This window comes from Oncorhynchus masou, chromosome 33 (assembly GCF_036934945.1).
Source record: "Oncorhynchus masou masou isolate Uvic2021 chromosome 33, UVic_Omas_1.1, whole genome shotgun sequence".
Lineage (NCBI taxonomy): Eukaryota > Metazoa > Chordata > Actinopteri > Salmoniformes > Salmonidae > Oncorhynchus > Oncorhynchus masou.
Genome location: NC_088244.1, coordinates 35,623,172 through 35,767,350, shown reverse-complemented (window position 1 = coordinate 35,767,350; position 144,179 = coordinate 35,623,172). Strand labels below are relative to the sequence as shown.

At 41.0% G+C, this 144,179-nt stretch overlaps 2 protein-coding genes across 3 annotated transcripts; one reads left to right on the top strand and one right to left on the bottom strand.

Annotated features, from left to right (window-relative positions):
- Positions 1 to 32,789: 32,789 nt before the first annotated feature.
- Positions 32,790 to 76,546, top strand: LOC135528391 (teashirt homolog 2-like). Its single transcript, XM_064957440.1, has 2 exons — positions 32,790 to 33,244; positions 72,780 to 76,546. Exons 1-2 carry the CDS (start codon positions 33,205 to 33,207, stop codon positions 75,842 to 75,844), a joined length of 3,105 nt encoding a protein of 1,034 aa, XP_064813512.1. The 5' UTR covers positions 32,790 to 33,204; the 3' UTR covers positions 75,845 to 76,546.
- Positions 76,547 to 130,691: 54,145 nt separating this feature from the next.
- On the bottom strand, positions 130,692 to 138,154 carry LOC135528389 (zinc finger protein 217-like). 2 transcript variants are annotated; one of them, XM_064957439.1, is made up of 6 exons: positions 138,072 to 138,154; positions 135,226 to 136,648; positions 134,923 to 135,048; positions 133,253 to 134,704; positions 132,962 to 133,073; positions 130,692 to 132,859 (listed from the first exon to the last, which is right to left on the bottom strand). In XM_064957439.1, exons 2-5 carry the CDS (start codon positions 136,523 to 136,525, stop codon positions 132,973 to 132,975), a joined length of 2,979 nt encoding a protein of 992 aa, XP_064813511.1. In that variant the 5' UTR covers positions 136,526 to 136,648; positions 138,072 to 138,154; the 3' UTR covers positions 130,692 to 132,859; positions 132,962 to 132,972. The 2 variants fall into 2 exon arrangements, with proteins under 2 accessions (XP_064813511.1, XP_064813510.1); XM_064957438.1 differs by having other exon boundaries at positions 137,938 to 138,148.
- Positions 138,155 to 144,179: the final 6,025 nt, after the last annotated feature.

Sequence of the window (144,179 nt, the reverse complement as noted above, 5' to 3'; positions counted from 1 at the left end):
CTAAGCCCTCTGTAGCCGGCTCGTGGAGCCGGGCTGACACCATTCTATTCAGCAACAAATAAACAGGAAGCCACCAGGGCCACCATTGTTATAAATGCCAATTACTGTTCAGACATGTTGATATTTCAATCACACTATACTATATTGCAATATTTTTCCAAAATCTCAAAAAGTAACACAACGAATCTGTTTAGTCTAAGCAAATGAATATCAAAGAAAAAAAATACTATATTAGCCTGAAGATCATCAACTTTGCAAGGTGGGGGAGTGAAAATGTCAGCCATTGTTGGCAGATAAAGTTCGGTGATAAGATGTTTGATGACAAGTTACGTGTTCCTTCTGCATGCCATGGGGCCCTGGGGGGAGGAAAACACCAAGCGCTTCCCAAACTTCAATATTAACCAAGCATCATGATCGCCAGCCTCAATGAAGAGACAGAAATTCAAATGAACTTCATTCTCTATGATAAGGTGACCTGAGTCCTTGTGAAGGATGAGCTATGGCTATTTCTGGAGAATGAAGTGCTGGGTCTTTGCCACAGGGCAAACCCTGAATAGCCAGGGCTGGAATTACTTGAAAAGAGGGACAGGACTGATGTACTCTCCACTTGTCATTGAAGGAGTGTCTTTTGTTCCCAGAGCTCATAGATCAACATGGAAAGGGAATGGCTGTACAAGAGGACTGATACACTAATACATTGGTGAAATCTTATGTGGCAAATGATCCTCCCAAAGTCTCAGAAAATACAACGAGGACATTGTGTTTCTCGATAGCTAGTTGTTTGATTTGTGAGTATCCCCCTAATAAAAACATACACTACCGTTCAATAGTTTTGGGTCACTTATAAATATCCGTGTTTTTTAAAGAAAAACTTTTTTTTTGTCCATTAAAATAACATCAAATTGATCAGAAATGCCGTGTAGACATTGATAATATTGTAAATGACTATTTTAGCTGGAAACGGCTGGAATGGAATATCTATATAGGCGTAAAGAGACCCATTATCAGCAACCATCACTCCTGTGTTCCAATGGCACGTTGTGTTAGCTAATCCAAGTTTATCATTTTAAAAGACTAATTGATCATTAGAAAACCTTTTTGCAATTATGTTAGCCCAGCTGGAAACTGTTGTTCTGATTAAAGAAGCAATAAAACTGGCCTTAAAGAGACAGTTTGCGCTGTTCTGTTAATGGAGTAGTACACAGCGTTGAACGAGATCTTAAGTTTCTTGACAATTTCTCGCATGGAATAGCCTTAATTTCTCAGAACAAGAATAGCCTGACAAGTTTCAGAAGAAAGTTCTTTGTTTCTGGCCATTTTGAGCCTGTAATCAAACCCACAAATGCTAAAGCCAGATACTCAACTCGTCTAAAGAAGGCCATTTTTATTGCTTCTTTAATCAGAACAACAGTTTTCAGCTGTGGTAACATAATTGCAAAATGGTTTACTAATGATCAATTAGTCTTTTAAAATTATAAACTTGGATTAGCTACCACAAAGTGCCATTGGAACACAGGAGTGATGGTTGCTGATAAGGGGCCTCTGTACGCCTATGTAGATATTCCATTAAAATCAGCCATTTCCAGCTACAATAGTCAATTACAACATTAACAATGTCTACACTGTATTTCTGATCAATTTGATGTTATTTTAATGGGCTTTTCTTTGCTTTTCTTTCAAAAACTAGGACATTCTAAATGACCCCAAACTTTTGAACTGTATTGTATGTTTACGTCAATATCATCTACAGTACATCTACGTGTAAGATAAACTGTATGTCATTGGTATCCCAATGTGCACTTAATGTGAGTTGTAAATATAATCATTGTGACATGGTGTGTTTTGAGATTTTCTCCGAAAAGTCTCAAAACGACTGGGAATATTCAAATGCCTGTTTTGTTTTAAACATGTCTAGTTGAGGAAGGATAAACTGTCATAATATTAATATCGCCATATCTCAACTGAATTTACTGTTCAGATTTGGAAAAACTTGGCCACGTTCAGATAGTATTTTTCCAGATGTCTTTCATTTGTCTTGAATGGTTCATAAAAAGGAATAATCACCTTAGCTAATTTATGTCTTGGAGTGGTTGTATATAACTGTGTGAAGTATGGGAAGGTATGCGCCTGTGGTCTTCGCTTTACCTCATCTGACAGAGATGACTTCTTAATGTTGTGTCATCGTCTGTACTGTACTGTGCATGTGGGAGTTCCTCGTCTGTAGTTCACATACTTTCCCACCGGAGGAGATACAGGAACACGTGAGGTTCAGTCAAAGCTGCAACAAGACACTTTTCACCGTCATCATTGGATGACGGTTTTGTTCAATAGAATTCATGTTGATGATTTGAAGTGTTTTTTTGTTGTTTTTTTGTGTGTGAAAGAGTTATTCAGGCCAAGATGATATTGTTCATAGAAATGACAGAGTCATTTAGGAGGACCGAGAGGAAAACTTCTCATTTCTTGTGAGTCTACTGTGGATATTTTGGGGTTGGTAGTCTTTATGTTCTTCTCCCCATCAGCAGTTTATGTGACAAATGGATGCCACAGCACACTGATCTTAAAACGATTTAAGAGAGGATATTTATCTCCACTTCCATGTTTTACTTTGCACCAATCGTTGGTTTTTGTTTGAGAATCAGCTCATTGTACGGCATACCAGTCTGTGACCAATTGATTCTGTGGATTCAGATACAATTACAGTATTCCTTTTGTTATCTTTATACATTTACTCCCATGGTTTTGAAAGTAACGTTGTGAAAGGTTGTTCTCCTTTTCCTGATAAGTGATTGTTGAGTAATCATTGTTCTCATCACAAAGTTTATTGACTTACATGTCAATACCATTACACTTTATGAGGAAAATACAATACATGAGGTAAACCACTGCAATGGGACATGCAGGATATCTCATATCAGTTTCTTTACCTTCTTATGAATGTATGAATTCCTGCCCACTGGCCACAGAAGTCCTTTCAACGACTAGTTTTGGTTTACATTTGGTTGAGTTGTCAACTAACGTGAATTCAACGTGAAATAAAAAAATAAATCAAATGAAATGACGTGGAAACAATGTTGATTCAACCAGTTTTTCCCCAGTGTGTGTGTGTGTGTGACGTTTGTTTTTCCCCTCCGATCTCTGCTGCGCCACAGACGACCCAGGAGACTGTGAGAAGCCTCTGATCAGAAGGAAAGTAATGGTAAGTCCTTCAAAAAACGCTTTGTCTCTCTTCCACGAGCCAAGTCTGGCCAACCTATTAACACTCCCTTTAAATTATTCATTCTGATGGATAAAACACCTCCACAATTAATTCCATGTGAGCAACCAGTACCCCCCTGAAAACTACTGACAGGGCAGATACTGTAGTCAATGCAGAGCCAACCACCATTCATTGACTTTTAGGCCTTTTCAGGATTCTTCAGGCTTGTTTTTGAATAGCAATTTTATACTTACACTATTATGTAAACATCTCTTAGACACAGTACATTGAGGTCTAGTGTCACGTCCTTTCTTCATCTTGGCTTGCTCAAGTAATAATGTGCATTGAAGAGAAAGAAAGGAAAGAGATATGAGACTTTCCCAGCTTGAATATTCTGTTTGACGGACAGAACTTCAGAGCGAATGAGCACCACACGTCTGACATGCTCATGTAAATTAGATTAGAACCCCAACCTTGAGCCCATTGCTATGCAAACAGCATTTAATTGTATATATTAATTATAAACATTCACTGGATGCAGTATTAATCGCCCTACTTATTTAAGTATATGTCATTTACTGTAAAAGATGGTCTGTTGGAGAGTTTTGGGATCACACTTCATATTGTATGCATGTGTGTTCTTCAAACTAAACTCCGCGGGGTATCATTTTTCCTCAAACCATGTATCTTGACTATAAGCTCATATCTGGACAAAACCGTGAAATGTGCCCATTTGAACAGTATCTTAACTAATTCATTTCAGTGATCAACCATTTTCATGTATTTCAGACACAGGAGGTTGGTGGCACCTTAATTGGGGAGGATGGGCTTGTGGTAATGGCTGGAGTGGAAATTGTATCAAATACACCACACACGGCTTCTATGTGTTTGGTGACATTCCATTCACTTCATTTCGACGAGTATCATGAGCCATCCTCCCTTCAGCAGCCTCCTGTGATTTCAGATGCAATTCAACAAAAATGTCATCAAACATTTGAACCATGATTTCGTCAATGTTGTTATTAAGATTGATTAAACAAAACGTTTCTTTAGTTTTGTTTTGCATGTTGAGCTGTAGATTCTGGATCATAAGACATAAAATACACAAAATAATATATATATATTTTTTTTTACAGTCAACTACAGTATGCGTGCGCCCAGCTAAGGATAATGTGTAGCCCAGTTTATTATTGCTGAGCTGCTGTTGCAACACTGTGCATGCAGCCCAAAAGGCTTCAAATCATTGGGGGAAATGTAAATCTTCTGTGGAAAATTACGGAAATGCAGGGGGAAATGGACGAGCAACACTTCATAACAATTAATCAGAGTCCGCTGATTAATAAAGTTCATTTTTTATTCTCGATGATTCAGGGGATTATCAAAAGGACACTGTCCTTGTCATTTTGATTAACAAACCCATCCTCGCTCTGCAAGAGGACGCACTGAAGGGAGACGCTCTCTCTCTCGCCCATAAAATAAATATTGAATGAGAATATTAACTCGTTAACCTTGACAAGTATTTGTAATTTTCATAAGGGGTAAACTCGCAGATTCAGCATAAAAAAAATGCTGTGGGGGTTTGAGAAAGGGATGGGAGTGGGGTGGGAGGGGGACGACAACACACAACAAATGAGAGAGAATGAAGAATGCTACTGCATGAATCCTGTCATTTTTATGGGCTGCAATGATTAATTTGTTTGTTCAAATTCTCAATTAAGTCAGGAGGAACTGGGGAGAATTAGAAAACGACAGCAGTGCAGTGCTGTCTTGGCTTTGCTAGCGCCCAGGGGAAAGACACCTCATACAGTACATAGGCCCTGGGTCAGGCTATGTCTACTGTACATTGAAGACAACTCACAAAGGACGAAATATAGGATACATACGTACACACAGTGGGTATCATAAGTATTCATCCCGCTTGGAATTCTTCAAATTTATTGTGTTACAAAGTGGGATTAAAATGGATTTAATTGGGTTTTTTTTGGTCAATAATCTACATTTTAAAAAAAAAATCTTAATTTAAAAAGAAAACACTAACATACCTTAATAAAATAAGTGGGTAAATGGGTAAAATAAGTGGGTAAATGTCAATCCAGGTTGTGCAATATTTTTCTCATTACTCTTTTCAAAATTCTTCAATTTCTGCCAAGGTGTTGACGATCATAGCTATACCGCAATTTTCAAGTCTTGCCATTGATTTTCATGCAGATTTCAGTAAAAACTGTAACCTGGCCACTCAGGAACATTCACCATCCTCTTGATAAGTAACTCCAGTGTAGATTTGACCATTTGTGGTAGGTTATTGTCCTGTTGAAAGGTGAATTCCTCTGCCAGTGTTTGGTCTGAAGCAGGTTTTCCTCTAGGAATTTGCCTGTGCTTAGCTCCATCCTGTTTATTTTTTATGCTGAACATTATTCATGCCTCATCAGCTCAGGGATTTGATCCTTTGGTTATTACCCCAATGCTCTAACCACTAGGCTGTCTGCCACCACTTTTAGGGTGCAAAAAAACATTTAACTGATGTTACAAGAGTGTTCCCAGAACACATTTCATCTGTTTTTTTTAAAAGTTTCTCAAAATGTTTATTTAGGTTGTGGGAACATTGTGGGGATATGACAAAAGATGGGTTCCCAAAACACAAAAACTGTCCAGTTGTACTGACATTCAGATAATGTTTGATTTAGGGTGGAAAAACATTCCTTTGATGTTGCAAGAATGTTGACAGAACAGCCTTTCTGAGTTCTTTAAAGGTTCTCAGAACATTTAATTAGGTTGTGAGAACAGTTGTAGGCACATTACAACAGATTAGGTTCCCAAAATACAAAAATATGCTCAGTTGTGATGAGATTCACACAATGTTTAAGTTTGCAGAGGACAATTCTATAATGCTGTAAAAATGTTGTCAGAACACCTTTTTTAAGTTCTTTAAAGGTTCCCAGAAATGCTATGCGAGTTGTCTGGGTTGTTGCAAGAATTTTGTTGTGATAATCACATAGGTTGCACAGAACATTCCCACTATGTCGCAGAATGTTCCACAAGTCCGTTTTTATGACGTTCATAGGTTTAACATAATATTCCATTGATATTCACGCAATATATGTTTTACCTTGTCTTGGAGGTCCTTAGAACAGTTCAAAAACATTTAGAAAATGTTATATTAAAACTTTACTTAATATTACCACAACATTCTCAGCATGCAAAAGTGTAGCTCCTTAAAGAAAAAGAAAGCATATTGGAATATATCACAATTATGTTTCTCTACAGATTTAATGGCCGTTTGCATTTCAAGGTGGTATAGAGACACATGGCATTTCAATTTCATTCATAGGACATTTGAAAAGCATTTAATCACACAAACACAACTATGTTTTTTACACTTCACAAGTGAACAATCTGCACATGTTTTCTTTAATCCTCTGCGCCACCAGGGAAGCTCTTTTACAGTTGGTTTTTCAATATATAGCCACCGCAGTATGGTCAATCAGGAATTCCATGCTTCCTTTTTAGTCTTCTTAGACATAACTAACCCAGGGAAATACTGGTAACTGGGTTATTCACCACCACTTCATCCATCCTCTTTATATACCGCGTACTTCTGAGTCCATATTTACAAGGTATACAAGACTATGAGTGTTCATCTAAGATCCATTTTTCTTTTCAGATCATGACAAATACAAGAGGGGGGACCATGTCAAGTGTCTCAAAGTAGGAATTATATTGAGTGCGTTTGAACAGTACATTTTCACACAATGTTTAATTTTTACAGTTTGTCCAAATTCTGCATTTCTGACTGGATTTATAAATCTGGACGAAATAAAGACATCCTCTCATTTAGTATATCTGGTCCTCAATTTCACTCAATTTTCAAAATTAACACGGTTAAAGAATGTGGGATTGAACCTGCAATCTTTGGATGTGTGGTCAGAGTTTTAACCCTCTGTACCACCAGGAGATATTCATGAACATCTGTTTATATTTTTTATTATATATATTTTTATTTTATATATATGGCCAATCAGGACCTATCCTCTTCATATGCTGTGTACTTCTAACACTGTATTTTATGAAAATGCTCTTTAATATTGCACCTTTCTTTTTTAAAATTTTCATTGAAAACAATCACGGTAATGTATGCAGCATATAAAGTGGGTGATGGTGAAAAACCTAGTTAATAGTATATCCCTGGGTTAGTTATGTCTAAGAAGGCTAAAAGGGAAGAATGGAGTCTTGATTGACCACACTGCCATGGCTATATACTGAAAAAGAAGATTTCAGAGAGCTTACCTGGTGGCATAGGGGATTAAAGACCTGTCTTGAGAACCTAAAAACTCCTGATTCAAACCCCACATTAAGATTGTCAATATATAAAGTGCAAAAAAAATGAGTAACTGTTGTTAAATTGTTCCATGAAGTAATGTGCAGACATTAGGTAACACTTTTTTTTAAATTCTAAATGTTCTGAGTAACTTCAAGGCAAGGTCAAACGTGTATATAGGGTGAACATCAATAGAATATTATGTTAAACCTAAAACAAATATGCTGCGAAACTTCATAAAACCGGACTTATTTGGAAATTGTCGAACATTATCCAACGTTGTGGGAAAGTTCTGTGCAACCGTGAATATCAGAAGAATATTCTTGCAACATGAAGGGAATGTCCTGTGCAATCTAACTTAAACATTGTATCAATGTCATCACAACTGTTTTTTGTGTGTTTTTGTCGCTTGTAATGTATCTACACTGTTGCCATAACCTAATTAAATGTTCTGGGAGCATTTAAAGAACTCAAAGGCTGTTCTGTCAACATTCTTGCAATATCAAAGGACTGATTTTTGCACCCTGATACAAAGGGATCACAATGTCAGCACAAATAGACCGTTTTAGTGTTTTCGGGAACCTATCTCTTGTGATATACCCACTCATTTCCCACAACCTGGAAACCTTTTATAGAACAGGCAAGTTTTTTGCACCCTAAAAGAAACATTGCAGAATCATCTGAGCAACTGGACAGTTTTTGTGTTTTGGAAACATATCTTCTGTGAAGTCCCCACAATGTTCCAACCAGAGTATTCCAACAACATAATGAAACATTCTGGAAATCTTTAAATAACAGACAGAGTGTGTTCTGGGAACGTTCTTGAAACATCAGGTGATTGTTTTATACAAACATTGAATAATCATCAGCACGACCGGACAGTTTTTGTGTTACAGTATGAGAACATTTTGCTGCAAACAAATGTTCTGGGAACTTCCACAGTAACAATTTTGGTTTGTTGGGAAAATATTACTGGTACATTGTGTTATTACATTACCCCCCTCACACCCCCCACTCAGATGTTGTATGTGGGGGATAGAGGAAGGGGTGGTCATAAAAAAATCTGAAATCCAAGGGGGTTGAAATGTATGTTTCCCACTGTACATATTTACATAGGACTTCATTTGGGATTAAGTCACATAACATAGAATATTCATTCCTCCTGTTACTGTTATGTCATTGTGCCTACTGTTTTTATTTGTCCAGGTTTCTGGATCAAGGGTAATTCCCTTAAAATATCAGTTGTTCTATTAGAAATAAAGTACAGCTCACCACAGACACCAGCCGTGGCATCACAAACACAGAAAATAAAATATGGAGCTTGCATTTCCTTTTCCCCAGAGGGCCAGTGCACTTATTATTTGTCAGATTCACAGATGTTTTTGAAATGACGGTGTCTTGTGTGTGTTGAACCTTTACCAAAACTCTACCATGAGAGACTACTGCATTTTGCATACCATCTGATTGAAGAAGCCTCCATGAAATGAGGAGTCTCGTGAGTCTGAGGGAATTTCTACTTCTGTTGGATGCTCTTTTCTCTGTATATGTCCATGATGTCGCTCTTGCTGCGGGTGATTCTTTGATCCACCTCTACGCAGACGACACCATTCTGTATACATCCGGCCCTTCTTTGGACACTGTGTTAACAAACCTACAAACGAGCTTCAACGCCATACAACACTCCTTCCGTGGCCTTTAACTGCTCTTAAATGCTAGTAAGACGAAATGCATGCTCTTCAACCAATCACTGCCCGCACCTGCCCGCCAGACCAGCATCACTACTCTGGACGGTTCTGTCTTACAATATGTGGACAACTATAAATACGTACCTAGGTGTCTGGCTAGACTGTAAACTATCCTTCCAGTCTCACATTAAGCATCTCCAATCCAAAGTTACATCTAGAATTGGCTTCCTATTTCGCAACAAAGCATCCTTCACTCATGCTGCCAAACATACCTTCGTAAAACTGACCATCCTACCGATCCTCGACTTCGGTGATGTCATTTACAAAATAGCCTCCAACACTCTACTCATCAAATTGGATGCATTCTATCACAGTGCCATCCGTTTTGTCACCAAAGTCCCATATACTACCCACCAGTGCGACCTTTATGCTCTCATTGGCTGGTCCTCGCTACATATTCACCGTCAAACCCACTGGCTGCAGGTCATCTATAAGTCTTTGCTAGGTAAAGCTCCACCTTATCTCAGCTCACTGGTCACCATAGCAACTCCCACCCGTAGAACACGCTCTAGCAGGTATATTTCACTGGTCATCCCCAAAGCCAACTCCTCTTTTGGCTGCCTTTCCTTCCAGTTCTCTGCTGCCAATGACTGGAACGAATTGCAAAAATCACTGACGTTGCAGACTTATTTCTCCCTCACCAACTTTTAGCGTCTGCTGTCAGAGCAGCTTACCGATCGCTGCAGCTGTACACAGCCCATCCAACCAACATAGCCTATCCAACCAACTACCTACCCCATCCCCATATTTGTTTTTGTTTTTATGCTCTTTTGCACACCAGTATTTCTACTTGCACATCCTCATCTGCACTCCAGTGTAAATTGCTAAATTATAATTACTTTGCCACTATTGACCTATCTATTGCCTGACCTCTAACTTCATTTGCACACACTGTATACATATTTTTCTATTGTGTTATTGACTGTACGTCTGGTTATCCCATGTGTAACTCTGTTGATTTTGTCGCACTGCTTTGCTTTATCTTGGCCAGGTCGCAGTTGACATCTTGTTCTCAACTGGCCTACCTAGTTAAAGTAAGGTGAAATAAAAATAAATCAATAAGATGCCCTTCTGGTTGTAAAGATTTCAATCCACCAGCAGTTGATTTCTTGGCTCGTTTTGCCTTTAGTTCTACTTCCCGCAGTTGCACGTGTACGGGACTCACCTCACTAACCGTAGCACCCTTTTCATCAGCCTCTCTCTTTGGAGTGGATTCCCTCCTCCACCAAAGCAGCCTCAAGCTACTCTTTGACTACTGCTTCTGACTGCGAAGGTGTTATACAGATGTCAAAATGCTTAGCAATGAGGATCAGATTTGCCTTGATACATCAGTCTTGTACTTCCCTAGTGGGTTTTTCTTCAAATTCTTTCACTTCGAAGTCCATGGTCTTTTTAAAATGTACTCTGTGAGTGTTTATGCAACTTTCCACTTCTTCAGAGTAATTTGAGCGACTACAACTAACCTGGGACACAACATGCCGGACGAGACCCCATTTTGCTACGTTCCCCAATACGAAATAAAAAAGTTGCTCAACAGAAAAAGGGAACTAACAAATGAGTCACTGGGTTCTGAATGGCATCCATGTGGGGCTTACTGAGTGCTGGCCAAGCAACTCCAGTTAGGTCTTAAAATATCTCTTCTATGGACCCCCACTGGATTTGCCTGATATCAGAAAACTAAAGTAGAAAACCCACACCTACAGTACCAGTCAAAAGTTTGGACAGACCTACTCATTCAAGGTTTTTTCTTCAAAACAATGAAATAACACATATGAAGGACAGCAGCATCAGATGACCTGACCCCCACAATCACCTGATCTCAACTCAATTTAAATGTTATCTTTTTTTTTACTAGGCAAGTCAGTTAAGAACAAAGTTTTATTTTATATGATGGCCTAGGAACAGTAGGTTAACTGTCTTGTTCAGGGGCAGAACAACATATATTTTTACCTTGTCAGCTTGGGGATTTGCTCTTGCAACTTTTTGGTTGCTAGTCCATCACTCTAGCCACTAGGCTACCTGCCACCACATGGTTTGGGAAAAGTTAGACCGCAAAGTGAAGGAAAAGCAGCCAACAAGTGCTCAGCATATGTGGAAACTCCTTCAAAACTTTTGGAAAAGCTTTCCAGGTGAAGCTGGTTGAGAGAATTCCAAGAGTGTGCAAAGCTGTCATCAAGGCAAAGGGTAGCTACTTTGAAGAATCTCTCATTTAAAATATATTTGATTTGTTTAACAATTTTTGGTTACTACATGATTCAATGTGTGTTATTTCATAGTTTTGATGGGTTCAATAATATTCTACAATGTAGAAAATAGTAAAAAATTAAGAAAAACCCTTAAATGACAATGTGTCCAACTTTTAACTGGTATTGTACATAGGATAAGTTGTGAAAACAAAAGTGGAGCAAACCCAAACAAGGGAAAACAAAAAGGTAAAGGCTCCTAAAGTGGAAGAGCTAAACATAGGTTTAGCGCTTCCAAAATCTATTTTTCCATCTCAAGTACTTGGCCAGAAGCCCTTAAATATCAGCTTTGCTGAAACGCCTTCTGACTAACGAGGACAACAGGTGCAACACATCCTGACTAACGAGGATGATTTCAATCAGCATGCCACACCCAAAGGGAGCCAAACCCAAAATATTTACGAAATTGATGGGAGAAACAGAATCTGTAACTCAGAGGAACAGCAAGTTCCAGTGAAAATATCACCAGTTATATGTGGACAATTACAGCCCCTCTTAGATTGTACATGGAATTGGATGAGAGGTGCTCATCTGTCCCTGGAACCACTCTGAGATGGAGACATCACATCATTCTCTTCACTGATATGACAACATTGCTGGATTTTGATGACTTATAATGTTTAGTGACTTGGGGGCAACCTGTACAGATGTACAAATGTTGATCTTATATATCTTTTTTTTTAAACAATCCTTTACTGTCCACTGCAAGCCTTACTCAATGTTAGAGCATCAAAACATTGCCTGACAGTAAATGATTTAGCATTTGACATGTACTACAGTATTTTAAAAGACAAAGCCCCACTCCGTTAGCAAGTTTTGGATCATTTTATGATTTTCCTAATGAAATCACAGTGAGTTTTCCAGATCAGTGGCTGCATTTAATGGTGTTGGCCACCCTTTCCTCCAACAAGGTGTCCTCTACAAATCCAGAACTGCATGGCATTGAATGGAGCCAGCACTTCACAGTGAAGTGAAAATGCTTATTAGTCAAACAATCCACATCGGAATAATGTCAGCGTCAGCCAGTAGCGAAGGACGATACGCTGAAACCTCTGCATATGGAAACCAACTGTTTGATGTATTTGATACCATTCCACCTATTCTGCTCCAACCATGACCACAAGCCCGTCCGCCACCAATATCCTGTGAGGCCAAGGTAATGACAGTTATGTTTAGCAGCATATGCCTCTTACACTGAAAAAAATAAAGGTTCTTCAATGGTTCTGTGGAGAACTCTTGCCCGATAAAGAAGCTTTGAGTTATGAATGGGGTTCTTGATGTGGCATATACGGTTCTTCAGAAATCAAAAGCATTGTTTTGTTTTTCAAAGGTTTTGTTTTTCAAATCCGTTTAGGAATACTGGCTGTCCAAACAGCAAGTTACAAGTGACCAAATCGGATTTGTGCGTGTTCAGACAGCAGCCATTTGCTGACATGTCTATGCTAGTTGTCATAGTAATGATGGTTGTGTGCGCAGTGGTGTAGGCTGATTTGTGGGGGTGCTCATGCTTCATACCACTTAGAAGTTATGTAGCAAGCGAAAGCGACAACATTGCCTGCCAAGGACGTTTCCCAGTTGATTTGAATGTTCAAAATCATAGAGTAAGAACACTTTTAAAGCCTCAAAGAACAAGATGATACAACTTCAAAACAAATCATTTTTTGCTTAGCCACAGCAGTCAACTAGCTAGCTAGGTAGCTGTTTGGCTTTCTAGCACATGCACTAATTTGTTTGTGAACAATTAACAAGCTAGTTAGCTACCACATGTTCTTGTCAAACTGTCAACAGAGTAGCTAGCAAGCAATAAGAAAACCACGAGGTCAAATAAATCAGATTTGACCGTTCAGTCACAAGTCGCATGGCAGGAATTAGATTTGTATCTGATTTCATAACACCTATGCCTATGGTTTGAAATTTGGCTTGAAATATCCTATTCCATGTGATTCTTGGCTGTTCAGAATGCAGGAAAAATAATAGATTTGAATCGGACATGCCCAAAAATGGTATTTGAGTACCTTCAATCTGTGTACAAGGCTTAAAATGTGTACAAGGCTTAAAAGGTTATTGAATTGTATGAAAACCTGCAGATGGGTCCCTTTCATCACACACAGCAAATTGGCCATTGTTAACTAGTGTTGATCTTTCAGTGTAACATTTCTGGTGTTGTTTCAAGAGTTAAATGAACACCATAGAGTTAAATTAACACTCAGTGGTGTCAAATAATCTGGTGTTAATAACCAGAGTTGAACCAAATCCAAAACCACGCCCATCATTATCATATTTTTTATATATGTTTTATATTGTTTCAATATCTATGTTTCTACATGTACCTTGATTATGCTACTCAAATATAAATAAGATACATTTTCCTAAACTATTCCAATCTGTTACTTGGACTTATTGTACCTGCACTGAAATGGTTGTTCCAGTTTAGATGTTAAAGGTAGTCTCATATCTTCGTCTTGGCAGTTATAACCTGGCAGTTATTCTGAATGCAGGTTGCAGGTGGATCCAAATTCTGAATTTTAGATATCCCCACTCTGTCTGGATTCCTATCGGAAATACACATGACTTTGCATAATGTGCCAGCATAATGTGACTTGCAGGCCGGATGTGGCCTTTAAAATGAGTTTCAGACCACTGTAATTAGGGTAAACCCTCAAATGAAGGCCTTTTGAAATATGAATTGTATTATCTTAAATAAATACATTTGAATGACAACATATTCAATAGGATCTCACTTGGTGAAGACCACAGGCCTAAAAATGTATTAATGCAACAACCATGTCCCTGTCAATAGCAAACACAGTCATGGGGGGGACTGGTAACTCTTAAATTCACTTGAGAGGCACTGTTCCTGGAGGGCCAAAATATGTCTTGTTTTGGATTGTTGTATGGTTCTTCAAAGAACCATCCCATGTATAGGTTCTTCAGGGACCCTCAAATGGTTAACCTATGGCATTGCTCTCAAGAAACTTCTTGAGTTCCTCCATGCACCTTTATTTTTAAGAGTGTATGAATTATGAGTTTTTAGCAAAAGTAACATTTTGGGATGTTACTGGTCTGCTTTTGATACGTTTTTTTTACTTTTCATCTTGGTCAATCAGAGAGCTACGGTCATGTAATGCTGATCATCTTGTACATTGAACTATGATTCTAACACACCAATCCTTTGTTTCCACATGTTTAATGCAGAGGTATGTCAAAGCAGTGGGTATTTATGGGGAACATTTGCTGCGTATGGAAAAGTGTGGAATCAATTTCCCGCTCCTACTGATAATTGATGGCTTTTCTGAGTGTGCTCCTGGAGGGAAAGATGACAAGCCAGGTCTATCATATTTGGAACGGTAGTAAAGCTGCCAGGGCCTAATTTCCTGGAGTCTTCTGACCCCTGAGCAACCCAGTGTCTCTCTTAAATGCTTAGAGCCAACACTCATTCATCAACCAGGCCTGGAGCAGTTCCAAAATGTCAATATCACTGTCAGACATATATTTCTATCTATAAACTGTATGTATGTATCTATATTTATTTATCTCTGTATGTGTTATGGTAAATGTGTACAAATCTGAGATTATAGACACACTGTAGGTTTCCCTGTTGTACACATTTAACGTGACATATCTATGTATCTACAGTATATATCTTTCTATCAATATTCATCCATCAATCTACACTCTGTCTCTAATCACAGTGGCGTGAAAAACCATTGGTTAGATTTACTGCTTAACTACATTTGTCTGTTTAACATTCTCCAAAACACCTCATCAGTGAGTCTGCCCTCTCAAAAGAATTGTCATCCTGTAAATCTGTCTGTCTCCAAGCAAACCTGATACTTTTAAAGTGACAACAACGATGACCTTGAGATGTATTTTTGTCAGACCTAAAACTGTCTCCCTCAGCAGTGAGAGATGTGCCTGTCCAGATGGTTTTGCGTGGCACCGTCTTGCTAATTGTCAGTGATGCCATCAAAGGGGATGTAGCAGACCTGACAACATAGCTGATGAGCAATGAGATGAGCATGATGAAATTAGAGCCGAAAAACATGTGACAGTTATTTTGTGCACCTTACCTCACACTATAAAGTACATGAAAATGACAACTTAAACTCCCACATTTTTATCCACCAAAGAGATGAATGATATTGTGATATTCAACACTTCTTTATGATGACTTGTTCAGTTAGCAGCCCGTACAATCGCTTCATTGAGTATTTACCCAGTATATTGACACCTATTAAAGTATAAGGCTCCATTCACTGTCAAATGATAACACTTTATTTGAAGGATAGCTACCCACGTAAGGACGTCATAACACATTCCTAATACCCAACATACCCCAACAAATAAATATCAAACATCAAATTAAGTGTTACCAAATAGGTTACTATAAGATGCAGCCCCAACCAATCCCATGGCTGTTCATGCTGATTGTGTTACTTACAAGACAAACCATATGACACACAGGATGATCCTGACCTCAGACTGACATGTGCTGAAGTGCATTATGGTTATAGCTGGGATAAAGGTCATGTAGCCTGCTGTTATAAATGAAACAGGACAGCTCCAGCATACATGCAGTGTCAAGTGGGAGGAGGTCGGAAGGGAAATCCCCTCGGATCTTTTAGGGACACATGCAGAGATCGTATTAAAAGATCTTCCCTTCTGTCCTTGTGATTAGCAGACACTTAATCATCAAATTTAACAGAGAGAGTGCAAAGTATTTGAACCAGTTCATCATATAATAGAGATATGATAGACATGGAGACGCTGTGCCTCTGTGTTTAAATGTGACAATGCCCTTTTGATTTTCACTACTCTGTCTGAGCTAGAAGGTTTGAAACATGCCAGGGGGTCATAGGAATACTGCGTCATGCAGGAACAGTTAACAAACACTTCATACTGGCTAGTTCATCTCTGCTCCATGATATTGTCTGGTCGTCATGTAAATTCTGAGGTCTTATTTATTCTATTTCAGAATTTGTTATATCTACATATTCATTGCAGCCATAATGGTCTGTCAGCTACACTGTCAGGAGCAGCCAGTGTGCAAGCAGCAGACTTTTGCTCCGAGAGAACAAGAGAGAGAGAGAGAGAGAGAGTTTGCTCCGAGAGAGCAAGAGAGAGAGAGAGAAAGAGAAAGAGAGAGAGAGACTTGAAAGGAAGTAAACAAATGAATGTAATGCCTCATTGACAGGGTTTTATTTGACCGTGGCCAATTAGAGAGCATCTGTAATTTAAAACATTCAACCTAAATAAAATAAAACTTATTTAGCCAAGAGCACATTTTTCTCATGGGACTCCACCTTTGCCTTGTTTTGATTCAAATTAAGTTTTTCCCAGTAGCACACGTTAGTGGAGTGTGTACAGATATCGCCGTTGGTATATTCAGACTCAAATGCATGTAGATGGCTTACAGCATCTATCTACTTGGAAACTTGGGATGATAGAGAACGGTGTGAATAGTTTTGTACTAGGACCGGGACGACACCAGTATCGAGGTACTTATTAGTATCGTGGCAAGTAAAGGAAACATGCAGGAAAACAGATCTAATGTTGAAAACAAACATCGTTATGTTGTCATCCAGAGACACAATTATTTATTTTCCAAGCTAAAGCACACAATGTTTTATATACATCAAAGAGTTTGGTCTGCTTCGTGTTTGAATTTTTGCCATGGGGAAAAAATATCCTGATAATGGTGTCGTCCCGGCCCTACTTTATATATGAGGTCAAGGTTAGGGCCAGAAATCACAGGGCTCACATCTGTCTGACATGTTTGGCTATTGCTCTTTGTAATCAATATTTTTCCGCCCTGTCTAAAGCAATGGACACTTGGCTAAAATATTGGTGGGCTGCCCTAACGACAAAAACGTGCAGCTCTGCTTGAGACAAAGTTGCAGTCAGAAATAGATTGACAGACAGTTGGCCGATGAATCACTCCCTCACTAAAGATTAACATGGCACACCTCACAATCACAAACCGAGACAGCAGGGACTGAAAAATGGATACAAGAACAGTAGAAGACATGACAATTGATCCGCACCAATGATAGCATCACGACCAAAACAAGATCCAGCCCCAAATGCTTATTTTGACTCAGAGACTCAGCCACGTGAAAAATAGTAACACCTGTATTGCTTATACTGGTTGTTAAGCATTGGAATAAAATGTTGTGCAATATGCATAACCAAATGTTGGAATAATGAGCCATCTGTATGTGTGGTCTCCTCCTTGGAGATGCCAGGAACGGAGCCATCTGTGAGGCTGCTGCCAGCTGTTTTCAGTCTTATTACATGTTTATTAAAAGCTGGAGTTGTTGTCCTTTTCAAAAAAACAAAAAAAATATGGGGTGGCCATGTCTGTCTGTAATCCTATTGCCTCCGTCATCTCCGTTCGACAATTTTGGGGGATTAATTTCCAACTCCCATTAAATATTAATTAACAGTTTAAATAGAACAGTGGCAATGCTGGTTAAATGTTTGTTGTTTCCTTTTCAGTGAAATGTAATGTCAAAATGAAGATTTCCGCCTAAATAGACATAGCCAAAAGTAATTACTTATCATGAGAGGGCCATAAACAATACCTTGTAATGCTTATACTGCCAGAAATAAAAAAAATCTCACTTTATTGGTAAAGAATTTCTGAGGTGTAGTCACTTTTGAGGACTCAAGCTCACGGTATAAATATGATTAAAAATGACAAAATCGTATAGAATTGTTTGTCCTATTCAGCAAAAGTGGGGTAATATGGCTTGAAATGCTTTCGAAATACACTGAGTGTACAAAACATTAGGAACAACTTCCTAATATTGCTTGGCACCCCTTTTTGCCCTCAGAACAACCTACTCGGTATCGAAAACGTTCCCCCGTGGATGCTTGCCCATGTTGACTCCAATGCTTCACACAATTGTGTCAAGTTGTCTGGGTGTCCTTTGGATGGTGGACCATTCTTGATACAACATGGGAAACATTTGAGCTTGAAAAACCCAGCAGCGTTGTAGTTCTTGACACACTCTTACCAGTGTGCCTGGTACCTACAGTGCATTCAAAAAATATACAGACCCGTTGACTTTTTCACATTTTGTTACATTACAGCCTTATTCTAAAATTGATTAATTTGTTTGTTTTTTTCTCATCAATCTACGCACAATACCCCATAATGACAAAGCAAAAACAGGTTTTTAAACATTTTTGCAAATGTATAAAAAAAACTGAAATATAACATTTACATAAGTATTTAGATCTTTTACTCAGTACTTTGTTGAAGCACCTTTGGCAGCGATTACAGATTTGAGTCTTCTTAGGTGTGATGTTGTATTTGGGGAGTTTCTCCCATTCTTCTCTGCAGATTCTCATCAAGCTCTGTCAAGTTGGATGAGGATCGTCGCTGCACAGCTATTTTCAGGTATCTCCAGAGTTGTTCAATCGTGTTCAAGCCCGGGCTCTGGCTGGGTCACTCAAGGACATTTAGAGACTTGTCCTGAAGCCACTCCTGCATTGTCTTGGCTGTGTGCTTAGGGTCATGGTCCTGTTGGAAGGTGAACCTTTTGCCCAGTCTGAGGTCCTGATTGCTCTGGAGCAGGTTTCTGGAGGATCTCTGTACTTTGCTCTGTTCACCTTTCTCTCTATCCTACCTAGTCTCCCAGTCCTTGCCGTTGAAAAACATCCCCACAGCATGATGCTGCCTCCACACTGCTTCCCCGTAGGGATGGTGCCAGGTTTCCTCCAGATGTGACACTTGGCATTCAGGCGAAAATAGGTCAATCTTGGTTTCATCAGATCAGAGAATCTTGTTTCTTGTTTCTCTGGAAGGTTCTCCCGTCTCCACAGAGGAATTCTGGAGCTCTGTCAGAGTGACCATCATATTCTTGGTCACCTCCCTGACAAAGTTCCTTCTCCCCCATTTGCTCAGTTTGACCGGGCGGCATGCTCTAGGAAGAGTCTTGGTGGTTCCAAACTTCTCCATTTAAGAATGGGGGAGGCCGCTGTGTTCTTTGGGACCTTCAATGCTGCAAGCATTTTCTGCAACCCTTCACCAGATCTGTGCCTCGACACAATCCTGTCTTGGAGCTTTACAGACAATTCCTTCGAACTCATGGCTTTGTTTTTGCTCTGACATGCACTGTCAACTGTTGGACCTTATATAGTCAGGTGTGTGCCTTTCCAAATCATGTCCAATCAATTGAATTTACCATAGGTGGACTCCAATTAAGTTGTAGAAACATCTCAAGGATGAACCATGGAAACAGGACTTGAGCTCAATTTTGAGTCTCATAGCAAAGGGTCTGAATACTGATACTGGTATTTCTGTTAACATTTCTAAAAACCTGATTTACTTTGTCATCATGGGGTATTGTGTGTAGATTGATTCTTATTTAATACATTTTAGAATAAGGCTGTAACGCAACAAAGTGTGGAAAAAGTTAAGGGGTCTGAATGCTTTCTGAATACTACCCGTACCCCATTCAAAGGCACTTAAATATTTTGTCTTGTCCATTCACCCTCTGAATGGCACACATATCCTCATCCAATCCTTATTTAACCTGTCTTCTCCCATTCATCTACACTGATTGAAGCGGATTTATCTAGTGACATGGATTCACCTGCTCAGTCTATGTCATGGAAAGAGTTTTGGAACATGTTCCTAATGTTTCGTACACTCAGTAACAATCGCATTATAAACAACTTACCTTATTTCACCTATAAATAAGATCATGCTTAGTAATAGTACAAAACCGGCACCGTTTCGTATAACTTTTTTGGAGCGAAGCAGAGACGCCATTCAAATGCCTGCTGACATGGAGATTTGCAAGCGGAGCTGCGAGCTACACAGCAAGAGGAAATCTATACTTTGTCTGGATTGGCCACAAAATGTGACATACCGCTCCCTATGCAAATGAGGTGTCAGATTCCACATACTGCATCTCAGCTGAGAGCAGAGAGCGGCATGTGAAGCGGGACAACCAGACTGCTCTGTAAATAACAACGTCAGTCGGAACCAGTCCAGAACCGCTCAAAGTCTTTACATCTAAGATGTTTTAAGAGAGCTATGAGTCACTATAAACACAGACATAAAAACTGGAAAAATATTCATCAAATATCACCTGTGACCTATGATAGTATTTGTATGATACTACTTTAACAACTGGGTCGTATCTTCATTATACACAATTATTATTCAAAATCTCATCATGAGATCAAATCAAATGACTTTCCATTTTCAGAGTCAATCAGCAACATATTGGTTTACCACAATCAGGCATTCATGCACAGCAGGCAACCTCCAACCTAAACTCCTCAAGTCAGAATCAGATCAGATCTCTCGTAATTGAGGGTGGCAGAACTGCAGACCACCCTCTGTACCTGTCAACAAATTTCAGGAACTCAAAGTAAGCTGCATCAGGGATGCATCCTGCCATCCTGCCTGGGATTGTTGATGGACACAGAGAAGGAGCACTGGAAATGTCCATCAGCATCCTCTAGCCAGTGCCATGTGCTGAACAAGACAGGTCAGGTCTGAACTGACACTGACAAACCCAGGGTGGACACACTGTCGACACAGACTAAAGCAATGCCAAGGGACAAGTGACAGGCTACTTTGATGCCTTACCTAACTGCTCACTGCAGTAGGCCCACATGCCAACAGGGAGGCAGAAATAGGCACATGGAGTGGATACTCTCATGAATGTGAGTACACAGTACTACACATGCACGCACAGAACGCACACAAGCACACACAACCCCCACACACACACATGCACACTGTAAAATCACTGGGGAAGCCAAGCCAGGAAAAATGTCATACTACAACCTATGTGGTGATAATTGCGTTGTTTGCTCTATACCCTTTAGTTCATACACCATCGTGATATACAATAAGACAGTGACAACAAAAAGACAACAGTCACACAATGGTGGAATAAATTCCACGGCACAAACGTTTATTTCATCACAAGACCGGAAAGCAACATCTATCCAGATAAAGCAAATATTGCATTATCACCTGCAGCACGGTCAAGCAAGTGAATGTTTTAGACAGTTTACTAAACAACTACTGATTTAGAACCATGGCGTCACCTCAAGTCAGCAGAAAGACAACAGGAGGGATGTCTCCACTATTCCAGCGCCATTTCAACTTAAGCATTTTAACATCAAATCAACAAGGCTGTATACAGGGTGCTTAGTTTAACACGCTGAGAAACCTCCCCTCGGTAAAGATACTAAAGCTATTTAGTTCAATCAATGTTGCTAAATATCATGTGGCTGTCCATGGTACTAAGTTCTGTCGGTGTGTGCGTCTGTGTGCAAGTAAAACAACATGATTGACTCACCATACCAGACTCAGGCAGCAGGGGCGGCAGGTAGCCTAGTGGTTAGAGTGTTAGACTAGTAACCTAAAAGGTTGCAAGATCAAATCCCCGAGCTGACAAGGTCAAATTCTGTCATTATTCCCCTGAACAAGGCAGTTAGAGCGTGAGAGGATTTCCAGAGAAGAATGGGAGAAACTCCCCAAATACAGGTGTGCCAAGCGTGTAGCGTCATACCCAAGAAGACTATACACTGTAATTGCTGCCAATCATGCATCAAGAAGGTACTGAGTAAAGGGTCTGACAACTTATGTAACTGTGATATTTCAGATTTTTATTTTTAATACATTTGCAAAATGTTCGAAAAATCCGTTTTTTTCTTTGTCATTATGGGGTATTTTGTGTAGATTGATGAGTGGGGGAAAAAAACCAATTTAATCCATTTTAGAATAAGGATGTAGCTTAACAAAATGTAGAAAAAGTCAAGGGGTATGAATACTTTCCGAATGCACTGTACGTTGATGTGCAGCTCTAGACTAGGTAAGATGGAACAGTGTGTTCAATGCTCAGTAATTTAACAAACAAATTCCCTTTTTCTTTTTTAAGCAATTACCTGCCACAGGGTAACCTTAGAGGATCAAGTGAAATGTTAGAGATAAATCGTTAAAGACACTGACAGGGTATTTATCTTCACTCCTGCTTTAATGCCTTAGTACACACACCCAAACACACACACACACACCCGACCTACACACACCCACACTGAACACAGTGGAGGGAGGTGGAGCGTTTTCGAATAGCTCTGCTGCCTTGTCCCAGTGTGCCTCAATGTATGCGCTTGTAAGATCACTGTTGCGTGTGTCAATCCTCCAGTTGAATCATGTTCTTAAAGCGCTTCATTTTAAAATCAAGCATGAATAATTAAGTCATTTCACGAAGCTGCTTTAGCGATATATTACAGGAGAGGAAATAGGTCAAGCAGCTCGACGGTAAATATATTGTTTGAATGGAATATTATTGGGTTAAGAATGCACACTTTCATTTGGTAAGAAATAACCTAACCTTCTCACTTTCTCTCTTCCCAACACTGCCACCACCTTCAAAATGGACTAACATGTTTGATTTACGTATGCCAAAACGGATATATTAGGATATATTTTCCAAAGCCATTGTTCAGTTAATGACTCCGTCCTTTTAGATAATAGACACCAAATGTAGAATAAAAAATAAAAAACAACAGAGATATTTAGATCCAAATGCAATATTCTTGAAAGTTAAGCAGTGTCACTCTCAATCATGTTAGTTTTGGGAAACTTTGACAGGGATTCCTCTCAATGAAGCATCTGCTTCAAGGATAGCAATCTTAGCATAAAACAGTAAAGCATTGTTTTAGTCATTGTCATAAATATGTGCATTTCAATTTAGTCTAAATTGTGCAAATTGAATCCCTGATAATACCTAAAGTTTTCATGCACAGCTAATTGTAATATAATTTGATGTTTAATTCAAGCTCTTTGTCCTTTTAGCTCGTTTTTTTTCCCTTCTTAACTGGGTTATATTTATTAGAATATTAAATCGGCATCTGCTGTTAACAGTATGCATATGTTGTTGTTCTACTTTGAAAATTATGACTCTCAAGACTTCAATCACCGGCTGTCCGTCTCACATGAAATTTCAGCTTTGAATCAAAAACAGGTTTGGATTCCCCAGGCCTTCCTCCTTTCATCATGGCTAGTGCATTTTAATTAGACTGGCTATGCAGCTCTGATTTGTAGCAAGCCTGCGTAACTAAATAGTTGAACCACAAGATGCAAATGAGTACTGGGTTGTTGGGTTCTTGCAATATTGGAAACAGTCAAGAGGAGGTGAAACTAACTGCTCTTAGTGAATTTTGGAACACTGATTTGCTGAAGAACACCCATGTTCAACATGAGGTCATGTTCAAAAGGTTTTTATTGTGTTTCACATATGATGTCGGTAAAACTTTATTTAGACAGTCCATCCACAGATGCTCTACCAACTATTAACATTTCAATAAACTACCTACTAACCCTAGTCCTAGTCCTAGTTCTAACCCCAACCTTAACCCTTATTCTAAACCTAAACCTAACCCTAACTGTAACCTTATAGCAAACAGATAGTTTGTTAATAGTACGACCGTCTGTAGAGCATCTACCGATGGACGATCTGGACTGTCCTAATAAAGTGGGACCCACTGCTGCGTGGTATATGAGGTATGTACTGTAGTTCATGCAAAACAAAAGGGATTAAATCCATGGTTGTGCAATGCAAAGGCCTATTTTACAGGTCAAAGGTAATAATGTACAATAGGTACATGGATTGAGAAGAATATTATAACCATGTTGAAAGAGTAAACTGTAAACATTTAACAGAGAAATGTTGAGGCCTTTTTTGACAAACAAATTGGATTGATTGATGTCTAAGTGCATGTTTGTGCCTTTCTTGTGTATAGCAACCATCAACATGTTTTCGTCATTGAATGAGTGCATGTGAGCAACATCATCTACAACTCAATTTCAGGTAACAAATATGTGATTTGATTTCATAATGCCGGGGCTTTGATATTCTCAGACAGACATAGTTCAAACTACACACACATCAATGTGTCTTTGTTAACTGCCTTCTCAGCATGCAGGCGACACAATGCATCTAATTGCTGCTACGCTGATAATGATGGAAGGATAAAGCCACAAGTAGCCACAGCTAGAAAAAAACAATCCCACCGATATATTTGCTACCATATGTTATGGTAGTGGATCATCAGCTCTGTGGTGGAAAATCCATAAGCAGCCAAGTAAGAGAGATGCAGCCATGTAAAACAGGAATGCTCGACAAACCTGGAAGAAGTGGGACTGTACTATATCATACACTACTGGCTACTAGTTTCAGTCGTTTGCAGCAATATCCCATAGACGTCAATACATGATTCACGCAAAAACATCTCACATTTGGACACATTTCACACAAGCGTCGTATTCACACACACACAAACACACACACACACACACACACACACACACACACACACACACACACACACACACACACACACACACACACACACACACACACACACTAAAGCTAAGCAGTGTTGGTCCTTGGATGGGAGACCAGATGCTGCTAGAAGTGGTGTTGGAGGGCCAGTAGAATGCACCCTTTCCTCTGGTCTAAAAACAAATGTCCCAATGCTCCTGTGCAGTGATTGGGGACATTGCCCTGTGTAGGGTTGTCACTCCCTGACCATAGAGAGCTTTTTATGTTTCTATTTTGGTTTGGTCAAGGTGGGCATTCTATGTTAATTGTTCTATGTTTCGTATTTCTTTGTTTTGGCCGGGTATGGTTCCCAATCAGGGACAGCTGTCTATCGTTGTCTCTGTTTGGGAACCATACTTAGGCAGCCCTTTTTCCCACCTATCTTTGTGGGTAGTTGTCTTTGTTTGTTGGCACTATAGCCTTAAGCTTCATGGTTGGTATTTGGATTGTTTATTGTTTTTGTCGGCGTCATATAAATAAAAGGAATATGTACGCTCACCACGCTGCACCTTGGTCCAGTTCTTTCAACGGCCGTGAAAAGGGTGCTGTCTTTCGGATGGGATGTTAAACGGGTGTCCTGACTCTCTGTGGTCACTAAAGATCCCATGTCACTTATTTTAAGAGTAGGGTAACCCTGGTGTCCTGGATAAATTACCAATCTGGCCTTCATACCATCATGGCCACCTAATCATCCCCAGTTAACAATTGGCTCATTGGTTCATCATCACACCTGGTAAAATGTATATAATTACCTCATACCCCTGCACATGACTCGATACTATTACCCTGTGTATGTATCCATGTTTTTGTTACTCATTGTGTATTTTATTCTTATATTATTTTTCTATTTGTCCCTTGTTTAATTATTTTTTTGTAACGGATGTCGTCTGGAGATACAGAGGAGGACCAAGGTGCAGTGTGGTAAGTGTTCATGTCTTTTTAATAAACAAACTGAACACTGGAACAAAACAATAAACGATGTGAACAAAACAAAACAGTACCGTGTGGCCCAAACACTCACACGGTAACAGACACCGACAAACCAAAAGTGAAACCCAGGCTACCTCAGTATGATTCTCAATCAGGGACAACAATTGACAGCTGCCTCTGATTGAGAACCATATGAGGCCGAACTCAAAAACCAACATAGAAAAACAAACATAGACTGCCCACCCCAACTCACGCCCTGACCATACTAAAACACAGACAAAAACAAAGGTACTAAGGTCAGAACGTGACATTTTTCTACTATTTCAATTGTTGGGAAGGGCCCGTAAGTAAGCATTTCACTGTTGGTCTACACCTGTTGTTTATAAAGTATGTGACAAATACAATTTGATTTGACTTCGAAATTTGACATTTGGAGAAACGTGGGAAAACGTCTAATTCTGCAGTGATACTGTGAGAGCTTGTTGGGTAGAGAATAGAGATAAGCTGAATTGAGGGGTGGTGGGTGATGGTGGTTGTGTGGGACCTGTCTGTCAGTGTACACGCACATGCTTCTTTTGTACACACAGTCGGGCGCCGGGTTTGGTGTGAAAAGCTGTCAGACTGGGGTTGGATCTAAGCCATGATTGATCACACAGATTCAGGAAGATTTCAGGAGGTCTCTGCCATTGTGGGCAAGATAACTGACATCCACATAAATGGGAGGATGGAATATTATGAGAAATTGTTTTTCATGGAGTGACGAACTAGGCAGGGCAAACCAGTTTCTCCCAAAGGGCCACATTCGTGAGATCATGTTGCACTGAGAGGCCTGCCAAAGTCATCCATCATATCACCTAAACCTGGTTTCTGATTAGGTCAGGAGTAGCTTCACTATGTCATAGGAACACACTTTGTTGAACCATAAAGCTACCCACTTACCTCAATAATCTAGAAGTGAGGACACTGAAGCAGTTGGTCAAGTTGTACAGGATATTTCCAAAAGATTAGGGTAAGGGTTGTTATGAGGGTGAATGTGAGGTTGATGAATATGACGCTGCACAAGAGTCGCAGATTACAAATATATACACATGCAGCTGTTGAATACTTGTTATACAACTCTATAACCTCATAATATCCCTGCTTGTCTCGGACACCAGGCGGTGTCAGAGACTCCCGTATCCCAAGTCATAGACTGTTCTCTCTGCTGCCGCACGACAAGTCCGGAACCAACAAGACTCTGAACAGCTTCTACCCACAAGCCATAAAACTGATAAATACAGTAGATATTACACGTAGCTATTGGTGAACTATTTAACCATCTACGGTACATTGACCCTTTTTGCACTAAATGGTTTGAGGTATCACATAAGCTGCTGCTACTGTTTATTAAATATCCTGTTGCCTAGTCACCAATTAAGGTGCCACCAACCTCCTGTACTGTATGTACATATCTACCTCAATTAGTTCATACCCCTGCATATCAACTCGTCACTGTAAATCAAAATCTCAAATCAAAATCTCAAATCAAATCAGATGTTATTGGTCCGATACACATGGTTAGCAGATGTTAATGCGAGTGTAGCGCAATGCTTGTGCTTCTGGTTCCGACAGTGCAGTAATATCTAACAAGTAATCTAAAAATTCCCCAACAACTACCTAAGACACACAAATCTAAAAGGGGTGAATGAGAATATGTACAGTGCCTTGCGAAAGTATTCGGCCCCCTTGAACTTTGCGACCTTTTGCCACATTTCAGGCTTCAAACATAAAGATATAAAACTGTATTTTTTTGTGAAGAATCAACAACAAGTGGGACACAATCATGAAGTGGAACGACATTTATTGGATATTTCAAACTTTTTTAACAAATCAAAAACTGAAAAATTGGGCGTGCAAAATTATTCAGCCCCCATAAGTTAATACTTTGTAGCGCCACCTTTTGCTGCGATTACAGCTGTAAGTCGCTTGGGGTATGTCTCTATCAGTTTTGCACATCGAGAGACTGAATTTCTTTCCCATTCCTCCTTGCAAAACAGCTCGAGCTCAGTGAGGTTGGATGGAGAGCATTTGTGAACAGCAGTTTTCAGTTCTTTCAACAGATTCTCGATTGGATTCAGGTCTGGACTTTGACTTGGCCATTCTAACACCTGGATATGTTTATTTTTGAACCATTCCATTGTAGATTTTGCTTTATGTTTTGGATCATTGTCTTGTTGGAAGACAAATCTCCGTCCCAGTCTCAGGTCTTTTGCAGACTCCATCAGGTTTGCAGACCACCACCATGTTTGACAGTGGGTATGGTGTGTTCAGGGTGATGAGCTGTGTTGCTTTTATGCCAAACATAACGTTTTGCATTGTTGCCAAAAAGTTCAATTTTGGTTTCATCTGACCAGAGCACCTTCTTCCACATGTTTGGTGTGTCTCCCAGGTGGCTTGTGGCAAACTTTAAACGACACTTTTTATGGATATCTTTAAGAAATGGCTTTCTTCTTGCCACTCTTCCATAAAGGCCAGATTTGTGCAATATACGACTGATTGTTGTCCTATGGACAGAGTCTCCCACCTCAGCTGGAGATCTCTGCAGTTCATCCAGAGTGATCATGGGCCTCTTGGCTGCATCTGTGATCAGTCTTCTCCTTGTATGAGCTGAAAGTTTAGAGGGACGGCCAGGTCTTGGTAGATTTGCAGTGGTCTGATACTCCTTCCATTTCAATATTATTGCTTGCACAGTGCTCCTTGGGATGTTTAAAGCTTGGGAAATCTTTTTGTATCCAAATCCGGCTTTAAACTTCTTCACAACAGTATCTCGGACCTGCCTGGTGTGTTCCTTGTTCTTCATGATGCTCTCTGCGCTTTTAACGGACCTCTGAGACTATCACAGTGCAGGTGCATTTATACGGAGACTTGATTACACACAGGTGGATTGTATTTATCATCATTAGTCATTTAGGTCAACATTGGATCATTCAGAGATCCTCACTGAACTTCTGGAGAGAGTTTGCTGCACTGAAAGTAAAGGGGCTGAATAATTCTGCACGCCCAATTTTTCAGTTTTTGTTTTGTTAAAAAAGTTTGAAATATCCAATAAATGTCGTTCCACTTCATGATTGTGTTCCACTTGTTGTTGATTCTTCACAAAAAAATACAGTTTTATATCTTTATGTTTGAAGCCTGAAATGTGGCAAAAGGTCGCAAAGTTCAAGGGGGCCGAATACTTTCGCATGGCACTGTACATAAACATATATGGATGAGCAATGGCAGAGCGGCATAGGCAAGGTGCAATATATGGTATAAAATACAGTATATACATATGATATGAGTAATGTAAAATATGTAAACATTATTAAAGTGGCATTGTTTAAAGTGACTAGTGATCCATTTGTTGAAGTGGCCAGTGATTGTGTCTCCATGTAAGCAGCAGCCTCTCTAAACAGTGATTGCTGTTTAACAGTCTGATGGCCTTGAGATAGAAGCTGTTTTTCAGTCTCTCGGTACCAGCTTTGATGCACCTGTACTGACCTTGCCTTCTGGATGGTAGTGGTGTGAACTGGCAGTGACTCGAGTGGTTGTTGACTTTGATTATCTTTTTGGCCTTCCTGTGAAATCGAGTGCGCTCTAGGTGTCATGGAGTGCAGGTAGTTTGCCCCCGGTGATGCGAGTGTGCAGACCACAACACCCTCTGGAGAGCTTTGCAGTTGAGGGTGGAGCAGTTGCCATACCAGGCTGTGATACAGCCCGACAGGATGTTCTCAATTGTAGATCTGTAAAAGTTAGTCAGGGTTTTGGGTGACAAGCCAAATTTCTTTAGCCTCCTGAGGTTGAAGAGGCACTGTTGTGCCTTCTTCACCACACTGTCTGTGTGTGTGGACCATTTCAGTTTGCCGTTGATGTGTACGCAGAGGAACTTAAAACTTTCCACTTTCCCCACTGCTGTCCCTTCAATGTGGATAGGGGGTGCTTCCTCTGCTGTTTCCTGAAGTCCACAATCATCTCCTTTGTTTTGATGCCTTTGAGTGAGAGGTTGTTTTCCTGACACCACACTCCGAGTGCCTTCACCTCCTCCCTGTCGGCTGTCTCGTCATTGTTGGTAATCAGTTGTGTCGGCTACAAACTTGATAATTGATTTGGAGGCGTGCGTGGCCAAGCAGATGTGGGGGAACAGGGAGTACAAGAGGGGTCTGAGTGTTGAGGGTCAGCGAGGTGGAGATGTTGTTTCCTACCTTCACCACCTGAGTGCGGCCCGTCATAAAGTCCAGGGCCCAATTGCACAGGGTGGGGTTGAGACCCAGGGCCTCCAGCTTGATAATGAGCTTGGAGTGTACTATGGTGTTGAATGCTGAGCTGTAGTCAATGAACAGCATTCTTACATAGGTATTCCTCTTGTCCAGATGGGATAGAGCAGTGTGCAATGTGATGGTGATTGCATCGTCTGTGGACCTGTTAGGGCGGTATGCAAACTAAAGTGGGTCTAGGGTGGCCGGTAAGGTGAAGGTGATATGATCCTTGTCGAGTCTCTCAAAGCACTTCATGATGGCAGAAGTGAGTGCTACAGGGCAGTAGTAATTCAGTTCAGTTATTTGTCTTCTTGGGTGTAGGAACAATGGTGGCCATCTTGAAGCATGTGGGGACACACACTGGGATAGGGAGTGATTGAATATGTCCGTAAACACACCAGCCAGCTGGTCTGCGCATGCTCTGAGGACGGGCGGCAGGGTAGCCTAGTGGTTAGAGCGTTGGACTAGTAACCAGAAGGTTGTGAGTTCAAACCCCCGAGCCGACAAGGTGCAAATCTGTCGTTCTGCCCCTGAACAGGCAGTTAACCCACTGTTCCCAGGCCGTCATTGAAAATAAGAATGTGTTCTTAACTGACTTGCCTGGTTAAATAAAGGTAAAAATTAACTTGTAAGTCGCTCTGGATAAGAGCGTCTGCTAAATGACTTAAATGTAAAATGTAATGTAAATGGGCTAGGGATGCCGTTCTGGCCAGCAGCCTTGCGAGGCTTAACATGTTTAAATGTTTTACTCATGTCAGCCACGGAGAGGGGGGGGCCGCGACGGTGGTATTATCCTCAAAGCAGGCAAAGAAGGTGTTTCGTTTGGCTGGAAGCGTGACGTCGGTGTCCTTGACGTTGCTGGTTTTCCTGTAGACTCTGCCACGTATGTTTCTTGTCTGAGCCGTTGAATTGCGACTCCACTTTGTCCCTGTACCAGCATTTCGCTTGTTGATTGCCTTGCGGAGGGAATAACTACACTGTTTATAAGCAGCCATATCCCCAAACCTCTTTCCAATGCATGGTTTGCGCTTTCAGTTTTGCACGAATGCCGCCATCCATTCACGGTTTCTGGGTAGGGTAAGTTTTAATAGTCACAGTGGGTACAACATCTCCAGTGCACTTCCTTATAAATTCACTCACCGAGTCAGCATATAGGTCAATGTTATTCTCTGAGGCAAATCCGGAACATATCCCTGTCCGTGTGATCAAAATAATCTTGAAGCGTGGATTCCGATTGGTCAGACCAGCGCTGAGTGGTTCTACTCACTGGTACATCCTGTTTGAAACTGGTACATCCTGTTTCTGCCAATAAGACGGTAGGAGTGAGATGGCGTCGTGGTCGGATTTGCCGAAGGGAGGGAGGGGGAGGGCATTGTATGCATCACTGAAGTTAGAGTAGCAGTGGTCGAGTGTATTACCCCCACGCATAGTGCAATCAATATGCTGATAGAATTTAGGTAACCTTGTTCTCAAATTTGCTTTGTTAAAATCCCCAGCTACAATAAATACAGCCTCAGGATATATGGTTTCCAGTTTACATAGCGTCCAGTGAAGTTACTTGAGGGCCTTCTTCATGTCTGGTTGAGGGGGAATGTACACAGCTGTGACGATAACTGACAAGATTTCTCTTGGGAGGTAATATGGCTGGCATTTGATTGTCAGGAATTTTAGGTGGGGTGAGCAAAAGGACTTGAGCTCCTGTATGTTGTTATGATTACACCATGAGTTGATAATCATGAAGCATACACCCCTGCCTTTCCTCTTCCCAGAGAGGTGTTTATCTCTGTTGGCACAATGCGTGGAGAAGCCCGGTGGCTGAACCGATTCCGACAACATATCCCAAGACAGCCATGTTTTCGTGAAACAGAGAATGTTACAAACTCTGATGTCTCTTTGGAAGGTAACCCTTGCTCGAATTTTGTCTACCTTATTGTCAAGAGACTGGACATTGGCGAGTAGTATAATCGGGAACAGTGGGCGATGTGCACGTCTATGGAGCCTGACCAGGAGGCTGCCCCTTTTGCGGTGCTGTAGCTTTGGGTCGGCTTCTGGGATTCGATCCATTGTCCTGGGTGGTGGTCCAAACAGAAGATCCGCTTTGGGATATTCACGTATTCCTGGTTGTGATGTTGGTAAGTTGACGTTGCTCTTGTATCCAATAGTTCTTCCAATGTAAGAAATGTAAGAAATAATACATTAAAAAAACGAAATATTGTATAGTTTCCTAAGGACTCGAGCGAGGCGACCATCTCTGTTGGCGCCATCTTTAAAAAAAACAATGAAAAAAATAATTAGATATATATATATAGCCAAGTTAGCATACTCATTGTGCATTTATTCCTAATGTTATTCTTTTTCTATTCTTTATCTTTTTTCCCCCTCTCTCTGCATTGTTGAGAAGGGCACAAAAGCACACATTTCACTGTTAGTCTACACCTGTTGATTACGAAGCATGTGACAAATACAATTTGATTTGGTAATATAGCATTTACTATCTATGGAAATAATTAAAGTTCCTTTCTTCCATCATCTCAGAACCCTTGGTAAAAACAAAATGGAACTTAATTCAATGACATTTTGCACATTATTATCGCTGAAACAGCCCTTACATATCCTGGTGTGTTCTCTGGCCCCTGTCCCTTTAATAAACTCATGATTATCTGGTGTAACAAATGTCTCGCTGCCATCATCAAGTCCAGGCGAGGGAGGAGTTTTTAATGTTCAGTTTGTTCTATGGATCGATGTTTGCTGGCATCGCCTCACCCTGCCTGCTCCGTGCGTGATAGCCTACCATTACCCAACGTTTTACGCTCTTCCTTGAACACCCGCTATTCAATACAGAGCGCTCTCAAAACCTGCCTGGCATCTGACGGACGTAGTCCCATGGCTTTGGTGGTCCAACACGAAAAGAAAAGAAGACAATCCGCCCTAGATGATCTAGGAACGGAGGTGAAAGAAGAATAACTGCTCTGACATCTGTTTTGCCTAGACAACGTTTTCTGACTCTGGATTGTATAGTGAGAGAAGTAGGCTACTCTAAATAAAGAGTCGCTCTCTCTGCATGGACTATCATACTAGACCGCATACCGATTTCACCTGGGCAGAGTGAGTGAGCTACGTGAACTACCAGTTCAAAAATGCCAAGGAGAAAACAGCAGGCGCCGAAACGGGCTGCGGGTAAGAGGACATTCACACCTATCATATTAGTCTTAAACAATATTAGATGTTGTTATTATCAAACTGATATTGTATATGTTAAAACAGTATAGCAGTAGACTTTGATCTGTATGATGTTTTGGGCAGTACACTGGCCCAAATCGAATGTCAAAGTGACAGTAATACCGGATGACGAAGGTGCAATTCATTCAAATATGATACTCGGCAATCTTTTATAGCCGAGTATCATATTTGAATATTTGGCTATCTTCGGCTATAATTTTTTAAGTTTTCTGTTTTTGAAGAAGAAGGACATGTATTGTAATTTTTTCCAAGTCGTTCAAAAGTTGTTTTAGTATAACGCAAAAGTGGTGTGTATTGCCATAAACAATTAAGGCTTGCGTAAATGTATATTTCATGTGTGCTTCGGGTGGCTGTCCTAAACATTTGAACTTCCGATGAACTCTTTATATCTGTAGCCCAGACAAATGGAGGACACAAGCACGCACACGCAGAGAAAGATAATCTATTTTAAATTTAAAAAATATATATGATTATTATTATTCAAGCATGTCACATTTTGGTGTGTGTGTGTGTGTGTGTGTGTGTGTGTGTGTGTGTGTGTGTGTGTGTGTGTGTGTGTACTGTGTTGTTTATGATGTTCATAAACAATTATTCTTTTTCCTAGATGGATTACACCCGAGACAATCATTGACAAACACTGTAACAGTGTAATGCACATTTTATGTAAATAGTTATACCTGGTTGTCACTCATCTGTATTCAGTCAGCTGAATACATACAGTAGGCCTACACTTACAGTACAATGTGCAAAATATAAACACAAGAGTAGACCACGCTCTTTTGCCTACTGTAGTGCTTTGGGTCATCAGTGTGGCTATGGAGGGTTTATTATGGTGACCGACTCATTTGAGTGTTTACAAACCTGGTTACTAAGACCCGATAGGCCAGTACCAACAAAAAAATAACCTACTCTTTCGTTCATCCTTTGTTACCCCACACTGCAAAATAATTATTGTTATTGCTTAGTAATTCATCACTCGTATGATTAACCTTGACTTTGTTCTTGATGGTGTTTACACAATGGCATACTATAGTGCATCCAAGTTGCGTTATTAAAAATAATGAATCAAAATAATTGAGATGATGGATATGAATGAATTGATGAAGGGTATTATCAGTGGAGGTGGTGGGATGCTGTTCAGTGGGTTTAGAAGTTATCGGTCCTTATTATGGTTGCGATGTAGACACCAGATGGTGATTGTTCTCTGCCAATAATGGCGGATCTTTGTATCCGCTTCAGATAGTGAAACCCTTATCTAATAGACACACTCAAGTGTATGTACACAGACACACACACACACTTAGAGAGAGAGAGAGAGAGAAACAAAAAACATCACCAAACACAGAGACTCATCCTCATATTCATACACAAAATATTTGTCCCACATTCCACTCTGAAAAAAAAGCCTTATCCCACTATTATTCTGGGAACTGTTGAGAGTTCCTAAGCGATCCCTTTACACGCTCTCAGCTGCCTCGCCTGTAATCTGGTAAATGTGTCAGCCCTATAGAGAAATAAGCCTTCCAGAAGAGTTTCTTCATTGTTGAGGTAATTGTCTCCTCTTTGACAGGCACATTCATCAGTGGCTTAATGGTCAATCAAAAGTTGGCAGGCAGAGTGTTTTCATTCTTTCCTATCCACTACATTAGGAATACTTAATCAAAATGTCTCCCGGTAATGGCTGTGAAGAGTTCATGACTGACTGATCCGTTGTCTGTGCCGATAGAAAATTAACAGCTCGGCACTGGAGAGATGTGGGCCTGCAGATAAACAAATTGTGCATTAATATTTCATCTTCAAGACCTGGGATGTGCTATCAGGCGGCGGAATATTCCTGGGCTGTGTTGTCATTTCTCTCGCTCGCTTTTTTTCCTCTGTATTCTTGAAAGGTCTTTGCAGCTGTAACTCATTTCGCTTGATGACTTTACTGGGGTTACAGAGAGTGACGACAAATTGATTACCTGGCAGAGCAAGAATGGAGCGAAGAGAGACGTGGGCTGACAGTCATGTTATAATAATATGTTTAATGATGTGTGGAAGGGAACAAGGAGAGAGTGGTATTGAAATAAGAGATGCAAGGAATAGGTTTCATTTATATGTAGTGCTTTTAAAGATGTAGTTGGCCTATCCCTCTGTCTTTACTGCCCCTTAACATTTTTAATTTTCACAATCTCCTCAAGCAACAACACATTAATTCATGGGACATTTGGTTTGCAGGGTGCTTCTCTTCTCCTTGGAGAATAGTACTATTAATAGGTATGTTTGTAAATTTGATTCAATTTTTTTCAACATTCATTGAGTAGAAGGTAACTTAAAGTGACAATTCCTTCCTGGCACACTGTAGAACACGCTAAACCTTTAGATTTAAGTAGAACAGTTAATGAATATAGGAAGGAATATAGTAAATATTTATGAAATGTGTATTTTGGTTTCATATGTTGGATACACGTTTAACCCTATAAGTGGTTAGTGGACTAAATACATTTCTGAGTGAAAGTGGCCGTATGTTTATTTTGTGTCAGTGGAAGTATTTATCTTATCGGTTTTACAATATCTCTAGCTGTGCCTCAAACCGTTAGCCCAATTTGCTGTTAACAAGATAAACTGGAGAACAGACAAAGGCATTAAGTGTTGCAGTACCATTAAGTGAGTGACAGCAGCTTGTGGGAATTGGCTAGCTGAAATTCCTCCTAAGTGGTTTGTTCTGGAAACATCTTACCATTAAGGCAGATGTTGTTGATCCTAGTTTAGGTAAAAAGAAGTCCATTGCATCTGTTTGATTTGACGTGGATTAACGGAAATTACACCACCAAATAAAATTGTGAGAAATTATCTGTTTTTCTGTCGAAGATTACCACCTTTGTTATTATCATGTTTTGGTCCAAAAATGTAGACTTTTGCTGCATGTCTTGGATTTTGGTGGCTTGGTTTTGCTCCCCTTTTTTAGCTGCCCCCATCCTTTGCTTATATTTGGTGTAAGAGTAATATGGGGTTGTATTGTTTGATCTCATTGCATTTCCACCTGCATGCCAAGCCAATGAGGTGAGGTGACAGCAGGTGTGGATAGCTAATAGTTTGGAAGGCTTTTGTTTTTCTGAGAGGGAGTCAGACAGGGCGGTGCACTGTCTAGGTGATAAGAACACAGACTACTGTGCCCTCCAGCGTACTGATCTCGCTCTCCTCTCCTCCTCTCCCCCTGTGTGGAAAACAGACTGTTATGATTGGTCTTAAGGCAAGTGCCTGACTGCTCCTCAGTCACAACGCAACTGCAGCCTGCTACCGCTCATTCACCTTGTGTTCCCTCTGAGACCTGCACTAGTTTCCAGGCAAATTACACAATTTGATATGCTATTGGGCTGGGTGATTCATGTGGATAATGTTTCCATGTGATCGTCACAGCAGAAAAAGACTATTTCTTGTTATGATTTATTTCCTCATTAAGGCAGACAATAACAAGAGTATTGGGAGAGTTTATTGTAAACAGGCTAAATCTCATTATTTCTACCTGACATCCCAAGTATGAAGGAAATTATGCCACAGCACTGTGTTTTGTCCAGGTCCCTACAGACACAATGGGTTAAAGACCGAAATGATGAAAAGACAAGAGCAAAGGCAGTTCATCAAATGTACTTTGAGGATGAAAAATTGGGAAGGGACTATTATAGATAATATAACAACACTCTGTGGTCCTGCTATTTGATGACATGAAGAACGTTTGTCCATGATGAAGTGCAGTGGAGTTTGTCTACTTGCAAAGCGCAGCGCATTCTTATAAGAATGTAATAAGCACTTTTACCCTGTACATCACCTTCTGAAACACAGATTACTCTTACACAATGAAGTTAAAAAAAATAGGACCGCTTCATGAGTCGTTGACTGAAATGTGTCGTTGTACACCAAAGTGTCGGCCATATGGCTCTGAAGTCAGGGCTGGATCAGATATCCACCACCATATGCCTCTCAAATAGATATCCATACAGATCCATATCTGTTCTAATTGCCACAATTCACAGAAGAATATCCTAGATACAAAGATGTCCTCTTATTTCAGCGCTATACAAGGACTTACATGCCGCATTGCATTGTAAGTTACTTAAATTGCGAAGAACATAATGGCATAGAGCCTAATGCAAAATGGAGGACAGAGAAACTATATGAACCATACAAGATAAACAAAAAGCCGAAACGCAGGGAAAATATTCATCTGAAGTTCTCTGCGGCGTACCTGATTTGCTTCTAATCAAATCCTTAATGGGCTTCAATTAAGATGTATTATGCAAATTAACCCTCAGTAGTTACTGTCTGCAGTAGCAGGAGCTATGACAATATTTTGCTAATGGTGTGATCTGTAACAATTACAAAGTAAACTGATTTCATACTGTGCCTCTTTGCTTTTCCTAAAGGTTAACAGGCAGTTCAATTTGCATTTAAATGTTGTTCGTATTTAGTTTATTAGTATATTGGAAAGACTCCATTCTTCTAATTATTTTCAGAAAGTTGGAACAAGGACCAAACAAATCTCACTACATTTCTTCATAGGTTTAAACTGTTTTTTTTTTGTTGGTAATGTGCTGTTACGATGTGTTATTTTAAGAAAACTATTGTACTGCTTTCTCAAAATTGACAGGCGTAACAAAATTGATTAGCAAATTCATCTATGAAAATTGCATTTGTTGAGGTAATCAGCGGGCTTAATTGCTACATTGCCCAAGCCGGCTTAAAACACCTCATCTCTGTAATGCCAGAGGAATAGGAAGTTGAACACCTTGCACTTTCATTTAATATGAGCACTGATTGCCCGTCTGGCTGTTTTATAGCTGACACCTTTCGTGAGTCGTTCCACAGTGTAATTACATAGGACCTAATTTGATGAATCAACTCAATACTCTGTCGTCCAGGCTGACCTCCCTGGCCTATGCTCTCCATTCTCTAGACTGGTGTCAAACGGTGAGGCTTTCCCTTTTGAAATGTTCACCAATTCAATCACATTTGGTGTCTAGAAGAACGATGCTTGGACCTGAACTTCTTAGTATACAACCGATCCGGAATATACAGAGGCCAATAAAAACATGATATTTCCAATGTCAATTACTGTGTACGTATTGTGTTTGACAATCCATCAATTCCTTGATTCCGTCAGCAGAACCATATATCGATTTCTTCTGATGTTTGCCATTTTAAACCATGTTCTTATGGTAGCTTCGGTTCATAATGTCAGTGAATGGGCCTCTTTAATAACACATGGCAGTAAAGTTTCATACTGTACAATATTCCTTCAAATGTGATATGGTTGGAAATATGTCAATGTAAGACTATCCTTGCTCTTCACTTTCCATTGGTGTGCTTTTCAAGCCTTGAGAATTTGCCTGCATGTGCTGAGCCAGTCTGTTGAAACTAACATCGTAATTGAGACTCATTAAATAGCACTGACAGCTTAGGTGTCCGTGTTGAATATAGAATAATTCTGTTGTACTTGCGACTTGATTAAGAGGATCCAGAGAACATATTAATGTTGTATGCCTTGGTCTACCCTGGTATGTGGAATTCATAAGTAAATCATCAAAGGGAATAACCTGTATAATGACTTTGTACCACATATGTACATATTAGGTAGCAGTTATAGGTTACTTACGTGCATAGTACTTATCACTGTTATTTCCGTTTGCAATAAAATACAATACTACACAAACGATTGAGTATTTACTGCATACGTTAATAATATGTATGTAATAACTTGTAATATGTATGTAAAAGCTTGTAATAGCCTGTTACTTTGTAATTACACAAGTTTTTCCACTGATAGTAACTCTGCAACCTAACTTAAAGTGTCACCGTGAATACTCAACATACTCAACATACAGTAACACGCCCATTCGCATGCAACCTAACATGTGAATCATGTTAACTTATTATTGTATTTATTCATGCAGGGCACAATGTATTTTCTTAGCTACAATAACAGAGTCGAGACAGAGTTTTGAAAAATATGCATCCTGTATCATCTAAGCTTGCAATGAAAGGAAATTGGAGTTGGTTCAAAATTGACTGTCCTTGTAATGAGCGTATGATGAATGGTATAATTTAAGGAAAGAAAATGTATGCGGGCAAACCCAAGATATAATGATTCTGTTGCATACACCATGAAGATTGACTAATTCCACTTAATATCCCAAGAAATCTATGATAGCAAGTCACTCAGTAGATATTTTCTAACATTGTTATAGTCTTGTGGTAACCTGTCTCACATGTGTGATACATGAAAAGGGCATAGATGGTATATCTTTATATTTATGAGGATATGTTATGCTTCTGTTTAGAGACCAGTGCAAAAATATTTTCAAATAATTTAGCTGGAAGCAGCAATGAACGGGGTTCACAGGAAGACAGAAAGGACACAAGATCAGTTGGATAACAAAGCAAGCACTCTATCATGTAGGAACTATCTTCCTTTATGTGCAATCAGTGAAAGCATTGCCCCATGTTTATCTCATAATACCACAAGGATGACACAAGTGAAGTAATAAACTAGTGCTGTAGGTTGGTTATTTTTTTCCAAATATACTAGAGGCTAATTCATTGAGTATACATGTGCTGAACAAAAAAACGCAGCATGCAACAATGACAACAGTTTTACTGAGTTACAGTTCATCAGTCAATTTAAATATATTCAATAGGCCCTAATCTATGGATTTCACATGACTGGGCAGGGGCGCAGACATGAGTTGGCCTGGGAGGGCATAGGCCCACCCACTGTGGAGCCAGGCATAGCCAATCAGAATAAGATTTTCCATGCAAAAGGGCTTTATTACAGACAGAAATACTCCTCAGTTTCATCAGTTGTCTGGGTGGCTGGTCTCAGATGGTCCTACAGGTGAAGAAGCCGGATGTAGAGGTACTGGGCTAGCATGTTTACACATGGTCTGCGGTTGTGAGGCTGGTTGGAGGTACTGCCAAATTCTCTAAAACTATGTTGGAGGCAGCTTATGGTCTAGAAATTAACATTCAACCCTCTGTTAACAGCTCTGGTGGACATTCCTGCAATCAGCATGCCAATTGCTCACTCCCTCAAAACTTGAGACATCTGTGGCATTGTGTTGTGTGACAAAACTGCACATTTTAGAGTGACCTTTTATTGTCCCCAGCACAAAGTGCACCTGTGTAGTGATCATGCTGTTTAGTCAGCTTTATTTACCACACCCATCAGGTGGATGGATTAGAATATTTTTAAAGTATTTTTAGCATTAGCATATGTGCTAATGTGCATCTAAAGGTACAGTGTAGCCATATTTTAGTGCTGCATCTATTTATCTAAACCATTAAGACTGATGTAATGAGTGAATCTGACGTATGGATCATGAGAAGAAGATGATTGCAGATGATTTTGAGCATTAGCATTACATTATGCAAAGAATGAGTTGTTATTAGTTTCCTTGTTGTTTGAGATATCAATACCAAATTCAGTGTGGTTCATCTTCGGGATGACCATGATAGTGGTGTCATACTTTTGATGTATTTTTTGGGCATATTTTATTAGCGCATGGTATCATCTCTAGGTCAAACCCGGTGATAGCTATTATGCTTATAACATTGCCCCCTATAGGCCAATCATTGCCATTATTTTTTACCAACTTACTCATGGCCTCTACTTTCTGTGTGTCAAATTAGAAAACAAAGTTCCCAATCTATGCTTGAGTTATTTGACCATGTCATAAAAAAAGAAGAATAACAATAGGTTTCAGAGCTTCGCTGCAAACACCTGATTATTTAGGCATTTTCTTAGCCTTTTCCTCACCTCTTCTTTAAGATGATCATCTCACACATAAGAAATAACATTAGCTGTCATCAGGAAAGGTTCATGTGGGTGTTGGATGCTGTGATGATGTCACAGATGAGATTTAGAGAACCGCAAATGTTTCATGATTGATTGGACAAATGCATTTCTGGCATTTCTACAAAGTTCTAAATAACACCCAGGCAACCTTTTCCAGATAACTAGTTGGTTAAAAAGGTAGGTACTGTGATTGAAAAGGGATTGAATTAATATGAAACCAAAGTAAGATTTTTTGTTATTGGATACAAGTCTTCAAGGTAATATTTATCTATTGAATATCTATTAATACCACTTACTTTAGTAATAACACATTAGTAACTGATTATCCACGTACAATACAGTATGAGCAGATATAGATTAATCTGTGTCCTCTGATACATTTCAGGGAAGAGTTGGACATTGGACAGATGCAGGCCCAATACACGGTCAGACAGTAGGCCACAGAGACTTTGAATATGTGAAAATGTAGTGACTTGTGTACTAACTTTACAGTTTTCTGTACTGCATATAGTATATTGTGTTGTTTGTGTATTTGTATGCTGAATTTCCATGTAAATGGGCAATAAAGTATATTGTATCCTATCCCCAGTCGGTTGTCCCTGTGTTCCCTGCTCGTCATATTTCACATCACGTAATGTACATTCAAGCGGTCACTAACCAGGCCCCTCATAAGTTATGCTGTCAGGCTAGTGAAGTATCTCCACCTTTCTCTTCCTGTCTTTCAGATTGTACTCATAAACCAAAAGCAGTAGGGGAAAAAAACGTTTTGAAACAGTGAAACAGGGAGTTAGTACCTGAACCTGACTGATAAGGAACGCTCATTTTCATTTTCTGTGGTAAAACGTTTTGAAACAGTGAAACAGGGAGTTAGTACCTGAACCTGACTGATAAGGAACGCTCATTTTCTGTGGTAAAACGTTTTGCTGTACTGAACATGGAAATGAACTGAGTGAGAAGGAGGGTGACGTTTGAGAGCTAACTAGATCGTCTGGTCTGATGATGGCAAATAGTCTGAGGGGCCTGTGTGTGTGTGTCTAGGCCAGGGAGGCAGGGCTTTGTGGGATCAGCACTCTAATACCTGCCATTACACTGCCAGAGGGAGTCATTAAGGGTTAGCAGGATCCTGTTCCACATCATACTGTAGTTCAATTAATTCTGAGGGATAACGACAATATGCATTTCAATGGAAACCAGATCTAGATATTTCTCAGGCGTTTCCTCTGTTGTACCCTGAACATACAGTGTTGATTTGTATGTGTTTCAATAAAATGTCAAATACAAGGGAAAAGGGATATTATATGAATAAAATATAGGAAGTTATTAAAAAAGAAAATCCATGACTAATCTTTGTTATTTATTGTTTCCCTTTACACTTTTTTGAGTACCTGTAGTTGTTTAGGTATACTCTGGCATTAAATATTAGCATTGTGCTAACAGTGACGTGATCAGAAACTGTTGTAGTACGTCTTGTTGTGGGAGCTCAGCATTCTCCTTTTTGTTTGATCGAATTACCTCACAGATCCCTCAGGTTATTTTGGGAAGTTCTGGAAGATTGGCCATTTTCTCCATGACTGTCTGTGGTATAGTGTTTGGGACAGAGGAAAGCCATTGTGTCTGGTGGTGAGAGTGATCATATTTGGATTCAACCACGAACCTTGGCCATAAGCCACAACAATTGTCTGTGAGTCTGTGAGTGACATGACCAGAACTCAGGGCTTTGGTGTCTCTTTGGTAACCGTTGCCTGTGGGGAGATCATCTCCACGACAACGTCACAGAGGTCATACACAGATCATAGCCCATCGCCCGGAGCCATGATATTAACACTGGACTGGCTCTTTCTCAGCTGAACTGCCTATCGCTTCATATCTACTGTACTATAAACATACATCTAAACGGTCTGAACCTCTATCATTGTTATGTTTTCAGACAGACTGGGTTCAGTTCTGTTTGTATCCAACAACAACCATGGCATGTCTCAGCACAATATATGTATTCATACACAGCCCTGTAAGGCTGGCTGAAAGAGGCTTAGTGACAGGGGTTGATTACATTTGAAAAAGGGATTGGCTGTTTGATACGTGAAACTATATACCAGATGGAACACATTTGATGTAGTTTATATAGATCGGGGGTTTGTTTATAAACAATGTAGGCCTATCCATCTTACATTTTAACTGCATTTCCATCGTATTTTGACAACACTATTTTTGCGCATGTGTTTGTGTGTACGTGCATACATACATACATGTGTGTCTGTTAGCATGTTCCCTGCATGTAGCCCTCCCACCCTGGCACGGACCCAGCTGAGAAGGTTCCGGCTGTGTCCAGACGCATTCTTTAGGGACCTCATCAGGCACTGAATTTCCTTCCCCACTCTCCTTCTCCCTCTCGCCTGCCGGAGGGCATCCATATTCATTTCCTTCTCTGATTTGGGGGAAATGATGAAAGGCGAGTTCCCCCCCCCCCCTCTTATTTCCTGCCAAGTTTGCCTGCGTAACTTTACAACACAACGTAAATCTGAAAAGACCTGCACACTCATTCCCATTGGATTTAGACCCTAGATTATTTACACATGATCGTCATGCCACACCAAAGGGAAGAAGGAAAGCTCTATGTTAGGATGGATGATTGCTGAGTGTCGTGTTGGGGAAGTGACTAAGTGGAAGAAAATGTTTGACCTCTTTTATTTGAGATCCTTCGTATTTAGAGCGTACAGGTTCTTACTGAAAAAAATGTGAAATTACATTCTTAGTTGCTTTATATAATAAAGCTATTAGTGCCTGATGATATCATAGAGATAACTGTGATGGTTTGAAATAAATAGCCAACCCTATCATAAGACTGCTGGCTGTATATTACTGAGGAAATGAATGGTAATGAAAATAACAGTCAGTCAGTCATGTTACTCAACTCTGTAATTACTGGCATACTTTGATGATATGACACAGACAGTATACGCATCACCCTATTTATCCAAACCTCCGGTGTCATCAGCACAAAAAAGTATCCTTCCCCCTCTTCTACATATGCAGGCCTGGGCTGGGTGGTTTCACTATAGCACTGTGATTCTGTATGGTTGCCATGTCAACTCTAAACACACATACACACAACCTCAACGCCTTAGCTTTGAGAGGATCATCTCCACCTCTGGCTCCGATCATGAGGGGTCTCTGTCTCGGCTCTGTTCAGTCAGAGAGGAATGTGCTCCCTGCTCTCTGCCTCCCTCCCGCCTTCAGGCACATTGAACAGAGTGTTTGCGGTCTGCAAACAGCCCACATTGATCATTATTCATGACAGAAAGTCATATGATGGTTTATGCTTATTCTAGCAAGAACAGAACCGTGTGTTTTTGATCTGAGTAACAGAAACATAACTACAGTTACTGTAAAGACACCTCCTTCTTCTTTGAAATAGGTGATGTGATTCATATTAACAGTCATAATGTAGTACCTACTGTATTGGCAGCTGTGACAGTTATAAAGGCCAGATTCAGATTACTAAATGGAAACTGAAACTAAATATAATATAATAGAAAAATAGTATAATTACAGTGCCTATATACGTTTTTCATTAGTAATGGAATCGTACACAGCAAATTTGAGGTCAGAATTTTAACAGCCACGGAGTTAAATTGAACACCTTCAACATTGTCTTAGAAATTTGATGTGACCCACCAAAATAGTGTTAAACTATTGGGATGGGGGGAGGGGGGGGGGTGTTGTTGTCTGGTTTGTCAAATGATTAGTAATTCCCATCAGAATTGAGCCAGAGGAAGGATATCCAACAATTGGAATATTTTATCATCCACAACCTGCATTCAAGACGACCTTAACCATCGAAACTGGAACAATCGTCTCAGTAACGGGTGAAATAAGTCCATCTCCTTACAGATTGGATTAGTTTAGGTTTTTATTTGTTATTTACTGATTAATGAATCAATCAATGTGCATGCGGAAACATATATATTAAAACAAACTATTCTAAAAATCAACCTGCAACAAAGCATTCTAGGAAGAATGATAATGAGGCCTCTCACACATCTTTTTAACTCTGGGAGGGTTAACGGAAATTAACTCGACACAGTCGAAGTAACAACAACACCATCAAGTGTTCATTCCACAGTGATTCAAATAACACTTAATTTATTCACCGCATGTGGTGTCAATTTCAATCCCCCTGGTGTTAACCCCCCTAGAATCAACACTCAGATATAACGCTCACAACACATTTTACCTTAACACCGAGATTTTAACACTTGCAAAGTTGCTTTGTACGAACTGTGTTAAGGCGTCAGTGTGTTTTGGTTCGGCTGGCACCTACTGTAGCCAACATTCACTTGAAAAAACGAGAAAAAATACTGTTTATCAATCTTGAGACGCCGTAGCCAAAATAGTTCAAATTAATCTAAAATAACTCAAGAAATCCGCCATTCATTTTACATCTAACTAAGATGTTTGGTGCAGTATTTCTCAATGAAAAAATATGCATAATGTCATAATAATACTGTGGATTCGGAAAGTATTCAGACCCTTGAATTCTTCCACATTTTGTTAAGTTACAGCCTTATTCTAAAATTGATTAAAGTGTATTTTTTTCCTCAAACTACACACAATACCCCAAGAAAAAAAAAGTTTTTAGACATTTTTGCACATGTATAATTTACATAAGTATTCAGACCCTTTGCTATGAGACTCGAAATTGAGCTCAGGTGCAACCTGTTTCCATTGATCATCCTTGAGATGTTTCTACAATTTGATTCGAGTCCACTTGTGGTAAACTCAAATTATTGGACATGATTTGGAAAGGCACACACCTGTCTATATCAGGACCCACAGTTGACACTGCATGTCAGAGCAAAAACCAAGCCATGAGGTCAACTGAATTGTCCGTAGAGCTCCTAGACAGGATTGTGTCAAGGCACAGATCTGGAGAAGGGTACCAAAAAATGTCTACAGCCTTTGAAGGTCCCCAAGAACACAGTTGCCTCCATTATTCTTAAATGGAGAGCTTTGGAACCACCAAGACTCTTCCTAGAGCTGGCCGCCCGGCCCAACTAAGCAATCAGGGGAGGAGGGTCTTGGCCAGGGAGGTGACGAAGAACACGATGGTCACTCTGACAGAGCTCCAGAGTTCCTCTGTGGAGATGAGAGAAGGACAACCATTTCTGCAGCACTCCACCAATCAGGCCTTTATGGTAGAGTGGCCAGACGGAAGCCACTCCTCAGTAAAAGGCACTTGACAGCCCGCTTGGAGTTTGCCAAAAAGGCACCTAAAGGACTCTCAGACCATGAGAAACAAGATTTTCTGGTCTGATGAAACCAAGATTGAACCCTTTGGCCTGAATTCCAAGTGTCACGTCTGGATAAAACCTTGTACCATCCCTATGGTGAAGCATGGTGGTGGCAGCATCATGCGGTGGGGAAGTTGTTCAGCAGCAGAGACTGGGAGACTAGTCAGAATCGACTGAAAGATTAACGGAGAAAAGTACAGAGAGATACTTGGTGAAAACCTGCTCCAGAGCATTCAGGACCTCAGACTAGGGCAAAGGTTCACCTTCCAACAGGACAATGATCCGAAGCACACAGCCAAAAAAATGCAGGAGTGGCCTCGGGACAAATCTCTGAATGTCCTTGAGTGACCCAGCCAAATCCCAGACTTGAACCCGATCATCTCTGGAGAGACCTGAAAAATAGCTATGAAGTCAAACTCCCCATCCAACTTCACAGAGCTTGAGAGGATCTGCAGAGAAGAATGGGAGAGACTATAATCGGTGCCAAAGTTGCTTCAACAAAGTACTGATAAATGGTCTGAATACTTATGTAAATGTGATATTTCACATTTTTATTATTAATACATTTGCAAACATTTCTAGATACCTGTTTTTGAGTTGTCGTTATGGGGTATTGTGTATAGATAGATTGATGTGGGAAAAAACAATTTAATCATTTTTAGAATACTGCTGTAATGTAGCAAAATGTGGAAAAAGTCAAAGGGTCTGAATACTTTCCGAATGCACTATATGCACAAACTGTTTCAGATGAGAAGCATGCAGACGCCTTTCTGTGAGCGAAAGAAGGTGTTGTGTTGAATTGGTGTGTGGACAGATATGAGCACCGTAGGGGTGTGACTGTGAATGTCTATCTTGAGTCCTCTCTCTGCAGGGGCAGAAGGCAGTAGGTTGTAGGCTGGCTATGGCGTCAAGGCACTGGGCTTGGCTGGCTCTGAGTCCGGCCTGTGCTGTGAGTAATTGACCTGCTCTGATAACTCCTCTGAATAGTATAATTCAATGTAAAAGATGCACTGTCACCAAGAGGAGCTAACTGTCTCCCAGAAATATATGGGTGCAATTTTCGAAATAGCTTTATAGCAATTCTTGGTGAGGAGAGCGAGATAGTGATATTACTGCAGCTGAACACCATCTAGCACGTTTCCCCTCTGTATCTTTCTTCCTCTATTGAGTATTGTGAAGGATCGCATAGCCCATACATTTTAGATAAGGGAATATTTGAAACGGTACTTCAGTACAGTGCAGTATAGGAGGATGAAAAGCCACCCAAACATAAAGCCTCATTACCCATTTATACTGTATATTCTATCACTATTGTAGCTAAAGGCGTCATACAGTTTCCTGGTCTTATGTTAAATTACTGTAGTTGTGGCCCTTGGTGTTGTTGGTGGTGTTTTCTCCAGCCACGACTTGTTTACACCTTATAATATGAACCTAAGTTGTGTGATCCGTTTGTATTATGGTCGATATTTACATATTATTGTCACACCAACGTCACCATAAATAAAACTGTTTTATTTCTGAAATTAATTAATTTTACTACAATGTAGTAGACTTTCCCACACAAAATAGGAATGTGTGTCAATGACTATAATGTGGTGCACAAAATAAATTGGAATTACAACTGAGATTAGGATATATGACTTTTTCTTTAAATGTCATCTACAAAAACGTTCCCTACTAAAGGCAACTGTTTCTTTAACAATCAAGGTGCATTCAACTGTCTTTTTTATTAGAATGAACAGCTCATCGTTGAACCCCGTTCATTGGATCATTCTGGTGTCTTTACACGTACCAAAACAGAATGTGAACTCCTAAATAATAGAATTAGAGGCTGTATAGTGCATCCCATAAATCGATGTTGACCCAAGCGTTTGAACAAAAGGAACACTGTTACATTGCCCATGTTAGAGAGCTGAGGCCACTCCCCTCTTTGGCTCCAAGTGAATACTCTCCTTTAATAGTATGATGGGTGGTAGCTGAAGAAGTGGCTCATTTTGTGGGTTGAGGGAGAGAAGGTAGGATGGGGTTTCTGTGACTGGCAGCAATCAATCACTGTGTGAGCGCAGGCTAATGAAGCGGCCTGTGGTTTATTAAAGGGCTAGCAGTGAAAAGATTACTGCGGGGCCTGGATTTCCCAGAACCAAACAGAGGATGGATACAGACAAGACAGACAGACAAGACTGGGCTGCTGTAGCTGACGGTTAGAGGGCCAGCCATAAAGCAATCAAGGTGTTTACTCAACACTGGCTCCTTTTATGTGACCTGGGTGTGAATGTGAATGCTAAGCTTTATACATTCTTTCTTTTAGTAGGAGGAGAGGCGAGAAAATCCAAATAACATAAACATGGTGTTGTTTGTGGATGTTTAGTCTTCGGAAAGTATTGACACCCCTTGACTTTTTCCACATTTTGTTGGTGTTACATCCTGCGTTTAAAATGGATGAAATTAAGATTTTTGTTGTTGTTGTCACTAGCTCACACACAAAACTCCATCATGTGAAAGTGGAATTATGTTTTTATGTTTATTTTTTACAAATGATTTGTAAGTTAAAAGCTGAAGTGTCTTAAGTCAATAAGTATTCAACCTTTGTTATGGCAAGCCTAAATATGTTCAGAAGTATGAATGTGCTTAACTAGTCACACAATAAGGTGCATGGATTCACTCTGTGTGCACTAATAGTGTTTAACATGATTTTTGAATGACTACCTAAACGCTGTACCCCACACATGTGTAAGGTCCCTCAGTCAAGCAGTGAATTTCAAAAAGATTCAACCAGACCAGGAATATTTTCAAAAGCCTTGCAAAGAAAGACACTTATTTGTAGATGGTTAAAAAATAAATAATACATTGAATATCCCTTTGATCATTGTGAAGTTATGAATGACCTTTGGAGGGTGTATCAATACACCCAGTCACCACAAAGATACAGGCGTCCTTCCTAACTAAGTTTCCGGGGAGGAAGGAAACCACTCTGGGATTTCACCATCAGGCCAATGGTGATTTTAAAACAGTTAGAGTTTAATGGTTGTGAAAGGAGGAAACTGAGGATGGATCAACAACATTGTAGTTACTCCACAATACTAACCTAATTGACAGAGTGAAAAGAAGGAAAATATTCCAAAACATGCATCCTGTTTGCAATAAGGCACTAACGTAATAGTGCAACAACATTTGGCAAAGCAATTCAACTTTTTGTTCTGAATACAAATGGTATGTTTGGGTCAAATCCAATACAACACATTACTGAGTACCACTCTCCATATTTCCAAGCATAGGGGTGGCTCCATCATGTTATGGGTATGCTTGTAATGCTTAAGGACTGGGGAGTTTTTTGGGATAACAAATAAATGGAATTGAGCTAAGCACAGGTAAATCCTAGAGGAAAATCTGAATCAGGCTTATTTCCACCAGACACTGGGAGATGAATCCACCTTTTCAACCAGGACAATAACAAAAGGCCAAATCTACACTGGAGTTGCTTACCAAGAAGACAGTGAATTTTCCTGAGTGGCCGAGTTACAGTTTGACTTAAATCAACAGCCAAATCGAAAAGTTTGAAAACATTTATTTACAGAAAAATGGGCAAATGTTGCACAATCCAGGTGTGGAAGACTTTCTGAAGGCACTGTACATGCTGACGCCACAGATTGACAGTGCCTACACAATTACGATAAACGAATCACAAGTTGGTTATTTTATTGGTTTCTGAATTCATGTAATAGTAGTAGACACATATAGTTAGCTCAGGTGTGGGAGTGAAACAATTTTCCATTGTACGATTAATATCATACTGTATGTTTATATAAGTAACTTTTGATACTTTTTTTATTTTGTTTTTAAAAAACGGTGAGAGCATTTAAATCAGCGCTCACAAAGATATCATTTGGAAGACAAATTAGTACAGAGGGAGTGGGAAATGCAAAGCAGATGTTTTTCTCGACATTTTTAAAGGCAGTGAAACACTACTAATGCCATTACAGAGACATTTTTATGGCTTTTTTTAATCCCACGACACACCCACCCACCCGCCCAGGGGGAAAAAAAACCTTGTGGTGCAAAGTAGCATTTTCTTGATAGTAACAGTTTTAAGCCATTTCCAATTCATTTCCTTCTGTCAGTATATACATGGTTTCCGTTGGTCTCACTCTACTCGCTGAAATATAAGTAAAGAAAGATACCGACACAACACTCTGAGGTAAATCAAGTTTTTTTCCCATCTATGTTTAGATTGATGCAATCAAAACACAAAATTGCACTTAGTGATAATACAGATGCATCACAGCAATGGAAACATTTTTGCCCTTATTTACCATCACAGATAGTTAAGTATTTTGTTGGTCAACATATTCTCACTTTTAAAGGCATTGTTAACAACGACCCTGTTAACTATTACATCAATTCAAGTCAGACATCCTAACAACATATCCTGAACAGATTTACATGTGGCTGATCCAACCTGCAGTACAAAGCTCTGAGGAGCACTTCCAGAGTTCTGACTCTGGGATGAGGAGTAGATGAACTATATGTCTCCATCCCACAGTCCAGCCGGTAGTATATCAGCGGAATCGCAAGCCGCATGGGCGTGTGTCTGAACGTGCTGCTCATAAATATCCCCGTCCCCCCATAGGGGCCCCTCTGATGGTGATGGCGAAAGGATGTCGCTGTCTGGATGATTGAGTGCTCCTGCTCCTGGCCCTGGGCACATCCCTGTGCTCAGTGCCCGAGTGGGAGGCATACCGCTGAGCAGAGCAGAGCACTGGGCTGGCTGGCTGGCCTGAAGGGGCTCTACTCCTAAAGCAGGCCGAGCAGGAGCAGTCATACATCCACACACAGCATAGAAACAGCACTGTGAACACAGAGCAAATGGGGTTTTGTCTGATATTAGGCCTACATCTATGGGGAAAAACGTACATACATTTATGAAATGTGAAAATCGGTGTGTTTAATCATATTGTTACCACGGATGTAGTGGAGAAACATAAAAACATTTAGTAGATTGTGCGATAAATGTTTCTTCACCTAGCCTCACACATACTATAAAATATCAATACAATATGTTGTGTGCCCTGCTAACTTTCAATTTCAAATAGGACTATCCCTCTCTCTCTCTCTCTATTCTCTCTCTCTCCGTTTCTTGCTTTTTCTCGTATCTCTCTCTCTTCTCTTCACTCTATCACTCACTCACACAGGAATCTGAGATAATCAAGGAACGGTAATTAGCCTGACTTGTTTTATAGTAATTGAGGGCAGGAGGAGGTTGCTCTTTCTCAAATGTTTTTTTTTTTTACATTTATTTTATAATGACGTACTTTAGGTTGCTCAAGCCAGCTTGATTATTTTTTTCGGTCTTTTCCTCAGCTTGTTCTCATACATTCTTTTGTTAGGGATTTTCTTTTTTTAAACAATGACCCAGCTCTCGTCATCAGTTAGTAACAGCTCAAGCCTTTGAGAAAGGGTAGAGTTCAGGTTTTGATACTGTTGTCTATTCCTTTTTAGGTTTAGTCAGTGCCTCAGTTCTTCAGCTGAGCTTTCAGCCTGATCACTGACACTGTCCAGGTCCATCCTACTTGGCAAGAGACGCAGCAATAGAGAAAGGGAGAGTTTATTTCCTGTTCTTGTGAATCATATATCAGTACAATTCCCCTCTGTGCTGTTTGGCAACGGCGGAATGACGGGTGTCATTTATCATAAAGGCTGAACGAGGCTGTGGGAAAAGAGATTTTGAATTCTTTCGGAGGTGTGTGGATTCTCCTTAGTGGGGGATCATTAAACGCTGGAGTTTTTCAAAGGGGGATATGAGTAGTACCTCTCCTAGATGTTACTTTGTGCCCTGTTGCACTGGTTGGCTCAATCACTCAATGTCTCCAGAAAGAAGATTTAAGAGTTTTCATATCTCAATGGAGACAGAAGGCTTGTGACATGTCATTAGCAGTAGAATTCTTCAGCCTGCTGGTAGATCCACAACTGAACATTGCAGTACTTGTTTGGTTGGCAATCTAGCATGATCTTGGTATCACAATCATTTTCTAACATCTGCTTATAATTACATAACATTTGAAGGGGCTAATAGCTGTACCTTGTCGGGTGTGAAAACGCCCAGGTGTGTTGAATTCTGATTAGTTGAGCTTACCGGTATTATTTTATTTGAACTGATATCTGTAAACTGTTTTGATATCCAGTGGTTTCTATGGTAGGTTTTTGTTTAATTGACACATGGCAAACATTGAATAATCATTAACATACTCGAAACAATCAAAACACACTACCAACTGTAAGATGAGGAGCTGCAGGCATTTTGATCTCTTTTGGAATATTTTTCCAGCTGTCTCCAGCATTTACCGTTTCTCACGTTTTGAATATGGGGGATCACACAAAATCTTTTCTGATGCGCTGTCACCAAGTCTTCAGCTGCAGTAGCAGAAATAAATGTGTCAAGCCGTAACTTATTCTCAGAGAAATACCTCCTTCCCTTCCCCTTTTTACCCCTGCTGTTCTAACTGACTGTAAATCCCTGAAACCTGTGAACACACACACTGAACTAAGTACATCATGAATCAGGTTTCTATAGACAGACCCAGCCTCCCAACCCCCAACCCTCCTCTTGTGTCCACCCCATCAAGAAAACCCCCTTAACCACCACTTTATTGGTGTTTGTGGGTTTACTGGAATGTGGAAGGCAATCTTTGTTCATCTTATTTCCCCCAAAATCAAATCTAAGTTTATTGGTCCAACTAAAGGTTTTATCAGGAAGTGATACTCTGTCGCCATCCATTGACAAATGACGCGAACATACTGTAGGCCTATAGGAAATTGCATGCTCAGAGCCTTTCAACTGTCAACAGTGTTAACTGTCTCTCATATGGAGATCACAATGTTAAATGTGCTGTCACCATGTCCTCAGCTAGAAATAAATGTGTTGAGCTTAGGTTATAAAGTACCTCCATCCCCTGCTGCCCGGCTGAATAGAGATCCATCAAATCTGGTGAACACATAAGCAAACCTGATCATACTGTGAATGTGCACTTGATTGAAAATAGGTTCAGTTTTCACTATGTTGTTACATACAGTATTAGAATCTAAGTTCAATGAAAAGGCATAATTGACCTGTATCTAAGGTCCAATTGTGCCATTAACTTCCTGGGTTTACTTCACACTGTTTATCAGACACACAAACATCAGACCAGGTTACGAGCCACTGTAGACAGACATCGTCGCTCCCTTCACAACCTTCACTCGCACTGAGTGCAGAGGTGTGTCGGGGAGTCTTCTAAACCCAACTTAGAGTGCACAACCTTTTCAGGTAGCAGTAGAGTCTGGGGCCGGTATCTTGACATGTAAGGCTGCCACTTCCTGCTGAAGGAGAGTGTAGCCGCCCCTGAGGTAAACGAAAACATTTGGTTCTTGCCAGACCTGCTCAAGTCACGTCTCAACTGGGCTACATGGGCAGGCAGGCGAGCAGGTGACACGTGTACCAGACGAAATCTAGACTAGAGACTGTAGTGTGGTGCTGGCCTACTTTTTTCTACTGTCTCCATGCAGGCCTGGGCCACAACCCAGAAACAACCCAATAAATTCTCATTGGCTCAGAAACACCCTCCTTGCATAAAACATGTATAGGTGGTTTACAGGGTTTGTTCAGCCTTTAGCCACTGCCTGCACAGCCTCAAACCATTATCCAACTTCCCTACAGTGCTACAGTAACATACTGTGTATGGACTGTAAGTATCCTAACAGTATTAACATAGCACTACTACAGTGGAAGGAATGGAGCCACAGAGCATCTTCTTCCTGTTGTCTAGTGTATTGATGTTCCGTAGACAGGCATGACTAATCAACCTGCTGGTCTATCTGTTTTCTACTCTGAAAATTCACCATGGAGGGTTGAGAATGTGTCACCAACTCATATAAACGTCCGCAATTACTGCACAGCCCCCTTATGATTCCCTTAGGGAACCATGATTGCAATTAAAAAGCATGGGCCAAATGTTAATTAAGTAAACTGCTTGAAACGGAAAACAATGAATGCTTGAAATTCCTTGACTTATAACCCTGTGCTACAATTTAAGTTCCATTTTATCTTTGTTGCCTGTTGCACATTAAGATAATGATAATGCTGCATTTCACTGGCATACTCATTATCATTGCTGTGTCTTTAAAACAAATGGTTTTGTTTTTAAAGTATAGCTATTCACATTTGTTGCGGATAGCTGATATCCCAATTTGAAAATTAAACTCTAAAATACAGCTTTCTTTCAGAATCGAACCCCCACCAATTGGACGCGATGGTTTATTTTTTGTGTCGCTCGTCAGTTGAGTGAAACCTTGTTGTAAAGAGTAGAAAAGAGGACTTCAGTTCATGGGGTTATTAAATCATTAGAGGAATAGCAGCTGAACTTCTGGCTATCCTCTGTGATTGATGACCCAAGCCTTATTTGCTGAGGCGTAGTGTTTGTTCCTGTGTAATTGTCTACCAGATGGCTAAGCTAAGTGTTCTTAAATGCCTTTAGACCTGCAGGGGTCTGGGGTCCAAACATTTTCAGTACTAATGGTATTGTTGTTCTGAACATCCTGCCGTTCTAAAGGCTGTTTAAGATCAAGATTCACTAGCAAGCTTTGAGTTTAAATAATTTGTTTAACCTAGATGTTTTCCGGTGACTGTGTTTGTAAGCTCTTTCACTAAAACAACCCTTGAATTTCGGAAGAAGAGAAAAGGGAATTAAACATAACAGATTTTGTTGGGTATCCACCAGCTACGCTACCTGGGGTAGAAGAGTCAGATTGGAGCAGAAAATGGATCTAGGTGGCAGTGCTAGTCATCAATCACAGCCCCTCAAGGGGAGCTGCAGCTAAAGCTGGGCTGAAGTGCTATCTGTCAGCTGCTGCTCTGATATAGGCCTGCGACCCCCAGAGAGGAGAGAAGAGGGGCCCTATCAGTGCCCATCAGCTCATAGCCCAGCTACAAACTGCCATGTAAACACGTGCAGGTGCTCCTGTCAAAATAACCCCTGTCCCAGTTCAGCGGGTCACATTATTTCCACAAATGGATGGATAGTCGTCCTTGTTTAGTGGGAGGACAGAGGACATGGCCTGTTCTCCTTCGCGTTGCATTGTGAGGTTTTACTGTTTTACACTTCTATCTCGAGGCGGCTGCCATTTTTAAAATAGGTTTGTTTATAAAGGCTGGATTTGGAACTGTATAATAGTATTCATCTACTGTGTGTACTGTCTCTCTCCCTCCGCATCCTACTCCTGAATAAAGCCACCAATGTTGGTCAAGCCGCTGCTGTCAATACCTCTCAAGATGGATAGTTGTTCTGCATGCTTATTGATTCAGCACAGGCAAGAGCTATAAGTATCATTTGTCATTTCTGGAATTATTTGTAGTCCTAGTTAAAAACCCAGAGTGGGGGGAGATAGCCATGTCTTGGGGGGTGGGAGGTACTGTAGGTGGGGTAGGTTGTCTGACGCTTTGATGAATGACTCCACGGGTTTTTGGTTTTTACTGTGAGTGCCGGGGCCCTTAAGCTGCTATTTGCTTTCACCACGGTCCAGGAAAAACAATGTGATGGGTCCAAGGACTGAGCAGCATCATCCTGTCACGTGCAGCTACAGCCACAGCCATGCAGCGAGCAGGGTGGTCTGAGCTGAGCAGAGGAGTCAGGAAGAGGGACAGGGTGGGCCTTAGCCTTAGCCATCACATGCTGCATTTGCACCGACGCAGTAGACTTCAGTTCAGCCTCCTGGTGGGTAGGGCTCGTTGAATATGATTTTGCCTCTTTGAATACAAAACAATATTATTCAGGATACATTGAATACAAGTATTCAGGATGCTTTATTATTCGAGAACAGACATTTTGGTAAATTGTAAGATAAATATGACAAGGAAGAAACACTGTGGTTTAGTAGTCAGGGCTACAGTATTATCCCCATGTGACTTCACTTTGATTATGTTCCACTTTGGGCTGGTAGCCAACAGGAGAACTGGCTTCATTACTGTATGGATCATCTTTTAAGACCATTTAAGATCACAAGGGCCAGAGTCACAGAGTCAAGTAATGACTGCTCCAACACTCGCAGAGGTTCGTTAAGCTCTTTCTTTCATTCAACTGGACAGCACTTCTTTGATGGGCTTGTTTTCTCTGTACAGAATACGCCTACCACCAGTGTTATGACATACGGTGGGTTATTCTTTTTTTATTTGTAGGAGATATGCTATTTGTTTGACTTCTGAGCTCTCCCTCAGTGGCTTGAATTTGAAGAAGAAAAAAAGAATATGAGCCGGGACTGCAATAAGAAAACAGAGAAAGGGAAACTGAAACAGATGAATTGACAAGCAATTTCTTCTGTTGTCCATCAAACTGTCTTGATTCCGTTGTTGGATCAAACATGATTGATATACAATGTCAAAATCCCACCTGAAAATGATTACTACTGCGTTTTGAAAAGCTGTTTGTGTCAATGTGCATGTGAGCTTGTGTATACTATTCACAAGTAGTCACCAATATGAGTTCTACTGTCACAGCTTTTCAACTCTTGATGGCCATTGTGTCTTCATTTCCATTTTAGCCTGCCAAAATAGATTTTCCCCCAGCTGGAGTGAGAGTGCTTTGTCTGTCCTTCGGCAACATCGGTGAAAATCTCCACACCCAGTATACATCCCAACTCTCCCCAGTCTCCTACAGACATTGAATATAGGCACTACCTGATGTCACAGTGTGTTAAAGCATCCATAAGAGAATCCCCCTTGCTGTTAATCTTCCAAAAATCAAAGTGTTAGCATTACCGGAGCAGTTGTCTCCATTTTGTTTGCCTGAGCAGTGACACAACGCACAGCAGATCTCGCCTGCATTCTGAATCCCTGAAACTAGTGCATGAATTGATGTCCCTCTCTTTCCTCCGCTTGCTAATACCTTTCCTAGAACTTGAACAAACAGTGTGCGCTTGTAGGACACATACGGCAGATGTTTAGGATTACTTTCACCTCGGTGCTCCATTGTGTACACTTTAACAGAGCTCAGCTGACGTGGAATGGCACTCATTCAGCCTCACTGCTACTCCAGGGTTCTTCTAGCTTTGTTTTCTTCCATAGAGCCAATCCCTGTGGTCAAAGACTGAACTGATGTTTATTACTCTATTGAATCAGCTTTTCCCCCCCCAAATATGTCATGCCATCCGGGACCTCTATACCAGGTGGTGTCAGAGGAAGGCCCTAAAAATTCAGCCACCCAAGTCATAGACTGTTCTCTCTGCTACCGCACGGCAAGCGGTACCGGAGTGCCAAGTCTACGTCTTAAAAGGCTCCTTAATATCTTCTAGCCCCAAGCCATGAGACCGCTAAACGGTTAATCGATTGGCTATCCAAACTATTTGCATTCACATCCTTTATAACGCTGCTGCTACTCGCTGTTTATTGTCTATGCATAGTCACTTTACCCCTACCTACATGTACATATTACCTCAATCACCTCGACTAACCTGTACCCCTGCACATTGACTCGGTACCGTATACAGATGACCTCGTTATTGTTATTCTATTGTGTTATTTATTTAAAAAAAAATTGCAACTGTTTTCTTACTTAACCAACAATGCCGTTTGTTTGAGGGCTTGTCAATAGGCATTTCACAATAAGGTCTACACCTTGTTGTATTCGGCGCATGTGACAAACAAACGGTTAGTGTGTACCTCCACGCTATTAACACTGTGTAGGTGTGTAGGCCCCCTGTATGTTTTTCTCAGTGTGTGTTGCCGGGTCTGTTTGCACACGTAAAAACAAATGGAGTAGGACCTCCTTGATATTGTTGAGGAGTGACATTATCTTTAAGCAGTGCACTTATCTAATCTGTCCTCTGTGCTTTGGGAAGCCGGAGGATGCAGCTATAAGGGACAAGAGCAGGGAGAGGGGACAGGGATGCTACTACATCTTTAATTACCATTGATATCGCCACAGAGAGAGGGAGAGAGGGGGAGAGAGAGAGAGAGAAGGGAGGATAGAGGAGTAGAACGAGAGATGGGAATCAGAGGGGGAGAGAGGGAGAGAGAGAGAAGAAGGGAGGATAGAGGAGTAGAACGAGGGAGGGGAAGCAGAGGGAGAGAGAGGACCCGCCGTGTTCACTTTTTAATTAAGGCTCCGTAGTGTAACTCGTCAATGTACATTATTGGAAGAATGAACGTCAATGCCACCGCTTCTCCTCCTTCTCCTTTATCTCTGTCAATGATTCAAAGACATGATTTATGGTTCGTCTCCGTCTTTCAGGATCATCCATCAAGTTCCGGCTCTGCCGGCGCGCCACCCGTTGTAAATCATCCTGAAAGCCTGTCACTCATTTCCATTAACGTTCCTCTGTTGCTCTGGTCTCCGCCTTCCTCTCAACCTTTTTTTTTCTCCTCCTTTTCCTCTCTCCCTCCTTTCCCTGCCTCCCTCCCTCAGTTCAAAAGCTACAGCCACACGGGGTATCGGTTCCGTTCCACTGCCTCGTCCATCCGCCTACCTTCTTTTCAATAAATGAACCAATGAATAAAAAAGGCCCTGCACTCGTCAGGCAGGCAGCTCCTCCTCCTCCTCCTCCATTACGGTTGAACACCACAGAAATGTCACTGCTGAGAAGCTCAGGGTAAATGAGGATATAGCGCAAAGACAACATTTGTGTTGTTGTAGGTTTACTAACTTTGCGATGGATATATTATTGGAACACCTCTATATGCATGTGATAATAAACGTAGCCTACTCAGATGTTCCATATGTATTTGGCTGTTAGTTCCACTGCTCACATCTAAATTATAAGATTTTTTTTTTTCACTCGGTTACCTACAAATATTACTGAACTTAAGAAAATCAAACAACCTAAAATAATAGCATCCGAAAATAATGTAGCCAGGGTTACAAGGTTATGGTATGTACAGTTCTTTTTGTAGTGAAAACAGTATTAGTGGTAGGCCCCTACCACTAAATGATATTGCTTTACTTTAAATGTTACTAATTTACAAACCGAGGCGTACACTCCAACAATGTACTCTTTAAGCAGCTCCTATAGAAATAGGTTTTTATGAACTGAAACATTGACTCAATGGAGTGACTGTCAATCTCTCAACAATAGCTGATGTGCCTCCTCAGGGAGCTTCAATTCACTGGCGTGTTTCTTTTTTCATTCTAATCAACATCTAGATATCAATGCTACCAAATATCCACAAACAGCAGAAAGAAGCCAGCCTGTATTGAGAGGACACTTTCAGTGATTGGGTGCCAACACATTTCACTATTTGGGCAGCCATTGTTCTCAGAACGGGCTGTCAAAGTGACAATGCAGCGCCAGGCAAATCCCAAAGTTTACGCTTTTCAGAAAAACAGCAGGCCCTAATCATTTTGCAAGAGGACATTTGACAACAAATTTTCCTTTAAAATGAATGGGATGGAGGCAGAGTGTTTTTGAAGCATTTCTGCCTTTCGTACTTTTTAGCTCGTCTCGTCCCCCAGAGCTGCTGCAGGTTTGGCGGGTCTGCTTCTCCCCTTTTACGCTTGCCATGAAACAGCCTTTGGTCCCACAAGAAACCATCTGACAGTACCACGCTTCTGTTGCAAATTTACTGTGTAGCCTCATTGCCACTTTTTCCCTTCATTAAAAACAATCCACCATTAATGAATTTGGAATATTAAAAAAAAGCCTCCCTTTTCTGAAAACTGCTTGTATAAGGGAATGCCTAGGCTGGATCCCATCCAGAATATAATGAAGGATCCATAGAGAGTCAGAGGAGGGAGGGAGAGTTAGTGAAATGCAGATTGTTTTAATAGAATACGCATTCTTGTCCAGGCAGCTGCAGTATCAGATTCATCAGGCTAGGCTTGACCTTGACTGAGGTCTGCTGTTGTTGATGGCCAGTTTTTTGGCTCATGTAAAGTTCATGATGCTGTAACTGTGACTGTATACATTCACTTATCTCAGGGGGAAGAGGAAATGTAACAGCGAGTGTCCTACAGTCCATTCGGAAAGTATTGATTAAATAAAATAAAAATATCTCATCAATCTACACACAGTACCACATAATGGCAAAGCGAAAACAGGCTTTTATATACTTTTGAAAATGTTTTAAACATAGTAACAGAAATACCTGATTTTCATAAGTATTCAGACCCTTTGCTACGAGACCCGAAATTGAGCTCAGGTGCATCCTGTTCCCATTGATCATCCTTGAGATGTTTCTACAACTTGATTGGAGTCCACCTGTGGTCATGATTTGGAAAGGCACACACCTGTCTATATAAAGGTCCCATAGTTGACAGTGCATGTCAGAGCAAAAACCAAGCCATCAGGTCGAAGGAATTGTCCGTAGAGCTCTGAGACAGGATTGTGTCAAGGCACAGATCTGGGTAAGGGTACCAAAAAATGTCTGCAGTACTGAAGGTCCCCAAGAACACAGTGGCCTCCATTATTCTTAAATGGAAAAAGTTGGCCACACGGCCAAACTGAGCAATCGGGAGAGAAGGGCCTTGGTCAGGGAGGTGGACCAAAAAACCCGATGGTCACTCTGACAGAGCTCCAGAGTTCCTCTGTGGAGATGGGAGAACCTTCCAGAAGAACAACCATCTTTGTAGCATTTCACCAATCAGGACTTTATGGTCGAATGGCCAGACTGAAGCCACTCCTCAGTGGCATGTTGGTGGCAGCATCATGCTGTGGGGATGTTTTTCATCAGTAGGGACTGGGAGACTAGTCAGGATCGAGGGAAAGATGAACGGAGCAAAGTAGCGACAGATCATTGATGAAAACCTGCTCCAGAGCGCTCAGGTCCTCAGACTGGGGTGAAGGTTCTTCTTCCAGCAGGACAACAACCCTAAGCACAAAGCCAAGATAACACAGGAGTGGCTTTGGGACAAGTCTCTGAATGTCCTTGAGTGGCCCAGCCAGAGCCCAGACTTGAACCCGATCAAACATCTCTGGAGAGACTTGAAAATAGCTCCCATTCCAACCTGACAGAGCTTGAGAGGATCTGCAGAGAAGAATGGGAGAGACTCCCCAAATACAGGTGTGCCAAGCTTGTAGCGTCATACCCAAGAAGATGCAAGGCTGTCATCGCTGCCAAAGGTGCTTCAACAAAGTACTGAGTAAAGGGTAATATTTCAAACATTAAAAAAATTGTTTGCTTTGTTAATATGGGGTATTGTGTGTAGATTGATGAGGAAAAACCCCAATTTGAAACATTTTAGAATAAGGCTGTAATGTAACAAAATGTGGAAAAAGTCAAGGGGTCTGAATACTTTCCGAATGCACTCTATGTCTGGAGTGAGATGGACCACCACCGGCATTTTTATTTCATATTGTATTGTCACATGTTGAATACTCTCTGATATGATATATGTTATTGAGAAAACACACTGTATCGCTACACACATCATATAGAAATGGACCAAAATATTATTTAATTTATTTAATTTTGGAACATATTCCAAAAAGATTAAAACCAAAATATATCCACATATATAAAAAGACATATGCAATCAAATGACCTGGTTAAATTATTGTGGATCTTTTAATGAGTTTGTATGTGGTAGAACTGCTGGGCATCATAAACTCCCAGTCCAATCAGACAAGTGTAGAATAGATTGTCACATACTCCTATCAGCCAGTGGCTCATAAAAGCTTTGAACAAAGGCCTAATCTGTACGAGGCAGTGGTCCTTTAAACGATGGCCCACTTTCCCCTACCCTGCTTGCCTGCCTGCCAAGCCACGCAAACATTCCTGACTGACATTCAATCAGGGAAATTTGAACCGAAGCAAGATGGTCTTTTATTAGTTCCTCCCTGTTTGCTTGACTGGTCAGCTCCAATATGCGAGGGTTGGATGAGTGGCGTACATTAAGATGATGGGTTCTCTCTCTGATAAGGGTGAATGAGGGGTAAACTGCTATTCTGCAGAAAGGAACCATCAGACCTCATCATGTCGCTCCTGGAGAGCCATGTCACAAGCTCTTCAAAAACCAAGTGACAGAGAAAGTAGAAAGCTGCAGCACTGGGCTGGACTGGGCAGCAGCTCTCTCCCGTACTCAAATACAAATGTAGTTGGTTTTTTTAAAGTCAATTTAAATGCAGTTTATTAATTAAACTCAGCAAAAAAAGAAACGTCCTCTCACTGTCAACTGCATTTATTTTCAGCAAACTTAACATGTGTAAATATTTGTATGAACATAACAAGATTCAGCAACTGAGACATAAACTGAACAAGTTCCACAGACATGTGACTAACAGAAAGGGAATAATGTGTCCCTGAACAAAGGGGGGGGGTCAAAATCAAAAGTAACAGTCAGTATCTTGTGTGGCCACCAGCTGCATTAAGTACTGCAGTGCATCTCCTCCTCATGGACTGCACCAGATTTGCCAGTTCTTGCTGTGAGATGTTACCCCACTCTTCCACCAAGGCACCTGCATGTTCCTGGACATTTCTGCGGGGAATGGCCATAGCCCTCACCCTCCGATCCAACAAGTCTCAGACATGCCCAATGAGATTGAGATCCGGGCTCTTCGCTGGCCATGGCAGAACCCTGACATTCCTGTCTTGCAGGAAATAACGCACAGAACGAGCAGTATCGCTGGTGGCATTGTCATGCTGGAGGGTCATGACAGGATGAGCCTGCAGGAAGGGTACCACATGAGGGAAAATTATGTATTCCATGTAACGAACAGAGTTGAGATTGCCTGCAATGACAACAAGCTCAGTCCGATGATGCTGTGACACACCGCCCCAGACCATGACGGACCCTCCACCTCCAAATGGATCCCGCTCCAGAGTACAGGCCTCGGTGTAACACTCATTCCATCGACGATAATCACGAATCCGACCATCATCCCTGGTGAGACAAAACTGCGACTCGTCAGCAAAGAGCACTTTTTGCCAGTCCTGTCTGGTTCAGAGACGGTGGGTTTGTGCCCATAGGCGACGTTGTTGCCGGTGATGTCTGGTGAGGACCTGCCTTACAACAGGCCTACAAGCCCTCAGTCCAGCCTCTCTCAGCCTATAGCGGACAGTCTCAGCACTGATGGGGGGATTGTGCGTTCCTGGTGTAACTCAGGCAGTTGTTGTTGCCATCCTGTACCTGTCCCGCAGGTGTGATGTTTGTATGTACCAATCCTGTGCAGGTGTTGTTACACGTGGTCTGCCGCTGCGAGGACAATCAGCTGTCCATCCTATCTCCCTGTAGCGCTGACTTAGGCGTCTCACAGTACGGACATTGCAATTTATTGCCCTGGCCACATCTGCAGTCATCAAGCCTCCTTGCAGCATGCCTAAGGCACGTTCACGAAGATGAGCAGCGACCCTGGGTATCTTTCTTTTGGTGTTTTTCAGAGTCCGTGGAAAGGCCTCTTTTAGTGTCCTAAGTTTTCATAACTGTGACCTTAATTGCCTACTGTCTAAGCTGTTAGTGTCTTAACGACCGTTCCACAGGTGCATGTTCATTAATTGTTTATGGTTCATTGAACAAGCATGGGAAACAGTGTTTAAACCCTTTTCAATAAAGATCTGTGAAGTTATTTGGAATTATCTTTGAAAGACAGGGTCCTGAAAAAGGGACGTGTTTATGTTGACAATTTTTGCTGTTCATAATTAAATGTAGTTTTCTTTTTTCTAAGAAAGGATATTTAGCTTTTGCCAGAAACTAAAATCCTTGAACTTGGACAGTAGTGCCACTGCCAGTGAGGCAATATTCACGTGGTTCCATCCATGTTTTTTGGTGAAGGGGTGTAAAACCTCTCCTGACAGCCCTGAAAGGGTGGCCCCACTCTTCTAGTGAGATGCAACATGAAGCAATAGTACTGCCTGTGTGGCGGTGGCAGGCAGGCGGCATGGCGGCTGGCGGTAGCACTGTGGCACGCTCAAAATGATGACTTAGGTGCTGGAGTGCAGATTGGAATGCTCTCCCGCCGCTCACTTCCAATTAGGCAGCGGGCCGAGTGATGCGTCTTGGAGCAGAAGCTTCTAGCAGCCAGGCATTAAAAAGAGCAGCGTCGCTCAGTGACATCATGGAGGGAGGGACGAGACTCCTGGAGCTACTGTAGGATGGCAGCCACAGCTTGATGTGACTAAGTAAGAATTGTGATTAATATCGATGGAGAGACAGGGACACACTAGCAAATACCAGCATTTGTATTTTGTAACATGAAAATCCCAAAATCTAAAATCTCCAATTAAGCATGCTGTTTTTCTACTATTTTTCTCTTACAGCGTTGTAACACAGCCGTCTTACATGCTGACCAGAACGCTCACGTGCGTCTGCGTGCGCCATAGCATGCATGTTGATTTTGTCCGCCAACACCAGACGCGATCAGTACACGCAGGTTGAAATATCAAAGCGAACTCTGAACCAATTATATTATTTTGGGGACAGGTCGAAAAAGCATTAAACATTTATGGCAATTTAGCTAGCTAGCTTGCTGATGCTAGCTAATATTTCCTGAGATATAAACGTTGGGTTGTTATTTTACCTGAAATGCACAAGGACGTCTACTCCGACAATTAATCCACAGATAAAGGGGTAAACCGAGTTTGTTTCTAGTAATCTTTCCTCATTCTTCTTTTTTGGACTTTATATTAGCAGTTGGCAATGAACTTTAAGGTGCATTACCACCACCAACTGCAATGGAGTGCGGACCTCAGTTCATCTTTCAATCACTCACGTGGGTATATGGTCCTAAAAACCAAAGAGGAGATGGGAGAGGCGGGACTTGCAGCACGTCAAGCATCACAAATAGAACCAAGTTCTATTTTAGCACCTGGACACGCAGACGCTCGTTGAGGGTGGGTGCAATGATTGAATAATAATTGAATAAAATGCATTTATTTTGAAACGCGAGCAGCATGTTAGGGTTGTGATGTGTTAGACATTGCAAAGAGGCTGCTATCAAGGTTGTAGAGTCACGTTTTCAAGTAGTTTTTACCCTCATTAATGAACAGAATGTTGGTTTGTGAAAAAAAAAACATTCTTTGATTAATTGCCATAATTATTGTGATCATTTTTGCCCAAATGAACAGCCAGATGGTAGGATATGGTGTCATATCTGTGATCCTATCATATTAATCTGGGTATGAGTCCTTCCCAGTACATCCTGCTGCCTTAAGCAAAATTCACAATCTGCCTTTCTTCACATTGTCCATGTTGTCTGGTTTCAAATGGTAAGGTTCTCTATTAGAGTATATTAGACTATTAAATATTTAATGTGCGGGTGTATGAAAGCAAGGCATTTATCTGCATGAATAGCCCCTGTTTAGTGAAGTAGGTAATGCACTTTAAGTAACATCCCTTTCATGCATACAAAAATTAACACTAATCTCTGAGTCGTATGGTTTTGCACTGCGGCAGTACCCTCCGAGAGATCTTAACATAACCACTTTGTGGAAAGGTAGATAGGTTTTTAAACTCCTTTTACAACATTTAAACCACTGTATGACTGCATCTTATGGTTGTTGGTAACATAACAGTGTTGTTCTGGGTGTATCTATGACTGTGGGGTTGACGTATTGTATCTCGCTATATTTTATCCAGCAGGGGTCATGAGGAAACGTTTTAACACATTAGGCTAGGTGGTGAGAAAGGTCATACAAGTTATGTAGGCCTACTGAATTCACAATCAAATAATAAAGATACATGTTTTTTTAATATTTCGTATTACCTTCTAGTAATAATTAATAAGAGACAATAACTTACTGTAAGTTCAATGATTATTTCCTTGCTTTATAGACAGTATCCTTCACTTGGGGGAGTATTTGTCTTCTACCTTGACGTGAAACAAGGAAGGAGTGTATTTACAGTTCACTGCTTTACAACAATGTTACGGTATGTGATCAGTTAAGAATGAATTCATGCAATGTCGGCCATGTATCCTGCTCTCGGACTGATCTTGATAAAAACAGCGTACCGTAACACCTGGCTTTACCTGACTGACATCTCTGTCAAATATTACATCTCTGGCATGTTGGGTTCAGATAGTTTTATGATTGCCTTGTGCATCCAGCAGAAGTTAATACTGTACATAATGATGACAAACCTTGTCAGTGTCGGGGTTTCCGTTAGCCGGACAGCACGAGAGCTGCTGCTACAGCATCGTAAACATCAAATGCATAGGCAGTAGAAGGCAAGCTTATTTAGTACGTTACACACCGCTTTGCAATGAGCTGGGTGCAGTGTGCATTTTGAAAACACATTTTAATTGTTTGAAACCGGAATGTTTCACTACATATTATGAGGCTTGTCTGACCTTGCTTTAAAGTAGCCTAGCCAAAATCATATCCATTGAGGAAATTATTTTATATAAACTTTCTTTCGTTGTCCAGTAGCCAAAGTCACAATCCTAGTCATATTAGCAAATAATGCTAGTTGTTGCATACTAGATCTCTCTCTATATAACAGATATTTTAATCTCTGTCACATGAAACCGCTTGCATGTGCGATGCGCTTCTGACGACGGGTTTCCCAGTTATTGAACTAATATTCGCGTGTAGCCTACTGCTTTGTGCACGTTGCTTCGCTTGTAATGTGAATAACTAATAGTTTTTCAACATTTTATGAAAAATGTTCTGATTCGTTGCATCAGACTCTTTATGTTGCCTAGGCCTGCTAGTTGTATGAATTTGGGGTCTATAGTCCCACAACTGTCCCAAAGCCTGTTTGGAACAGGCTATTTCTTTCTTGACAAACTGACCAATAGAATAGGTAAACTTTTCTACTATGGGGGATAGTAGACTGACATAGGCTGATTTTGCTGTTCGTTACGTGTCTTGTTGGCTGAGGAAAAGTAAATGTGGACAGTCATTCTAACACCTTCAAAGTGAGCATCAGAATTCGGTAAGAAAGAACTCACATCGTTGCATCATCAACTTGCATGTTCTGTTAATATAAATTACCATATTCATAATGTGATTTCTGTCATTCTGAGCTTCATGGTTGGACGCCCTAATCAGGTTACGCACCCGATAGATATGGGTCTAGTATATTTCTCAAATGTCCGGTAAATTAAAGTCTTGCGGTAAATGTCCGGCGCCACATTTTCCTAACGGGAACCCTGGTAGGTGCGTAGCCATCTTGCAGACAGTATGACGTCAACAACAAAAGTATAGTTTTAGCAGATCTTTGATCAACATTAAAGTACAGTGTGTTTGGCCCCCCCACAGCCTCGTTTTGGGTAGTGTCTCCCTCCAAACGTCTGAGCTCTCCAGCTCTATAGGATTCTGAAAAGCAACCTACATCATACCTTACTTACTTTAATGATATAGCAAACATCTATGGTGACAGCGAATTAGAAGGCTCATTTATGAGTATATCGACAACAGTCTTCCAGGGGATGGGGTGAAGATTGGACTCTAGCATGCTGGGAGATGTCTGTTGATTGCTTCGCTTGCCTGACCTGCTTTGTTAACGTGTAGAAGCTACGTTCTTATGTGGGACACCGTAGACGGACGGGTCTGCTGTGTTTTTTCTTTTCTAGCGTGGCATAAATCCGGGAGATGAAAATGTCACGGAGCAGGTTCATTTTGCGAAGAGGTTTTGATTGCAATGTGCGTGTAATTGATTGTTCCAAGGACAGGGGGAAATCTAGAAATGTCATAACAGTCCTGCTTAGGTCAGTCCCACCGCCAGGCAATCAATGAGAACTAAAAAGAGATATTGATTTGCGAGCAGGGAAAACTGTAGTTTGAGACAACCGGAGAGCAGTTGGGGAAAGTGGCATAGACATGCAGACCTGGCACTTGCAGATATGAATTACCCAATGTTCTGTGAGATAGTATTTCCTGGGATATTCAGAGTATCGCAGGGTATTACAAGCAAGCTGTCCATTAGCTAAACCCCTCAGGCTGCTCACTCACATTGCCTTGTCACTTTAATAAGGGAAATGTTGACCTTCCATGGGATAAATGTTGATATCTTTGCCATTACAAAAGTTAATAGCAGGCTAATAGTGGACATTGAATACTGTTACTGGGGAAACGTACTGACAAATTTCTGCACTCTGATTGTCCTGTGTTGAGAGTAGATTGAAGGAAAAACGTAAAGTTCTAGTGGTACATTTTAAAATGTTTCGTATTGTTGTCCATTCAGTATAGCTTTAACAGAAAACAAATAATTCCTATAAGTATGAGAACATGATTTCGTATACAACTACTACCACTGCCCATTCAGTTAGCTGTGCTCTCAACATTGAGTAAAATTGCACTTGACTCCCAAACCGGCTGCCTCTCCTGGATATTCAGGCCTTGCTGTGCCAGGAGTTTGTTCAAACGGATTCGTGTTATTATCACTTCAAGTAGCTGATTTATGGTGGACACCCTAGGTTTTTTCACCTCTGCATACTCCTGTCTGAAGATATACATTTGTAGTGACACAGATTGGAGGCTTTACAGGGGTTTATGACATGCTAAATCTAATCCCTGGCGTGCCAGCCCTCTTATTTTGTAAGCCTAGTTGAACTGAATGCTGCCCTTAACATACTAAAGTCACAACATTTGGTCAGTAGGCTTAGTTTGAAGTTTAGGAATAATGAATAAAAGTCATACAAATTATCATAAAATGTACTTGTAGTATTACGTCTCGTATTTTGACAGTTATAATTCTATAACTGCAGGAATTATGTTGACAATCTATTGCTCGTGTAGGATATTCCAAGGTTCTATTGCTACACATGTATTCTCTTCATGTCAGAGATGAGGTCTTGTAGACTGGCCCTAGCTTACACAATGTCTCTGCCCTTGCATTTGATCTTGCATTGAAGAGTCATGCTCCTTGGCATCAACCAAGGGTTGGCAAACTGGAGTGGTGGATAGTGTGGAAGTAGACGTGTGGGTGGAGTGACCCCTGCCGAAGTTTAATTGGTGCCTTTGGATGTATAGAACTTCTGATCTAAGGGGCAAAATGGCAGGAATTGCTGTTAATTGTGTCAATGTCATCTGGAAATATATCCATAGCATAATGAGTGATTATGCTAATGTTATATGGCAATCAGTCTTGTCAGTCAAACCATTTATTGGGGAAACATTTTTTTGTGTGTAATTATTATTTAATAAACTGCAGGTGATAATCTGTATCATAATGTGTGCGTTCAGTCAACACCAATCAAAAATAAAATGACATTATCTTGATTCACTTTTTGTTTGTATAGCATTGCTGGATTTCATAGTGCTCTATGGCAGGGTAGATAAAGCCAATTGAACGTGGTAAATCGTATCATCTAATTGCCATGAAATAACCATTTATTGGATGTGTGTCCGCATGCTCCATCGCTGTATGATTGCGGAGTGTCTCTTAGTTAAATATTTATTCATGCTAATTCCTAAACTGTTAATTAGTTATAAGAGCTTGCTATTTCCATAAAGTATCCCACGAAGAAGAAAATCAGTTTAGGCTATATCTGCAATATTTTACCAGTATACTGTGTTACAGCCTCAAATAATCATTCAAATGTAAATGTTACATATGGATGGATCATTTTACAGAATTGTGAGCATGCACGTTTGTCATGGGAAACTCAGTTATACGGTAGGGCATCTTTACTCCATTGATTTTCCATAGGACCATGCTTGACAACCTCTTGAAACTTGACTTGATAATGCACATTTTATCAGTCAATGTTCAGTTATGGAAGACAGAAATTAAAGGTTCTACAATCATTTGAACTTGGCATGGAAAGCTATGCTACATTGACTCCTGTCCATAGTCTCTCTCAAGACTCAAAAGAGAAGACATCAACTAGAAGCTTGTCAGAGCCGATATTATTCTCGTTTTTCACTGAGAACTATATATAAAACTATCAATAAAACATGTCTCTGTACTCTGGCAAAACTCACTCCCTCTTCAACCTGGAAGGGTGTTTTTGAGACCATCAACGATCTCGGTTGGCCAATCCAGAAATCTCTCCTGCGGTAGATCAGGGTCACAGCGCATTGGGGAACCTCTGGTGTGCTGCATGGCTCCTTGTTCACAAAGGCCCCATTCTGCATGTTTGTTTTGAAAGGCTGAGTCCCATCTCCATCTTCATCCATTAGCTGGCAAGGAGTTCACCTCCAGGGTTTCTCCTGCGGCACTTGTGAAATATTGATAGAAAAGGCTTATTTTCAGAATGCGAAGGAGGATGACATTCTACATTCTATGGGCCGACCCAGTGTACTGAGTGCTACTTACATTCAACATTCCACTCCATAGAGTGCCCCTAACTCAAAATAAAAATATTACCCACATGAAATGCATAAGTGCCTGGACAAGGCCATTGTGTCCTATTTATATTTAACTAAAAGCACATCTGCCATAACTTCTCCCAAAATGCACATTTTCAAACAGGAATTTGAAGAGGACATAACGGATTATATACTGAACAAAAATATAAACGCAACATGCAACAGTTCAACATGCAACAGCCCTAATATATTGATTTCACATGAATGGGCAGGGGCTCAGCCATGGACGGGCCTTTAACCCACTCGGGAGCAAGGCCCGCCCACTGGGGAGCCAGGCCAGCCAATTAGAATGAAGTTTCCCCCACAAAAGAGCTTTATTACAGACAGAAATACTCCTCAGTTTCATCAGCTGTCTGGGTGGCTGGTCTCAGACGATCCCGCAGATGAGGACGCTGGATGTGGAGGTCCTGGGCTGGACTGGTTACACATGGGCTGTGGTTGTGAGGCTGGTTGGAGGTACTGATAAATTCTCAAAATGATGTTGGAGGCAGTTTATGGTCTAGAAATTAACATTCGAGTATCTGGAAACAGCTTTGGTGGACATTCCTGCAGTCAGCATGCCAATTGCACGTTCCCTGAAAACTTGAGACATCTGTGGCATTGTGTTGTGTGACAAAACTGCACATTTTAGAGTGGCCTTTTATTGTTCCCTGCACAAGGTGCACCTGTGTAGTGATCATGCTGTTTATTCAGCTTCTTGATATGCCACATCTGACAGGTGGGTAGATTATGTTGGTAAAGGAGAAATGCTCACTAACAGGGATATAAACAAACAACAAAATTGTGCGTATGGAACATTTCTGGGATCTTTTATTTCAACTCATGAAACATGGGACCAACACTTTACATGTTGCGTTTATATTTTTCTTCATTATATATGACAAAGCTGAAAAACTGCATATACTGTAAGATGTCTCTTCGAAAGTGTTGTGACTGCTGTTGATGTGTTTTGTGTATCCATATTGTTGATTGGCAACTTAATCAACAGAGAATATTTTGATTGTATTGTATTGATTATAGTTTTGCTGATATCAACTTTTGACTAACGTATCCACCAACCTCATCAAAATAGCCTAATATGCTGTATCGCAAATAATACAAATTAGATGATGGTTACTGATTTAAAAAATACTGTTGTTTAATTATCAGTTAATTGATGTAATAGCATTTGTGCCCTATGAGTGTGAACGAACAGGTGAATAATGAAATAGATAATTGCTGTTTACGAGACTGTCAAGGGCAATATAACGACGTGACAGGTTGCCAGTAATCTCTTGGTATTTTAGATAATGATCTAGTTATAATAAGTACATCTATTTTCAAACATAGTACTGTTTCTTTGCTGTGATTAACAATATCATTTGTTATTAATTAGCCATATTTAGGTTTTATTGAGCATAAAGCACTTACATTTGTCTGTCAACACAGATAAAATAATTTTGTTACAGACACTCTGTGACCACGTAAATAGAGAACTGATATATTTCAGCCCCCCAAAAATATATGAATTGAAGTTAACCCCTCTCATCTTGCAGGGCTTGGGCTTTTTAATTTATTAATAGAACACTTGTGAGAAATTAGAATATCTATGTCTGTGTAATTTGCTGCAACACAATCTGGTAGGTCCACACATGGCAAAATATTATCCAAGAGAGAAAGCTTACACTTTTTCATTGCAGTTTGGAGACACTCATCACTTTGGAATAGGCCATTTGCAAAAACACTTAGTAAAACCCCAGGAGAAATCAATTGCATTTTGTCAGTCATTGGTCAAACGATTGTTGTAAACATCTCAACATGAGGCAGGGAAACCTTTGACACAGCACTAAGTCAATGGCCCGCCGTGAATCACAAGGAGCTGTTTGACCACCAGCAGTGTGTTAGTACAGGCATTATGTCCGTCCATATCGTTGATCCTCTCAAGTAGCTCTGGCCCGCATTGTGCAACATTGTGTGGATTTTCCAGTTTTTCAAAAATATCTTGCATGTTTTACATTGGAACTCTTTCAAATGCCCTGTAATGATTGCAAGGCAAATCATTTCCTTCTCCCAATGGTGATTTCTTACGATTATTAGCAGACTTGTACAGAGTAATAAGAAATGGTCACTGAATTGAATCTCTTCTCTCTCCCTCTCTGTTAGTATATGAGCCTGATGAAGATGGCATCATGCAAGAGACCATCCCTGAGGATGACAGAGAGAATGATACTCCAACTGAAGAGGAGAGTTCTGAGAAGACAAGTCCCAAGGCCTCAGAGGACAAAGAGATGGACAACAAAAGCAGTAACAGCTACAGCTACCAGAATTCCCCCGTCAGTGTCCTTTCCAATCAAGAGGCCGAGTTGGAGTCACGCCTTAGCGACGCCAGCGATAGACTCTCGCTCTCAGACTTCAAAATGGCCTCACCACCTGAAAGTCAAAAAGTCGAGGAGAGCAGCGGTTCGAAACACAAGGATGACATGCACAGCAGTCTGGAGAGAATGAGGGCTGCGTATGCTAACTTTCTCTCAGACTCCTACTGGACAGGGATTGGGATGGACTTGAAAATTGGCAAAACACCCAGCAAAGCCAACTGCGACAGCACCAATGGGAGCACCAAGAATGAATTTGACTGGCACCAGGATGCACTCTCCAAAACCTTCCAGCAAACCCAATCCCCAAGGACTGTGTCCAAACCCAACCTCTTCAGCTCGGTCCACCTCTACAGACAGAGCAGCAAAGCAGGTGGGACGGTGTTCACAGGAGCAAGTCGGTTCAAGTGTAAGGACTGCAGTGCTGCCTACGACTCTATTGTGGATTTAACAGTGCACATGAACAAGAGCGGACATTACCAGGACAACAACCACGGAAAGCCGAGCAATGCCTCCACGTCCTCCAAATCAAGAAAAAGAAATTTGCAAGACATGGAAGGGAAAGACGATGCACAGAAAGTTCTGAAATGTATGTTCTGTGGCCATTCTTTTGAATCCCTCCAGGACTTGAGTGTCCATATGATAAAAACAAAGCATTACCAAAAAGTGCCTTTGAAAGAACCAATCCCAGTACTCTCACCCAAATTACTGCCACCAGCAAAGAAACGGGCCTATGAAGCCAATAGACCTTGTTCTCCTGATTCTACCACAGGGTTAGCTGGTTACAGCGAGGCCCAACGGTCCGCGGCTATTTCAAATGCTAACAGTAATCGTTATGGTTATCAGAATGGGGCTAGCTACACTTGGCAGTTTGAGACATGCAAGTCTCAGATTCTGAAATGCATGGAGTGTGGGAGCTCACATGATACCCTTCAACAGCTCACCACTCATATGATGGTCACTGGACATTTCATAAAAGTTACAAACTCCGCCTCTAAGAAGGGGAAACAGTTAGCTCTGGATCCCTTGGCTATAGAGAAGATGCAGGTATTAGCTGAGCCTCTTGCTAATGAAACTGAAGACGATAAAGTGTCTCCAATAACTGCTTCCCCAGGGGACAGTGAGAAAGATAACCAGAGGGACGGCACATTGGACAAAATTGAAGAAAGTCAAGTGAAGGATGACAAGGCAGAGAGTAAGGATCAAAAGGCAGGGGAAGGGGCATTTAAATATCCATATCTCCGCGAGGAGGATCTGGAGCAGCAGGGATCGTCAGGTGGAGGAGGGGATATCCTCAAGTCTTTAGCCAACACAGTGGCCTCTGCAATCAACAAGGCTCAGACTGGGACCCCCAGTTGGAGTGCCTACCCCAGTATCCACGCTGCCTATCAACTCTCTGGGATCATCAAGAGCAGCAATCCCCTCTCAGCGTCTGCCCCTATTCAGCTAAAGCAGACATTCAACCACAAGCTCAGATCGATCGCCCCAAAGGGGAAGTTTCTTCAGGGCGCTGGGGGAGTTGAAACTCAGAAGGGACAGCAACAGTATCAAAATGCAGACATCAAAAAAGAAAAGGTTGGCATTAGCGATGGCAAAGAAAGTCCGAATATTAAGTTTGATCTGGCGGAGAATGATGACAGCGATTGTCAGGACAATTTCTCTACCTCTTCAAAGCTCGAAGCAGACTGTCTCAATGAAGGGAGTGATGCGATCAAAGGGAAGTTGAGCCCAGAGTTCTTAGACAGAGGCAAGACACCAAGCCCTCCTGCCAGCAATGGACGAAGCGCTACTTCAGAGCTTGTCAATGACACCCCAGAAATACTGGGCATAAACCCTCTAAGTGCACTGCAGTCAGTTCTGAACAATCATTTGGGTAAAGCAAATAAGCCCACCAATTCAAGATCTGAAAACAGTCAACTCTCTGCTTGCTCTCAATCTATATTCGCTGAACTCAACCGGAGTATGGAGAAACCAGCAGTGGTGCATGCCACCCCTGCTAGGAACAGAGTTAACAATGCCTTTCTGTTTACTGGCAATGATCAGCCAATAGACCTGACAAAATATAAACCTAACAAGCCAAGTTCCTCACATCTACGGCCATCTGCCCCAATGCCACAGACACACGCTCTGTCTGACATTGCTGACATGGTCAAGGTTCTTCCTAAAGCCACCACACCAAAATCATCCATGCCATCGAGGATACCCACCATGAAACTGGAAACAGACGTGAGATGCTTTGAGGATGTGTCGGCTGAGGTATACTCGGTTCACAAGCGTAAGGGAAGGCAGTCGAACTGGAACCCCCGACATCTTCTCATCCTCCAAGCCCAGTTCGCCTCCAGCCTCTTTCTGACTTCTGAGGGCAAGTACTTACTCTCAGATCTTGGTCCTCAGGAACGAATGCACATCTCCAAGTTTACTGGACTGTCCATGACAACCATCAGCCATTGGTTGGCCAATGTAAAATACCAACTTAGGAAAACAGGGGGAACCAAGTTTCTGAAGAGCATGGACACTGGCCATCCGATCTTCTACTGCAATGACTGTGCTTCCCAGTTCAGGACACCACCAGCCTTCATCTCCCACCTGGAATCACACCTAGGGTTCCAAATCAAAGATATGTGCAAACTGCCTATCGAACATCAGACGAAGGTAGAGAAGCCAGAACTGTCTAAGGCTCTCAGTTTCCGGGCAACAGAGACGCTAGTCACTGAGGAGGACGTTGACGCTAAATTCAAATGTAAGCTGTGCTGTAGGACATTTGCTAGTAACCATGCGGTTAAACTTCACTTGAGTAAAACTCACAGCAAATCCCCTGAGAACCATTCACAATATGTGGAAATGGACAAAGAGTAGGAGTTGTTCATTTTTGCTAAATGTTTTGTTATTGATTTTTAAAACACGGGTCAGATATTTCAACCATATTTCCAGTAGCATTGTGTAGTATGCATAATGATTGAAAACATTTAATTGAAGATGACATGGACACACTGGCTAGACTAAACCCTAAAATGTTAAAGAATACACCAACTTATACCTTTGCACCCTGCTCAAATGCATCACCAGTAATGAAATGTATTAATGCTTGAAACATAATTGCTGATGTTTGCATGCAATAGCTATGGCTATGACTACTATTTATTTGTATGATATGTCACATTTCAGTTGTATTATTTCAAAGACAAAGTAATGGGTAAATTGACATTTTTAACTCCAATGATACCTGCATAAATATGCAGTTTTTTAAACAGGTAGCCAGACACATGTTAACACATTTACTGAACTGTACAGTATATTGCTATGTAAAAATGTTTTGTGTTGCAATGATAGAACAGAAAAGCACTTTAATAAATGTTAAATCACCAGTTTAGGCTCAGATTCTGTACATGAACCCAACACATTTAGACAGGTTGGAAACAAGGATGTCTCACATGTAAAAGACACCCCCCAAAAAATTAAGACAAAAAAATGATTAGTGTTTCATGTTAAAAGGATGACAGTGAGACAAATGATACCTGCACCTTTTTTTTTACCAATTGAAATAAAGACTTAACATTTGCTACCAGCCTGTGTTCATTTTAAGTTTGCACGAGTCTCCTGTATGTCTCCCGAAATAGATTAACAATATATGCATAGACCAATGTGTGGTTGGGAGTGACTGTGTTCCTCATAGCAATTAAACATTTCCTTTTGCTCTCTTATTTCACAGCTATACAAATAATTGCCTGCTAAATTCATAGACATTTTACACAATGAATCCATTTTTTTTTTCAAGCAATCAAGTCCATCAATTACCACTACCCTTCACCACCCATCAAATAGGTTTTATAACAGGCGACTGACATTTGATGTCAAATGGAGAAAGAGCACATGGGCGCTATGGTGATTTGAATACTGTGACACCAACTTGCCCTCTATTGTTGGAAATGAGCAGGCAATCTCAATTGTTCATCAGATGACTCCTAATGCAGTTAAATATATTCAGATATAATTTCTCCTTGCATGTATAATTACTCTCATAGACCACACACCTCAGTGAACAGATTAAAGCTATAAATTATTTAATGCCTCGCCCCACCAATGGATCCCTTGATTCGTCTGTCGAGCCATTATGTTGTAGAGTAGCAACTTGTTTTAAATTGAGGCTAAGGTATGGGTGGAACATAGTGAAACATTGATTGCAATAGTCAGATCTTTTGTGTTTATTAATGGAAATGAAATGTGAGATTGAATTGGCTTATTAAAAATGAGATATGCCTCTGTACTCTGCTGCAGCTGTAATCATTCAGAATTACACAATTTAGCTTGAGTTGTTTTATCCTGTTTGAAATGTCTATAGAAATTCACTGCAATTCTGCATGTGGGGAAACAATATTATCATTCAAAGCATATGAAAATGTTTGGCTCTATCAGTAAGGGATCCACATTAGGCATAGGCTTAGCAAAAATAAAATGCTGTCATCAATGCAATCAGCAGGATTGTTTCTTACCTGAATTTGGTTTAATAAGTCAGTGTCACATTGGCTTTGAATTGCTACTGTACGGAGAAGATGTAGCCTATAAGTAAAATATAAGTATATGTGACCATGAGCTAAAAAAATATTCCACAAAGTTAAAATGCCATTTCATCGCACCAAAAAAAAAGTGGACACATATCAAGTAATCAAGTCAGTGGAGTTGCCAAACAATCAATGTTTTTTTTTTCATTTGAGATGTTTTCATTTGAATACAGTTGATCTAATATGGGACACCCTAATTATACACTTCCTTACACCTTACAGGCAATTATATATTGATAAAAGTCACCTTATCCTAGAGAGATTTACATGGCTATGTTATCAAAACATCACGCCAGGGTAAAATCCCCTATGTGAAAAATGAATGGTGGAAAAACGATTGGAACCATTTCCCTGGTTGATCACAAGGTTTTATGGGTATTATGACACCTCCACTGTGGGGCTCTATACACAGTTCGCAGAGACAGTGGTATACACAGTACTGTACATCCAGAAGTTGTGGTGTTCTATCGATGTTAGATTGTATTATGTGTCATCACTCTCATCCATGAAACTTGAATGAAGGAAAAGTACATTAAATACATTTTAGCAAAATATTAGTATGTGTAATTCTCTGTCTTAGTCATATCGTGTTAAAGAAATTATTCTTACCCAATGTTTTGCAGACAATCAAAAGTAACAGCCTGCCTATACCATTATGCGGTACGTCTAGCTGTAAAATTGTTTTTGAAACATTTAAACCATCTTAAGGTCTATAAATGTCATGATTCTGATTATTCATAGTCTGATGGATACGAAACATCAGAACAGCTTACACTCTTCACACAGGCCAGTGCTTGGGGATTCTTTAAAAAAAACGTACTAATAGCTTAGTAGAAAAATCAAATTATGCACATAAGTATGCTTGCATAGCAGAGGCGGCTGTGAAAACCAAACTTAGCAAAAATTGATGCCAGCTCTCATTTGCAAATCCTTTGTCAATCTGTCATTAAACATGTTGTCAAATAATGATAAGTGTACACCCCTAGCTTACATTGGCATGCATCCCTCTGATGTTGATGTGCTGTAATGGGACAAATGTACACTGGAATTTGCCTGCTTGGATACGCACAAAACATTTACTATCTGCCTGACTTTGTGTCCTTCTGTGGCTTTAGACAAGGATGTGTTTTCTGCATTATCTGTGATTCACAGAGGGAAAAGAGGGGTGGAAAAGCTCATCACACAACATCATAATATGTTCGTCTAATTTGTTTAATGAATGACTATTTTCAACAACAAAAAATGACCTGTTAGTCGAACAGTGTTCACGAAAAGGGTTGGAAACCGAGCCCTTGAGTTTAATTTCTTCTTCAAATCCTTATGATTTGTGATGCTCTTTTTAAGGCATCCTGGATCTCGCCATCACACCCTCACTACTGGGCACAGATGTCAATGCGACGTCTATTCCACGTTGGTTCAACATAATTTCATTGAAATGACATGGCAACAATGTTGATTCCGACAGCGTGTGCCAGGTGAGTCCTTACTTCCAGGCCTCAATTGTCAGTTCTCATGTACATGCCTTTATTACATGGGCTATGACTGGATGGAAGACGTGGTCTAAATGAGTAGCAATCTCCATTCCACCATCTTTGGGTAGGCCGATCTGTCGCGTCTTTTCTGTGAGATTGTTGTGTTGTTGCAAATTTGCTAATCACGCAAAACACTTGATTAGCATACTGCAAAATATTTGATCAATCAATTAAGCCGCATGACACTGCATGTTCATTGTGCATCACGAATATCAACTCCCGGGTCATTTATCAATTATAGCACATGCACGCTTTATCAATCATGTAACCTGATACCTGATTCTAACGAAAACATACGCGGGTTGATAAAGGGAAGGTGAAAACCCAGGAACAGTGTGATAATCCATTTGCTGTCTTCAAAACTTTCTATCACAATAGTTCAAACTTTTTGTTTTCTTAATGTCATGATTTTTCTGTCCCTCTTTTCTGTCCGTCTCTTATGGTTCGACTTGGTAATGGTCGTCCTTTATTATTCATTTGGTTTCATTCCTGTGTTCAACGCAACAACAACAAAAAACGCATGTTGTTACTTCTCTGTGGGAGGAGAAGAACATTTGAAAGGCTTCACCGATGAGTCGGTCAGTCAATTGAAGTCACTTTTAAAGAGTCTCCCTCCCTCTTAAAGAACACCACATGACTAAAAGTATGTGGACACCTGCTCGTCGAACATCTCATTCCAAAATCATGGGCATTAATATGGAATTGGTCCCCCCTTTGCTGCTATAACAGCCTCCACTCTTCCGGGAAGGCATTCCACTAGATGTTGGAACATTGCTGCGGGGACTTTCTTCCATATGTATGGGCTCTGCGCAGGCCAGACAAGTTCTTCCACACCGATATCGACAAACCATTTCTGTATGGACCTCGCTTTGTGCACGGGGGCATTGTCATGCTGAAACAGGAAAGGGCCCTCCCCAAACTGTTATTTTCATGAAATAAACACACAGAGTGATTGTGATGATTTAAGAATAGAATTATAAAGACTGCACGGGAGGCTTTAATTCAAAAGATTGTTTAAAGTCCACATCTTTCGCTATTCCCCTTCCAAAGTTGTTGTTTTTAACAGGATGAGTTTGTCACAGAGAACTGTGGACGGATTTTAGCACAGGAATGCATGGGCAACGTTTCATTGCCAACATACACTGGATGAGAGAAATAACACTTGATTGCCAGCAGTTCATCAGTGCATCCTTCAAATGTGTCACCGAGCGTGCCTCAAGGCAGCGTGCTGGCTCAAATTGAAGCTGACATCTCCCAAATATGAAAGCAACAAATCACACATTTTTATTGGGGCCTAATGTGCAGCCTAGCCCCCTTGCAGACGTCAGCACAATCACGGACGCCTCCTTAATTCATGCCGACTGGCTGCTTGTGCCTCCCAAGCATCTCCGGACTCACAGACCAAACGCTAATGGCTGGGCGCCAGAGATGGGGGTGACACCTATGCTTATCAGACGACTTTAATACGCTTGTAAAAATGGATGAAGAGCGGGAGGAGATAAAGACATGGATGAGATATCAATAGAGGTTACATCTGCAATCATTTCGGTGTTCATTCGAATCAAATAAGGTTGTTTGAGGGAACAAAACCAACTCTGAATGTAGCTATATTGTCAAAACATTGATGAAGGCCTTAATGAAGCCTTTATAAAAGCCTATATAAGGCCTACATAAGTATTCAGAAAGAATTCATAAGCAAATATCATCATATGTGGCAAATGCATGATGTGCCTATGATTAGATTTATGAAAAAACAGAAAGGTGAAATTGAGGATACAGGATGCTCTTCATCCCCTCTTCTGTCTATTCGGCCTAGTCTGTCTAAGAGCTTACAGAGATAAATAAAAGGGGGGATGGGAGTACGAGTGCAGGCCCAGGGTTGCCTCTCCACCTCTTGCCCTCCTCTCCTGTCATCTGTTGCCCCACAGCAGGCCAGAGGTTGTTGGCGTTTTGCTCACTTGTAATCCGTCTCACTGTCAGACCAGCGGCTCCTGGGTCACCCTTCACTCACAGTGACATGAATCAGGGTTGACGCCAGCAGATTTAAGCCATTTCTCTGAGTCTGTAAACACAGGCCAAGTTCACATAGCAGGCCTAAAGCCAAAGAACAACCTGCCCTGCACTCCCCATGCCCTGAAACCACTGACCTCAGGACAGGTACATGACCCACATTAATTGCTTTCAATTTACTCACAAAACCACATTTAAATTCCATCCAATACCATCGCCAGCAGTTATTGCAATAGATATCGCCAGCAGAATGCAATAGAAAGTGTAATTGTAATGCCCTGAAAGTTGATATGCATACTAAAGCATTATATTCAACATTTACAATACAATAATAGCATGTGAAACAAAATGAAAATGGTTATTGAATGAATATAGGAATTCATAGAAAATCGGTAAAAACATCAGTCGTAAAAAGTTGAATAACATTATCTACAACAGAAGAAAAATAAGTTTAAAAAAACTGCAATAGCAGTCATCTTGTCATTATGCCTAGGATTCAGACATGGACATGATGTGCTTGTGCTCTCTTAAAAAGCCCAGCCAGTCTGTAGACAGGGAAATCAATACAGCGTTTTGTTATCTATCTCTATTTTACAGCTTAAAAAAAGAAGGATTATACGTCATAGAATGAGCCTGAGCAGACTGAGGCGGAGATCTATCATTGTAGAGGGTCAGTGGCCTTTCGTGCGTAAATCATGTGTCACATGGCCGCCAAGTTCATTCTCCGGCCACGGAATACATTTAGGACTCGGGACGTGAGCTTCCATTTCTCTCATTTGATTGAGTGCTTCCTGCAGTTGGTGCTGTTATAAGTAGAGGTTCTTGTTTTTTAACATTTCAATAGTTTTTGTGATGTAACAGTCCTTATGAAATCAAACAAGAAGTAGTAGGGGTATGAGCTAAAAAAAGTCATTGTTTTTGCATTACATTTTAATAATCATGCCTCTCTAAGGGGAGTAGCTGTCAGAACTGTTTCCGTTTTTAATGTGGCAAACGTTTGCAAGGCAAGAAAAGCAAATGACACACCTGTGGCAAACGAAAGAGTTTGAATGTTCCCCATCAGAGTTCTCTGTCCTGCTACCCTTGGACATTCAGAACCCAAAACATAGATGGAGCTGAAACAGTGAACGATCTGACTTCATTATTTACAGGCCCTTCAGCCTTGTGGAGTTTGAGAACCATTAACCACATGGAACATAATGCTGACCACACCAACCAGTGGAGAAAAAGCACAATATGGAATTGTCACATAGCTGCATGGTGTAATACATTTTCTCAGAATGGTTCTCAGAATGGTTCATGAAGTCAGAAATATCATGAAATCCCAACATACTTGGGGGGTATAAGTAAAAAATATTTTTGAAAACAAGTGCAAACCAATCGTCATACAGATATAGGATCTTCATTTCATCACTCTTTTGTTGCCCGAGAATTGAGGATGAGCGTCGTGATTTACAGAAATTCACTGAAAACCCACATGGACAAACCATTAACAATATTACACGTTTCATGTAGCCTATTTTTGTCTCGCTAATAGCCTAACCACTGATCGAACAACATTATGAGCTAAACATTCAAATCCTGTTGCTGCAGGACTATTTTGCTTTTGACAATATACATGCAGGTGAAATTAAGATCAGTAAGAGACGATAAAAGAAAAATGTTGTGGCTATGAGTGACACCGGTCACACCATATTCCAACATCTTCCTCGTGTCATCATATGAGGTTAACAGATATTTGAGTTTTCAATCAATGCTCTTCAGGACAAATAACACAGCCCTCTCCCCAGGCAGTACATACAGGTACTGTATATTTCTGATCTCCATTATGGCTACATACTGTAGCCTGACCTGCAGGTAGTCACTCATTCAAGACATCTATATTACATCTGCGGGATGCAGTCCTCCAACGATAATAATTTCTCTGTTTCACTTTCAGCACAAAGAATCATCTTATGCCATGAAAGAATGTGAACACTGAAATTATCAGACAGCTCCCACTCTGAGCTCTCATCATCCCTCTCCCAAGCATTTCTATTTAATTTAAGTGTGCTGGCAAGTACTTTCATTTTGTTTTAATGAAATTTCTCAAGTTGACTGATCTGTAAGCTGTTCCGGTCCAAGTTTTTCTTTTCATTCTTTCGACCTCTCATGTATTCTCTGTATGGCTGTCATGTGTGGGTATTTTCAACCATTACATTGTTTGTAATATTCCGCAATTCTTTATTTTAAAGGTAGACTGAGCAACAATGCCTCATCATAGACAACAACAACACAATTTAAATCTGACTGCCCCATAACTCCTTAACAAATGTGTCCCTATAACATCAGCATAATGTCCCTATAATGTTCCCATAACATCCCCAGAACATCCCCAGAACAATCAACATAACCATTCCATAACGTCATTATAACATCCCCATAACATCACCATAATGTTCCCATAACATCACCATAACATCCACATAATGTTCACACAATTTACCCATAATGTTCCCATAACGTCACTATAACATCCCCATAATGTTCCCAAAACATCCATATAATGTTTCAACAACGTACCCATAATGTTCCCATAATATCAACATAATATTCCCATAACATACCAATAATTTCCCATAACATCACCATAACATCCCCATAATATTCCCACAACATCCTCATAATGTTCCCAAAACATCGACACAACATTCCCATAATGTTCCCATAACATCTGTATAACAGCCCCAAAACGTCCCAACAATGTTCCAAAAACATCACCATGACGTCCCTGTGATTTTCCCATAACATCGCCATAACATTCCCATAATATCCCCATAACATTCCCGTAATGTTCCCGTAATGTCCCCATACCATAACATCTCCATAATGTTCCCATAATTCTCCCTGAACATCCCCATAACATTTCCATAACATCGCCATAACAAACATGTCTCCAAAGCTTCTCAGAAAAAAACATTGAAAGGAAGAAATAAAGCATGACAACCCAACTTCCTTGGCATTATCATAAGCTCATACTAGCAAACATGATTCCGCTAAATGTATGCAATAATCACTCACAAATTAACAGTGGTGAAAAAAGTACCCAATTGTCATACTTGAGTAAAACTACAGATACCTTAATAGAAATTGACTCAAGTTAAAGTGAAAGTCATCCAGTAAAATACTACTTGAGTAAAAGTCTAAAATTTGTTGGTTCTAAATATACTTAAGTATCAAAAGTAAACATACAAATAATTTAAAATTCCTAATTTAAAGCAAAGCCGATGGCACCATTTAATTGTTATTTATTTTATTTACAGATAGTCAGCGGACATTATTTACAAACAATGCATTTATATTTAGTGAGTCTGCCAGATCAGAGACAGTAGGGATGACCACGTGTTCTCTTGATAAGTGTGTAAATTGAACCATTTTCCTGATCATGTAAAGTACTTCTGGTTGACAGGGAAAATGTATGGAGTAAAAAGTACACTATTTTCTTTCATGAATGTAGTGAAGTAAAAGTAAAAGTTGTCAAAAATGTAAATAGTAAAGTAAAGTACAGATACCCCAAAAAACAACTTAAGTAGTACTTTAAAGTATTTCTACTGAAGTACTTTAGACCACTGTAATCCGTTAAATTGACTCAAAATACTCATGAAACACCTCAACATCAACAAGATGTTACATCCAGTGTCATGGCATTATGTTCAGGAATCTTTTAAGAAAGAATCAAACCAATAGACAATATCTGTAAGGAAACAGAGACGGATTTTTACAGGCTGCCATATCAAAATGCAGAAAAAAGCCAGAGCATTTGAAAGCCTAAAGGCTTAAACTAATACAAAAAAGTCTAATCAGACTAGCAATCCCCGATGTTAATGAAGGTGTCACACACTGCACAAAGAAAGTTGTGCCTGGCAATCTTCCATTTTTCGGCTGCCTACACCAGTGACATTTCATCTCACATTCAAAGAGCGCCTAGGCCCTTAATGAAATGCATAATTAACATATTCTAATTGTGCTGAGCACAGTGATGGTTTTGACAGAGCTCACTTTCCATGTCTAATTCAATGCTAATTTAATCTGTTCTTTTCCCGCAGACATGACCTTTCTTGATTGAGTTTCACCGCAAATAATTTTTTGATGGATTGATTTATCAACCTCTTGGAACGCAACAAAAGCGCATAAAAAAGAGAAGGTTGGAGAAAAGGAAGACAATGGAGACACCAGACATGAAATCAGGTGACAGGAGAGAAAAAACACACAAATTGAATAAAGTCAGGCAACCTGAAACAGTGTCCATCAGTTGATATACTACGTTATAAAACCATTTCTCTGTGACATATTTTCCTTCGTCTTTGAATTCTGGCACACTTGCTGAACATTGCTTAAGCTGGCTTACCTTTAACACAAGGATTAGTGGAAATCTTAAAGCTTCCCTTTACATGAAAAAGGAAGATGAATTCTATTCATGAATCTCCTTAATCTGACTATTTACTAAAGGTTGATGCTGAACAGGCAGCTCAGAGCACTTCATCCCTCTCAGGTAAAGAGACATCCCCTCCTTGAGACTGAAAGAGGGGTTTGAAATGTATGTCAATGTCTTATAATCCACCACCTCCATCTTTATTGGGCAGAATACACTTAGATATTCAGCGAAAATGTGAAAGTCTCGGAAAGTACCACGACATGTTTTCTCTCATGTCAGAATATTGTGAACGTATATATTTTTCAGAATACAGGACACAATGCAATACATTTTAAAGAACCTTTGGATAAGTGTGAGATTTCATACAACAATAATTGCCAAATGTAAACACTGTTCCAAGGTACTTCCAATGGCTGTTCTAATCCTGGTCCAAGTGAACATGTTGGAATTGAAATTGGGGGAGGAAAACTAGGAATCAGAGGAAATGTGCAGCTGTCTGTCTGTCTGTCTGTCTGTCTGTCTGTCTGTCTGTCTGTCTGTCTGTCTGTCTGTCTGTCTCAGTCAGTCAGTCAGTAGCAGGGATGGGAGGATTATGCAGGGCTCAGAGCAGTAATTGAACATCGTCGGGCCCGCCCTCATTTACATCTTTCCCTTCTCCAGTGTCTTTGATTGGCAGCTGTACATGAAATGCCACATCAGTTGAAAGTATGTTGTGAGCTGGCACTAACAATCCCGTGGCTCCGGGGAGACCTGCCATATTGTAATTTGGTTATCAGGCATGAAGGAAATAATTCTAAGTGCAAAGAAATGTGAGGCAGAATAAATGCTTCATTGCTGCAAGTTGCCCAGGGTGACAGTTCTTATTTAATGTACAAGAGCGTCCTGTTGCCTGCAGGATTTGGGGAAGAGAAGGGAAAGGAAGGGCAGGGGTAGGTACTGCAGAGGCGGTAGGGAATTTTTCAAAGAATTTCAGTTTTGCTATAGTGATAGGTACAGTAGGGATGGAAACCTGTTCGTACATAGACACAAGACATATTCATATCACATTTGTAATATTCATATACAAACAATAATATTCCAAATGATAATTCCCAAATGTTTATCCCAAATTCGGTGCAATTCGAATATACAGCTATACAGTTACCCCATATTTTTTTACAATCCATATTATAAGGTCAACCACAAGACTGCCAACCCAGACAGAGGGGGCAAGGCCAGACTAATACCCTATACGAATACAATTGGTGCACTTCCATGTGTTCTCTTGCATCATTTGGTTGACATGTTGTGAAAATGGGAACTGATCGCAGCCACGTCTCTTAAGTGGCTTGGGCCTTATTTGTTTTGATGCACTGTTTTTGCATTGGGGGAGTCTTTTCTCTTGAGATGGAGCTGTCAGGTTGCAAAAAGAAGCCCCTGATGCTGGCAGCAGCCCCCGGGCAAAATGAAAACAAGTAAGTGGCATAGATAAATCATGCCAACCAACGTCGTCCTGATGAATCAAATCAGACCAGAACGTCTCCGGGAACACTGGGTTTAATGGAAGTCCCAATGGCAGCTGTGGGATGATGTGCCTATAATGAATCTACTCTATAGTATTGTTCAGTTATTGTATATTCTCATGTTGTAATATAACGGATAGATAGATAGATAGATAGATAGATAGATAGATAGATAGATAGATAGATAGATAGATAGATAGATAGATAGATAGATAGATAGATACCTTCAGAAAATGTTTGACTACAGCCTGAATTTAATATGTATTCAATTTAGATTTTGTGTCACTGGCCCTCACACAATAGCCCATAATGTCAAAATGAAGTTGTGTTTTTAGAAATCCTTACAAATTAATTAAAAATGAAAAGCTTAAATGTTTTGAGTCAATAAGTATTCAACCCCTTTGTTATGGCAAACCTAAATAAGTTCAGGAGTAAAAATGTCATGACTTGACTTTATCATTAATCTGAAGACTGCTATTTATCTAATTAACAATGTTTAATTGTTACCTGATTAAATGAATCATGTAACAATTAAATCATTAGGATATGGGGCACCACGAGAGCGGTTCTTTAAAGAGTTACCATCTCCTGAATTAAACTCTAAAACGTCTTGATCTATCACATATATAAACAGTCAACTTATTAATCATAAACTCTTTTCATCTTATCATTCTGAACAGTCTTAACCTCCTTGCATCTGCAAAAACCCGAGCCTTACTTATGATTCAGTATGACACAAATTAGTTTAATTATTTATTTACCTAGCTAATTAAATGGGAACACAGGATAAACATACACACTGGGAACGGGTTATTGATTGGGGACTTAATACGCTGAAAACAGGTCCCTAGCGGAATGACAACAACATGGCTGCTTGTTAAAGAAGAGATGGAGAAGGAGAGAGAGAGGGACAGAGACCCTTAACATTGATACATTTAGAAAGCACTCTCACCTTCAGTAACCATATACTTTGCACACAAACCGCCACCCGCTTTGAGTAAGAAATCATTAATGTATTTCTGTGAAATACCTGGGTTTACCGGGGATCTCTCCCGGTGAAAAGGGCATTCTCGGAAAGGGAGTTGGGCCTTTTCATTGCACACTTGTAGGGCTTTGATTGTCCGAAATGGTTCCAACAAATCTTCTACTGCTGGCCTCTGCAGTTGTCCGGAATCCAGTGACTTGTCTTGTAGTCCTAAACAGAACTACTGTCATGTTCTGACCTTAGTTCTGTTGTTATGTCTTTGTTTTAGTATGGTCAGGGCGTGAGTTGGGTGGGTTGTCTATGTTTCTTTTTCTATGTTTTGGGATTCCTGTGTTTGGCCTGGGAGAGCTAATCAGCAGTACGAGTGATTGTCTGGGAGGTGAGTATATCATCTCTACCGCGTGTTGAGATTCAAAGTAAAAAAATGTGCAGCTGCAGCTTCACATATTTTTGGTCTGGTATGTAAATTTCTTAACCGCTCATTTATACAGTTTGCAGGCTGACATGCTTTATGACCTCTCTCAGGGTCGGTGACTACTTGCTGTGCACAGTTATAAAAAACCAATTATCTCTTATAGCTTCTCAAATCACACCCCTCTCTTAACAAAAACACTTTCATCAGTTTTCATATTACATGCACAACACATAGTATGGAAACATCATACATGTAGTGGGTATACTTTCCAAGTTACAGTATTTCCTTTATAACATTTTTAATGACATCACAAAATAAGAAACAAAATTACATTAGTGTTCTATAGATCTCCTCTGACCATTCCCCACGTTCTATGTTAGAAATACTGTTCCAGTATTCGCATTTGAAAGTGTTAGCATTTCAGCGGGAAAAGTCTGTTGAAAAAAAGGGCATTTCTATGGTGAATCTTGAGAGTGCAGACCAGAATCTTCTCCCTTGATTTACAACAGGGCGTGTTTTTGTGGACAGTCATGACATCACATAATAAGTTGAGTGTGTTTAACAAGTCACATAATAAGTTACATGGACTCACTCTGTATGCAATAATAGTGTACAACATGATTTTTGAATGACTACCTCATCTCTGTTTTGTTTTTTTGATTTTACCTTTATTTAACTAGGCAAGTCAGTTAAGAACACGTTCTTATTTTCAATGACGGCCTAGAAACAGTACCCCATACATACAATTATCTGCAAGGTCCCTCAGTTGAGCAGTGAATTTCAAATGCAGATTCAACCAGAAAAATCATGGATGTTTTCCAATGCCTTGCAAAGAAGGGCACCTATTGGTAGATTGGTAAAAAATAAAAAAGCAGAAAATGAATATCCCTTTGAGCATGATGAAATTATTAATTACACGTTGGATGGTGTGTCAATACACCCATTCACTAAAAAGATACAGGTGTCCTTCCTAACCCAGTTGCCGGAGAAGAAGGAAACCACTCAGGGATTTCCCCATTGTGCCATTGTTGACTTTAAAACAGTTACAGTTTAATGGCTGTGATAGGGGAAAAATGAGGATGGATCAATGTCACTGTAGTTACTCCACAATACAACCTAAACAACAGAGTGAAAAGAAGGAAGCCTGTTCAGAATCAAAATATTCCAAAACATGCATCCTGTTTGCAATAAAGCACTAAAGTTGAACTGTAAACAATTTGGCAAAGAATGAACTTCATGCCCTAAATACAAAGAATTATGTTTTGTGCAAAGCCAACACAACACATCACTGAGTACTACTTTTCGTGTTTTCAAGCATGATAGTGGCTGCATCATGTTATGGGTATGCCTGTCATGGGCAAGGATTATGGAGTTTTTTTGTTTTTTTTTAGATATAAAGCTACAGAATAGAGATAAGCACAGGCAAAATCATAGAGGAAAACTATCACACCCTGATCTGTTTCACCTGTTTTCGTGCTTGTCTTCAACCTCCACCAGGTGTCGCCCATCTTCCTCATTATCCCCAGTGTATTTATACCTGTGTTCTATGTTTGTCTGTTGCCAGTTTGACTTGTCTTGTCAGGTCTTAGCAGCGTGTTTTCCCATCTCCTTGCTTTCTCAAGTTCTGTTTCCTAGTTACCCCAGTTCTGACCATTCTGCCTGCCCTGACCCACAGCCTGCCTGCCGTTCTGTACCTGCCTGACTCTGACCCGTTTACAAACCTCTGCCTGTCCTGACCCAGAACCTACCTGCTGTTGTGTACCTTAATGACTCTGCCCTGGATTATGGACCTCTGCCTGCCTTTGACCTGTCTTTTGCCTGGCCCCTTTTTGGTCAATAAACATCTGTGACTCCAGCTGTCTGCATCTGGGTCTTTTCCTGAGATCCGAAAGAAACCTTGCTCAGCCTGCTTTCCACCAGACACCGAGATCTATTCACCTTTCAGGAGAACAATTACCTACAACACAAGGCCAAATCTACACTTCAGTTGCTTACCAAGAAGACAGTGAATGAGCCTGAGTGGCTGAGTTCCAGTTTTTACTTAAATCTACTTGAAAATCAATGGCAGGACCTGAAAATGGTTGTCTAGAAAGGATCAACAAACAACTTAACAGAGCTTGAAGAATTTTTTTAAAGATCCAGGCATGGAAAGCTCCTAGAGACTTACCCAGAAAGACTCACAGATGTAATCATGCCAAAAGTGTGTCTACAAAGTATTGACTGAGGGGTGTGAATACTTATGTAAATGAGATATTTCTGTCGTTCATTTTCAATACATTTGCCAAAATTTCTAAGACATGCTTTTACTTTGTCATTATGGGGTATTGTGTGTAGATGGATGAGAAAACATATATCACGTTAATCCATTTTTTATTCAGGCTGTAACACAACAAAATATGGAATATGGAAGTCAAGGGGTATGAATACTATCTGAAGGCACTGTAGATAGATAGATGGAAGACTCGAATAGATCAGCATGGGAATAATGGTGATTAAATTAACTTGTATGATATTGATTCGCTAGGGGAAAATGCAAGAGGCTAGGAATATTCCTAATAGATACAGTATTCTCCTTATGATGGCTTTCTCCCATGACCCAGTTCCTGATCGAATATGATTGTTTTCTTCCTTCTGACCCATTCACAAACAAGCAAAAACTTAGTTAAACATATATACTAAATTTGTCAAACTATTCAATAACATGCACACAATTTTCAAGATATGTTCATTCTATGTTAAGGAAAATAATATTTTCACCAAGTAAGCAATTGATAGTGACGTTCGTTAGCATTAGCATTCTCCTAGAGAATGACTGGTGGTCTTAGCTAGTTAGCATATTAGACTATCTAATGGTTGTTTTCCAAGCTGTATCCCTTTTCAATCAAAGATCAATGCATAAAGTATCAATGTTTTTAGACAGAATATCAATGACAAAAGACAGAAACATTTGGATATTTTCAATCTGTTGTGCCACAAAAGGAACTACCTAACACCGTCAGTCATTCTCTATGAGAATGCTAATGCTAATGAACGTTGCTACCGAGTGCTTATACTAGGTGAAAACAAACCTTTACATTTTTTCAATAATTTTTCTCAACATAGAATAAAAATATATTTCAAATTCTGTGCACATAATTTAATAGTTTTACCAACGTAATTAATATTTAACAATGTTTTGCTTGTTTGTGAATGGTCCAGAATGACAAAAACAATGCATCAAATTGAATGTGCCCTTGTTGCCAGGCAAGAAGAATATTTAAGCAATAAGGCCCGAGTAGGTGTGGTATATGGCCAATATACAAAGGCTAAGGGTTATTCTTAGGCATAACGCAACACAGAGTGATCATCCATTGGATACAGCCATTAGCCGTGGTATATTGGCCACATTGGGGTGGCAGGGTAGCCTAGTGGTTAGAGCGTTGGACTAGTAACCGGAAGGTTCCATGTTCAAACCCCCGAGCTGACAAGGTACAATTAAGGCAGTTAACCCACTGTTCCTAGGCCGTCATTGAAAATAAGAATTTGTTCTTAACTGACTTGCCTAGTTAAATAAAGTAATAAAATAAAATATACTACACCTTCTTTGCTCACTTTGAGGTTAATACAGTGCCACCATCGTGGCCCACTAACAAGGACTGTGCCCCCCACTGCTCTCCTTCTCCGTGGCTGACGTGAGTAAAACATTTAAACGTGTTAACGGCATCCCTAGCCGCATCCTCAAAGCATGTACATGTTTACGGATATATTCAATCGCTCCCCATCCCAGTCTGCTGTCCCTGCATGCTTCAAGATGGACACCCTAGACCCACTTCAGTTTGCATACCGCCCCAACAGGTCCACAGACAACAAAATCGCCATCACACAGCACACTGCCCTGTCCCATCTGGACAAAAGGAATACCTATGTAAGAATGCTGTTCATTGACTACAACTCAGCATTCAACAGCATAGTACCCTCCAAGCTCATCATCAAGCTGGATGCCCTGGGTCTCAACCCCGCCCTGGACTTTCTGACGGGCCTCTCTAGGAAACAACATCTCTACTTCGATGACCCTCAACAGCTAACCCTCAACACTGGAGCCCCACAAGGGTGCGTGCTCAGCCCCCTCTTGTATTCCCTTTTCACCCACGAATGCATGTCCATGCTCGCCTCCAACTCAATCATCAAGTTTGTAGACAACACGCCAGTAGTGGGCTTGATTACCAATAATGGCGAGACAGCCTACAGGGAGGAGATGAGGGCACTCGCAGTGTGGTGTCAGGGGAACAACCTCTCACTCAACGTCAACAAAACAAAGGAGATGAATGTGGACTTCAGGAAACAGCAGAGGGAGCAACCCCTTATCGAAACAAAGCCGTCCTCTGCAGCCCCCATTCCGACAAAAGTTAGGCTAGTTGTTGTTGAAGTGGCTAGCTATATTATCAAAACTAGGAAAATTCAGGTAAGTTCGATAGATGTTAAACTTGACCTTCTTTACACTTGTAGCAGGTAAATAAAATTCAGCATTCATTTTGCTAATCACAATTCGTATATTCACAGATCTATACGTTTCAGACCAACAAATCGTGTCTTTCTATCTTTTCTCCCCACATCCTGAACAGAGTCACAAGTCCAAAGCCCCAAAAAGTCCTGTGCAACAGTAAATCTAGAGTTCACAAGATTGGCCCAAAAATGTACAGTTATGAATATAACTACTGTTCCCTGAAGGAGAGAATGAGGTAAACTATACTATGGGCAGTTAACGGCCAATCATATTAACCTGAAGGAACCTGAAATCACACCCAATGGACCAATGGATGTATCGCTCTTCAGTGAGTCCGAACACTCTGATGGCGAGGGGCCAAAATATGTTATACCTCGTCTCAGGGATCAGTAGTAATATTCATAACTGTACGTTCCCTTTCAGTCGGTCACTCGGTATAACATACTATTGGGACATATAGTCACGCCCCAAGCTGGCTCACAGGGTACTAAACTAGAAGGCACACGGCAGCCAAACACATACAGGTTCCACTTGCTGCAAAAAGAGGTTACAGATGCCACAACAACTTACCAGAGAACTGTCAGAGCCCCATATAGTGAACCAGAACCTGCTGCAACTTGGCACTGACATTTTATTTGATTTATTTCACCTTAATATAACCAGGTAGGCAAGTTGAGAACAAGTTCTCATTTACAATTGCGACCTGGCCAGGATAAAGCAAAGCAGTTCGACACATACAACGACACAGAGTTACACATGGAGTAAAACAAACATACAGTCAATAATACAGTATAAACAAGTCTATATACGATGTGAGCAAATGAGGTGAGATAAGGGAGGTAAAGGCAAAAAAAGGCCATGGTGGCAAAGTAAATACAATATAGCAAGTAAAACACTGGAATGGTAGATTTGCAATGGAAGAATGTGCAAAGTAGAAATAAAAATATTGGGGTGCAAAGGAGCAAAATTAATTAATTAATTAAATACAGGGAAAGAGGTAGTTGTTTGGGCTAAAATAAAGGTGGGCTATGTACAGGTGCAGTAATCTGTGAGCTGCTCTGACAGTTGGTGCTTAAAGCTAGTGAGGGAGATAAGTGTTTCCAGTTTCAGTGCTTTTTGTAGTTCGATCCAGTCATTGGCAGCAGAGAACTGGAAGGAGAGGCGGCCAAAGAAAGAATTGGTTTTGGTGGTGACTAGAGAGATATACCTGCTGGAGCGTGTGCTACAGGTGGGAGATGCTATGGTCACCAGCGAGCTGAGATAAGGGGGGACTTTACCTAGCAGGGTCTTGTAGATGACATGGAGCCAGTGGGTTTGGAGACGAGTATGAAGCGAGGGCCAGCCAACGAGAGCGTACAGGTCGCAATGGTGGGTAGTATATGGGGCTTTGGTGACAAAACGGATTGCACTGTGATAGACTGCATCCAATTTGTTGAGTAGGGTATTGGAGGCTATTTTGTAAATGACATCGCCAAAGTCGAGGATTGGTAGGATGGTCAGTTTTACAAGGGTATGTTTGGCAGCATGAGTGAAGGATGCTTTGTTGCGAAATAGGAAGCCAATTCTAGATTTAACTTTGGATTGGAGATATTTGATATGGGTCTGGAAGGAGAGTATACAGTCTAACCAGACACCTAAGTATTTTTAGTTGTCCACGTATTCTAAGTCAGAGCCGTCCAGAGTAGTGATGTTGGACAGGCGGGCAGGTGCGGGTAGCAATCGGTTGAAGAGCATGCATTTAGTTTTATTTGTATTTAAGAGCAATTGGAGGCCACGGAAGGAGAGTTGTATGGCATTGAAGCTTGCCTGGAGGGTTGTTAACACAGTGTCCAAAGAAGGGCCAGAAGTATACAGAATGGTGTCGTCTGCGTAGAGATGGATCAGAGACTCACCAGCAGCAAGAGCGACCTCATTGATGTATACAGAGAAGAGAGTCGGTCCAATAATTGAACCCTGTGGCACCCCCATAGAGACTGCCAGAGGTCCGGACAGCAGACCCTCCGATTTGACACACTGAACTCTATCAGAGAAGTAGTTGGTGAACCAGGCGAGGCAATCATTTGAGAAACCAAGGCTGTCGAGTCTGCCGATGAGGATGTGGTGATTGACAGATTCGAAGGCCTTGGCCAGATCAATGAACACGGCTGCACAGTAATGTTTCTTATCGATGGCGGTTAAGATATCGTTTAGGACCTTGAGCATGGCTGAGGAGCACCCATGACCAGCTCTGAAACCAGATTGCATAGCAGAGAAGGTATGGTGAGATTCGAAATGGTCGGTAATCTGTTTGTTGACTTGGCTTTCGAAGACCCTAGAAAGGCATGGTAGGATAGATATAGGTCTGTAGCAGTTTGGGTCAAGAGTGTCCCCCCCTTTGAAGAGGGGGATGACCGCAGCTGCTTTCCAATCTTTGGGAATCTCAGACGACACGAAAGAGAGGTTGAACAGGCTAGTAATAGGGGTTTCAACAATTTCGGCAGATAATTTTAGAAGGAAAGGGTCCAGATTGTCTAGCCTGGCTGATTTGTAGGGGTCCAGATTTTGCAGCTCTTTCAGAACATCAGCTGAACAGATTTGGGAGAAGGAGAAATGGGGAAGGCTTGGGCGAGTTGCTGTGGGGGGTGCAGTGCTGTTGACCGGGGTAGGAGTAGCCAGGTGGAAAGCATGGCCAGCCGTAGAAAAATGCTTATTGAAATTCTCAATTATGGTGGATATAACAGTGGTGACAGTGTTTCCTATCTTCAGTGCAGTGGGCAGCTGGGAGGAGGTGTTCTTATTCTCCATGGACTTTACAGTGTCCCAGAACTTTTTTGAGTTAGTGTTGCAGGAAGCAAATTTCTGCTTGAAAAAGCTAGCCTTGGCTTTTCTAACTGCCTGTGTATAATGGTTCGAGCTTCCCTGAACAGCTGCATATCACGGGGCTGTTCGATGCTAATGCAGAACGCCATAGGATGTTTTTGTGTTGGTTAAGGGCAGTCAGGTCTGGGGAGACCCAAGGGCTATATCTGTTCCTGGTTCTAAATTTCTTGAATGGGGCATGTTTATTTAAGATGGTTAGGAAGACATTTTTTTTTTTAAATATCCAGGCATCCTCTACTGACGAGTTGAGATCAATATCCTTCCAGGATACCCCGGCCAGGTCGATTAGAAAGGCCTGCTCGCTGAAGTGTTTCAGGGAGCGTTTTACAGTGATGAGTGGAGGTCGTTTGACCGCTGATCCATTACGGATGCAGGCAATGAGGCAGTGATCGCTGAGATCTTGGTTGAAGACAGCAGAGGTGTATTTAGAGGGCAAGTTGGTTAGGATGATATCTATGAGGGTGCCTGTGTTTAAGGCTTTGGGGAGGTACCTGGTAGGTTCATTGATAATTTGTGTGAGATTGAGGGCATCAAGTTTAGATTGTAGGATGGCTGGGGTGTTAAGCATGTTCCAGTTTAGGTCGCCTAGCAGCACGAGCTCTGAAGATAGATGGGGGGCAATCAGTTCACATATGGTGTCCAGAGCACAGCTGGGGGCAGAGGGAGGTCTATAGCAGACATGCTTCCACTGCAGCCCAAGTCCAAGCCATGGTTCCAAGAACAATATCTACCTTGGAGCATGAAATTTTAGAACTCATACAAGGAACCGCAAGACCAAAACAAGACCAACGCGTGTGTGTTTGGTAAAGCGCACGCACGCACTGCATAGCCTCGACCGGAGTCGATGAACCACGGCAGCCCGAGGTGCAAACCCACAGGAAACCTGAAGTGACCTGGAAACTGTGTACTGGCACGCTGCCACAGCAGCCCATTGCACAAACCCACAGGAAACTGTGATAACCCAGCTACATGCACAACCTGTGCGCTGCCTAACACCCACTCCCAGACCCAGCCATAAGAACACTATGAGCCACACTGGGAGCAATTACATCCGAGTGACACAACCTCACAAAGGTACGTGGGGAACCTCAGCTCTCTGCAACACAGACATCAACAATTGTCATGCCCCTGAAAAGTTCCCAAGAAGCTACCAGAACCCTAGTGGAGTGATTAGGTGCACCACTAGCCAACCCTTGTCCTTTGCTGTGATATGCCAGGGAGATCGCCTCCACAATCCAATAAGAAAGACGCTACTTGGATAGCGCCCTACCCCAAGCTGGATTAGCGAAACAAATGCAGATATCCTTGTTTCTATCCATATACATGCGTAAAGGGCCCACCGGACACCGGCCATGCAACCTCCATTGTTCACTGAAAGCAGAAAGGAACAGCTCATAAGCCAGGGACCTGTAAGACATGGGCATAACCTTAGGAGCGAAAGCTGCATCAGGACATAACATCACTTTGTAATCGTCAGGCACAAACTCTAAATGGGTAGGGTGTACATATAGTGCTTGGAGATACCCAAAGTGCTTGGCTGATGCCAAGGTCATGAGCAGGACAGGCTTGTAGTAAATGATCTTCAGGTCTTAAGGGGGTAAGGGGTTCCTCCAGCATCTTCACAAGGTCCTTTGCTGTTGTTCTGGGATTGATTTTCACTTTTTGCATCAAAGTACGTTCATCTCTAGGAGACATAACGCATCTCCTTCCTGAGCGTTATGATGGCAGCGTGGTCCCATGGTGTTTATACTTGCGTACTCTTGTCTGTACAGATTAACTTGGTACCTTCAAGCATTTGGAAATTGCTCCAAAGGATGAACCAGACTTGTGGAGGTCTATAATTTGTTTTCTGAGGTCTTGGCTGATTTATTTTGATTTCCCCATGATGTCAAACAACGAGGCACTGAGTTTGAAGGTAGGCCATGCACAGATACACCTCCAATTGACTCAAATGACCTATCAGAAGCTTCTAAAGCCATGACATAATTTTCTGGAATTTTCCAAGCTGTTTAAAGGCACAGTCAACCTAGTGTATGTGAAATAAGTATAAGTGAAATAATCTGTCTCTAAACAATTGTTGGAAAAATTACTTATGTCATGCACAAAGTAGATGTCCTAACTGACTTGCCAAAACTATATTTTGTTAACAAGAAATTTGTGGAGTGGTTGAAAAACGAGATTTAATGACTCCAACCTAAGTACTAAGTATATGTAAACTTCCGACTTCAACTGTATACAATCCTCTCATAAAGAGCGCACACGCCGACTGTATAGTTGTAATCACGTTCAAGGTTAAACCCCTAGCCTTCAAATTCAACCATTCAGGGGCCAAACTCATAGATCCCATATCTGTGGTTGTGGGTGCCAAACTCTCCATGCGCCTGCGACAATTGATCCCAACGACACGGAACTCTCCACGAGTCCCTGCCCTACAGGTGGATAACTTCCAGGAACTGGGGTTGTCTGTGCTAACGGGGAGCCACCAGAATCAACAACAGACCCTCCTGATGGACCCTCACCACGATGGACTGAATCAGGTCCACCGGAGGAAACGCATAGAGCAAGGTTCGAGGCCTCTGATACACCAAAGCATCCATTCACAATGGAGCGCCCAGATCACTCACTGAGAAGAACAATCGACAATCTGCATTTTCTCGTGACGTGTAAAGGTCTACGTCGGCCCAGCTGAACTGGTCCCATATCTGGGCATTGACAGAGGAGTGCAGTCTACACTCCGTAGACATAGGATCCCCCTGGAAAGGAGATCCGCACAGATATTGAGAGATTCAGGAAGACATGCCGTCCAAAGTGACAGGAATGCACCCTGCTCCATACAAGCAGATAAAAGGACAGGTTTGGAAGAGAGAGACCGCGTCCACCCATGCCTGTTGATGAACGCAATCGCCGTCCTGTTGTCGAACCTTACCAACACATGCTGGCCCTCCAACATCAAAAGGAAACGCCTCAGCTCTAGCAAAGCAGTCAGTAGCTCTAGATAATTAATATGTAGCGCCCTAGATATGTTGCACTGTTGACCAAATCCCTCTTTCCGAGTAGCCCATACAAAGCGAGTAGCCCACGCACATCGCCCAGATAGGCCAAAACTCTGATCCTCTGGCATTGCACCGGCGCCAAAGCCGCCTCCACCGCCATAGAAAATGTGTGGGCGATAGGGAGAGGCCGAAAGGCGGAACCAGAAACTCATAGGCACCCTCGAAATGAAACCCAAGACACATTATGTGGGGAGGATGGTCACTGTAGCCACATGAAAATAGGTGCTTGAGGTGCTTGTTTAAAAGTCCAGGATGGGCCGCAATGTTCCATCGCTGTTGGGATCTTAGAAGTACCAGCTGTACCAACCGCTCTGTACTTCTGATATAGGGACCACCTGAATCGCCTGCTTTCGAATGAGAGATGAAATCTCCTGCCCTATGACACAGCTCCATCAAAGGCACATTAAGCACCAATGGTTCAGTCTCCCCCACCGAAGCCAAAGCCTCCTGAGCGTGTTTCCACCCCAGGAATATAGGACAGCACTAATATCTTTAATTTTCATTGTGAAACCACATGGCCTCGGGCAAGGTCAGAGGTTCAAACTTGGCTGTTTAGCCTTTTTTAACTTACTCTTACCACTGGCCATCTTACTCAAGCAAGGAAGCACTGGCTACACAAGCAGAGCAGAAAGTAGTTAGCTTTGAGCAAACACAAAAACCGATAGCAAGATCCAAAATTCGCAACATCTAGGGGGACGAGTACTCTCTCCCCACTAACAGACACCTAAGTCGGAACCGAATCTTGTAGTCCTCGTGTGCTTGAAAAGTTTGTAAATTGTGTTACACGTTCTTCCTTCAGGCAAGCTGAAGAGTGAAGAATTTAGGAAATAAATGTGAGGCAAGAGTATTATAGCCAGGAAGGTGGGGTTTCAGAGGACGGCCTCGGCACCCATTGGCTTGTTGGGTGTGATTTCAGTTTTCTTCAGGTGGATATGATTGGTCGTTGACTCCCCATAGTATGTTAAACCGAACTTAACAAGGCTTCTAAAGCCTGGTTCACACTGCAGGCCTTATTGCTCAAATCGGTTTATATATTTTTTGGGGGGGTTTGGAATACCGACTGTCCAAATAAACAAGTTACAGGTGACGAAATCGGATTTGTGTGTGTTCAGACAGCAGTAATTTGCTGACATGGCTACACTAGTTGTCATAGTAATGGCTGGTGCTTGCACAGTGGTGTTGGCTGATTGGTGGTGGTGCTCGTGCTTCTTATCACTCAGAAGTTACGTAGCAAGCTAAGGTGACAGCAATGCCTGCAATGGATGTTTCCCAGTTGCTTTGCATGTTCAAAATCATAGTGTAAGAACACCTTGAAAGCATTGAAAGGATAAGATAATCCAACTTTCAAAACAATTATTTTCTGGTTGTCAACTAGCTAGCTAGGTAGCTGTTTAGCTTTCTGGCACATTCAATCTCTTTGTAAACAATTACCAAGCTAGTTAGCTACCATGTTCTTGTCAAACTGTCAACAGAGTAGCTGGCAAGATATGCCAAATAAGTCTAAGAATCACTTTAGGGCAAATAAATCAGATTTGACCGTTCAGACACAAGTCGCATGGCCAGGAATCAGGTTTGTGGCTTGACATATCATTTCCCATGTACTTTTTGGGCTGTGCAGACTGCAGGAAAAATAACATATTTGAATCGGATATGCAAAAAAAAATGATTTGAATCACTTCAAACTGCCACTGTCAACAAGGCTTAATTGGCTAAACCAAACCAGGTTATGCCAGTTCACATGAACACAAAGGTCAAGCTAATTAACTACAGGGTAAATGAAAGATTTCAACCCACAGTGCCTATTTAATGATTGACATGTTGTTTCTTTGAAGTTTGCACATGAAAGCAACATGAGTGTCTGATGCAAAAGCTGTAGAAACAAAGTGTTTCTAATAAATGGTTTCAACAGGGTATTACCTTCAAGTGAACGGACTAGAAGGTGTGATGTGATGGCTGACACAGATCATTTGTCTAGGGGGATAGGAGCCATGGCGTGGGTCGCTCGGACTATAATGTCTGTGGCTAGAGCTAATATACCCCGTGTCAGCAAAGATCTCCCTCCCATATCTTTGTATACACCTAAACCTAGGTTTTAAACCATACACCAAGGTGTATTGAGGCACACAAAGATGTTCTGTCAAGGAGACTTTGTTACCGGTCTTATTGGGTTGCAGGTATATTTATGGTCTGTATCTCTATGAACATCCAGAACATATCTTCCTTTTCCAGCTTTTTGACTTCTTTACATTCTGATGGATCCTTAGGCTCACCAAGAGAGCATTATTAGAGGCTGACAGACAGACAGACTGAAACTGACAGATGGGTCAGTCAAAAGGCTCCCAGTAACCTTAGTATCTCTACATGTCTGTGATAACTAACTGCTGAAGAGTGGTGGAGCTGTGTGGTGGTGTGGTATTTATCTGCTACCTGATCAAACAGCCCTGTATTTGAACTGACAAACCCAGGGCATCATTAGTATTACACGTTGAGGTGGTACAGTATCTCACAGAGGGGGAGTAGACAGAAGTGGTATGACTTCAAGGTGTTGATGCTCCGGGTTATGTCTTGTCTGGTAACTCAGTTGGGCTGCTGGATGATCCCCCTCTGAAGGTCAGACAGAAGCAGGGAGCCCCATAATCATCTCCAGTCTTACTGTTACAATCAGCTCACAGGATGGTCTGTCCAGAGCATCAGAGATTCAAAGGCTTCATTCAGATTACTGTACATGACGTCCCAATGAAGCACAACGCCGACCTTACAGAATGTCTGGGTTACTCTCGTAATGTCGGTTTTATATATGTGACATCAACATATCTCTGGCTTCTTCTGGGGGTGCATCTTAGGCCGCAACCGTTACCACACTTTTGGCCCTCTATGTTGGTAATTTTAACACAAAGCTTTTAGCTCACAAATCAAAAAGCATCAACATAAATCAATGCACCTCTGGACCAGTTGTCAGTCATGTAAGGTCAACTGCCCCTTCTGTGGTTTTAAACAGCCAACATGGCATCGATATGAGTCAGAAACATGAATTATAGTGTCAAAATTGACTACAAAGTGTAAATAGGATCATTTTGTTCATACAGTCAGTGTCATCCGAAACTGAGTTTGTAAGTGAGTTTGTCATAATTTACTGGAGGGTTGGGAATGGATTACAATCATGCCCACTTTCCTAGTGCCCACTAATCCGAGAGAAGCAGCTGGGCTGATTGCGCTCTTTCAACTGCGCACACTCATAGCAGCCAGAACCTCCAGATAGTGAGGCAGACCTGCCCAATACTCAGCGCAGCAGACTTTTTTTACAGAAGAAAACACCTTGCTAATGATATGTTGAAATAACCCTTGGCCCTAAGCCCTTTATGGAGTGGTCACTTGTTGAGAAGAACAGAGCGCACTTGTATCCCAAATGCAACTCATCAATATTCCAAAACCCATTTGCACGCATCTTGTGTCCCCCGTGACCTGTTTTGTAAAATGATTCCCTATCAAACACTGCGAAACAGACACACACTTTGGTTATAGATAGTTAAGAAAGTTGTACAAAACTAAACGTCACCGAAGCACACACGTCGCCACCCGCCAGTAACTTTAGAAGCTGGTTGTGGCCTGGCTACTCAATGTGCTAGCTGCTACTTGCTAGCTTCATTGACAAACGCATAGTTGGAACTTAGCTAGCAAGTGATTTTGTGCACTGATAAACAGCGTGTAACTTGGGCTTTATTTACAATAGTTTGACAGCTTGCAGACACTGGCGTACCAGACACTGGCTCAGGCAAGGCAAGTGGATATCGGTGAACAAATGCAATGAGTGGAACTTACACAGGTGTTCAAAAGCGCAAATCAGACCGAGAGCCTAACACTTCTTAGGTAGTTCTTTATGAGTTTTAATTTAGAAGACTTTCTGCAGAAGAGACAGCTACAGGAATGGTTCAAAACAGCTTGCTTGCCATAGCAACATCAGGGAAACTGGGCAGAAGCTAGTGGTGCTTCAAATACAGCAGTTCAGTAACATCTTTAATTGAGCCTCTCGCATTCTCCTTAATTGTCAGCCTCGACCTGTAAGCTCTAGGACAGGTCATATGTATACTGGTCAGCCAATAAATTGGCAGATGCAAACAGTTCTTAAGGGCAACAACAACAAAAATGTGTTCACACTGGTGAACTGGTGTTTGAGTTGTGTGGTTGCAATATCAACAGTCACTTATCTCTGGCGTATCTTGGCAGGCCCACGCTTAACTTTTGTGAAGCGCAATGGGCATATAATGCACAATGGCTCACGAAAGACTGTTTGGGTTGTCAATACTCAGTGGTGAAAACACGTGCACAAAAAAGTGCAAGGTGACGCAGTCGCATACTGTAGCTGCTATAGGCCTCTACATAGAAAAAAAGAGAGATTGGCATTAATAGACTGGTTTTATGCACAACAACTTAGCATCCAAGCTGGGAGAGAGTGCGAGGAAGGCTCATGTCATATAGGTTCAAGTAGAATATACGGGACAGAAATACTTCACCAAACACCTTAGCTAGATGTAAAATTGCCCGACTAAGACCTCCTCGGCAAAAATGTGTAAATTAATTACAGATTTCTTGATGTATTTTAATTCGGACTATTTGAAGGAAGTTACTATTTTGAGGACGTGGCTGTTATTGCTACAGTGACTCAGGAGGGACAAACAACAGTACCTACCAGGGTACAATATGCGAAAATAACACACCCACATCAAACCACACTCCCAAGACAACTCTTGTTTGGCTTCGGTCATAGCAACTAGCATTTCTTGACATCTGACCCCTTTTTTCAATTTTCACCTAAAATGACATACAAAGTCTAACTGCCTGTAGCTCAGGACCTGAAGCAAGGATATGCATATTCTTGATACCATTTGAAAGGAAACACTTTTAAGTTTGTGTCAATGTGAAATGAATGTAGGAGAATATAACACATTAGATCTGGTAAAAGATAAAATGTTAAATTCTTTCTTCATCGTCTTTGAAATGCAAGAGAAAGGCCACACTGTATTATTCCAGCTTAGGCGCAATTTAGATTTTGGCCACTAACTGGCAGCAGTGTATAAGCAAAGGTTTGGACTGATCCAATGAACCATTGCATTTATGTTCAAAATGTTGTATCAAGATTGCCCAAATGGGCCTAATTTGTTTATTAATGTATTTTCAAGTTCATAACTGTGCACTCTCCTCAAACAATAGCATGGTATTATTTCACTGTAATAGCTATTGTAAATTGGAGAGTGCAGTTAGATTAACAAGAATTTAAGATTTCTACCCATATCAGATATGTCTATGTCCTGGGAAATGTTCTTGTTACTTAAAACTTCATGCTAATCACATTAGCGCACATTAGCTCAACCATCCTGTGGGGGGGACACTGATCCCGTAGAGGTTTTAATGAGCAGTCTTCAAAACGAGTCCAAATCAGGAAGTGCAGTCGCCCTTTAAGGTGTCAGGTTAGGATTGGGGCTAAAAAGAGTGAGGTGAAGTTAGGATTTGTTGGGGTTATGTTGTGAGTTATGTGCAGTATTTGACATCTCTTACTCATACTCGTGGCTTGTCTTTATGCCTCCCTTTGGCATTGCCAGAGTAAGTTATGTCGATTGCCTGTAAAGATGAGATATCTTGGAAGCACTCACACAGGCCCAGGAGATTTTGCCTGTAAACTATCATTAGCAAAGAGAGAAGGATAGTTTTTAAGATATTAGATCTAGTTGACATTCTAGTTCTAAGCCTCTAATTCCTACTGACAAACCACACCATCTAAAATCATATTTAATTATGGTCAGATTTATTCTACTCATTTGAATAAATGTTTTATTCTAAATAATGAATTATAGATTCTGAAACATAAAGCAAATGAGGACGAAGCTTTTTTAACCCCGAAGGTTGTGACCCTAAAACTATGAGTTTAGTATTTAACCCTGTGTTCTGATTTCGAGATGATTCTTTTTCTTATTAACTTCCCATTCCATCTTTTCCAAGATACCTTCCATGAAATTATAGTATCAGCATGGAGATTGCTAACAAAACAAATGTTCTTCACCATGTCATTGCTTGATTTAATTTGGACAATCTACATCATACATTATCCAAAACAACAGCCCCAAATCATAACAATGTATTGTCTTTTTTGTCCCATCTCTTATGATGTTATGGACTTCAAAAAGATAGTCCTGACTGACTCTTGACACAACAGTGGCAGGGCAGAGTTTCACATTTAGCTTTGACATCTTTGACAATTGGGGAGAAAGGCAACCTTCACAACTTTGGAGCACATATAAAACTTAAGATCAATTGTATTTTGATTTTAAGGTGCAGTGCAGCGGGAAGTTACCATACTCAAACCCCAAGACTAAATCAACATTTCAAAGTCTTTACGGAGCTCTCTACTTTTGAGAGGGATCACAGAGGAGTGGATTGGCAAGACTTCATTTACATGGTTCAGAAATAGGCAGCTTGCTGGTCCACCTTGAAAATAAAGGAGATACGTTATCAGATAGATACCCTTCCCTTTACAAGACTGAAGAATAACCTTTCTTCTTACACTCGGGAAGTAGAAAAATAAATACTCTTGAACATCAAAGGCAATAATAATTGACACATTACAGCTGTGTAAATAGATCAAACCGGAGAGACTTCAATCAAATAACCTTACACTGTGATGGAGGGATGGCAGCTGAGTTGAGAGAAGAGCAGACCCAACTATGCTTTCAGATTTCCCCTTTATCCTACTGTGTCCAAAAAAAGAGTGTAAGCTGAATGTGAGAGAAAAAGTTCAGAATGAGCAAGAGAGATAGAAATAAAAGAGAGAAACGAAGTTTGAGTGACTCCTTGAATGAGGAAGATCTGTGGGCCTGTCAGTTGATTAGTGCTCTTGATTAGCATTTATAAGAGGCCCCGGTGCTCCATTATTTGCATTCTTATTTAGCCATGATTTAGTGGAGGGCACACCGTGATTAAACTTGTCACTAGGCCTGATTGACAGGGCCAAATCTTCACATTCCATTCTATTAAAAATAAAAAAGGAAAATAAAATCAACCTTGGATGTGTCAGCTTACTTTTACGCACCCATCCATCGAACTTGGTAAAGATTCTCTCCTATTTCCTTTTCAAATTCCTGTCTTCTCTCTCTCTCTCTCTCTCTCTCTCTCTCTCTCTCTCCCTCTCTCGTCCACTCTCTCTCTCTCTCCGACGCTCGCTCTCTCTCTTCTGCCGTCTTGTCATCTCAGATAGGTCAGGAATTTTTTAATTTTAGGGATAGATTCTGCCTGTCAAGCAAGGCGGGACGGCATGATGGCGTGTAGTTCAGGAGATGAGATGTGAAGGGTGTAAAACAATAAAAAAGAGATGGAGATGAGCGAGGGAACAAAGAGGAAAGAAGAGCTCACTTTATTGGACAGATTTAATTACTGTGAATAGAGATTAAAGCAGGCGATCCACTGAGGTGTGAAATTAACCCTTGATTACTGATGAAGAAAACAACCGTTTGAAAAAAAAAGAACTGACCACTTCGTAATGGTAATTATTTTTTGGAGTGGCCTGGGCCTGGATCACATTTCCCTGCATATCAATGTACCATGATGGTAAGCAGGCTAGCAGCATAAATGGCTGGGGATAGGTGACTACATTATTAACCATGCTGGAAATGCTAACCAAAAAGGTCTGAGACATGATCTGAAATTCAGCAGCTTGGTTGCATCAGAGACTACTAACCTTTCTGTTTGACTGGGCTGCTTCCCCAAGGACGTTAGGTGATGCAATCTGCTCATCCTGAAGGATGTTTATGGGGACTTTAGTGAAATCTGTCATGCCAACTGTATTTTTTTACATACAGTAGTACTGAGACCTTTTGGGTAAAATTCTAAGGGAATTCATGATGTGACATCAAACATGACATTAATGTCCAGGTAGCAAATAATGGACCATATCTGATATTTACATTGTAGGTGCTGTGTATGAACTAATATACATAAAAAAAAACACAAAAACTGATGGAAAGGCCCCAACGCAAGATCAGAACTTTGATGGCTCACACATTTAGCCTACTGTACACGTTATAAGCTGATGCGCAACAAGTTGTACTTGACGTTTTAGTATGGAGATTTGTCTACAACATATTGACAAAATTACAGCCTGAATGGATTCCAAATGGATCAAATAGATTTTTTATTTCACCGATCTACACACAATACCCCATAATGACCAAATGAAAACGTGTTTTCAGACATTTTTGCTTATTTGTTGGAAAGGAAATAAAGAAATATATAATTTACAAAATAATTCACACCACTGAGTCAATACTTTGGAGAAACACTGTGAGTATTTCTGGGTAAGTCTCTAAGAGCATTCCACACCTGGATTGCAACATTTGCCCATTATTCTATTCAAAATTCTTCAAGCTCTGTTAAATTGGTTGTTGATCATTACTAGACAACCATTTTCAGGTCTTGCCATAGATTTTCAAGAAGATTTAAGTCAAAACTGTAACTCAGCCACGAAGGAAAATTCACTTGGTCTTCTTGGTAAGTAACTCCAGTGTAGATTTGGCCTTGTGTTTTAGGTTATTGTCCTGTTGAAAGGTGAATTTATCTCTCATTGTATGGTGGAAAGCAGACTGAACCAAGTTTTCTTCTAGGATTTCCCCTGTGCTTAGCTGCATTTAGTTAATGTTTTATCCTGTAAAACTCCCCAGTCCTTAACAATTACAAGCATACCCATAACATGATCCAGCTATCACTACGCTTGCAAATATGGAGAGTGGTACTCAGTAATGTATTGTATTTGATTTGCTCCAAACATAACACTTTGTATTCAGGGAAAAAAGTTAATTGCTTTGCGACACTTTTTGCATAAAGACTTTAGTGCCTTGTTTGCAAACAGGATGCATGTTTTGAAATATTTGTGTTCTGCACAAGCTTCCTTTTCTTCACTCTGTGAATTAGGTTAGTATTGTGGAGTAACTACAATATTGTTGATCCATCCTCAGTTGTCTCCTATCACAGCCATTAACCTCTGTAACTCTTTTAAAGTCAACATTGGCCTCATGGTGAAATCCCTAAGTGGTTTCCTTCCTCTCCGGCCGCTGAGTTAGGAAGGACGCCTGTATCTTTGTAGTGACTGGCTGTATTGCTACCAGTGGAGGCTCCTCAGAGGAGGCAGGGGAGGACCATCCACCTCAATGAATTTCATAAAATAAAAAATTGTGAAACATTTAAAAAGTTTGACTTTTAAGATAAAACTATAAAAATATATTCCTATGTCACGAAAACATAAATTAAAACACGGTTTTGCAATAAAGCTCTATAGTAGCCTCAACATAACTCTGTAGGGTAGCACCATCATGTAGAAGTGGTGGAAAAAAGCATCCAATTGTCATACTTGAGTAAAAGTAAAGATACCTTAATAGAAAATGAACGTCACCTAGTAAAGTGAACGTCACCTAGTAAAATACTACTTCAGTAAAAGTCAAAAAGTATTTGGTTTTAAATATACTGAAGTAGCAAAAGTACATGTAATTGCTAAAATATACTTAAGTATGAAAAGTAAAAGTAAAAGTACAAATCATTTCAAATTGCTTATAATTAAGCAAACCAGACGGCAGCATTTTATAATTTGTATTTATTTACGGATAGACAAGGGAACATTCCAACACTCAGACATAATTTACAAATGAAGCATGTGTGTTCAATGAATCCGCCAGATCAGAGGCAGTAGGGTTGACCAGAGATGTTCTCTTGATAAGTGCATGAATTGGACCATTTTCCTGTCCCGCTAAGCATTGAAAATATAACGTGTACTTTTGGGTGTCAGGGAAAATGTATGGAGTAAAAAGTACATCATTTTCTTTGGGAATGTAGTGAAGTAAAAGTAAAAGTTGTCAAAAATGTAAATTGTAAAGTACAGATACTACAAAAAAACGACTTAAGTGGTACTTTTTACTTAAGTACTTTACACCACTGTGGTGCAGCTGGAGGACAGCTGGCTTTCATCCTCTTTTGGTACATTGACTTCAATACAAATCCTAGGAGGCTCATGGTTCTCACTCCCTTCCATATATTTAATCCATTTTAAATTCAGGCTGTAACACAACAAAATGTGGAAAAGGTCTAGGGGTGTGAATACTTTCTGAAGGCACTGTAGACACACACACAGTTTCGGCCCCAGCCACAGGTCTCATTGACCTCCATTGCAACCAAAATGTATATTTTCCCATAGGCTTGTACTAACTATAGTATGACAGCACCAGCAGTTAGCTACCAACAGCTGGCAGACATGTTCAGTTGGTTACTTTACCGCAAATCAGTGTTATTTAGATGGAAGACATGAGTTAAATGCGGTAGCTCTATAGCTAGCTAACATTAGCATATAAGTAATAAGCTAGTGCTTTCACTTACGTGGTGAAACCCTGATAATGCTCTGTCTCTGCTGGTACTGCTGTATGTTTGTGATGCAGTACTTGATAAGCCACATTGTTGGTGTGGACAGCATTCACTTTGAAAAGCAACGTTTTGCTGAAGCCCTCCTTCCATTGTTGATAGCCATGGAGGTTCTCAAGGATGAAATGTGCCCCTCAGATTGACGAGTAGTTGCCCACTTCACCCGTCTCATTCTCACAAATCTATCTCACTTTTTAGGAGGTATTTCATTTGCGTGGCCATAGAGGCATACTCACATTTGCATAGCAAGTGTTGCTACACCCTGCTACCACACAAAGCTTGGTCATCTTAATGAATAAAAATGCAATTGCTACCTGGCTCCATACTCCATACTACTTTTTTGAGTGTTTTTTTTTTACCCACGAGTAAATTAAATGTGAGCATGTATTTTTATTTCCTCACTGTTGACTGAGAGGCATTGTGGGATTGTTTCCAAAGTTAGAGCTGATTTGGAGAAAATCTCAAACCTAACTTTTAGAACAATATTACAGTATTATAAAAATGTATTTAAGTTGGGAATGCTTTCTTGGGGTTCTCGAAGTTACAACTATATGCTTTTCTGGCTTTGAGCAATAGCTGCTACATGCCCTTCAATGGTGCTGCGTCAATCTGAATAGTATCCCATGCATATATCAAACGCATCAACTTAATCTTCTCTGACTAAAACGTGTGACTTGAAATGTGTAACATCCACTGTTTCAGTACTATTACTCCAATCAAATCAAATGTTATTTGTCACATCTCCCGAATACAACAGGTGTTGTAGACCTTACCGTGAAATGCTTATTTACAAGCCCTTAACCAACAATGAGGCTTTAAGAAGAATAAGTTATGAAAATGTTTACTAAATATACTCAAGTAAAAAAAAAAAAATAGCAACAATAAAATAACAATAATGAGGTTATATATACAGGGGGTACCGGTGCCGAGTCAATGTGAGGGGGTACAGGCTAGTCTACCTCCCTATCGTACCATGTACCAACCTATGTACGGACTGAAGCCTGTGTATCTAACATAACGTCTATTCATCTCACTATAGACACACATTATCAAGCAATCATCCATAAAGGGAACAGGATATCTCTTCGTTTAGGCCGGATGTTCACAACTCAGATGCAGAAACTCTGCCACCTCAATGAGAGGGTCTGTATCCCAAATGCACCCTATTCCCTATATAGTGTAATACTTTTGGTCAAAAGTAGTGTACTATGTAGGGAATGGGGTGCAATTTGGGATGCTGCCAGGGTGTAGCTGTTCATGTAATTAGCAGTAATTAATGAAGAGAGTGAGGACTCGTTTGTATTTTAAATTATCTTAAATGATCCCATTAGCTCTTGTCTTACTCATGTATGCAAAACAGAGTGAGTTCAATTATTTTCTTGTCGTATTATTTTAAATCATATTGTCAAGTGGCTTTATTCCACGAGATTTGAGATCTTCAAAATTCGGACTTTTTAAAATAACGTTTGTTATTGAGAGGCGGCTGCTATGCATGAACCCATAGTCTCACCCTTTCCAGCATACAGTAGCACAATACGCAACACAATTTGATACAAGTCTGGGGACCAAAAAAATCTGGTTTTGATGAAGGTTTATTGGAAGATTTTTGAATGGTCACTCAGTGAAATCATTTACGCAGTATTCATATCACAGTCCACAATATATATGGAATATTAGACAGGTAAGGGCCTTATATGCTCCTACCTATGGGGTCATGACCAGGACAAGAAGCACACAATAAGATATGTATTGTGTCTCCCCTAATGCACAGTCACACATCTCATTCCTGCTTCTCCTGGAAGGACAGACAAGGGGGGAGGAGGGCAGATAGAGAGAAGAAATAAAGTGACATAATGAATCTAAAAGGCATAATTCATTCAGATCAAATGCACTCAGGAGTGAGTCATGCTCCAGTGAACCTCTGACCACTGACAGGGCTTCCTGGCTACAGCAGGGGAAGAGAAGGGAAGTGAGGGGGTGGAGGGGAGAGAACAAGCTAGCACGCATACATTCTAATTATTCCCAGTGTATATACCTACAATGGTGCAAATGGCTGTCCTCTGTCCTCTCAATGGCAGCCAAGCCAATAAAGCTTTATTTCTCAAAGTTGGTTTCACTGTGTATGAAAAGCTTTGGAAGGATGTGTATACCTAAAAGAGGTGGAGTTGGTTGGACACAAGAAATTAGGACATTGGTGGTATAGTAGGAAAACAGTAACACCACAACAGACAGATACAATATACAGCCATTATTGTAATGAATACTCAGGGAGAAAAAGGTGTTGATTCACGTGCAGAGGTGTTTATTTCGCCTTCGCAAAAGGCAGGAATCGTGGTCACAGGCAGGCAATGGTCATACACAGGTAGGCAAACAGGCAGGTGAATAAAAACTTGGACTGAAGGCTATAACTGGTTCTCACAAACGAGCTAGGAAAAGGCTTAGTAGAGTCAAAATGAACAACATCTCACAAAGGCACAAACAGAATGAAATGAACTAAAATAAGGAGCTGATGAGACCAGGTGAGTAACTAACACAGGTGAAATCGATGAACAAGCATGAAAGACAAGGCTACGTTCAAGAACACAAAGAAACAGGACTATGTTCAAGAACACAACGAAACAGAACACAAGGTTGACTAAGGAAATAAATACATGACCTTACAATGATGGGTGTTGGGTGAGAGGGAAAGGTAAGATAATCAATTAAAGATGGCAGTAATTGGGAGTGTGTAAAGCCCATATTGCTGTAATGAAATTCATCCATTGTGTACACACTCTCTCTCTCTTGCTCTTGCTCTCTCTTTCTCTGCTGGCCAATGAACCATCCCCCACATCATCCTTTGGATCTCAGGTGCTTAGCCATGCAGATCTGGCTGACAGCCCAGTACATCTCTGTCTGCCTAATTGGACAGTATAGAGTTGTTTATGGATATTGCAGATATTTAGGACTCGGTTGGGGGCTGCTCAAAAATCATTAGTAAAGGGCCCCTGTAACTGGACTGTCAGCCTCACTCCACCAACGTCAAAAGCCCCTTGATAAAAAAAATACAAAAATGTTTAACTCTGTCAAAACACCCCGAAAGGGGATTTTGAAAATGTAGCAGTATACTTGCTGAACATTCAAACATGTTATGACGTGAGTAGCTGAAATACGAGCAGCTTGTTCTAACACTCTCACCGGTGGTATTTGATGTGCTAGCAAGGGGGTATAGTGCTAATTAGCAACCAGTCCATCTGTAGGAATGTTATTGACTTGCAATGTTTACACATAACACTTCTGATAGGAAATATGATATGTCATTTATCATGTAAATTGTTGTATTTGGTGATGAACATGACTGATAGGCCTCGTACATGCGCTTAGGGTTTTGGGTAAGATACTGTATAAATAGCATTGAGGTTAGCATGCTCCTCTGTCAGTCTCTCTGTGTCTGTAAACAAAACCACAACACCTTTCTATTCGAATAGTAGCAACGAGAACCAATCTGATGTGACTCGATGGTGCTATTTAGAAAGGACAAAAGGTTTCTCTTTTTTATATATATATATATTTTAAATTAAGTATCAATTACAAATGTCAGTACAGGTATTCAGCTTTATTGACTGATTGTGATTGTTTTACTGATCGAAACTAACTAGAGCATCACATCAGACTCTCAATGGACAGAAAATGAGATCGGACCATCTTTATTGTTGATGGTCCAATCCAGGGATGGTACTTTTGTAGGCCAGCGGATAAATATCCCCAAAATAAAAACTCAACTTACTGTTGAGAATTAGAATTGTAGAATACACAAAGTGCAATTTTGAAATGACGTTGTACATCAAGAGTTTCTCTTGTTATGTCAGTCGCTGACAGTCACTCAATTAGTCCATATCAGCAAAAAAACGTTTTAGATTGCTGAATTAGTCTAGTGGCGTAACAATCTTAAGTGTTAGTTTGTAGTCATCATGTTTGAATTACTGTCCAGGGAGCCCCCATTGATTTTGCTAGTCACTCTCACTCAGATATCACATTAAAAACAACACACATTTATCTCTTGCAAAATTGCAGGAAATTATCTGAATTATTGCATGAAAGTATTTATAAAATTGCTAAATCTTCTCTCCCCGCCCATGGCAAAATGCGTATAATTGCAGCAAACTTGCTTTAAAACTGGAACGTATTCTCTACGCCCCATAGCAAAATGTGTAGAATTGCAGGAAATGAACTCTAAGACAAAGCATTTACGTAGACCCGCGAGCCACTGCAGCCCCTCATGATAAGTCCTGAGTTTTTGTGTCCCCCACCCCCATTAAAGTTACCCATCCCTGGTCCAATCAATGGCAGACGCTTAGACCAGGGTCTTTTGTCTACTCAGTGCGGATGGTGCTCAGTCCCCTGCACACCCCTCATCCCCCGCTCCACACACACACACACACACACACACACACACACACACCCATTACAGAAATGTTTCTTCCCATCAGTGCCTTTACTTATCACTTCCTGGGTGACATTGAACTTCCCGTGCCCCGGCTGCCGAGACACATCTCTGAACTCGCACAATTACTCTTCATCCCCCACTAACAATTTAGTAATGAAGTATTGATTTCCAGATTCTCCCCCCTTCTTTTATGGATGATATTAGATTGTGTTTGATAAACTGTGCCTGGCCCCCTAATCTGCACTGTCCCTTTCCCCCCAGTGTCTGTAAAACAAAGTGCCGCTGGGGAGATAATGACTAGGGAACATCGATGAACTCATTTCATCAATTTGTAACACTTGACAATGAAAAAGGGCAGACATTTTTCAAGCAGCAATGTGAAAGTGTATTGCTCAGGGTACAAACGGTCCTTATTGGAGGCCAGCATACGTCTTGAGCTAGCGTTCAGCTAGTAATTTATAGGCCCCCGTGTACCAGTTACTTTTAAAGGAAATGTTTGGATACTGAGAGGATATTAGTGTTGCACCTGGATTGTCTGATTTCCAGGGCCACCGGGGATTCATGTGTCATGTCAAGAAATAGAAGAACAGAGAGGATGAGTCTGAGACTTCGGCCATTTGCAAAGCAAGAAAATGCTGTTCTGTACAAGAATCACGTGGGGGATGTTACATGCTAGTCATAAATGAGGGCTATGTGGACTGTGAAATCCAATGTTTTGAAGCCAAATGTGCTCTCATATCCGAGCTATAGGGTGCTATTACACCAGCAAATAATACGTTTTCCAGATATATGACTGAGATTTTTAAATGAGCCCTTCCGTGTGGATATAACGCATTACATAGCCATCCACCCTCTTGTTTACCACATACGTTTCTTTAAGTCTTCACTCTTTATCTTTAACCGTAGGTTAGTCCGCAAACCAGGATTTCACAATGCAGACACCTGTCGTTAGTCGGTACCCAAGGCAACGCGGTCGCTTGCCCTATCCGATATCATGTCCTCAAATTCTCAACATCACCGTGTACTACTTATTTTACCTTGATAATGCGTGCTATTGTGTAGTGTCTATTATCACTATTATCCAGAGCAAAGTCGAATAGTTGATTTCCCTGTCTTGTTCATCCGATGTAGACCAGGAGACGTGAAGGAACATAGAAGCCCATTTAGACCCTGAAATTCCCAGTTCAGACCACAATAATCTGATTTCTCTGCGCCCGAGAAATTTACATGTATAGTGCTTACCAACTGGATTACGGGCAGGTAGGAAACATAACCCAATTTGAGGTTACTTGTTTCTCTGTGTGTAGTATTCAGTGTCATCTCGCATTAGAGGAGGGAGGGTATTGCTTAGTGAAATAGGTGTAACTGGCTCTCTTTCTGTTTTTTCTGTTTTTCCTACTACAGGTCAATCCACCTTAACCATGCGGTTGTGAATACGTGTGGTACACTCAGACCACAGAAGAAGATAAGAAAACAAAATCACTGATAGACCCTCAATTGCAAATTGCACAATAACTTATTTAGCTCCACATCCACAAATACGGTAATTCAACCTACGACCCATGGTGAGATGAATGTATACTGTACGATATGTAGTATATACTTCATTGTTCTAAAGCATAGCATGTTGAAGAGCTCAACAACACATCCCACTTCTAGAAATAACGACACGTTTTTTTCCCTGCCTTTTCTAGCATGCACTGGAAGTGACAGATTTGAGATGAGGCTGCTGGAGTGGTGACAGGGCTGGGAGGGCTCTTATGTGGTTACACTCTTTCCTCTTCTCACATCCCAGGATGGACAGTTAAGGTGCCATTTCCCCCTCCATCCCTTCCTTCCTGACTGCACTCTCTCTCTCTCTCTCTCTCTCTCTCTCTCTCTCTCTCCCTCTCTCTCTCTCCCTCCCTCTCTCTCCCTCTCTCTCTCTCTCTCTCTCTCCTTTCGCCTCTCACCGCCACATCCAGAGCCATTATGCAGCAGGACCTCGATATATAGAGGACCTCATGTTACATATGACCCCCCCGTCCGTCCGTCCGTCCGTCCGTCCGTGTAGCCCCATCACCGGAGAGGTCAATCTCACACAAACAAGAGCAGCTCTCCCCTCCGAGGTGATTATTGATAAAGAATGACGCGGCAATGCGGACACAGGGGAAATACACTCTGGGGGCCAATCACTTCTCCTTTTCTGCTGCCTTCTCAGAGTGGAAACCAGTCTAATGTGTAAATATAGGAGAGGACCAATATTCCCTTACCTTGTGGACTGGAGCCCTGTCAAGCAAATGGAAGGTCGGGGGGGGGGGCATCAGGAATGCAGGAGGCCCTGCCTGTTTTGTACAGAGGAAATACCTCTGCCTTTATAGCAATAGTAAACACACAGGTTCCCTAATATTATTAAAGGGAAACAATCATATTTTTCCGCTGCACTGAAATGTCCCATGACAGGCAAGGTCAAGTTCATTGAGGCCACATGCAGTGCTACGATGATGAATGCATCATGGGAACAATAATGTGGTTCCATTGCACTTTTCCCGTTCTGACCAAGGACCATGTACCAACCCCTATCCATCCTAAGGTGCCGAGACAGTAGGCAGCATCTATTACTTTTACATATCTTGAATAAAATTCCGGAAGTTTGAAAATAAAATACGGTGTATACCTGTTTATAGAATGATACAGTCACATCAGGTAACACCAATCAGGAGCTAAAAGCAGCTTATGTACAACACTGTCAGTGCTAGATCTAATGTGCATGTGTTTAGGCCACACATTGTATAGCCGTGCATGTGTCCTGTTGGTGAATGCTATGAGGTGGTAAATTCAGGCAGATCAGGGCAATTCCAAGGTAACAGAGTGAGCATTTGTTCTTCAAGTGAGTGGAAATTGTTAAAAGTAGTCCTTGTGGATAGAGTTGAATGGGATGTTTAACTTTGCAATAATTGGTTTTGGTTTGACATTCATTTTAAAGAGAAAGATCTGAGTCTCAACTTCGCTCTGTTATCGTGGGATAGCAGTTCTTTAAGAAGTGCCATGTCCTACCAATCACCATCCCCTTCTAAAGGGACTCCAATGGCACCTGAGGGGGGATCTAATGGCTGCCATCCCAGAAAGCCTGCCGCACTGACGCTTCCTAGACATCTGCTCTCCATATGAGCAAAAAAACAGGCAATTGTCTCAGAAAGGCCACCTCAATCACAGTATCATTGAATAGATATGAAATGTATTAAGCATAATTATGTCAATGCATTGAATTCTGCAGTATAGAAATGCTTTTTTTCGGCTCAAACACATGAGAGATAATGATCGACATACAGTATAGAACACACTTGGTTCTATTCTCCTGAGTGGCGCAGAGGTCTAAGGCACTGCACCACAGTGCTTGAGGCATCACTACAGCCCTGGGTTCGATTCCAGGCTGTGTCACAGCCGGCCATGACCGGGAGACCCATGAGACGGCGCACAATTGGCCCGGGTTAGGGGAGGGTTTGGCCGGCCGGGATTTCGGTCGATAGTTGGACAATGCGGCTGGCTTCCCGGGTTAAGCAAGCAGTGTGTCAAGAAGCAGTGCGGCTTGGCAGGGTTGTGTTTCGCGTGGCTCTTGACTTTCACCTCTCCCGAGTCCGTAGAGGAGTTACAGCGACAGGACAAGACTGTAACTACCAATTGGATATCATGAAAAAAGGGTAAAAGTACAAAGAAATAAATGTCTGGTAGGGTTTGGATATCATAGCTCTGTCATAGGCTTGGACCAGCCCTGGATCTGGCATCTGATGACAAATGAAAAAAAAAGGCACAACAGTGGGCCCCTGTCAGCAGTACACTTCCTGTAAATAACCACTCCATGCATTTTACTTTATCACGGCTCTGCAAATTACCCCAGGCCCCTTCGGAGCCAACAAGAAATAGCATTATTTTATAGCACTGAGGGGGGAAAAACTTAACAGATTAAAAGAAAGAGTATTCAGAGAGAGAGAGAGAGAGAAGAGGGGGGTGGAAAGAGAGAGAGAAAAGAAAAAGGGAGATGGACTGAAAAAGGTCCTTCAGGGAACAGAGTGTAAATGAAGTTCCAGGAATGACACAGGCGAGCAATGAGGCGTGGATGGAAAATATACGCTGCACATCATCGGATAGAGATGCCGGTGGAAATGGCTTCATTGAAGTGTCAGCCCTCATCCATCAATCAATCATCCGCAAGAAACAATAACGCCGCGGCTATGGGGCGGCTTTTATGGGGCTTACTCATGGGTATCGGAAACAGCACTTAAGTGTAGTTCTGACACAGGCAGGGAGAGAGAAAAACAGAGGTGAGGTGCATGGCTTATTTCACATGCAGGTAGAACACATAAGGAAAAGAGTGGTGGGTGGGGGGAACTAAGTTGACAGCCAGTGCCCCCCTGGCAAAAAGAAAGGCTTGGAACATAGAGAGAAATGATTATATCCTAAAAAGCTAAGATTCTACTCTTTGTCTATCCTGTTTTGTTATATACTGTAGAGTATACAGCCTTCCTGTCGATACGGGGTTAAATTGTATATATACAGTGAATCAAAATAGAAGGCTATACTATAAGTGCAAGATACACATTGTCTGTGTCTTGCTCTCAGGTAATTTAAGTTTAATGTTTTAATGTCACATGTACAAGTACAGTATGATGCTTTTCGTGCAACCTCTAACCCAGGGATCATCAAGCAGATTCAGCCGCGGGCCGTTTTCTTCTTGAGCGAACGGTCGGGTGGCCGGAAAATCATTGCAAATAATTGGTAGACTGCAAATTACCCGCAAGAAGCACAAACAGATATCATTTTGGAATAAAACACAATAATTTCAACCCTGTAATACTGAAAATGACACAAGGTAGAACAAAAACAAACAATAAATACAAATACGAAATAAGAAGAACATGAGAAAGTAAGTAAGCGATATACAGGGTCGGTTCCAATACCATATCTACAATGTGCAGGGATACTGGAGTGAGAGAGGTAGACATGTATAGGGGTAAGGTGACTAGGCATCAGGATATATGATAAACAGAGTAGCAGCAGCATACATTATGATCGTGTGTGTGTGTGTGTGTGTGTGTGTGTGTGTGTGTGTGTGTGTGTGTGTGTGTGTGTGTGTGTGTGTGTGTGTGTGTGTGTGTGTGTGTGTGTGTGTGTGTGTGTGTGTGTGTGTGTGTGTGTGTGTGTGTGTGTGCCTGTGTGTGTGCCTGTGTGTGTGTGAGTAGAGTCAGAATAAATGTGTGTGCATGTTATGTGATGGGAGCAAATTGAGTGTGTGTGTGTTGGAATTTCAGTGTGTGTGAGTATTTAGAGTCCTGTGACTGTGCATAGAGATGGTGCAAAAAAAAGACTCAATACAAGGGTCAACTCAAAGGCCGTGTAGCCATTTTTTAAAACCTATTTAGTGGTCTTACGGCTTGGGGATAGAAGCTGTTCAGGAGCCTGTTGGTGTCGCTTGCCGTGCAGAAGCATAGAGAACAGTCTATTGCTTGGGTGGTTGGAGCCTTTAAAGATTTTCTGGGCCTTCCTTTCACGCCGTCTGATACGGAGGTCCTGGATGGCAGGGAGCTAGGCCTCAGTGATGTACTGGGCTGTCCGCAGCACCCTCTGTAGCGCTATGCGATTGTGGGCGGTGCTGTTGTCATACCAAGCAGTGATACAGCCAGTCGAGATGCCATCAATGGTGCAGCTATTTAATTTTTTGAGGATTTGAGGACCCACGCCAAACATTTTCAACCTCCTGAGGGGGACGAGATGCTATTGCACCTTCTTCATGACTCTGCGCGCGTTTGTGTACCCTTTTAAGTCCTTAGTGATTTGGACACTGAGGAAGTTGAAGCTCTCGCTGTCGATGTTGACGAGGGTGTGCTTTTCCCTGTTTCCTGTTGTCCACGATCAGCTACTTTGTCTTACTGACGTTGAGGGAGAGATTATTGTCCCGGCACCACACAGCCAGGTCACTGACATCCTCCCTGTAGGGTGTCGCATTGTTGCAAACTGATGATGGTGTTGAAGTCATGTGTGGTCATACAGTCATGGGTGAACAGGGAGTACAGGATCGGACTAAGCATACACCCCTGTGGGGCCCGCGTGTTGAGGATCAGCGTGGCGGAGGTGATGTTGCCTACCCTTACCACATGAGGTCGGCCCATCAGGAAGTCAAGGATCCAGTTGCAGAGGGAGGTGTTTAGTCCCAGAGTCCTAAGCTTGGTGAAGTGCTTGGAGGGGAAATTGGTGTTGATTGCTGAGCTGTAGTCAATGAACAGCATTTTCACTTAGGTATTCCTCTTATTTGGGTGGGTGAGGGCAGTGTGGAGTGCAATTGATTGAAAACACATCCTCGTTTTTACCCAATTACTTCAAGAAAGTAAATCAAATAAACCAAACCACCGAAGAAATGAAAATCAAATGATCCTCTCCTAAAAACCCTGCAAAGTTCACTGCATGGTTCAACAAAGATCATATAATGGAAAAAAAAATAAGCACATTTTTTCATTGCTCCAACAGTCACTTTTGCCGTAACGTGCGTGTTTTGATTTCCCCAAACTGGGTCTCTTGACGGCTTCTCTGCAACATGAAACATGACATATCATCCATTATTCTGTACGTGTGCCTTGCTATCTCCGCCCGCTCCATATGGCCCCTGTTCTCTCCAGACACCCAAATCCCTTTCCTGGGGCCAGGGGCTGTTTTTGTGGGAACCATTACATTGTTCCTCTTCCTCTGAGGGACGGGGTGACGATGATGAGCAATCACAGACAGCAGCAGATTTTTCTGCCTCATATTCAACAATTGACCATGTGTCTGCTCTGTTGGCCCAATTGTTAATTCATGTAAATTGACAATCTGGAGGGGACAATTATGAGCGACGACAGTAGTGGAATTAAAGAGAAAACAGCACTTACAGAACTAATATGGGGTTTACTTTTTGAGTAAGATATAAGGAGAAAACTATGGTACTGTAGGACAAGAGACTGATAATACTACTACAGTAATGCATAATGCACGAAGGGAGTGCCCTCAGCTTTACTGTATTTCTCTTTATCTGCCATTCTACTTTGGTTCAGAAGAATTTGACCTATATAGTGTGAAACTGAGAGAGTAGTTTCCTCCACCAAGACTATTTTCCTTCCAAAACTGAACCAAACCAAACTCCATGTAAAAAATATAGCTGCGACCAGCAACGAACGGGGTTAACAGTATGATGGAAAGGACACCATATGCTTTGGATAACAACGGAAGCACTCTATAATGTAAGAAATATCTTCCTTGATCTTCCTTTGTCTAAATACAAAATCTGGAGTGAATTTGACGTACACTGTAACAAAAAGTATGTCATTTTACAGAAGATTAACTGTATAATTTTACAGTAATTTAATTTATCTGGAAAATGAACAAATTCTGGTAAATTACAATCACCTCTTATTTAAAAACGTCCTGTTACATAATGATTTATGTTAATGATAACCAATGATGGAAATTAGCTTTTTGGGAGGGGGCATTGTAATTTGTATATTATGTAAATGTACTTTTATGTGTAATTCAGAGACAAAAGACATTAAGTCCACTGTAAACAAAATGTATCAACTACTGGATATTTACAGTTTTCAACAGTAATCTAGAGAAATACACTATCCAAATACATTAATGCCTGATTAAAGTAGATGTTTTAAGATTTAAATGAACTGAAACATACAGTTGAAGTCAGAAGTTTACATACACCTTAGCCAAATACATTTAAACTCCATTTTTCACAATTCCTGACATTTAATCCTAGTAAAAATTCCCAGTTTAAGGTCAGTTAGGATCATCACTTTATATTAAGAATGTGAAATATCAGAATAATAGTACAGAAAATGATTTATTTCAGCTTTTATTTCTTTCATCACATTCCCAGTGGGTCAGAAGTTTACATACACTCAATAAGTATTTGGTAGCGTTGCCTTTAAATTGTTTAACTTGGGTCAAACGTTTTGGGTAGCCTTCCATAAGCTTCCCACAATAAGTTGGGTGAATTTGGGCCCATTCCTTCTGACTGAGCTGGTGTAATTGAGTCAGGTTTGTAGGCCTCTGTGCTGGCACACACTTTTTCAGTTCTGTCCACACATTTTCTATAGGATTGAGGTCAGGGCTTTGTGATGGCCACTCCAAAACCTTGACTTTGTTGTCCTTAAGCCATTTTGCCACAACTTTGGAAGTATGCATGAGGTCATTGTCCATTTGGAAGACCCATTTGTGACCAAGCTTTAACTTCTTGACTGATGTCTTGAGATGTTGCTTCAATATAGCCACATGATTTTCCTCCCTCATGATGCCATCTATTTTGTGAAGTGCACCAGGCCCTCTTGCAGCAAAGCACCCCCACAACATGATGCTGCCACCCCCGTGCTTCACGGTTGGGATGTTGTTCTTTGGCATGCAAGCCTCTCCCTTTTTCCTCCAAACATAACAATGGTCATTATGGCCAAACAGTTCTATTTTTGTTTCATCAGACCAGAGGACATTTCTCTAAAAAGTACGATTTTTGTCCCCATGTGCACTTGCAAACCGTAGTCTGGTTTGTTTATGGCAGTTTTGGAGCAGTGGCTTCTTGCTTGCTGAGCGGCCTTTCAGGTTATATCAATATAGGACACGTTTTACTGTGGCTATAGATACTTTTGTACCTGTTTCCTCCATCATCTTCACAAGGTCCTTTGCTGTTGTTCTGGGATTGATTTGCACTTTTTGCACCAAAGTACGTTCATCTTTAGGAGACAGAACGCATCTCCTTCCTGAGCGGTATGACGTCTCAGATGAACGTGGTACCATCAGGCGTTTGGAAATTGCTCCAAAGGATGAACCAGACTTGTGGAGGTCTACAATTTTGGTCTTGGCTGATTTATTTGGATTTTCCCATGATGTCAAGCAAAGAGGCACTGAGTTTGAAGGTAGCCCTTGAAATACACCCACAGGTACACCTCCAATTGACTCAAATGATGTCAATTAGCCTATCAAAAGCTTCTAAAGCCATGACATCATTTTCTGGAATTTTCCAAGCTGTTTAAAGGCACAGTCAACTTTGTGTATGTAAACTTCTGACCCACTGGAATTGTGATACAGTAAATTATAAGTGAAATAATCTGTCTGTAAACAATTGTTAGAAGAATTACTTGTGTCATGCACAAAGTAGATGTCCTAACCAACTTGCCAAAACTATAGTTTGTTAACAAGAAATTTGTGGAGTGGTTGAAAAAACACTTTTAATGATTCCAACCTAAGTGTATGTAAACTTACGACTTCAAATGTATTGTAGAAATACATTTTAAACAGACAATTTTAGGGTTAAATGACTGTGTATTTTCTGTTTTCAAAAGGATTTATATAGAAATACCCCATCAAAATACAGTCATTTCCCATTAAAGTAGGTGTTTTAAGCAATAAATCAACTTTCCAATTTTGTAAAAATACATTCAAAATAGTCACATTGAGGTAAATCTATGTACTGTGCATTCGGAAAGTATTCAGACCCATTGACTTTTTCCACATTAGGTTACACTACAGCTTTATTCTAAAATGCTTTAAATAGTTTTTTTCCCCATCAATATACACACAATACCCCATAATGACAAAGCAAAAACATTTTTGGGATTTTTTTGCTAATTTATAAAAAATTGAAAACTGACATGTTACATTTACATAAGTATTCAGACCCTTTACTCAGTACTTTGCTGAATCACCTTTGGCGGTGATTACAGACTCGAGTATTCTTGGCACACCTGTATTTGGTGAGTTTCTCCCATTCTTCTCTGCAGATCCTCTCAAGCTCTGTCAGGTTCAATGGGAAACGTTGCTGCACAGCTATTTTCAGTTCTTTCCAGAGATGTTCGATTGGGTTCAAGGACATTCAGAGACTTGTCCCGAAGCCACTCCTGCATCATCTTAGCTGTGTGCTTAGCGTTGTTGTCCTGTTGGAAGGTGAACCTTTGCCCCAGTCTGAAGTACAGAGCGCTCTGGAGCAGGTTTTCAATCAAGGATCTCTGTACTTTTCTCCATTCATCTTTCAGTCGATTCTGACTAGTCTCCCAGTCGCTGCTGCTGAACAACATCCCCACAGCATGATGCTGCCACCACCATGCTTCACCATAGGGATGGTGCAAGGTTTTCTCCAGATGTGACGCTTGACATTCAGGCCAAAGAGTTCACTCTTGGTTTCATCAGATCAGAGAATCTTGTTTCTCATGGTTTGAGAGTCCTTTAGGTGCCATTTGGCAAACTCCAAGCATCCTGTCATGTGCCTGAGGAGTGGCTTCTGTCTGGCCACTCTACCATAAAGGCCTGATTGGTAGAGTGCTGCAGAGATGTGTGTCCTTCTGGAAGGTTCTCCCATCTCTACAGAGGAACTCTAGAGCTCTGTCAGAGTGACCATCGGGTTCTTGGTCACCTCTCTCACCAAGGCCCTTCTACCCAGATTGCTCAGTTTAGCCGGGGGCTAGCTCTAGGAAGAGTCTTGGTGGTTCCAAACTTCCATTTAAGAATGATGGAGGCCACTGTGTTCTTGGGGACCTTTAATGCTGCATAAATGTTTTGGTACACTTCCTCAGACCTGTGCCCCGACACAATCCTGTCTCGGAGCTCTACGGACAATTCCTTCAAACTTATGTCTTGGTTTTTGCTCTGACATGTTCTGTCATCTGTGGGAACCTATATAGACAGGTGTGTGCCTTTTCAAATCATGTCCAATCAATTTAATTTACCACAGCTGGACTCCAATCAAGTTGTAGAAACATCTCAAGAATGATCAATGGAAACAGGATGCACCTGATCTCAACTTCGAGTCTCATAGCAAAGGGTCTGAATACTTATGTAAATAAGGTATTTCTGTTTTTTATTTAGAATAAATGGGCAAAAGTTTCTAAAAACTTGTTTTTGCTTTGTCATTTTGGAGTATCGTGTGGAGATTTCTGAGAATGTTTTAGAATAAGGTTGTAACATAACAAAATGTGGGAAAAGTCATGGGGCCTGAATACTTTCTGAAGGTACTATACACGGTATTACACAGCAATTTCATAGAATTGCCTTGTGAAAATACTAACATTTTCAATTAAAGTATGGGGTTTCAGATGTAAATTAACTAGCCAATATTATAAAAATACATTGTAACTTGTATTTTAATCTGAAATGTAAATTACATTTAGCTAAATGTTTAAATATTAAATAACATTAAAAGTACTGCAGTTTATTAAAATTGTTCTATTATTTTACATAGAATTGATATGGTTACTTTCCATTATTTTAAAGAAAATCTGTCATTTTAAACAGATCTATTAATTCATGGCTTTTTTCTGTTATTTAACAAACCAATATTTCCCTCTCCTTCTGTAGAAAAACAGAATATTCTGTTAAAAAAGGGAAAATATACTGACAGTTTCATATATGGTTCATGAGGAGAAGAAGATTTTGAGCATTAGCGTTACATTATGCAAATATTTCATTGTTAATAGTTTCTTTGCTGTTTGAGATATCAATACCAAATTCAATGTGGTTCATCGTAGGAACGACCATGATAGAGATGACAAGTTTCAATGGACACGTAAAATCTGATATGGGATTTGTCAATAAATCTTATATTTTCTCAAACTAAGTTAAATGTACCACTTTCCGAATTTGGTGTCATTTGTTCCTGTAGTTCATGAGAAGATTTCTGAAGTATTTCTTGCATATTTTTGCATGTTAGCATATGTGCTAATATGCATCTAACCCTCAAATGTGGCCATCTTTGAATGCATCAATATGTGGCCATCTTTGAATGCATCAATGTTATTTTCTCAAACTTTAGGGATTATTGTGATGAAAGAAAGACCAAATTTGATGTACAATGAGATATAGCATGGGCCTACATACTGAATTTGGTGTTATTTTAACACTAAAGTTGGGCACTTATGTTTCATGAGAATACGTTTTTCTTAGGTTTTCACAAATTTCCAAGATGGAAGAAAATCTAACCAGACGGACCTTATGGGCCCTTGAGGAAAAAATGTTCAGTATGAGGAAAGACACCAACTTCAAAGTCTAGGTCAAATGAGTGGCGGATGTGAGGGTTTAAGTGAGACTGTTTATACCAGCGCCATCTATAGGCCAATCCGTGCCAAAAAAAAATAAGTCACTACTGGCCTCTCATGGGCTCTAGTTTCTGTGTGCCAAATTAGAAAAAAGTTACCAATCTATGCTTGAGTTATTTTACCTTTTTTTTTAAGAATAACAATAGGTTTCACAGCTTTGCTGTGATCCCTAACTTTTTACAGATGAATGTCAACATACAGTAGGAATGAAAGAACACTGGGTATTGAAATATACACTAAACTAGCTGCTGACTGAAACGCCTCCCTAGGAAAGCAAACACGATGAAATCACCATCAAAGACAGAACAGAAGTTGACATTAAAGAGGCATCAAAACCTTCAAAATGGGCTAACTACAGTACATGCAGTAGCTGATTCATTGTTAAGGAATTATGTCTTGTCGCAGATACAGCTTTGAGATGCGTAGCTGTACCACCTTCATAATAGTACTTGGTACAACATCCGTTACGTGGTGTGATACATACAGTTGAAGTCAGAAGTTTACATACATTTAGCTTGGAGTCATTCAAACTAGTTTTCAACCACTCCACAAATTTCTGGTTAACAAACTATAGTTTTGGCAAGTCAGTTAGGACATCTACTTTGTGCAAGACACAGGTCATTTTTCCAACAATTGTTTACTGACAGATTATTTCACTTATAATTCACTGAATCACAATTCCAGTAGGTTCCAGAAAATGATGTCATGGCTTTAGAAGCTTCTGATAGGCTAATTGACATCATTTGAGTCTATTGGATGTGTACCTGTGGATGTATTTCAAGGCCTACCTTCAAACTCAGTTCCTCTTTGCTTGACATTGTGGGAAAATCAAAATAAATCAGCCAAGACCCCAGAAAACAAATGTGGACTTCCACATGTCTGGTTTATCCTTTGGAGAAATTTCCAAACATCTGAAGGTACCACGTTCATACTGTACAAACAATAGTACGCAAGTATAAACACCATGGGACCACTTAGCCATCATACCGCTCAGGAAGGAGATGCGTTCTGTCTCCTAGAGACGAACGTACTTTGGTGCAAAAAGTGCAAATCAATCCTAGAACAACAGCAAAGGACCTTGTGAAGATGATGGAGGAAACAGGTACAAAAGTATCTATATCCACAGTAAAACAAGTAAAAAAAAAAAAATAAGAACAGGCCATGTCCATATACTGTATACAGTGCATTCGGAAAGTACTCAGACCCCTTGACCTTTTCCACATTTTGTTACACTACAGCTTTATTTTAAAATTGAATAAATTCTTTATTTTCCTCATCAATCTACACACAATACCCCATAATGACAAAGTGAAAACAGGTTGACATTTTTGCAAATGTATGACAAATTTTAATAAAGAAATACCTTATTTACATAAGTATTCAGACCCTTTGCTATGAGACTAGAAATTCAAATCAAATCAAAGTTTATTTGTCACATGCGCTGAATACAACAGGTGTACAGTAAAATGCTTACTTACAGGCTCTAACCAATAGTGCAAAAAAGGTATTAGGTGAACAATAGGTAGGTAAAGAAATAAAACAACAGTAAAAAGACAGGCTATATACTGTACAGCAGTGAGGCTATAGAAGTAGCGAGGCTACATACAGACACCGGTTAGTCAGGCTGATTGAGGTAGTATGTACAAAGAGGGGTTGGGAGGGGGGCACACAATGCAAATAGTCCAGGTAGCCACTTGATTACCTGTTTAGGAGTCTTATGGCTTGGGGGTAAAATCTGTTGAGAAGCCTTTTTGTCCTAGACTTGGCACTCCGGTACCGCTTGCCATGCGGTAGTAGAGAGAGCAGTCTATGACTTTCAGGTGCATCCTGCCTCCTGTTTCCATTGTTCATCCTTGAGATGTTTCTACATCTTGACTGCATTGACTCCATTGATTGGACATGATTTGGAAAGTCATACACCTGTCTATATAAGGTCCCCCACAGATGACAGTGCATGTTAGATCAAAAACCAAGCCATGAGGTCGAAGGAACTGTCCGTAGAGCGCCGAGACAGGATTGTGTTGAGGCACAGATCTGGGGAAGGGTACTAAAAATGTCTGCAGCATTGAAGGCCCCCAAGAACACAGTGGCCTTCATCATTCTTAAATGGAAGAAGTTTGGAACCACCAAGACTCTTCCTAGAGCTGGCCGCCTGACAAAACTGAGCAGGGCCTTGGTCAGAGAGGTGACCAAGAACCCGATGGTCACTCTGACAGAGCTCCAGAGTTCCTCTGTGAAGATGATAGAACCTTCCAGAAAGACAACCATCTCTGCTGCACTCCACCAATCAGGCCTTTATGGTAGAGTGGCAAGACGGAAGCCACTCATCAGTAAAAGGCACGAGAGGACGCTTGGAGTATGCTAAAAGGCACCTAAAGGACTCTCAGAACGTGATAAAGAAGATCATCTAGTCTGATGAAACCAAGATTGAACTCTTTGGCCTGAATGCCAAGCGTCACATCTGGAGGAAACCTGGCACCATCCCTACAGTGAAGCATGGTGGTGGCAGCCTCATGCTGTGGGAGTCAGGATCAAGAGAAAGATGAACAGAGAAAAGTACAGAGAGATCCTTGATGAAAACCTGCTCCAGGGCGCTCAGGTCCTCAGACTGGGGTGAAGGTTCCCCTTCCAATAGGACAACAACCCTAATCACACAGCCAAGACAATGCAGGAGTGGCTTCGGGACAAGTCTCTGAATGTTCTTGAGTGGCCCAGCCACAAATCCTTCTTTAACCTGACTGCTCCCCTTCATTGAAGTGACATCAATAATTGATCATAGCTTTCACCTTGATTCACCTGGTCAGTCTGTCATGGAAAGAGCAGGTGTTCTTAATGTTTTGTATACTCTGTGTATATGCTATTTCAAAATGTCAAGAAGTTCAACTGTTGACAACCTACACAAGCTCACAGAAGGTGATCTGATGGGATATTTTTGCTACAAATGTGAATGTTGAAATCATGCACTGAAATGAAAATACTTTTTAAAAACAAATAAAATTAGCAAGCTCCTGGAACTCCTCTGAACTATGTGGGGAAAAAAGGGTATGGGCCGCAACAACAACAAACACTGGGGAAAATGAGAGTAATAGTCCTATAATATTTGCTTGTTGTGGTGAATCCTTTACATAAAACTCTTGAGCAAGTTTCGAAAAGCAGAGCATCTGGAGTTGGAGGATTTGGCACAACAGGAAGTGTCTTCAGATGAAGTCTTCTTCCGTCCTCTCAATCTCTGCATTGCCACGCATCTGCACCAAGTTCTCCACAGTGTTGGGGATCTGAGGGTGATGCTAAGTGAAATGCTCATTTTGCGTTTATGATTACCCATGGGCGATATGCACTAATGTGAGCTAATGCAATAGATTACACAGCATTGGCCCTGGGGAACAGACAGCAAACAGATGTGGTGTACTCAAAAAGAAGAACAAATATCAAAGTTTAAAGTGTTCAATGTGCTGGAGACTGTCCCTTGTAATTTGGCATTGACAGAATGCACAATGATGATGTGCTTTGTCAGTCTTATCCTTTTCTCTCAGGATTCTGATACAGGCCAGGAACAGTCAACAATAGTGTGCTATTGTTATGACACAGTGCATTCGGAAACTATTCAGACCCCATTACTTTTTCTACATTTTGTTACGATACAGCCATATTCTAAAATTAATGAGATTGAACTTTTTCGCTGATCTACACACAATACCCCATAATTTCTGCATAGCTATTTTCGGGTCTCTCCAGAGATGTTAGATCGGGTTCAAGTCCAGGCACTGGCTGGGCCACTCAAGAACATTCAGAGACTTGTCCCGAAGCCTCTCCTTGTGTTTTCTTGGTTGTGTGCTTAGGGTCATTGTCTTGTTGAAAGGTGAACCTTCGCCCCAGTCTGAGGTTCTGAGCATTCTGGGACAGATTATCAAGGATCTCTCTGTACTTTGCTCCGTTCACCCTTCCCTCGATCCTGACTAGAATGCCAGTCCCTGCCGCTGAAAAACATCCCCACAGCACGGTGCAAGGTTTCCTCCAGATGTGACGTTTGGCATTCAGGCCAAAGAGTTCAATCTTGGTTTCATCAGACCAGAGAATCTTTTGTCTCAAGGTCAGGGTCTTTATGTAACTTTTGCAAACTGCAAGTGAGCTGTCATGTGCCTTTGACTGAGGAGTGGCTTCCGTCTTGCCACTCTACCATAAAGTCCTGATTGGTGGAGTGCTGGGGAGATCGTTATCCTTCTGGAAGGTTCTCTTATCTCCACAGACAAACTCTAGAGCTCTGTCAGAGTGACCATCGGGATCCTGGTCACCTCTCTCCCGATTGCTCAGTTTGGCTGGGCGGCCAGCTCTAGGAAGAGTCTAGGTGGTTCCAAACTTTTTCCTCTTAAGAATGGAGGCCACTGAGTTCTTGGGGAACTTTTAATACTGCAGACATTTTTTGGTACCCTTCCCAAGATCTGTGCCTCGATACAATCACGTCTCTAAGCTCTACGGACAATTCCTCGACCTCAGGACTTGAGTTTTACTCTGACATGCACTGTTAACTGTTGGACCCTATATAGAAAGGTCTGTGCTTTTCCAAATCATGTCCAATCAATTGAATTTACCACAGGTGGACTCCAATCAAGGATGATCCATGGAAACCGGATGCACCGGCGCTCAATTGAGGCTTATAGCAAAGGGTCTGACTACTTACGTAAATATGGTGTTTATTTTTTAATAGAATTGTGTGTAGATTTGGGGAAAAACATATTTAATCAATTTTGGAATAAGACAAACAAAATGTGGAAAAAGTCAAGAGGTCTGAATTCTTTCCGAATGCACTGTACCTCAATCTGAAGGATACAACCCATTGACTAGAAGCAATGTATTACCATAGGAATACAGTGCCAATTTACACAGATATGGACAGTTTAAGTTTAGTGATGGCCAAAAACAGGTGTCTTGCGTGTCCCTTTTATTACAAAATGCCAACCTGCATCAACACAAAATACTTAGGAAATGCTCATTATCAACAATATAAACCTGACAGAGACAAACCAAAGATGAGCAGCAAAGCATTCCTGCTCCAGTCTACCAGAATGTATCACCACAGCACAGAAACTCTACCTGCCTCTGTTGCTGGACTCTTTGTATACACTGCCCTCTGGTGTTCACCTACAGTTAAGACATTTTCCAGACGTTGAATGAACCAAAGTCCAGGCTTGTGGACGAAGATGTAACTGAAAATATAGCAATTTCAATACTTTACACGAATTTCTTAATTGTGCACAGATGAAACGAAAGCGCTATTCTCATTACAGAAAATGAATACATTTTCAAAAATGTCAAACTTATTTGCACATAAATTGCAGTGACATTTTACCAGAATGTTTAATTTCTGCTAAGACTGAAGGTCTGAGTGAATTGAGTCCCTCCACTCTCATTTACAACAACTGCCACAATTGCACTTGAGATACGTCAAAAGACCATGAAAACAAATGGAGATCACAACATTGAAAAGTAAAAACTGAAAAAACAAAGCAGAAGCTTGTATGACATGGCAACAATTTATTAGGCTTACGTAAGCCAAAACGGGGAAATCATATCAAGTACAGTATAGGCAGACATAGCATTGTTGCATTAGTAATTTCAACCAAACAGGTCAAATCCAGAATCTGTCACAAGAACTACTGAATACATGAACCAAACGTAAAATGTTAATAACTTAACCCCATGCTAATAATGACAGCAGGACAGGGGAAATCAGTACATTTGGGCTCCTCGTCTATTGCCAGTGATCAGACAACTATTTTAGATTGAAACAACTTGTCAAAGGTTACATAACACAGGAAGGTGATAGGCCTATAGTAACACATGAAAAGCCACCTGTAGACTTTTTCAAAGTGAAAAAAATAAAACACTACTTGCTATGCCCCACGTCATTAACTATTATATTGTAATGGTCGTACAAATCTTAAACGGTATATTTAACATTTTACATGTAAAAACCAAAACAAATGTAACAGAAATAAATAAAACACCCCCCAAAAAATGATAACAGCAAAAATAACAGAAGTCTGATGCATCCACATTGCTTGAAATTAATCGCAGCGCTTCCTAGATAATGTGCATTACATTTGTAATAGTTCATGCAAAAAATGAAATTGAGTTGTATCAGAGCCCAAATCGAGGTCTGAAACCTGAGACTGTTTTTTTCTTCTTCTTCACAGTGTACAATGTTTTAAGCTATTCCTTCAGTGAGCATTCCGCTATGCTCTTCCTGACTTACATACAGTACCAACAAATAGTAGACCAGAGCTTCAGAGAAACCAGTGACAAAGCAGGCAGCCAAGTTAAAAAAAACCTGTTGCAGCAGACCCAGTAACAATCAAAATCCTGCATAACATGAGCATACTTTTTTTTTCCTACACAAAAAAAGTAGAATCCCTCAAGAATTCTGTTGATATTTGGTCCATGTTTTAGAAGAGTAGGTTTTGAGGAATCTATAGAAGGAAAAGAACGAGCAGGCTTCTTATGTACATTTCACAGAATATCTGGTAACAGGCTTCAGGCCCTGGTCATAATGTCCATCCAGGGAAACTACTACCGAGTGGCACAGACGTTCTACTCTTAACTCTCCCAAAAATGCATTGGCTCAATAGTAGACATGATAGCTACAGCAGCTTCATATCATCACAGAAACAACTGACGACTTGAGCGTCAACAGTCTCTGAACTGACTTTGAGGTAACATATGTCAACATACAGCTTGTTTTGTAAACAAAGACGTCAAGCTGTATGCCAGATAAAACCCTACATCAGTGCTTTGACAGATACATAGCCCTTTGATTGCTGACATGCAATGAGACTGAGCAGCATATTAACAAAAAAAACAAACAAAAAAAAGGTAATTTATCCTCTGAACACTTAAAATAAATGTTTTGTCTAGTGCAACCATACCAATATGATATTCAAACAGTTGTTCTTCAAGACATGCAAACTGTAAACTCGGTCGGCATTGGATAGAGGTGTATCCACAGATCACAGTTGGGCTGAGTTAAGCCTTCCCCACCAGGTAAGCTCTCAAAAGAAGATGGTGGCAGCAGGAAGTTCTCAGGGTACTTCAAACCTACGGAAGGTGATAAAATATATTCTATTCATCCGAACACAAAACTTAAGACGGGCATAGTTACTTACGCGGCCGGTGAAGTAAACCAAAATAATAGCCTACCATTAGAACAGCTAAGTACTTTTGTCAGGGGGTCCACTGTGTTCACTACTGATAGGTCTGGAATAGGCTCTCCTCTGTAGCATACTAGCTGGGTAGGGTGATGGCCTACTCCCTAGGAAGAGGAGAAGGACAATCTTAGGAGTAGCGCCAAAGTAATAGTTTGATATAAATCTTAGTGACAATATGAACATAGCCATTCAACTCAAAGGAATCCTGTGACATTTTCAACTACACTAACATGGTATGAATGAATTTCACATGTATAGAAAAGATTAAGATTTTAGCTCATACCTCTTGGGTTGGTCAGCACTCCGTGACTGGGGTTAGCCACGGTGGGGTGGTAGAGGGAGGCCAGGTCACTGGGGCTGTAGGAGCGGAGGATGTTGATCATATTCCAGTCAGTCTCCATGCTGCTGCTGCTTGCAGAGGCTGGAGGATTGGACGCTTTGACCGGGGCATAGGCCTGAGGCCTGTTGTTAGAGAGAGAGGTTCCTTGTGACGAAAAGGAGTTTTTCACTTGGGGTCTCCCAGAGTTCAGCAGTCTGTTGTACTCGGTCCTAAAGCTAGACGTCTCTACAGTGTCCGTTTCCCTTCCAGGAAGCCCTGAGTACCGTGGTCTCTTGCTGGAGGGTTCACCACCAAAGTCCATCGGGGGCAGACTTCCGAACCGGTTGGAGAGGCACAGCTTAGCAGTGTCGGAAGGCCATACCACGCCGTTCCAATTTCTGCCCAGGCCACTTCTTACACTCTGTCCGCTCGCCCCTCTGCTGTCCGATGGGCTCTGCCTTGGTCTGTCCACTACAGACCTGTTATCTTTTGTACCTTTGGTGTTGGATTGTTCAGCTGGCTCTGTAAAACTGGACTGGCCCGGACTGGTGCGATGCTCAATCATCATCCTGTACCGCCGAGTGTCCAGGGCGGTCTCCCTCTGTGGTGGTTCGCTGGTCTGGGACTGTTTGGGCCCATGAGGAGAGGCGGTAGGGTGGGTCTTCTCGGCAGATTTTCCAGGAGGCTGTGGAGTTGGGGATTTGGTCCGCCGAGGGTGTCTTCTGTCAATAGGAGGCAGCGGGAGGACATCTTTTCCCTCTAGGGCAGGGGGGCAGCCAGTGTAACGCTTCTGTTTAAGACTTCTGTTCTTCTTGATCATTCCCAACTTCTCCTTGTGAACCAGCTTCTTGTGCATGAGCAGGACCTCTGGGTACAGAGTGCTAAAGGCACAGGACGAACAGACATTTGAAATCAATGCGTTCCTTGGTATTAGGGTGGCAGAGATGGAAAGTGACACTTTTAAGGACAAATTTAATGGAGCTTCAAAGCCCTTGTCTATCTCCTTTCCTTCCATCTTCGGGTTAATAAGTACAGGGAATTTTATGTGCGCATCATCAGCAGAAGAGGAGTAAGCAGCCGTAGTAATCAAGTTCCCATACTCAGCATTCACTTGAGCAAGCGGGCCGTCAAGCTTGCCACCGATGTTATTAAATCTATCCTCTGGTTTTACATTGGCACAAGGTTTGGTTGCTCGTTTGACTTTGGGAGTCTGCCATAGTTTGGACCTGTTGGGGACCAGTTTATCTTCTCTGTTTCTGGGGAATTCTTTCAAAATGGGAGATGGCCCGGACACCACAGGCTTATTAGGGATGTCAGTGTATGGTTTGTCCTTGTGACGTCGATCCAAGTGATATCTCAGTGAGGTCTTCTGGGCTGCAGCATAGTCACAGTATATACATTTGTATGGCTTTTCACCTGAAAATACATTTAATTACATTAGCATATGTATGGACCAAACAGCAAATAGTCTTCAGATTGCTAAAATGCTGAAATAATTTAATTCAGCACACAAGCAAGCCAATCCAACTTCATGTTACCCTTAAAGCCAAATACAGGCTATACATCTCAACTTGCAATTGTGCAGCCCATTTCTTAATGATGAATCAGGCTTCCCAGTATTATATAAGGTTTACCTGTATGCGTCCTGAGGTGAATGTTGAGGTAATAGCTGGAACGGAAGGTCTTGCCACAATAACTACATTCCCTGGAGGACACAAGATGTTTCACCTTCATTCGATCAAAGCCATCTTCACTTTTATCTGTGGAGGAAGCAAAAACAGGAGATTAGTCATGTGAAGAAACCAAATAGCCTACTTACAAAAACTTGTGAAGCAAGTGCATTTGCATAGTCGACAAATGAACAGCAGAGGGAGCCATTGTAAACAAATGGCAATTTCAATAAATGAACCTTTGCGTAAAATTAAGTTGATGCATACCTGAATAGAAAGCATATCCCGGTGCTCCCACCTCTAACCCGTCTTCAGACCCCTCCTCTCTGGGGGACCCTGCTCTGGAGAGCTTTCCATCAATGGAGGCGGTGGGGCTCTCCCCCTCGCCCCTCTCCCTCTTGTGCACCCTGGAATGGAGAACAAGCTGGTGGTACGTCCTGAACGCCCTCCCGCAGTCCTCGCAGCGGGTCGGCTTATCATTTCGACTTGACTTCTGATCAGGCTCCGGTGACGGAGTCTCGTCTGTCGTCTGTCTGGATTTCAGATCTCCATCGATGTTTTCCTTAACCTGCTTGTCGTCACCTCCTTGGCCTTCTGACCAGATGTGTGTCAGTTCCTTATCTGAGCCAGAGTCCTCATTGTCGGAGCTGTTGTTTTGGCTTAGGCCTACGTCTTTAGCCACACTTGGACCAACTGCTACCTTTCCCTTGGTGGCAAGTTGCCAGGCCTGGTAAGTGTTGAAAGGGTCTAGTTGGGCTATCCACTTGGAGGATCTCTCTGGTGTTGTACTACTTTTCTCAGATATTGGGCGAAGGTTGAGGCCCCGTAAAAAACCTTCTTGAATGAGGGAATCTTCCAGTCTATCATTTTCTCTGTCTTCATCAGCCTCTGATTCTTTACGATGTACTTTACTGTGTTCCACCAAACTGTCTTTATCGGGGAAAAAGAATCCACAGGTAAAGCACATTTTGTAAGGCGTGATTACAGGCTCTGAGACTTGGTCTTGGATGACTTCATTGATAATAATTGGACCGTCCAGGTTCTGCTGGGCCTTTGTCTTATGGAACCTGATATGGTTCCTGAGAAACCAGGGTTCCTTGAACCGCCGGCCACAAAGGTTACAGTGAAAAGTGAAACAGTCCTTGTGCGTCCGCATGTGGCTCTCCAGCTCGCTGGCGTCCTCTGTGGTCCGATCACACACAACACAGCTAAACACCTCCACCTCCTTTACAGATGGCAAGCTGGGTTTGGACCTGGCCCTTTCACCTGGGATCAAGTACTCTGCCTCCACACACAAAACGGCAGGTTCAAACAACGTTGTGGGGTGCTGGGTCAGGACGTGTGGGCCCAGGTCATCTTGGTGTGTGAAAGTCTGGTCACAAAACATGCAGTCCAGGGCTTCCAGCAGGCTTTCCTCGGGCTGAGGCTCAGCCTTGTCAACGATGTTACAGTGAGGGGTCATGCTGGAGCCAGCCCCTGGCGTGCTAGCACCACTACTCATGTTTAGACTGTCTTGTCCAAGTCCATCTGGACTTTCCACATATGGCAACAACAGGTGAGTTGGCATTTCCTCCCCAAAAGTTGTGCAATTGATCTATATACTTGAGTATTTCCTTAGGCAAGGAGGTACTGGATGAAGTTGCTGAATATCATTGTGGAAGACCGGTGAAGTTAGGTCTTAAGTAGATTCCTGTAGAAAAAAAACAGGGGGAAACTAGTTGATATCATCATGGCAAGGTGAATTGGCCTAAGAATGCTAAAAGGCACCAAGATGACTCATAAAACAGAAGTTGAGTTCTCATTTTGAAACTAGATATGAGACTATATACATTTCCTAGTATTATAAACTAGTGTAAAGAATGAATAATCTTGCTGCACATGGCTATTCAACAGTTTGCTATTACTGCAAAGATACTAAACATGCCTGGCAAAGCCTTGGCTTGGTTATATCTTTTTAGCAGTTGGATAAAATGTGGAATAACTGGATAAACTAGTTCATACAAGATGAGATATTTATAATGACGACATTGCATAAAGAGTTTGATAGTATCTACAAAAAGCTGGTCAATAATTTGTAATGAATTCATTTCAAAACGTTCCTATTTTGGTTTCCACTTCTGAGTAAATGTATTCTGACCTAGCAGAATATGGTCATTCTTTGTTCCAAAAAGCCAGTGTTGGCAATCAGTTAAAGTTGTACACAGTTTCATAAGGAAGTTACAAGGAAGTTACAAGTGTCATCCTCCATGATGAGAAAACACTCAACCTAAAATATGAGGCTTCTCTCTATGAACCACCCCAGTCAGCCATCTATTTTTTTTAAATAAATAAAATAGTTATTTCTAGTCGTATTTAATCAAACAGGTCCCCAATTTGTTCTCGAGCGATTATTGTTATGCAACGTGATAAAACAAATGATGCACTGGTCGAGTTAAACCAACGGTTATGAATCTGTAATGCATGCCAAATTTAATGGCTAGTAGGTGAAGTTTTATAGCTATTCATGTCACACACAAAAAGATAAAATCCATGATATGCACGATTTCTATTGGAGACACATTTGCTATTATTCAATAACACAGACAAAAGTTAACACTTTTGTAACTCGGTGTGCTAGCTATGCGGCTAAGCTACATCCTGCTTACTAGCACTAGCTAGTTAAATTAACGTCTGCTAACCACCCAGATTGTTTGAAGCATTGGGACAGCGGTTTCCTATCAAACATTGCAAAATTCAGCCAGTTGGATAAAATAGCTGGCTAACGTTACCTAGCTAAACACGCTAGTTCCTAATTTAGCAGGAGTAGACAAAGTCAAAGACATCGCTAACAATTTCTGGACTCAGACATAGCTAATAAAACAGTCATCCAAATTAACCATCATTTGAGTTCATCTTCAGAAATACTTAAAATAGCTAGCAATCGATACTGGTACACTGATTGTTGTTTGTTTCAGATAAAACTGTAACACGAAAACTCACCAATATCTACCAATTCGGGCTTTCCATGTAAACTTTCGATTAATCGAAAATAGTTATCCAGCTAATTGTGACATAAACTGCATGTTATGTCCTCTCGCCAAACGATGTTCGAGAATAGTAGCTACTATAGTCACCTTGCTGCAAATGTTTTGTCGGTCATATTGTTCTTTTTCGACGCTTGCATCTTCACTGTGCAGCTGTTGAATTCTGAAGCGCGTTCTTAACGAATCCGGTAGCGCGTGCACGCCACAGCCCCCAAAAGCGAGACAGTGACAGTCACGTGATCGAAACTTTTGATTAAGTAAATTATTCTCATCGAAAGAATAAACGAAAGTTTAATATGCTATTTCGCAAGGTCTCCGCTGCCTTGTGGGACGCACAAATGGGACGCACAAAAACGTATCTCTTATGAAAGCAAGGTTACAGAATGTCTAGATATATTAGGCCTGTCCTACAAAAGACGAGAACAAATGTAATCACTGCAATGGCGTTTGTGTCACGGGATGATTAGTCAGCTATTGATTTGGTCTGAGAGAGGATAGGCCGAGATAAGATAATTAATTGGCTAGTGTGACTCTATTCTGTATAAGACAGATGTTTGGGCTAGTACGCATTTGATTGTATCCTACATCATTTCCATTTGAGACCGCCTCAGTTAGTTAGCAACTATGCCTAAATAAATTAGCAATGTTTTTGCAACTCTTTGTGCTAAGCAAAATTTTCAACGCCATGTTGACTACCGTTTACACTCCACTTCCATTGCAACAGAACAGAGCACCATTTGGGGAGGGGGGGGATGGGGACCTAAAACTCAGCTACGTGTGGGATTATGTACTATGCAGGAGCAGGTCATTGTGCTTTTCAAGCATTGAATGATAGCCCTTGTGACATTAATTTGAATGTTTAGCTCAAAGGAATAAGTGGTTTATAATTAAGCAATAAGGCCAGAGTGGTAAATGGCCAAAATACCCCAGCTACGGGCTGTTCTTAGGCATGATGCAATGCGGAGTGCCTGGATACAGCCCTTATCGTGGTATATTGGCCATATACCACAGACCCCCGAGGTGCCTTATTGCTGTTATAAACTGGTTACCAACATACATATAACAGTAAACAAGTATTTCTTCATCATACTAGTGGTATATTGTCTGATATACCACAGCTTTTAACCAATCAACCAGCATCTAGGATCCAAACAAACCAGTTTATCATCCATAACATGCCACAGCCTACTACAGTACAACCAATAAATACACCTACGGGATCTACCGAATGGAAAATTAAATGAATATCCATTCAAGCTATAAAAAGTGGATGAATGTATTTACTCCAAGAGAGTGTAAAGTTGAGCACAATACTTTATTCTTTCTTAGTACAGTTGATCACCTTTCCTCTTCTTTTCATCAGAGTACTTGCATGTCAAAGCAACAGCTTCTCCCCTCCCCCACACCAGCTCCTCTGACAGCTGGCAGTAGCATAGATCTCACAGTGGTTCTTCTCTCAATCATTATGCCATTGACTACTCCAAAAAAATCTATTCACAATTTGCTTTTTTTCCACATAAATGATGTACTAATCCTACTTTACCTCATGAATAGGTAAACTCGCCCTTTTGGATTTTCTGAGGGCTCAAGAAAGTCAGGAAACCTAACTAATAACAATCATATTGTCTTTGGATGTTGGATGTTAACCCCACCCCACCCAAACCCTCCTCCTTCTACTATCATAGATAAACAACATTTGAGTGATTAAGGTTCTATGTTACAGTTTTGTTAGTTTCAGATACTTTGACTTGATGATTAATGAACAAAGATATTTAGACCTTTTACTTGCTTTCCTAGTTAGAAACACATATTAAATCAAATAATTATATATAATAAAACAATTGTATGAATTATAGGATCTCTATGTTTTACATTGGCATGATACTGTCCACAAAATAGACATTGAGATGAAAATTTTCAATGAAGAAAGCATTCATCACACCCTCCTAAACCATTTGAATTTTTTTTCTCCCTATTCTGAATGGTTTAAGGAATACATCACAGTGCAGTAGTCATTGGGAGAGAAACCCATCCCCAGCTGTCAAGGGTGATGAAGAACAGTGAACAAATCCACATCGACCGCTGTCAGCAGGCATTTGCCAAAACATCTCCAGCAACTGGCTGGAACATTGCCATGGATCTCCACCCAGTCTGTATGATGAACACAGAAAGAAGACAGAACACACGTTGGGTGATAGTGTGGAGAACAACCACAGCCAATTGGGACATGTCCAACTCCAGCTGTTGTCTACAGAGCACGTTAAGTCCCCAGGAAATGTACTCTGAGTGACACCATTTTGATGCCTCAAAAGTCCACCAGGCTTGTGTCAGAAACTTTAATTTAGGCTACGTAACACAGCTATGTCAGAATGAAAACCTATTGAGGAAAAAAAAATCCACAGAGCAGTCATTTCATGCCATGTGAATATTGTGTCTTAACAGCCAAATAGATTTTAGATTACGTTGTTTTATTTTGTTATCACTGTTTCATGTGATCATTGCTTTGTCTATATGATCTATGCAAATGTCTTGATCTGAACATATGGCCAAGGAGGGTAATTCTATTCTACCCTTCACCAACAGGTTGCTTATTGTTGAATGAAGAGTCAATACTGTACCTTTTTTTTTACTTTAGTTGTATGAAACAACATTAGGGAGTTGCTTGCTCTTTTTTAGCCTTTTTTTTATATCCTTGTTGAATCCTGAGTTCCTGTCATACAAATAAGTCTCGACTGTTAATCAAAGGCACCACGTCACGTGACACGCACTGTGTCCTCCCGCTCATTTCCATTGTTCCCTAGTCACAAAGGCTTTGTGAAAACCTAGCAATCTGGAAAGGCAGTAATATGTCTGAGAATCCTTTAACGGTCTCAACATGAAATAGCGTTTGGTCCTGGTGCAAAACTTGGCACTTACGAGTTGTATTGTCCAATGATCCTAACAGAAAAGATATACCAAGCATAAAAAGTTGCTCTCTTTAGTCAATCATTTAGGGAACACAATAGAGCACACTGTCTGCCTCTGACTTGAGTTGCAAATCATCCTATTGGCAAAATTAAAGGAATTATAAACATTGTTTTTATCTACAGACATTTAGAATAGAATAGACTAGGATAACCTCAATTTTCCATTTATTGTTATATTTCAAGTCATTGGTACAATTTTGGAGCTAATATCAGCCTCTATTTGACAAAATAAGAAAACAAAACTAATTGAATTGTAGACTTGGTGAGAGAGGTGTGTATAGAAAAACATTTAGCATATTAGCAAAACAAAGAATGATTTTGTATTCAGTTCACAGCACAGCACTTATATGTGATGGAGGGATGGGTGCATGGGTGAGGTCCCGCTAACAGGCTATGCATGTAGAATTGTTTTTGTCTGCATGTGCCAGGAGCAGCTGACTGCATTGTTCCATTCCAGGCTCAGGGATCAGCTTCCTTTATGGTCATACCGATGCCGGATCTTAATTTGATCACCCTGTTGCAGGAGAACTTTACTGCAATGCGGGAAATGTAAAACTTGTCGTGTATTTGAGGTTTAAAAAGGCTTCTGAAGTTTGTACATTTCCCATAGGAAAATAGACCAACCCCTACAAAAAAACTCCATTATTTAAAATCCACATAATAATTCACATTTCTTGTTGTTGCAGGATTATTGTCCTTGTTTAGCAAATTGTCTCAAATGAAGATCCTACATCTGTAGTGTTGCTCCATCTGAAAGACACTGATAATACTGTAAATAATCCCTCTGCTTACCCAGACAGTCATGATCAGTTCTCAATAGCTGTTTTCATCATACATTTTAAGCCTATCAGAAGGATAATTATATTTACAGCATAAGGTACGAGAGTTGTAGTTTGATATTCTAAACTGGTCAAGATGAGTCATATAAGTTGTATTTTAGGGCTCCTGAGTGGCGCAGTGGTCTGAGGCACTGCATCTCAGTGCTAGAGGCATCACTACTGACCCTGGTTCAATTCCAGGCTGTATCACAACTGGCTGTGATTGGGAGTCCCATAGGGCGACGTGCAATTGGTCCAGTGTCTTCCGGGTTAGGGTTTGGCTGTGGTAGGCTGTCATTGTAAATAAGGATTTGTTCTTAACTGACTCGCCTAGTTAAATAAAGGTTGAATAAAAAATAGTAATCTGCTTGTTAGAGAATAGTTTTATTGTGTTGACTTCCCTCTTGTGGCAGAAATGTTAATGTATTAATGGAATGGCTGTTCGGAAATACAATTATTATTTCCTGTTTTGCTGTAAACACCCCAAACACATTATGAATGCTATGTATGTTATCTTCATGGAAATACAGACCTTGAATTGATCACTTTAGATCTTCAAATACAGAAAAAAATGCCATATGGTATATCTCAAAGAGGATGCATGCCATATATTTACACTATAACATTTTGGGGAAATGATCACACATAAGGTCAACAGCAATCTAAACAATGTTGTTAGCCATGTCCTCCCAGTTCCCTCAAACCAGGAAGATCAGTGACTCAAATCAAAAGACTGTGACAATACCACACCCTCCAGTGCCATACTAGGGCTCCCGAGTGGCGCAGCGGTCTAAGACACTGCATCTCAGTGCTAGAGGCGACACTACAGACCCTGGTTTGATCCCGGGCTGTACCACAACCGGCCGTGATTGGGAGTCCCATAGGGTGATGCACAATTGGCCCAGCGTCATCTGGGTTTGGTTTGGGTAGGCAGTCATTGTAAAATAAGAATTTGTTCGTAACTGATTATCTAGTTAAGTAAACAATCAAATAAAAAAAAGTCTGAAAACTATACATCCACATTATAATAAATAATATATGCCATTTAGCGCACTTATCCAAAGTGACTTACAGTCAGTCATAAGTGTGTGCATGTACATACAGGCATGCAATGGCCTGCTGATATAAACTCTTGACAATACAGTATATTAGCAATCGATATTGCTATTAACCTTCTATTAGGAGGACTGGGAATAAGTTGTGTCTTCCTTGGTCCTTGTAATGTGATCCCCCATGCCTCCCTGTAGACATGCTGCTGCAGAGCAGCGCTGCACAGCCATGACACACATTAGTGTTGACAGTAGGCCTCCCCAGTTCCCATAGGCCTCCCAGGCAGCCCACTGTTCCCTTGACTTGGCCCTCCTACCCCCCTTGGGTCTTCTGGGCTGTGTGCTGCATTCATTCACACACTCACACTTATTGTCCTGTGATGAACTGAAGCAGCATGTTCATAGATCAACTCCTATGAGAAATATTTACAGGAATTATTTTGTTTCAATCTTCCTATTCTACACTATTTAATAGTTAGATGTTTATCAACATCAGCCTTCCTGCTTACTGTAGAAGCACCTCAACAATGATAGAGTGTAAGAGCATTCCACCTGTACAGTATAGTGGAATAATGATTTACTACACTCTCTGACAAAAGGGCTCTTTGGCTATCCCCATAGGAGAACCATTTTTGGTTCCATGTAGAACTCTTTTTGGTTCCTGGTAGAACTCTTTCAGGTTCCATGTGGAAGCCTCTGTGGAAAGGGTTTTACATTGAACTCAAAAGGGTTGCACCCCCACAGATAGTGTGTTGAAGAAGGCGCAACAGCAACTCTTCAACCTCAGGAGGCTGAATAAATTTGTCTTGGCCTCTAAAACCCTTACAAACTTTTACATATGCACAATTGACAGCATCCTGTTGGGCTGTATCACTGCCTGGTATGGCAACTGCACCGCCCGCACGCTCCCCAGTGGGTGGTGCAGTCTGCCCAACGGATCACCGGGGGCAAACTACCTGCCCTCCAGGACACCTGCAGCACCCAATGTCACAGGAAGGCCAAAAAGATCATCAAGGACAACAACCACCCGAGCCACTGCCTGTTCACCCCGCTATCATCCAGAAGGCGAGGTCAGTACAGATGCATTAAAGCTGGTACCAAGAGACTGAAAAATAGCTTCTAAGGCCATCAAACTGTTAAATAGCCATCACTAGCTGGCTTCCACCCGGTTATGCAACCTTATATACATAGACTTGGAATCGTTGGCCACTTTAATAATGGAAGCCTAGTCACTTTAATAATGTTTAAATAATTTTTACATATTGCTTTACCTTGCACCTTAGAGGCTGGGACAAGCTGAAAGCACGTATATCCTACCAACGGGACATTAGAAACTGTAATATCTTATGCTTCACCGAGTCATGA

What these genes read in the sequence shown, in the direction of transcription:
- LOC135528391 (XM_064957440.1), top strand. Translation starts at nt 33,205, where the DNA reads ATGCCAAGGAGAAAACAGCAGGCGCCGAAACGGGCTGCGG. An exon ending in GGCGCCGAAACGGGCTGCGG is followed by an intron (nt 33,245 to 72,779) that starts GTAAGAGGACAT and finishes CCTCTCTGTTAG; the next exon opens with TATATGAGCCTGATGAAGAT.
- LOC135528389 (XM_064957439.1), bottom strand. Translation starts at nt 136,525, where the DNA reads ATGCCAACTCACCTGTTGTTGCCATATGTGGAAAGTCCAGATGGACTT. An exon ending in TCACCTCAGGACGCATACAG is followed by an intron (nt 134,705 to 134,922) that starts GTAAACCTTATA and finishes ATGTATTTTCAG; the next exon opens with GTGAAAAGCCATACAAATGT. An exon ending in AGTGCTGACCAACCCAAGAG is followed by an intron (nt 133,074 to 133,252) that starts GTATGAGCTAAA and finishes TCCTCTTCCTAG; the next exon opens with GGAGTAGGCCATCACCCTAC.